Below are 136,083 nucleotides of genomic sequence, written 5' to 3'. Positions count from 1 at the left end.
TTTGTATTTTTAATAATTCGAAAAATATGGTGTCAGGTGCTAATGTGTTAGATGATTGTTGACTTGTATTAGTGCCACATGTCGTGTTGACATGGTGGTTTATTGTGAATTCAGACGTGCTTTTAAAAGAGCATGTACATTTAAAAGGTATAACAAGGTGTCGTGTCAAAATGACAAGTGGGTTCGAATGGACATTGTAGGTAATGATGAACTTGACTCTTCAACTTCCCACTTTTTTCCTATAAGGTCAGTGAGGTTATGGCGGAGGGCGCTCAGTCTATGAAAGGAACCAGGAAGAGGAAGCTGGTGGTAAAGAAAACTCAAGAGAATAGACTGTTGTTGGTAAAAAAAACCCTACTTGTCACGACTGGTGATTGGGGTCCGCCCTAATTTGGTGAAGATAGAGATATTGGTTCCTGAAGAGTTGCGAAACTTTGGGCATACTTTGGTCAGTTTATACAAGGAGATGCAGAAGAAGGTTTGACACCGACGCGTTAGGGGCCTAGGATTAAGGGAGTTAGATTCGATCTTGTAAAGAGGCAAAAGGCTTCAGATTCGAAGAGGTTGGAGGACGATTGGTAAATCATTATCCGCAATGATCTGGTGGCACTCTCTAACACTCTCTACAGCTTATCGGGTCGGAAGGCGAACAAGATGATGGTCTATGAAGAACATTTTGAGGTTGGGATGCGCCTTACCTTGTTGCCTTTCTTTGTTGAAGTATTGAGGAAGTCAACATCTTCCCTGGATAGATGCAATCAAATGGATGGAAGATGGTGGTAGGGTTTTATTCCTTTTGTCGTGAAGCAGGTCTAAGATCGACAAGTATGGTCTTCCGGAAGCTCTTCAAGCCAGCTAAAGGGGAGAAGTCACAACATATCACTCTTGCTCACCCCCAAGTTTAATATCCTTGGTGGCCTGTCGGACAAGTTTCCGGAGTGGGGACACCAATTTTTCAAGATTTCCCTAACAAATTTGGTGTTCCCACATCCAGTTATCTGGAATCAGCACACGATTGATCTTGGGACCTGACTGGTGAAGAGAAGAATGATGGCGAAGGAGCTGAAAGTGGTTGAGTTTGTTAGGCACATCGACATATCTCCGAAGTTTGATTGAAATCTTCATGATTGGTGGCTGGCGGATTTGGAACTAGTGAAGTTTTGGCCCATTTGGAGGGATGGAAGGAAGTGAGCTTGGAGAATTGGTTGAAGGCTTGTGATTTGACCGAGGGGGATTTGGCAGAGTTAGAGTCCATTCGGGTGATTATCGCTCGCCCAAGAGAGCTGCCCAAAATAATGCCTTCCTTATTTGCCTGTATGCACCGTTTGGATTTTACGTAAGTGTTGAAATTGACTTTGTCTATTGTATTTCTTGCAGTGGAGATGGATCCGAACGATTTTTCTTGCGACTTTGGTGATGTGGAGTTTGAGTTTAACCTAGTTCCTCATTCCCAAGCATTCGATAAGCTGTCAGAAGGGCTTTCTCACTTTGATCCTTTCTCCATGGAGAATCAAGCATGCCATCATGTCTACTTTTACCAAGGAGAAATGAGTCATTGAGGGATCATCGAATTGTTGGGGTTTAGTGTCCTATAGTCAATTGTTGTAGGATATAAACCAGTTGTAAATGAATTATTCTTTTATATCATTTGTTTTCATAAGATATAGTATGTTTAAACTATATAAAGGCATTAATCTTTTAAGAACTAAATAAGTCAAATAAAAGAAAATCCTTAAGTTTATTTAAAGTGATTATGAAGTGTTCATACAAGCATGAAGTGAGACAAAACATTATAATAAACTAATAAACTTAAAACCACCCCAAGTCAAGTAATATGTTTGAATAGGGATTGACATAATACTGTTGAGACTTGCATGTAATAATGTCTCCTGATGTAAAGAGAGAGCTGATCTCACAAGCTTCAGATATGTGGATATCTAGGCAGTTACATGGATCTGGTGAAGGAGTTCATTAGAATTGGGGACCCGACTTGAGATAACAGGATGGATGGATTTATCATATGTCACATGTTCATCACATTGGTATTAGTAGGTATAAGTAATCCCCAGATTCAAAGGAATATTAATTAGTGATTCTGGATTATGGAATGTGATACTTTGACGCTGTTCAAACACGATCCATAACAGGGAGGACCCTGGGGTGTGTGCGGGCAGGCATTGGGTATCACACGAAGTAATTACAGAATAGTTAATGTTGGATTGAGCATTTGTCACTCCTGATAAATAGGAGTTATGTCCAAGGATCGCTTGTGGAAGACTTGACTCTAAATCCTTGCAAGGTGATGGATTAAGAGTTGAAATGGAGATTTCACTTAATCTATCTATTCAGAGTTAACTCGGCCTGTACAAGTAAAATGAACGTCTCGCTATATGTGACTTGACATTATCCATAGTCATAAGATTCGTTCAAGGATGTAGTTGATGAATGATCAAATTATACTAGACCTAATGCGGAAAGGTCAACGACGGAATCAACCTGTCTTCTTATTGCTCTGGGGGAATGTTTACGGTTCTGCTATTCACAGTCCGCGCACTCATTCTGATATATAAAAGATTGAATATAATTTTTGGGAAAATTAATTCAATAGCTGTATACGGCTAGTGGCAATAAGAACCTAATGAGTCACACATAAGACTTGGAACCAAAAGAGGACATAATAGTAATTAATGAATGGAGGATTAAAATTGTTTAATTTTGGACATAGAGGGGCCGAATTTTAATGTACATAATATATGTATATTTTAGTTAATTTATTTAGACAATTATAATTAGATTATAGTTGTGGTTAAATTAATTATAGGATAAATAAGTTAGGAGATTTAATGTGATTATATATCTCTAATTATTATCCTATCAAATAAATAAATATTATCTTTTATATTTAGATATAATTATAAATAATATTAATAGAGTATTATGTAGAATAAAACTCTGCTTAAGTAACCTAATTCTATCTAACTAGGGTTTAGATACAAGAGACTATAAATACCCCCCATATAGTGAAATTCGGCCAACCATAATATTCCTACAGTAGGAATTTCGGCCAACATAAGAAAAGAGGAAGAAAAGTTCATCCCGCCTCCATTCGGTTAATTTCTATCTATGTTTCTCTTTCCTTGATCTTGTGTTGATTTATTAGAGGCAATCTTTACTGATTGCTATTCTTTGGTTGAGATTCTAATCGTTTGATTGTTTGTTTTGTTTGTGTTCGTTGAACCCGGGATTAAGAGTTGTGGGCACTTCGTTTGCAACTGTAGATAGATCGTTAATAAAGGTATTTCGTTATATCCCTCTTTATATGAAATAACGCTTAACGGATCTTGGGTTAAGGAAAATAGGTAAAAATTTTATATTTCTATTGCGCTTGTGTTTGTCTATTTTCCTTCAGTTGTATCAGAGCGAGCGTTAAATTCGTTATTTTATATATAAAAATATTAAACGATTAAGATGAGATTAAGATGTTTTATGATTCGGTTAATTAACAAAGGGTTTGTAGAATTAAACGGTTGATTAAAACGAGGTTTGTATATGTGATATACGTGTTTTGTGGATTAAGGGTTTTAATCGTTTGAATCGTTGAAAGAGTTAATTAGATTAATCTTTGAAATTTTTTGATTTTGTTAACGATTTGAATGAAACGGTTAGAACCGATTAATTAGGGATATATATTTTGTAATAACTACATATATAAATTATAAATCGGTTTATCGGTTTATAGGTTTATATATAAGAGTTTTATGTAAATCAGAATTAGTGTTCTAATATGATATAGACGAATTAAGTTAAAAGAGTTTTAATTTGTTTTAAACTTAAAATAGTTTTTAATTTAACTTAATTAAATAATTAAAAAAAAGGATATTGTTGTACACAGCAATATTGTTGTGTACAACAATAATATTGCGCAGTATTGCACTACGGCACCATTGCTGTCTCTTTTGGCAGCAATGCTGCCTTTTGGATCCGCGATGGGGACGAACCCGGTTTTTATCCTGTCCTATTTATTTTTGCGTTTCTGATTTTTTGAAAATATTTTGGTTTTTCAAAAACTAAATTATATATATATATAAAATTAATTAATCCACTTAATTTTGATCGTTATCTGTTTTAAATTGTATAGACTAAATTGAATTGTCTAATTAAAGTTATTTGATACGGTTAATTAGGCGAACTATTTCATTGATACAAAATTAAAATTTGAGAACAATGAATCAGCCCATATAAGTTTATTAATTTATAATTGTTATAATTAATAAAAGGATATGGTAATTATGTGTGTTTAATTCGATTTTACAAACTGTTTTTGTGCTTAATAATTATATTTGATATATTAGTTGAACACGTTAAACAGTTTTAGTAAAATGATTAAACACAATAATTTATAATCTCTCATCTTAAACGTTTTGTGTTTTGGAATTGATTTTACAAAGTTATTTGATGTTTAATTATTTGTATGTGATACGGTTGAATTAAACACGTTAAATAATTTTGGTAAAATAATTGAATACAAATAATTAATATTTTGTATAGTTATATTTTGAGTGTCTAATTAAGTTTATATTTGATATATTTTAATTAGAATAAAATATAAAGGATACAAAAGTAATTAAAGGTTAATTTGATAGTAAAATTAATTAAAGGACTAAATTGAAAGTATAATTAATTTAAGGATTAATTTGATTAACTAAAATATTACATAAACCGTTTATGTAATCAACCAATTAAATTTATTTAATTGAGTCATGTTTAGTGTTATGGATATATTTAGACCCCTCTATAATTGTTATTTAGCCTTTTGGTATTTTTGAAAAATAGGGCTTGTGAGTCCTGCCTTATCTACTCTCTATTGTATTTCTCTTCTCACCTAAATCCCTTCAAATTAGTTGAAGTATTCTAAAGTAGTATAGAAATTAAACATTGTTGTAAATCAAGGCGCCAAGGAAAAGACGGAGGACCTGAAAGATAAATATGTAATAATTAGTATTTACCCTATGGTGACCTCTATTCCGTTTCTGGCTCAACGGAATAATTTAGATAATATGTCTATAACCACCAATGTAAATTATATGTGTCTGATGTATGCTAAAGCAAATCAAGACTAAGCTAGATTATGAGACTTTAAAATAAATCCCTTACTAAACAAAAGTTAAGTAAATAAGCAAGTTATTAAAATCGGTTGCCCCTCCCTAATATTATAATTCAGCCGGCAGTATCTGGAGACTTTGGGTTGTTGAGTAAACTCAAACCCGGGTCTTATGGATAACACCTGAATTATTGAAAATTGTTTTCACGAATATGAGGTAATGACTTAAACTAGATTAGAATAATTGGATGGATAAACTCATGTTATTCTAAACTAATGGGCAATATAGTTGGGATTAATATCAATGTATATTAGTTACTCATGTGGTTAGTAACCCAATAACCTAGGAATCACATAGTTGATGTGATTGATTACATGAATCTACCTAACAAATGAAACTAACTTGTTGAGTAAACTCAAGGTGAAATTTCAGGAGTTAGGATCCTAGCTCACTAAAGGATTTGTGAAATTCTTTGAATTAATATCGAGGGTTATTAATTTGGCAAAATAGTGGGAGCAATTTAAACAATTAAAGTCTTGTATTTAAATTGAATATATTAAAGAAAATGAACAACATTCGCCACTCTATCTCACTCTCAAGTTAAAGTAAATACTCTGAATCATCATATCTAAAATGGATCTACGTAATATTTTAACCGATAACAAAATTGAATAGTTCAAAATTCACCAGCTATTTTGGCAAACTCAAAATTGTTTTGAAGTTCGAAAAGATTGGGTATGTATTAAGATACGCCGATACCCAATGTCCTTGTTGATGATGCTCCTGTCAAGAAGATTGATGTTTATCGGAAGCACTAATCATATGACAAACATACAGGATGAATCATACTTGCAGCTATGGCACTAGAGATACAAAAGCAACATGAGAACATGGATGTGTATTCCATGATTATGCACTTGAAAGAGGTGTTTTGAGAAACGGAATCAATGCGAAAGCTATGAGATGGCAAAGTTGTTGTTTCGCTCTAAGATGCAAGAAGGTTCTTCTGTTGTGGCACATTGTGTCAAGATGATTGGTTACATCACTAAGCTTTCTAGCATTGGATTTATGATGGATAATGAATTAAGTGTCGACTTAGTTCTACGATCCCTCCCAAAGATTTATTCATAAGTTCATCACGAACTGCCAAATGAATAAACTCAGAGACCTCTCTAGAAGAGCTCTTGAACATGCTCAAGTCAGTTGAGCCTAATCCAAAGAAAGAGAAAGTGATGTATGCACTTGTTATTGAGGGATCTCACAAGAGAAAAGGGAAGTTTCCCAATTCTAAAGATTCCAAGAAGAACAAATGCATTAAACCCAAATCAATGAAAGCAAGAAGCCGAAAAGGGAATGCCACCAATATAGTAAAGAAGGGAATTGGAAGAGGAACTTTAAAAGTACTTAGACTCTCTCTAGAAGAAGGGTCAGGATGGTGCTTTTACATTTGAAAGGATAGATAATTCAACTTACTTGTGGTAATGTCGCCTAGGCCATATAAGCAAGAAACTCATGTCTAAGCTATATTAAGATGGGCTTATAGACTCGGTTGATTTTGAATTAATGAGCACATGTAATTCTTGTTTAAAAGAAAGATGACAAAGACACCCTTTAGCAATAAAGGAGAACGTGTATCAGACACTCTCGGACTAGTACATTCATATGTATATAGTCATATGTCAATACAAGTAAAAGAAAAGGTTCAGTCACTTCATTAGCTTCATAGGATGATCATACCACATATTGATTCATCTGCTTGATGAAACACAAGTCGGAAGCTTTTGAAGAAGTTCAAATGCTCCAAAGATGAAGTAGAAAATCAAACAAAAAAGACTATTAAAGTACTTCGATTAGATCGAGGCAGAGAATATCTTTCAAATGATTTCCTAAATTATCTAAATGAATGTGGATTCACTCACAATGGACTCCTCCGTATACACCATGATGTATCTGAAAGGAGAAATTGTACTTTATTAGATATAGTACGATCCATGATGAGCATAACCTCTCTTCCAAATATATTTTAGGACTATGCCTTAGAAACCACCTTATTTACCTTGAACCGAGTATCCACAAAATCGGCCAGTTCTATTCCACATGAATTGTTTATTGAAAAGAAACCCAGTTTCTCTTTCATGAGAATTTAGGGGTGTTCAGTATGTGTTAAATGTATAAACATCAGATTATGTTAGACCTTAAATCTGATAAATACTTCTTCATTGGATATCCGAAAGAAAAGTAGGATATTACTTCTATCATCCGGATGATCAAAAGTAACAGTATCCAAAGGTGATATACTTCTAGAGAAAGAGTTTCTTCTAGAAACACAAGTAGAAAGCATGATTGAACTTGAAGAAGTTCAAGAAGAACGATTGGTTGAAATAGCGGAAGCAATGGTGGAACCCGAATCTGTTTCACAAGATGAGGCACTAGTGACGCTACTAACACATAGGTCTGGTCAAGTTCATCAAATCCCAAAGAGATTTGGATCTCTAGTGGGAGTCGATGAAGTCCTAAAGAGATTTGGATTTCTAGTGGGAGCTCATATGAGCCTTTACATGTAAACTAGTGGGAGCTTGGTCGTTTACTTAGTATTATATGTCGATGATATTCCACTAATGGCAATGATATAGCCATACTGCAATCGGTGAAAATTTTGGTTATCAGATAAAATTCTTCACAACAGACTTAGGAGAAGCAGCTTACATCTTAAGGATTAAGATCTATGGAGATAGATTGAGAAGCTGCTTGACCCCTCCCAGCCTAAATACATTGACAAAGTGCTCAAAGTGTTTTGCACTAGACTTAATATCACTTTTGCTTTAAGCATGACAAAGTCGATTATAGGTCAATCCGAGTGATGGTCTCTAGATTGTTGTCAAGAACATGCTTAAGTACTTAAAATGACTATAGACATGTTCCGAGTACATGGAGATTATAAATTGAAAGTTGGAGACTTTCATATATAAGTCATCAAACAGATAAAGATGATTTCACAGAATACAAGTTTATTCTGAAAGAGGTACGGTTAGCTGGAATAGTTCCATGCAGGAAACCGTAGCCGAGCCAAAGATCAAATCAGAGTATATAGTGTTGGTCCCTTATAACATGACAAGTTAGTTCCAAGGGGGGGGGGGATAGGAACTATTTAAAATTTTGTCCGTTAAGGCTGACTTCTTTTCTTATGAAAAGGTTTACACGGCGTCACTAAGTAGATTCAAGACACAAGCTTAGTCAACTTGTGACTAAGTCTGCTTCTTTACTTGAGTCAGGAAATAGCACTTAGAGTCTATTCCTGAACTCAGCTTCTTAGTAAACTTAACTCAGCGTGAGTTCTTTACTTAGTCAGTTTTATAGCAAGCAATATATATTAAAGGAGTTTAAGGGTTAGAAAGATATTACTCAGCAGACTTATCCTGGTTCGGCCTCTCCGCCTACGTCCAGTCCCCAGAACTCGTTCCGAGCTTTTTGAATTCTCTACTGAGCTCTTTAAAGGTAGAGCACGAAACCTTTTACAGATAGAAGCTTAGTATAACAAGAGTACCTTCCTCTATACCTCTACTCACTCCTATATCTACCGCTGAGTACTATAACCGAGTACTCAGCCTCTCCTTTCTATTCTTCTAAAAATGATAAAGTGTTTGTCCTAAACAACAATTGCTAAGACACTTTAGATGATTGAAAATCACTCTAGACTTTTACACAATAATATGGAAATTGGTGTAAGGTATTTGCTTTGCTTTTCTCACAGAAACTTCAAGTATGAATTTGGTCAGCGTTTCGACTAATTGAAGATCTGCATCGATTGAAGCAAATGGATGGCCTTTATATAGTGACACTTGAGGCACCTAATCATTTCGAATTTCGAAATAACCGTTGGAGGGAAAACGGCTTCCTTTCGTTGTCACTCTGGGCATGCTCAGCGTCGTTGGCCAATAGGATTCTTGCATCTTCTGTCTTCATCAGTCCATGGCAGAATGTTTCGACATTTAAGGAAAAGTCCACGAGACAGCTTCCTGCGCCTTCTGAACTTTTCCCAAAGTAGAAATACTTTGTCTAGAAGTTGAACGTTGTCTGCCGCTGTCCAGACTGCATTGTCGTCTAACTCAGCAGCTTTCACTTGAAGCTTTTGCTTCGAAGGCTTCTCGATCCTTATTTCGCTGAGTCGTCGTTTTGCTTGATACGGCTTCGTTTTGAACTCTTGGGCCGGATGGTCTTGATGTGTTGACTTGGGATTGACTTCCACTTTAAGGGCCTTTGGGCTTTTTAATCTTAATGTCTTGTAAACAATTAAACTCAACATTGAACAAACACATTAGTGTAATAAATCAAAGCATCTAAATTTAATGTGTTAGAATATTTTTATCATTACTTAAATACTTTTGTCAAATCAAAATCATGTGGAAAGGTGTTTCAACAAACTCCCCCATTTTGATGTTGGCAAAAATATTCACCTCAAGAACTCAGTGTTGAGCTCCCCCATGATTGTTGACCTTATCTTACTTAGTATACTCCCCCGTAAGGGTTGAGCAGCTGACTTAGATTTACTTTAAATATTTCAAGTAAGTCTAAGGTCAGTTTTCAGAATTAGGTCAGCTCATGGAACATATTCTATTTAACTAAGTTTATGCGGAAGATTTATATATCAGAGAGCACTGAGTATTTCTTTGTTCAATATGTTTAAGAAGACATGTAAAAGCGGTCAACATTTTGATCAACACAGCATGCAATCATAAAGCAATGTAGACAAGTAGCACAGTTGATTTAGTGAAGATGCGATTAACTATTCAATACAAAACATAAGTAAGCATCACATAAGATTGGTTAATTTAAAAAGATAGATGCATCAAAGTTTTGTATTCAGGGTCAGCACAACAAAAGTACACACGGGAAAGACTACAAGTTTTAACAAAAAAAAAATCTAGCCAGTCCTAGTAAAGCTAAAGCTATTTCTTCTTGTAGTTGAGTTGGGCTTCATGCTCTTTTAGCTTACCCTTTCCCTTGTGTCTTTGCTGACTTCCTGAAGCTTCTTCAGATTGCTGAGTTCTCTGAGCTCTTTCTCCCCCGTTTTGCCACCATCAGCAGAAGGAGCAATGAAAGTGTCTTCAATGGCAGCTTTAGTTAGGCGTTTAGAGAATGCCTTCAGCTTGTGTGTGCTTGTATTTATGCCATCAAATATGGGAACACCATCATCAAAAATAGCGCGAGGAATCTTGACATCAGCAGCACTCAGCATACTTAGAACATATGTTTGACCCTTTACAACCCAGTGTATGCTATCCGTGAGCATTGCAAAAGCTTGATGAAACATCCTCAGCAAGGACGAATCAAAATACTCACGCTGAGCGTTGGTGTGTCGCACGTGGTTGAAAGTTACGCGAGAGTGCTTCAGTATCTCGTTTGTTTTGAGCTGGTCAGTTGCCTTCTCATCCCTGCTTAAGTTTAGCAGACGCACAGCCTCGCTAATTTGCTCAATGGAGCATTGAGAGGAGGAAGAGAGGTGGTGATTTGTTTTCTCTTGCTCAGTATGAAGCTGGCTGAAGAGATGATGTACTTCGGCAGAAGTGGCATATGCTGAGTTCGCAGCTGACAATTGATGAATCTGCCCTTGCAGTGAGTTCATGTGGTTTACCATAGTCAGCTGGAGTTCGGCCAGCTTTGTTATAGAGTCCTGTTTGGGCTGTTGAGATTGCAATGAAGTCATGACACTCAGAAGATCCTTCAGACCTTTGATCTCAGTTAGAAGCTGAGTGACAGACGAAAGATGGGTTGTCTCAACATTAGTAGACCCAGCAGCATTGGTGTTTGATTGATGGATGTCATGGATGAGAGCTTGAGCCGAGTCAATGATTCTTCGACCAGACTCAGAGGCATTGAGGTAGCTAAAGGATCCATCATGTGTTGGCCCAGATGCCGGAGGAGGAGTAGAACCAAATAGAGGCGTCGTTTGGTTCTGCTCATCATTAGAAGGCCCAGCATTATCAACGGCTGGCCTGGAATTAGGATTGTCAGTAGAAACTGACTGGATTTGATTCTGCACATTGAGTTGTGGAAGTGGAGGATCGGCAGAAAGTGTTGCTTGCTCAGGGTCAGGCTGAAGCTGACTAGGTGTTGGAAGTTGAGGAAGTTCAGTGTTCACCTGAGCAGGTAATTCCTTAGTTTGCTCAACGTGTTGAGGAGCGGAATCTTCGAGCACTTGCTCGGCATTACTTTGGTTTGTGGAAGCGGTTAAGTCGGCATGTTCCTTCGGCTGAGAAACAGAGGCTTGATTTTCTTGTTGCTCTGGTTGAGACTCAGGAGGGTTGGAGAAGAATCTAAGATGTACATCTGTAAGGTCAGAGATCTCATCCCTCAGCGGTGAGTCACCCATTAGGTCAATGACGGGTGCTCGAAATGCCTTCTTCTTCCTCAGTCTCTTTAGCTTTGGAGGAGTAGGGTCACAAGGAATGGACTTAATGGAGTCAGTGGGTGAAGCTTCCCTTTGAACAGCGGGAGCATTTTCTGTGTGCTCAGTTTCTTCTTCGTCAACCAACTCAGTGTTGATTGGTTCAAGGTGCTTATCATCAGCTGTTTCCTCAGTGTCATTCTGACCACTTTCTTCTTCTTCAGACTCATCATCCAGTTCTTCTTCCTCAAACTGTTCATCCAGTTCTTCCTCTACAAACTGACCACCCAATTGGTCTTGTTCTTCCTGATCATTTAACTGTTGCTCAGCGTCAATGCCTTGACTCTGTGCATAATGTGAGTTAGGAGGAACGACGACATCAGTCGGAAGTGCATCTATAGGTCTTAACTCAAAATTGAGCTTTTTCTTCTTCCTTAATGGTTGCTCATCATCCTCTCTTTCTTCTGCCTCAGGCTCAGCTTGCTTAGGTCTTTTCTCAACTGACCTAGATCCACCCTGTCCTTGTTGAATCTGAGGCTTAGTTCCTCTGCATACAACCTTAAGCCTTTTTGGTGTAGAGGCAGCTCCTTTAGAGGTGCTTTGCACAGCTTTCCTCTTTCTTTGCGTTCTTCCCTTTCGAGTCACCGCCCCCTCAGCGTTCTGGACAACTTCCCCTTTTCCTTTCTTCGACACAATTGGTTGATCATATGCCAAACCGAATAGGGCAGCAGCTATAATCTCGGTTCCCCAAGTGTGGATTTCCGCAACCATGTCCACATTGTGATCCTTGAGGATTCGGGTGATGAAGGAGCCTAACCTAAGGGTTCCTGTACTTCGTAGAAAACCCCCGATTATGAAGACGGGCATGTTTATCGGCGTGTAGGTCAGCATGTGCCATATAAAACACTGCTCAAAATTGGTTGCTGAGTTGGTGCAGTTGATTTTAGGGAAAAGGAAATTGGTCAGTATGTAATGGGCCATCTTTTGATGCTGACCCATGGAGGTACTTGAGATTTCACCTACATGACCCTCAGGTTTACAGAAGGTCTGAACGTAGTTGCTTTTATCTTGGTCACCTGATTTTCGAAGTATAGCTCCTTCGTTTTTCAGTTTGAACAGTGAGGCAAGATATGCAGGGTTGATGAAGATGTCCTTTCCTCGAACATGAGAGGCCAAGTAGTTCCAGTTATCATCGGCGACCTTTAGGTTGGCATAGAACTCTCTTACCAGCTCAGGGTAAGTAGCATCACGAACTGAGAATAGCTCGGTCCAACCATTATTCTTGATCCACTCACAAAAGGGTTGCTCGACGTCCACGAATCCCCTTAAAAACCATCGCGAGTGATCAATCTTACACCCCTTCACACTCTCAAAAACCTAAGAGTAGGTGCGTTCCACAACTTTCTTGCCCTTGTCCTTTTGCTGTTGTTTTCCCTTCGAAGAGGTGGCTTGGATAGCTTGAGCTTTCTTGCTCGGTGTTGTGACCTTAGCGTGGTCACGCTGGGTAGAAGATTTAGGATTTTCATCGGAGCGGTTGTCGGATAAACCAGCACTAGAGATATTCAGAGAAACGTTCGTCATATTCTCAGAGAAGTTTTGGGAAGTTTGGGAATTTTTAGAAAGAGTAATTGGAATGCCAAAGTTTTCTAAGCGTAAAGAGATAAAAGTGGGAATTCGTCCACTATTTATAGAGGTATTGAGTTGATCTAAAGCGTTGGGTTGTCAATTTGACCTCGAGATTCTCAATCGACAAAGATTCTGGAATTTATGACACATACGGCGCGTGTGTTTTCTAATTATAGCGCATACGTCATCCTAGGTGGCTATTTAATTCGCGTGCTTTGCATTAAAGTTTGCAACAGATCTTTACTCAGTGTTAAGGATCTCAAACGTTTAAGATTCTGAGTAGTCAGTGTTATGCAAAGAAGCAGTTCTTATGCTTACTAGCTCAGCTTAAGATAAACACTCAGCATATATATATCTACTCATCAAGCAATAGCATAAATCATTCAGCATGGTAATTCACTCAGCATGCATACTATACTTGGAATTTATTGAAGAGGATTAAACATACCAATGGCTTCTCTAAGTATGTTGAATTGCTCACGAGCCAGTGGCTTTGTGAAGATATCAGCAAGCTGCTCATCCGTTGGGACATAGGTCAGCTTGATCTCTCCCTTGAGTACGTGATCTCTGATGAAGTGATGTCTTATGCTGACATGCTTCATCCTGCTATGCTGGATTGGGTTCTTTGATAAGTCAATGGCACTTTTGTTGTCACATTTGACTTCAATTGTTTTGGTCCGAACGCCATAATCTTCAAGTTGTTGCTTAATCCATAGGACTTGAGCAACATAGCTTCCAGCAGAAACGTACTCAGCTTCAGTGGTTGACAGGGCTACTGACGCCTGCTTCTTGCTGAACCAGGATACAAGACAGCTCCCAAGGAAGTGGCATCCTCCTGAGGTGCTTTTTCGTTCAAGCTTGTCTCGTCCGTAGTCAGCGTCAGTGTATCCAATGAGTGTGAAGTCATGAGTATTGGGATACCACAAACCTGCATTCACTGAGCCTTGCAAATATCTAAGGATTCTTTTTATAGCTATGTAATGAGATTCCTTAGGGTTAGATTGATATCTAGCACAATAACATACCGAGAACTGAATGTCCGGCCTACTAGCAGTTAAGTAAAGTAGAGAACCAATCATACCTCGGTACAATCTGCTATCTACCGACTTACCATTCTCATCAGCGTAGAGGACAGTGTCAGTGCCCATTGGGGTAGATATTGACTTACAATTCTCAAGTTCATACTTCTTCAATATCTCCTTAGCATACTTAGTTTGACTGATGAAGATGCCATTTTTCCCTTGTTTGATTTGAAGTCCAAGGAAGAAATTGAGTTCTCCCATCATTGACATTTCAAACTCAGTCTGTATCTGCTTACTAAATTCCTTGCACATTGACTCGTTAGTGGCACCAAAAATAATGTCATCAACATATATTTGAGCCAGCAGGGTATCTTTACCCTTCCTCTTAATGAATAAGGGTGTATCAGCTTTACCTCTGACATAATTTCTAGTCAGCAAGAAACTGGTCAGCCTCTCATACCAAGCACGTGGTGCTTGCTTGAGACCATACAGAGCCTTTTTGAGCTTATAAACGTGGTTTGGGAATTTAGGATCCTCAAACCCTGGAGGCTGATTAACATAAACTTTCTCGTTTATAACTCCATTAAGGAATGCACTTTTAACATCCATTTGAAATAATTTAAAGTTCATATAGCTTGCATATGCACATAAAATTCTAATAGCCTCTAGCCTTGCCACTGGGGCAAAGGTCTCACCGTAGTCAATACCTTCTTGCTGACTGTAGCCCTGAGCTACAAGTCTTGCTTTGTTTCTGACCACGTTCCCTTGTTCATCCAGCTTGTTGCGGAAGACCCATCTTGTTCCTATGGTCTTCTGCTTCTTAGTTTTGGCACTAGATCCCATACTTCATTTCGTCTGAACTGATCAAGTTCTTCTTGCATTGCATTCATCCAGAATTTATCATACTCAGCTTCAGTGAAATTCTTTGGTTCCTGGATTGAGACGAATGCTACGTTGCTGAGGTATCTCCTGAGTTGATTCCTCATCATCAGGGTGTTCTCAGCGGCATCAAGAATGGCACTCTCTGAGTGACCTCTTGGTATCCTAATCTCCTTTGGTAGATTGATGTCTTGCGCTGGTTGTGTTTCAACAATCTCTGCAGGTGTAGATTGGTCAGTGAAAGTAATTTGAGTTTCACTTTTACCTATGGTCAGCCCTTGAGGAAATGACTCAGCGGCAGTTTCTTGGTCAACGGGTGCTGAATATGGATCATCCTCGGTCAGCGGCTGGTATCTTCCTACAGGGTTAGTTTCATCGAACTCAACATGTACTGACTCTTCTAAGACTTGAGTTCGTTTATTGAAAACTCTGTATGCTTTGTTGTTTGTTGAGTAGCCTAAAAAGATAGCTTCATCAGCTTTTGAGTCAAACTTAGCTAGGCTGTCTTTGGTATTTAAGATAAAACATTTACAACCAAAGGCACGAAAGTATCCAATGTTGGGCTTTCGTCCTTTCCAAAGTTCGTAGGGGGTTTTCTTTAATATAGGTCTAACTAGAGCCCTATTAAGAATGTAGCACGCTGTGTTAACAGCTTCTCCCCAAAAGTACTTTGGAAGCCTATGCTCACTCAGCATTGTCCTGGCTATGTCAACCAATGTTCTTTTCTTCCTTTCAACAACCCCATTTTGTTGAGGCGTTCTAGGAGCAGAAAAATTGTGGTCAATGCCATTGGCTTCACAGAATTCAACAAACTGTTGGTTCTTAAATTCTCCACCATTATCACTACGAATGTGAGCTAACTTAAGGTCTTTATCATTTTCAAGTTTTCTTACTAAATTTGAAAACGTCTCAAAGGTTTCATCCTTGCTACTCAGCAAGATGATCCAAGTGTACCGAGAAAAGTCATCTACAATGACCAAGGAAAATCTTCTTCCACCCAAGCTCAGCGGCTGGACTGGACCGAAGAGATCCAAGTGTAGCAACTCTAATGGACGCTTAGTTGAGACAATGTTTTTACTATGAAAAGATTGTTTGGTTTGTTTTCCAGCTTGACAAGCGTGACATAATTGATCTTTTTCAAACTTTAGTTCTGGCAGTCCCTCAACCAATTGCTTTCTTGCTAGTTTGGCCAGGAGGTCCATGCTTACATGACCAAGTCTCATGTGCCATAGCAAGGAATTTTCTTCCTTTGATACTAAGCATACAGTTTTTGAAAACTTCTTTTCTAAGTTCAGCATGAAGACATTATCAATACGAGGGGCAGTTAAAATTAACTCATTTGTTTTACCCTCGAATATTTTACATCCAATGTCATCAAATATAACTTTTCTCCCATTGTCATATAGCTGAGCTACGCTGAGTAAGTTATATTTGAGTCCGCTGACTAGGGAGACTGACTCAATAGTAGGATTACCACCAATGGTTCCTGACCCTACTATCTTACCCTTCTTGTTGTCTCCAAAACTTACACTTCCTCCTCGTTTACGCACAAACGTGGTGAACTGAGTTTCATCACCAGTCATATGCCTTGAGCATGCGCTGTCAATGTACCACATCTTTGACTTCTCAGCACACCTCAGGCTTACCTGTAATATAGCTAGTTGCTTTTAGGTACCCAATTCTTTTTGGGTCCTTGCTTGTTAGGTTCAACAGGTAAAGCATCATATTTCATTTTATGACGACATACTTGGACAGTGTGTCCATTCTTTCCATAGAAGTCACAGCTGACCTTCCGTTTAGGATGTCTCACTGACTGATCAGCACCCCAGTGCTGAGCGTGCCAGCACACCTTTGTGGTGTGTCCTTTCTTCCCACAGAAGTCACACTGGACATTCCGCTGAGGATTCCATCTCTGCTGACTAGTACTTCGGTACTCAGTGTTCAGAGGAATATTTCTTTTATTCGGAACCTTAAGTTGTTTCTGAATTGATGTGACATCCTTTCTCAGTTTCTTAGAATCTGATTGGACTTTAGAGACAAACTTTTGCATAATTTCTACATTACTATGCAAAATTGAGGTGTCCTGGAGAATATATCGAAGGTCACTCAGTTTGACCTCCTCAACCTCGTCACATCGCCTGCTGAGTGCTCTAACCTTTTTATTACACTTTTTGACAAGTGTGTAGAGGTCACTCAGGGCATTAACCATTTCATTTCTGAGCAAGGTTAGTGATATTACCTCAGTTGAGTGTCCCTCATCGTCAGATGCAATGGAGGGGTCAGCATGCTCAGAAACACATGGCTCAGCAAGTTCGTCAGCCATGAAACAAATCTTTGCTGACTCAGTGGCATCAACTTCTGATGATGAAGACTCATCACTGTCGCTCCAAGTTGCCACCATTGCCTTCTTGCTGTTCTTTCTTTCTTTCCTCAGCGTGGGACAGCTTGACTTGATATGGCCAGTTTGATGACATTCAAAGCATGTAATGGGCTTTGAGCTGTCCTTCTTGTACTTGCTGTCGCTGGACTCAGCTTTGTACTTATCAAACTTCTTGTAAGGCTTCTTCGAATATTTGTCATTCTTTCTGAACAGCCTTTTCATCTTTCTAGTGAACATAGCCATTTCTTCATCGTCTGTTGAGCTCCCATCAGTGGAGTCAGCTTTCATGACAAGAGACTTTTGCTTCTTGTCTTCAGACTTTTCCTTCACCTCGAAGTTCTTCATTGATATCTCGTGGGTCAGCAGCGAGCCAATGAGTTCATCATACTTGTAGGTGGTTAAGTCTTGAGCTTCCTCAACATCAGTTTTCTTTGCTTGCCAGCTTTTAGGAAGACTCCTAAGAATCTTTTTGACTTGCTCTTCCTCAGTGAAGATCTTTCCATGTCTCTTGAGCTCATTGATTATGTTTGTGAACCTTGCGTTCATGTCAGAGATTCCTTCATCATCATTCATTTCAAACAGCTCGTACAACCTCATGTGCTGGTTGACTTGGATTCCTTCACCTTGTTGGTTCCTTCATAGGTGACCTCCAGCTTCTTCCAAATCTCCTGCGCTGACTCACAACCTGAAATCTTATTGTATTCTGCAGCATCTAACGCACAGTGAAGCATGTTTATAGCCGAAGCATGATTTTGTAGCTTCTTGAGATCATCCTCTGACCATTTTGTCTCAGCTTTGACAACCGTTTGGCCATCAATAGTTTCAACAGGAACAAATGGGCCTTGGACTATAGATAGCCATGCGCTCATATTTGTTGCCTGAATGAAATTTTTCATTCTATTCTTCTAAAAGGTATAGTTAGACCCGAAGAATAGAGGAGGCCGAGTTATGGACAGACCCTCAGGTAAAATCTGAGTTGTCAGATTTCCTGGGAGAAACCGAGTGCTGTTCTCAGCCATAGTGGGGATCAGCTCAAGGTAGTTAAACCTTGCACGGTGAGCTTTTAAGCTCTGATACCACTTGTTGGTCCCTTATAATGTGACAAGTTAGTTCCAAGGGGGGATAGGAACTATTTAAAATTTTGTCCGTTAAGGCTGACTTCTTTTCTTATGAAAAGGTTTACACAGCGTCACTAAGTAGATTCAAGACACAAGCTTAGTTAACTTGTGACTAAGTCTGCTTCTTTACTTGAGTCAGGAAATAGCACTTAGAGTCTATTCCTGAACTCAGCTTCTTAGTAAACTTAACTCAGCGTGAGTTCTTTACTTAGTCAGTTTTATAGCAAGCAATATATATTAAAGGAGTTTAAGGGTTAGAAAGATATTACTCAGCAAACTTATCCTGGTTCGGCCTCTCCGCCTACGTCCAGTCCCCAGAACTCGTTCCGAGCTTTTTGAATTCTCTACTGAGCTCTTTAAAGGTAGAGCACGAAACCTTTTACAGATAGAAGCTGAGTATAACAAGAGTACCTTCCTCTATACCTCTACTCACTCCTATATCTACCACTGAGTACTATAACCGAGTACTCAGCCTCTCCTTTCTATTCTTCTAGAAATGATAAAGTGTTTGTCCTAAACAACAATTGCTAAGACACTTTAGATGATTGAAAATCACTCTAGACTTTTACACAATAATATGGAAATTGGTGTAAGGTATTTGCTTTGCTTTTCTCACAGAAACTTCAAGTATGAATTTGGTCAGCGTTTCGACTAATTGAAGATCTGCATCGATTGAAGCAAATGGATGGCCTTTATATAGTGACACTTGAAGCACCTGGTCATTTTGAATTTCGAAATAACCGTTGGAGGGAAAACGGCTTCCTATCGTTGTCACTCTGGGCATGCTCAGCGTCGTTGGCCAATAGGATTCTTGCATCTTCTGTCTTCATCAGTCCATGGCAGAATGTTTCGACATTTAAGGAAAAGTCCACGAGACAGCTTCCTGCGCCTTCTGAACTTTTCCCAAAGTAGAAATACTTTGTCTAGAAGTTGAACGTTGTCTGCCGCTGTCCAGACTGCATTGTCGTCTAACTCAGCAGCTTTCACTTGAAGCTTTTGCTTCGAAGGCTTCTCGATCCTTATTTCGCTGAGTCGTCGTTTTGCTTGATACGGCTTCGTTTTGAACTCTTGGGCCGGATGGTCTTGATGTGTTGACTTGGGATTGACTTCCACTTTAAGGGCATTTGGGCTTTTTAATCTTAATGTCTTGTGAACAATTAAACTCAACATTGAACAAACACATTAGTGTAATAAATCAAAACATTTAAATTTAATGTGTTAGAATATTTTTATCATTACTTAAATACTTTTGTCAAATCAAAATCATGTGGAAAGGTGTTTCAACATATAGCAGCTTCGGAAGCAGCTGAAAGGAAGTTTGGAATGGAAGTTCATTAATGAACTAGGTGTGGTACCTGACATTGTTAATGAGATTAACAATAGAGCTGTTGCTCTTGCCAAGGACCAGTAGTCTCATAATACATCCAAACACTACCTCAGTCGTTACTATCTCTATCGAGAGATAACAACAAGAGTAGATGTGAGAATTAAAAGAGTGCTCATGAAGGGACAATCTTATAGATCCATTTAAAGAATGCCTTACCCCAAAAGGTTCATGATCGTCATGCGAACGCTTATGAGAATGTTTTTAGAAACAATTGGCTTTAGTCCAAGTGGGAGATGTTGGGGTTTAGTGTCCTATAGTCAATTGTTGTAGGATATAAAAAGAAAAATAATAATGATCAATGTCACCCTAAATAAAAGTCAAACTAGATTAAGGAACAAACTCTAAGGCTCTGTTCTTTATCGCTGAAAAAAACTGAACTGAACTGAATTGAACTGAACTGAATTGAACTGAATGCTACTGAACTGAACTGAATTGAATTGAACTGAACTGAACTGAATGTTACTGAATACTAAACTGAACTTAACTGAATGCTACTGAACTTAACTGAATGCTACCGAACTTAACAATAATGATGATATTAGACTTTAAAATAATTTTAATGATAATATTGGATATTAATAAACTTATAATAATAATAATAGTTCTAATAGATTTAATAATATCAATAATAAATAAATATATTATTAAAGATAAAACTAAATTGAATATCAAATAAAAGCCCGGGTTGATAAAATCTTGGCTCGATAAAAGCCTGTGAAATTAAATAAAAATGAGTCTAATTTAAATTAAAAATACAAATTACATACAAACACAAATTTACATATAATTTAAAACCTATGAAATTAAATACAAATCTTCATATGAATACAAACTCTTAACTTTTTATTCTAATTAAGGGTTAAAGTGCAAAAATAACGTTTTGGGTCAGGAGTAATTTTACCTCTAACGTCTAAAATGGTGCAATTTTATTCCTAACATTGATAAATTCGGTAAATTTGAGAAATAATTCATAATATGGTTGCAATTCCTAATTTTTAAATATGGATGCATACTTTAGTTTTAATTTTTTTATTAAACGATATATATTTTAATAAACTATCATTTCTTGACTTTTATCTAATTTATACATAATGATAAACTATAAATAATAATAATAAATAATGATAAATTATAGATAAATAATAATAATTATTATTATAAATTATGTATAAATAATTATAATATAATAAATAATTATAAATTACTGAATACTGAAACTGAATGCTGAAACTGGATGCTGAAACTGCATGTTGAAACTGAATGTTGAACTGAACTGAACTGAACTGAATTGAACTGAACTGAACTGAACTGAACTGATTACTACTGAACTGAACTGAATTGAACTGAATTGAATTGAATTGAACTGAACTGATTGTTACTGAAATTAAGTGATAAAAAACAGAGCCTAATTATATTTATGATATAAGAATAGAAATTCGTCTATACTAAGGTATGAAATTTATTCAATATTAGATTTCAACCCGCACAATGTGCGAAATATGACATAGCATATTTTTGTATTTTTTTAATTGTTAAGACTACAAAAATTATTTCACCCATCTGTCACTCAATTTGCTCAACGTGGTTTGGATTGACTATAATTCCATGTCGGACTCAGTGTGGCTTAACTATAATACCATGCCGCAGTGACCAACACAACGACTACAATTTTTACACTGCATTTTAGAGTTAGGAAGTGTTTTACACTTATTCAAAATACTAAAGGCTTAGAGCATCCTTAGTCCTTTTTTTTTTTGGTAAGAAGAGCATCCTTAGTCCTTAGTAACAAACTTTGTTACTTTGGACCTCCACCTCATAAAAAACAACACCCTAAAATTACATACCACTATAACACCTTATTACTTCAAATATTAGTAGACCCCACTTGTCATAAACCACTCTATATTTACTCAATTAATAACTTTTACCCAATAAATAATTAATTCAATACTAATTATTAATACAAAAAATATTAATCTAAGATAATAATTAATTCAATATGCATTATTATTTTCATAAAATTAATTAATTATTATGAAATAAATTAGAACTATTGTGTGACTAATTATTTATTAAATAAAAAAACACTCTTGGAATAAATCTTATTTTAATTAATTAATATACGGGGATCTTCTTTTTTTCAGATCTGTCTTCTTTCTCTCAGATCTGTTGTCATGGTGAAGAATTTTTATGAAGATTGAGAGTTTTGAGATCTATCTCTTCTCTTTTAGATCTTTCTCTCTCTTTTAGATCTATCTTCTCTTTTTCAGATCTGGCTTCTCTCTCTCAGATCTGTTGTCATGGTGAAGAATTTTTATGAAGATGGAGAATTTTGAGATCTATCTTCTCTCTCTCAGATCTATTTCTCTCTTTTAGATCTATCTCCTCTCTTTCAGATCTCTCTTCTCTCTCTAAAACACAGGATCAATTTTATAACTCAATTTTCTCTCTCTCTCTCTCTCAATTAGTTATAACTAAATTAACTATAACTAATAGTAGAATTTAAGAAAAGTAAATCTCTCTCTCTCTCTCTCGGCGATGACCAAGGCGATCGTGAAGGTTAAGGGGGATGGGTCGGTGAAGGCAGGCGGCTGGCCTGTGTCGGATCTGGTGGTGGCGGGGCGCGGGCGGGGCAATGGCTCCGGGATCGATGAGGCGTGGGCGGCGGCGGATGATGGGAGATCCGAGGGATCTCCTCGGGGGAGGAGGCGGAGCAGCGAGATTCGGAGGGATCGGTCGAGGGATAGGAGTAGATCGAAGTGGGTGGATGGTGGGGAGGCAGATTCGGCGGTTTCGACGGGGGGTGCTAGGGGTGCGTCGGTGCCGTTGGGGGCTTCTAGGGATGCGGCGGCCGATCGGGGGCTGGAAGGTGTTGGTGCCGCGGCCGCGGCCTTGGACTCGTTTTTCGCGGAGGGACGCGCGTATGATTCCGGAGTTAGAGGGCCGCTTCCGGTGCTTGGGCCACAGGGAGTACCGGCCGTCTCTCCCCAGCAGGATGAGCATGCCGTGCGACTTTCGTTGGCCGCGCAGGCCGTGCTGGCCGCGCAAGCCGCACAGACTACGCAAGCCGCTCAAGCGGAAGTTTCCGTGGATTTGGGAGGCCCCTCCTGGAGGGATAAGTTGCTAGGGGTGTCAAAGGAGGATCCCATGATGGAGGTGGATGCTTTTGAGAATGATTCTGGGGATTTTCTCTCTGATTCCGATTCTGAGGATGGAGAGCCTGATAACCCGCTGTGTCCTAGGATCCGGCTGTCCTCAGATGACAAGCGGGTCATGAGATCGAAGTGGAAATTGGCGTTAATCGTCACTGTGTTGGGGAAAAGGATCAGTTTCAATTATTTTGCCCAGAGGATCCAGGCTCAATGGGCAAAGAAAGGAAAGGTTACTATCACAGACCTTGAAAATGACTATTATGTCATTAAATTCACAAGGGCTGAGGATTTCAATGCTGTTGTGAATGGTGGTCCGTATATTATCTCCAATCATGTGTTGGCTCTGAGACCTTGGGTCCCAAATTTTGATCCCCATGATTGCTCTGTTAACAGGATCCTTACTTGGGTTAGGTTCCCGGGCCTACCTCTTGAATACTACAGTGATAGGTTCCTGAACAAGATTGGTAGCCTTATTGGGAAAGTCCACCATATTGATAAGACTACCATTGGGGCAGTGAGAGGCAAGTTTGCCAGGGTCTGTATCGATATTGATCTCGCTAAGCCTCTTCTTTCTCAGTTCTGTACTCAAAACAAGGTCTATCATATTGAATATGAAGGTATACACAACATCTGCTATGAATGTGGTATGTTTGGCCATACCCTTGAGGGTTGTCCTAAGAGGAGGAAGGACGTGGAGGAGTTGGTGCAACCTATCATAGGCGAAGCTGAGAAGAGTCAAGGGGAAGTAAGGAGCTTTGGCCCATGGATGCTTGCCAAGAGGCCAGTGAGAAGGAAGCCACGGGCTAATGTTAATGCTAATCATTCACCAGATATCAGTACGAAGATGACTACTCTCCAGATTGCTCCTGAGATCAAGGTCAGACCCCCGGATATTAAGAAGGGGATTGAGACTGGAGTGGACTCAGCTTCGGGTTCCGGGTCAAGGTTCGGTGTTTTGTCTATGGAGGAAGATCAAGACTCGGATCCTTCTGATAAGCAGATTGATTTAAGCATGCCTGGTCTAGAGTCGGTAGAGCATGCCTCTAGTCTGGGTAATTCTATTAATCCTCTCTTTGTCTCTAATGCTTCTGCTAAAGGCAAAGAGATTCCCCAGTCTATCCTGTCAGCTGGGAAGGGTTTGAGTAGGGAGGCGAGTACTCTACATCCTCCTGTTGATGCTCCTATTGGTAAGACTATAGGAGTGAGTAAGTTAAACATGAAGAATCCCAAAGGGAAACCTAAAAAGAACCTTCATGGTTTGAATTCTTTGGATAAAAGGGGTCCTTCTGGGACCGCCTCTAGGCTCTCCGGAGCCCCAAACAAATACCTGATCTAGGGTTTGGGCCTACGTCTGTAGTCTCCCCCTCTGATGGACTTCTTCGTTTGGAATGTTAGAGGTGCGGCGAGCAAGGCTACCCGCATTCATGTCAATGATCTCATTAAACAGTTTAACCCTTCCTGCTTTGTCCTTCTTGAGACCAAGGTTAGTGGAGCCAAAGCAGATGAGGTGGTTAGAAAGTTTAAGAATTGGAATTGCGTCAGGTCGGAGGCTACTGGCCGGGCAGGGGGGATTTGGCTCTTTTGGAAGCCAGGTCAAGTCAATATTGATATTGTTACTATGGACAGTCAATTCATCCATAGTAAGGTGTGTTACCCGGGTAATAAACCCTTCTTTATTACCTTCGTCTATGCTGATCCTGTTTCGACTAACCGAAGAAGGCTGTGGGAGATCCTTCATTCTTTTAGCTCTAACATGGTGGAGGCGTGGTTGGTTGCCGGGGATTTTAATGACATTGCCCTCTTGAGTGATCAGAGAGGAGGGGGTAATCATTATGTGAACCGGTGTCTTAATCATAAGCAAAGTATGGATATGTGCGGGCTTTCGGACCTGGGTGCTGCTGGCCACAAATTTACCTGGAAAAGGAATAGTGTGTTTGTTAGGTTGGATAAGGTGTACGCTAATGTTGCAGCGATTTATAGGTTTTCTGAGGTCAAGGTACTTAATCTCCCTTTCCGTCACTCAGACCATTGCCCTATCCTCATTAATTTGGTCAAAGGAAATCGGCTGAAAGGTAATAGACCTTTTAGGTATCTGGTGGCTTGGGAGTCTCACCCCGAGTTTAAGGATTTCGTTAAAAGCAATTGGCATCCCCACTCTGATGTTCTCCTCGCTACTGAGGAATTCAGGAGGAATGTGGCTGTTTGGAATAAAAATACTTTTGGTCATATTATCAGGAGGAAGAACAAACTCTTGAGGAGAATGGAAGGTGTTCAGCGTTGCTTGGAGGTTCGTTTTGATCATAGCCTGAATGGTCACCTAAGAGCTCTTCAGAACGAGTTGGAAGCTGTGCTTAGACATGAAGAGCTTCTGTGGTTCCAGAAATCTAGGAAGGCTTGGATTCAAGACGGGGACCGGAATACCAGGTTTTTCCACCTCTCAACGATCATTAGGAGACAGCGAAATAGGATCGAGGCTATTAAAGACGCCAGTGGTGAGTGGATTTTTGAGGAGGAGGACATTCGGCGCCTTGCCCTTGATTTCTACAAGGACCTGTTCAGAGAGGAAGCTGTGGACCTAGAGAGTGCCCACTCTGGCATTTCCTTTCCTCGTTTGGGGGAGGATGCTATTAATAATGCTTTCCATCCCATTGAGCTTAAAGAGATTGATCTGGCCTTCTCCAGCATCGGTTCCACTAAGGCTCCTGGTATTGATGGTATCCCCGCTAGTTTCTATCATAAACACTGGGACACTGTTAAAGAGGGTATATACAGCTTTGTGTTAGGTGTCTTTGGTGGTTCGAACGATATCAGTTTGGTTAATAAAACCCTCATTGTCTTGATTCCTAAGGTTGCCAAGCCGTCTTCCTTTCTCCAGATGAGACCCATCAGTCTTTGTAATGTCTTGTATAAAGCTATTACTAAGATTGTGGCTAATAGAATCCGGAAGATCCTTCCGGATATTATCAGCCAAAATCAAGGGAGCTTTGTTCCTGGAAGACAATTGATGGATAACGTTGTTATTGCCCAAGAGGTTGTCCATTCTATGAAGATTAAGAAAGGCAAGAAAGGGATCGTGGCTCTCAAGCTGGATCTGGAGAAAGCCTATGATAGGTTGAACTGGAGCTTTCTTCTGGATAGTTTAGCCAAAGCTGGTATCCCGGAGAACTGGAGGAATTTGATTGGAAAGTGTATCTCCTCTCCTGTTTTCCAGGTTATAATCAATGGGGATATGTCGGATGAGTTCTCTCCATCCAGGGGTATTCGTCAAGGGGATCCTATGAGCCCATTCCTTTTTGTTATTGCCATGGAAAGATTATCTCACCTGATCCAAGAGGCGGTGAGCAAAGGGACTCTCCACCCTGTTTCCATCAACAGACATTGCCCCCCTGTTACCCATTTACTCTTTGCTGATGATGTCATGCTTTTTGTGGAGGGTAATGAGGAACAAATTAAGGCTGTGATGGATATCCTCGACTGCTTTTGTGAGGCTTCTGGCCAGAAGATTAACATCCATAAATCCCGTATGCTTTGTTCCAAGAATATGGATAATAGCTTGTGTAGAAGACTGAGTGAGATGTCTGGCATTCCCCTGACTCAATCGTTTGGGAAATACCTTGGGGTCCCTCTTCATAGTGACAGGGTGTCCAAAGCCTCTTTTAAAGACATTTTGGACAAATCTAACGGTTTGTGTGCTAGCTGGAAAGCTAATTCTCTTTCACTTGCAGGTCGCCTTACTTTAATCCAGTCTATCAACTGCGCTGCTCCAAATCACATCATGCAAGCCTGTAAGCTCCCTGAGCCGGTCCTCAACGACCTTGATAAAATTAATCGGCGTTTTCTGTGGGGAGAGTCTGGGGATGGGAGGAAGATTCACCTGGTCCCTTGGAAGGAAGCCTGCCAGCCTAAGAGCAGGGGGGTCTTGGTATAAGGCAAGCTAAGGACAATAATAAAGTCCTGTTAATGAAGCTTCTTTGGAGAATGTGGCAATCCCCCTCCTCCCTTTGGGTTCGTCTTCTGTGCGGCAAGTATAGGAAAGATAGAATCTTTGGTGGCCCGAAGGAGAGGGTTGTCAGCTGTTCCTTCCTCTGGAAAGGGCTTAGTGCTGTTTTTGCTGAGTTCTATACGGGGATTGGCTTGGAGGTGGGTAATGGGAGATCCATTAGTTTCTGGTATGACACCTGGATTGGTGACAAACCGTTGATTGAGGTGTGCATCGCCCCTCCGCCGAATGATCTCCTCTCCTGGAGAATTGCTGATGTGGTGGACTCGGAGGGAGACTGGATCTGGTCTAAGTTCGACTCCTTTCTTAGCCTGGAGACCCTCCTTAATATTAGAGGTGTGAAGATTAGTAATCAGGAGGAGGATAAGGACAGACACTGCTGGGCCTTGACTAATAATGGTTCTTATTCTTGCAAATCGGCCTATGAAGCTTTTACCCCTAATAGGGCTGATCCTCCTTTGGAAATTTGGAAGTCCATTTGGGCCCTCAAAGTCCCCTACCGCATTAGGAGTTTCCTATGGCTGGGAGTCAAAGACAGGCTCCTCACGAATGCAGATAGACACAGAAGGCACTTGGCTGTATCTGGTGCCTGTAGCAGATGCAGCGGCCATGTGGAAACCTTGTGCCATGCTTTGAGGGATTGCCCGAATAGTAGAAAGGTTTGGGAAGGGGTCCTTCCTCACCACATCCTTCCTTCCTTTATGGGGTTCTCTGATATTGACTGGTTCTCTGAAGGCGTTAATGGGAATTTGTTGGCCAGTATGGAGCACGGGGCTATTCTCTTCGCTATTATTTGTCACCAAATGTGGAAATGGAGGAATGAAGAGTTATTTGCTGAGAAGACTGTCTTTATTCCTGACCTCCGGTTTTACTTCTCGAAAAAACTCTCTGTTATTACAAAGAGTTTTGAAGGAGAGCCCCTGGTTCACCCCTCCCCGGTTAAAGAGGTCCAGTTAGTTGGTTGGAGGAAGCCCAGGGAAGGGGTTGTCAAGTTGAATACGGATGGCTTCTGCCTTAGTAATGGCAGAATTGCTGCTGGTGGAGTTCTTCGGGATGCTGGTGGCGCCTGGCTGGCTGGGTTTACCCATAACTTAGGTACGGGCTCCTCCTTTACTGCAGAGCTCTGGGGGATCTTGTCTGGCATTAAACTCGCCATTCGCATGGGTGTTAAAAGACTTTCGGTGGAGTTTGACAATTTGGAGGCTATCAACAGGATTTCGGATAGACAGGCTGTTTGTCTTAAGAGTCAGAATCTCATTAAAGCCATCTTGAGGCTTCGTCCTACCTTCGATTCTCTTACCTTCTCCCATATTTATAGGGAGCAAAACCGCGTGGCGGATCGCTTGGCAGCTGCTGGGCATGGGGGGATGTTAGGTGTTTCTACCCTTTCCGTTCCTCCTTCTTTTCTGTTACCTTCTCTTCTTGAGGATAGGATTGGGGTCAGTCTTCCTAGACTGATCCCGGGTTAGGTTTTTGTTTGTTTGTTTTTTTTTCTTCCCTTCTTACCAAAAAAAAAAATTAATATACGGGTTACATACGATAAAATAACATAAGTTTTATGAGAATCATACATTAAGGTCGGTGACTCCGAAATATTGCCATATATGTTCAACTAGATCGAGTTTTAGATTCATATGAGTGACTCTACTGCGGATCTGTAAATCTCGTGCGAGGTAAGCCACAAAATCAGGAACGGGTCCTCATCGAAGGTCTTCAATACCGACTGGTTCATATACTTCTACAGGATAACTTCTAGAGTAAAGGTGCCGCTCATCTTCGACAATCATGTTATGCAATATAATACAAGCTTCCATAATATCATGCATTTTACTTTGGTCCCAAAGCCTAGCTGGTCCACGAACAATTGCAAAGCGGGCTTGTAGTACCCCAAATGCTCGTTCTACATCCTTCCTTGCACTCTCGTGCTTCTATTTGAAAGTGACTTTCTTAGGTTCAACCACATGTGGAAAGCTTTTCACAAATGCAGCCCAGTCGGGATATATATCATCTGTCAGGTAGTATCCCATCTTATACACTTTGTTGTTGACAGTGTATTGCTCTTCTGGAGCTACTCCTTGTAATTTATCTCGAAATAAATGTGACCTGTTCAACACATTGAGGTCGTTGTTCGATCCAGCAACACCAAAAAACGCATGCCAAATCCATAGATCCTGTGAAGTGACTGCTTTCAAGCATGATTGTAGGAACCCCATGATCGCCCCTAGTGTATTGTCCTTTCCACCCAACAGGACAATTTTTCCAAGCCCAATGCATGCAATCAAGACTTCCGAGCATCCCGGGGAACCCATGAGTTTCCTCGTGCATTTGAAATAAACGATGGACATCAGTAGCATTAGGCTTTCGCATATAGACTGCTCCGAACACCTCGATAATAGGACGACAAATTTTTTCAAGACATTCAAATGCTGTACACTCAGCAATTCTAATGTACTCATCTTCACGATCAGCCGCTTCTCCATATGCAAGCATGTGAAGTGCCGATGTGCATTTTTGAAGTGGCGTAAATCCTTTTTTCTTTATTGCATCAACCCTCTGTTGGAAATATACTGTGTGATTCGGTTGGCGTATTTGGATTTGGTGATTGAGAATTTTTGCGATTCGGGATTTTGGGTGTTTGGAACCTGAGAATAATACTGGCTAAAATAATCTTGATTGTTTTCCATTGGAAACTAAGATAAAAGAATGAAATATTAGGGAGAATAGAAATTTTTTGATAAGGAAAAATGAAGAATTAAGTGGCTTTTATAGAATAATTTCATCAATTTAAAAGTTGAGCTTCATTGTAAAATTTAAAAAATTACTGGAGTTTTTTTGAAATTATTTATGTGCCAAACGGTAATATTACCGTTTGATATATTGTCAAATATAAAACTCAACTACTTTTACTACACTGCACCTACAACGGATAAAAAAGAGTGAAAAAGGTAAAAACAATGTCTATTAAATATATTAAAATCTGACACTCACACTTATTGAGGCAAATTTGTTTGTTATTAACTTTGGTTACTTACCAAAATAGATCACAAGCTGAATAGTGGTTAGTTACAAACTTTTGCTCCAAAGTTACAACTAAAAAGCTCCCACTAGGGATGCTCTTATGTCATATACTTTCAATTAATATAATTTAATGCTTTAAACATTATCATTAGCAATCAAATAGCCAAACCAATTCAATTCATATCAAAGCATTATCAAATTGCTTTCTAGATTTGAGCCCGTGCACTGCATAGGAATTTTTTTCCATTTTTGTTAATATATTTATTTATCAAATAAAATTGGATAAGTAATGAAATGTTATTTAATATTTATATTGATGTAATTACATATAATAAATGACCCACTTTACACTATTAAAACTTTATCCAAAATCATATTTTTAAATTTTAATTATAATTATATGTTTTAACTTTTTTTTTCTTTTTAACTTTTGAAATTGCCGTAAAGAGTGAACAAATATAATGTGACATGTAAAATAATCATCATTAGCTATTAATATTATCATATCGAATAAACAATTAAGAAATATTAACTCCATTTAAATTTAAAAGATAATTTAAGTATGATTGAGTCAAAGCAAATCAATGATTCACCTAACTCATTTAATGGTACAATATAATACCACCGATTATAATTTCCAATCTAATTTGTACAATTAATTTTTTTTTTGAAAGATTGTATAATTAAATTGTTACCAACATAATACTAATTCAAAAGTTTAAACTATAATATTTGGACTGACGTTAAAAATTAACCAGACCATAAGTATTATTTTATCAAAAAACCGACTCATAGATTATTTAACTCTAAACTTCACAAAACAATACATGATAATTCTATACACCTTTACATCCGAATGAGAGGTGTCTCATAAAATACCATTAGAATTGAATAATGTTTTAATTCAAAGTTTTAGAGATTTAAGAGAATGTTATTTATATCACATGTGTTCTAAATTTATATTTTCACAGTTTAAAAGCATTTTTTTTATTAATGCATCTTCATGATACACGATTAATATTTTTCCTAATAACCAATTCTCTTATCTTTACACAATAAAAGACCCTTTGAATCAAAAGGGCTTTCTACATGAATATCATAAAATGTAAAATTACAACTAAATCAGATTATCAAACTTAATTCTGAATATGTCATTATTTTTCATGATTTAAATATGTTTTTACATTTTAATTTAAAATTCTAAGCTCCAATTCATAAATCTTAAACTCTAGATAATATATTTTAGATCCATAATTTATAAACTCAAATTCTTAAAATAGATTAAAAGTAATGATTTTATTGGTTTGATATAATGAAAAATTAAGACTTGACATAAGTGTAGATAGTTTTTCAGATATTCAGATATGAATTTATATGTAAACTTCTCTTGAATTAATTAAGCAAAAATACAAATCCTTTTAACTTCCAATTTCAGTATCTTCATGACTTTATTATTATTATTATTATTATTATTATTATTATTATTACTACTACATATTTAAAGGGATATAAAATTAAATTGTTAATCTATTATATGTGTTGCTATTTCTTGAACTTCTTTGCCCTGCAACTTCCTTACACTTACCAATACCACCCTTAAACGCTTACACAACATCCTTAAACTATTTACACAACATAATTTGTTCATTTCCTTTTTCTCTAATCACTTTATTGGAGTAGCATAACTACTATCTTTTAAGCACTTTCTCACAATTTTTTATAACTTGGTTATTCTTCTCTTCATTTTTCCCCTTTGCTGATCAACACACTTGATGTATTTTCTTTATCATACACTGCTTTCTAACACTTTAGTAAAACAAACAATGAAATAAGTAGAATCAAGAAAAATTAAGAGAGAGAAGGTGAAGGTTCACTATGTTTACTTCTTGGTATAATGCACTTGAATGATCTATCCCTTTCAAAACAACTTCCACATTACTGCAACAAAATTGAAGCATAAAACCCTAAAAAGAGAAACAGAAAACAATTAAATATGGAACCACTGGCAAATAACTCTTAAACTCAGAAGATATCTTGTCACAACCGTGTCCTTAATTTTAATTATTATACCCTAATATTATGTTATACTATATTTATTTATTGATTGGAGATTTAATTGGGTATTATGGATATAGTTTGGAGGCTAATTTCATGCTTTAAGTGTAAAATTAAAAGTTTAAGGTAATTTTAAAAGAAATTAAAATTTAGAGGGACCAAAAGGGATATTTCTCTTATTGGAAACATAAATTCCAACCTTTAAGACGTGCATTTCGTGGTTCCATATTGATAAGATCAAAAAATTGAATTAGTCTATAATTCATATGTTCATCTTCTAATTTCTTCTCCTACATGCACCAAAAACTGCCCAGCCATACGAAATTAATGTTTCCCGGAGATTCAACCGTCAGATCGTCGTGAAATTTAAACTGTAGCTTCTAGAGACATATTTCTAAGTTCGACCGGAGGGATTTTGATTTTGATATTTCTAGAAGGAGTTCGGCCTAAACAGATTCTAAAGCGAATTGGTGTTTTTTTTGAGTTTTCTTCAAATTCTTGCTAGGTAAGTAATTATCAACTACCCTTTTGAGTTTTTATGTATATATATATGTATATACAACTCTATATTTTCCAGAAAATTGAATTTTTATGGGGATTTTTGCCATGCATTTGATTAATTGAGGTTTTTATGATTTAGTTTTGAACATGAGTTTAAAGTTAAGTTCAAGTGATTATATATATATTTGCATTCCAATTTCAACCTATAATATATAATTATATGTACATATTTTGAGTTTTGTTTTGATAAACTTGGTATATTTGATTAATAGTTGTGATATATTTAATATTTTGAAGAATAGAATTAAAGAAAAGTGTATTTAGAAAAAGTTATTAAAATTGATTTATGAACAAAGGTATATGTATATATTAAGTGATTTCTATAAATTTATTTCTCAAAGTAAATTTCAGTTTTAATTAAAGATTGTTAAAGTAGCAATTTTGATGAATTTGCGATTTATTGAAATAAAGTCTATATGTGATGATTTATGTGTTTATTTTTAAGAAATCGAAGTTAATATTAATAAATATATTTTTAAATTATTTATTGGTGATTTTAGTACAATAATGATTTATGAATGAATATTTTGGAAATTGATTGAGAAAGGTACTTGAGAAATTTTATGATGTTGATTTATGAGTTATATATATATTTTTACATATATATATATATATGGTAAATTCTATGGTTACTTTGTTGGAAAACAAAGTAAACATACTTTGTTTTAGTATCCAATAGTAATTGGACATGTGTTAATAAAAATAATGCTAATTAAAATTATTTAAAAAAGTAACGTGTTATAGCATGTAATATTTAATTATGGAAATTTTAAAGATAATTAATTACAAGGTAAATAATATATAAGTTTCTATATTTTAATCTAATCACTATTTAGTCATTATATGTTAATAATATACTATTCAGTCCTTAATTTTAGCGTAATTCAACAGTTTAATCCTTTATAGAGGGGTTAATCTATTTAATAATTTAAAAATTTAAGTGACAAAACTGTTGATCAAAATAAAAAAATAAGAACTAAACAATATATTATTAAAATACGAGAACTAAACAATATGTTAGATATTTAATATAGGAATTGATAAAATAAAAGATTTACGTAAAATTCATAGGTTTTATGTAAAACTCTATTTTCACAAGGTTTGTGAATTTTTATCTCCTAAAATAAAAAGGTTACGTAAATTTAGTCAAACTATACGTAAATTATATCAAAAAATAAAAGATTTACGTAAAGTTCAAAGGTTTTACGTAAAACTCTAATTTTCACAAGGTTTGTGGATTTTTTCTCCTAAAATAACAAGGTTACGTAAATTTAGCCAAACCTTACGTAAATTATGTCAAAAAAATAAAAGATTTACGTAAAATTCATAGGTTTTACGTAAAAGTATATTTTTACAAGGTTTGTGAATTTTTTTCTCCTAAAATAAAAAGGTTACGTAAATTTAGTCAAACTATACATAAATTATATCTAAAAATAAAACATTTACGTAAAGTTCAAAGGTTTTACGTAAAACTCTAATTTTCACAAGGTTTGTGGATTTTTTTTCCTAAAATAACAAGGTTACGTAAATTTAGTCAAACCTTATGTAAATTACGTCTAAAAATAAAAGATTTACGTAAAATTCATAGGTTTTACGTAAAACTCTATTTTCACAAGGTTTGTGAATTTTGTCTCCTAAAATAAAAAGGTTACGCAAATTTAGTCAAACTATACGTAAATTATATCTAAAAATAAAATATTTATGTAAAGTTCAAAGGTTTTACATAAAACTCTAATTTTCACAAGGTTTGTGGATTTTTCTCCTAAAGTAAACGAGTTACGTAAATTTAGTCAAACCTTAAGTAAATTATGTCTAAAAATAAAAGATTTACGTAAAATTCATAGGTTTTACGTAAAACTCTATTTTCACAAGGTTTTTGAATTTTTTTTCTCCTAAAATAAAAAGGTTACGTAAATTTAGTCAAACTATACGTAAATTATATCTAAAAATAAAATATTTACGTAAAGTTCAAAGGTTTTACGTAAAACTCTAATTTTCACAAGGTTTGTGGATTTTTTTCTCCTAAAATAACAAGGTTACGTAAATTTAGTCAAACCTTACGTAAATTGTGTCAAAAAAATAAAACATTTACGTAAAATTCATAGGTTTTACGTAAAAGTCTATTTTCACAATGCTTGTGAATTTTTTTCTCCTAAAATAAAAAGGTTACGTAAATTTAGTCAAACTATACGTAAATTATATCTAAAAATAAGTAATATTCAAAGGTTTTACGTAAAACTCTAATTTTCACAAGGTTTGTGGATTTTTTCTCCTAAAATAACAAGGTTATGTAGATTATGTCCAACTTTATATAATTTATGTCTAAAAATAAAATATTTACATAAAATTCATAGGTTTTACGTCAAACTCTAATTTTCACAAGGTTTGTGATTTTTTCCTCCTAAAATAAAAAGGTTACGTAAATTTAGTCAAACTCTACGTAAATTATTTCTAAAAATCAAATATTTACGTAAAGTTCAAAGGTTTTACGTAAAACTCTAATTTTCACAATGTTTGCGGATTTTTCTCCTAAAGTAAAAGAGTTACGTAAATTTAGTCAAACCTTACGTAAATTATATCTAAAAATAAAAGATTTACGTAAAATTCATGGGTTTTACGTAAAAGTCTATTTTTCACAAGGTTTGTGATTTTTTTTCTCCTAAAATAAAAATGTTACGTAAATTTAGTCAAACTATACGTAAATTATATCTAAAAATAAAATATTTACGTAAAGTTCAAAGGTTTTACGTAAAACTATAATTTTCACATGGTTTGTGGATTTTTTCTCCTAAAATAACAAGGTTACGTAAATTATGTCCAACTTTACGTAATTTATGTCAAAAAATAAAAGATTTACGTAAAATTCATAGGTTTTACGTAAAACTCTAATTTTCACAAGGTTTGTGAATTTATTCCTCCTAAAATAAAAAAGGTTATGTAAATTTAGTCAAACTATACGTCAATTATATCGAAAAATAAAATATTTACGTAAAGTTCAAAGGTTTTAGGTAAAAATCTAATTTTCACAATGTTTGTGGATTTTTCTCCTAAAGTAAAAGAGTTACGTAAATTCAGTCAAACCTTACGTAAATTATGTCTAAAAATAAAAGATTTACGTAAAATTCATAGATTTTACGTAAAACTCTATTTTCACAAGGTTTGTGATTTTTTTTCTCCTAAAATAAAAAGGTTACGTAAATTTAGTCAAACTATACGTAAATTATATCTAAAAATAAAATATTTACGTAAAGTTTAAAGGTTTTACGTAAAACTCTAATTTTCATAAGGGTTGTGGATTTTTTCTCCTAAAATAACAAGGTTATGTAAATTATGTCAAACTTTACGTAATTTATGCAAAAAATAAAATATTTACGTAAAATTCATAGGTTTTATGTAAAATCTATTTTCACAAGGTTTGTGAATATTTTTCTCCTAAAATAAAAAGGCTACGTAAATTTAGTCAAACTATACGTAAATTATATCTAAAAATAAAATATTTACGTAAAGTTCAAAGGTTTTATGTAAAACTGTATTTTTCACAAGATTTGTAGATTTTTCTCCAAAAATAAACGAGTTACGTAAATTTAGTGAAACATTATGTAAATTATGTCTAAAAATAAAAGATTTACATAAAATTCAAAGGTTTTATAGAAAACTCTATATTTTACAAGGTTTCTGCATTTTAACTCCAAAATAACAAGGTTACGTAAGTTTAATCCAGCTTTACATAAATTATGTCTAAAAATAAAAGATTTACGTAAAGTTTTAAAGGTTTTACGTAAAACTCTATTTTTCACAAGGTTTCTGGATTTTTTTCTTATAAAATAACAAAGTTACTTAAATTTAGTCAAACTTTACGTAAATTATGTCTAAAAATAAAAGATTTATGTAAATTTTAAAGGTTTTGCGTAAAACTCATTTTTTTCACAAGTTTATCTATTTTTTCTCATAAAACAACAAGGTTATGTAAATTTACTCCAACTTTACGTAAATTTCGTTTAACAATAAAAAAAATTGCGTAAAGTTTAAAGGTTTTACGTAAAACTCTATTTTTAACAAGATTTGTGGATTTTTTTCTTCTAAATTAACAAGGTTACGTAAATTTAGTCAAACTTTATGTAATTTATGTCTAAAAATAAAAGACTTACGTCATACGTAAAACTCTATTTTTTTAAGGTTTGTGGATTTTAACTTCTAAAATAACAAGGTTATGTAAATTTAGTCCAACTTTACGTAAACTATATCTAAAAATAAAAGATTTATGTAAAGTTCAAAGGTTTTACGTAAAACTCTATTTTTCACAAGTTTTGTGGATTTTTTCTCTTAAAATAACAAAGATACGTAAATTTAGTCCAACTTTACATAAATTGTGTCAAAAAATAAAAGATTTACATAAAATTCAAAGGTTTGACGTAAAACTCTATTTTTCACAAGGTTTGTGGACTTTTTCTCTTAAAATAACAAGGTTACGTAAATTAAGTGTATCAGTAGAGGATTTACGTAAAGTTGAAAGATTTTACGTAAACCTCATATATTTTACGAAGTTAGAGATTTTTTTCACAAAATAACAATTTTACGTAATTTAAGTCTCGCTTTAAGTAAATTAGCACTACTTTACGTAAAATGTATAAAACATTTACAAATTTACGTAACATTTGTACACTTTTACGTAAAGTAATTATTTTTTTATTAGAACATTAATAAAAAATATTTTTTTAATTAATTTATGATTTATTTATCAATTCAGTTAATAACACTAAATGATTTAGTACAAGTCTTATATTTACGTGAAACTCGATTTTTGGGGAAGTTGGTACTTTTTTTTATAAAATAATAACTCTACATAAATTTAGTTAAGATTTACGTAAATTACGTCTATCAGTAGATGATTTATGTAAAGTTTAAAGATTTTACGTAATCCTTATATTTTTCGCAAAGTTAGAGATTTTTTTTTGCAAAATAACAATTTTAGGTAAATTAAGTCACACTTTACGAAAAGTGACACTACTTTACGTAAAATGTATAGAACGTTTACGAATTTTCATAGCATTTGTACACTTTCATGTAAAGTAGTTATTTTTCTTTAAAATATTAATAAGGCTTAATACATCGAAAGCCTCCTGAACTTATCCAAAAAGCTTCACTAGCCCCCTGAACTTATATATTGTGTCATTAACCCCCTTAACTTGCTTAAAATAACCTATTGGCCATCTAAATTTGTTAAAATGACCTATTAGCCCCCTAAATTTTTTCAAATATTTGCGCAGTTTCTAAAACCGTCAGAAGTATTGTGAATGCTAGCGCTGCTATTTTACCGACTGTTTTTCTTGAGCGTCGGGTAAGGTTTGTTAACAGGGACATTTTCTAGGTGCAGTTTAAACCGCCTATAATATCCATTTTCATCAAACATAAAACCGTAGTTAATCTGACTATAATCTGTCAGTAATCTTATATTCCGTCTGTAATTTTAATATACGGTCTTTTTATACATTCGCGGACAAAATTTTCTATCGCTAAATTCCTGATTAGTGTTTGCCCTATAATAAATTTTTGGTGATTGTAGCCTCAATATTCAGTAGTGCATCATGTCGTTTAAAAAAATATAAGTACAATCAGCCTCATCTTGGCACCAAATGTTGTCAAATTTTAAAGTAAAATTAATAAAATCCAAAATAAACATAACCAAATTCCACAATCTCTGATTTCCATCTGTTGCTATAGAAAAGTGTGCATAACAAACGCACACTACCATGTGTTATCAATTCTGGATCTGAGGAAAGGGAAATCTTGCCATAAAAAGAGCATTGTAGCAGTCAATATAGTCATCATAGCCCAAACCAGAGCCAATTATTCAGACCTGTTGAGATGGAAATTGATAAACTTAGGCTATCGATGATTGCCCATAACGATTTCGAAAGACATCCACAAAGCAAAACAGACCTCACCGGCAACCATAGCAAGATTTCAATAATTAAGTCTGATCTCCCTGGAATATTGATGAATCAAATTAATACGTCTATCATGTGGGTTATGAACTTTACCTGTTTGTCAAAAGACAATCGAACAATAACCAAGATAGATCTTAAAAGGCAACTAAACGAAAAGATAAAAAGAAGCAGAACTACTTTGGATTAAGAAAGAATATAACACAAAAAGGAAAAATTCTGGCATATAAACTCAAAAATACCAGTTATAAAGAATGAAAAGGTTGTCGAGAAAGGATCACATTCTGATCTATTAGCCTACTGCTCTCTTATTAAGCTACAAGGAGGCTATTCCCCCTAAAGTTTAGCTGGTAGCTATAATTTACGGCTCAAAACCTGAAATTGTACATTTCTATAAGTGTTTCTGTTTTCAAATAGCCAAGTGCTATGTAATTCAATACAAGAGCATCATCGAAATCAAGTATACCTAACTCCACATAAATCCACAACATGCTTTGCCCCTGAAAATCAAGTCACGATCAAACAACAAAGGTGAAAAAAAGCACTATATGAACATTTTCAATTCATCACCATGTTAGACAAGAACGAATTGAGTTTCAGACAGAGAATGCACCTTCAAATATGTTGAATTCTTCATCCATGAATCTAGAAAACCCCCAAATGCTATCGCAGCAACCAAAATCCCTAAGTTGTGAAGACCTACCCCAGTACCAGCAAATCAATCAAAAAAACAGACACAAACAAACACCTCTAGAACAATCAAACCAAAAAAAATCAAATTCGAAAGATGAGAACATCATCGATGATAGAAAAATCATAAAAATTGAGATAATAAAAAGAATGTAAAACATGATTTGGTTAGTTAAGTCTCTCAAATTGAGAGAAAGAAAAGAAAAAACAATGAATATGAGATTTGGAGCAGCCTACCGGCACGCCGTTGCAGGGATGGTGTTGTGTTGTTGTCATTCTCGCGGGTGCCTCCGTTGTTCACAACCTTGTAACGAAATTCAGTTGTTATTTTCATCTGTAGTTTTCATGCCTATGAAATGTTTGATAAATTGTATAAATTCACTTACAGGTCCAGTAAAATGCTAAATCCAATTAAGAAAGTCATTTGACAATAATATTCGAATTGAAAGTAGAAAATGGACATACACTCGAGCTTGGTGGGTTAGCTTCCAAAACACAGCAAACTTCCACTCTGTGTTAAAGCGGAGGCTCCTGAGTGTACTCTGCAAGTCAGCAGTACCCAAAAACCTTTGAAATTAAATATAATTATAGTGAGTAGGGGTGCAACCGAGCCGAACCGAGACCGAACAGGGGCAGGCTCGACTCGAAAAGTGTTGAGTTCGGGCTCGGTTCGAGCTCGAAGCTCACCGAGCATGAAATTTTGGAGCTCGGTTCGAACTCGATGTAGGTTCGGCTCGAGCTCGAAGCTCGTCGAGCGGCTCGTTTTAAATTTTTTGAGCTCGAGCTGGATGAAGGTTTGGCTCGAGCTCGAAGCTCGTCAAACAACTCATTTTAAACTATTTGAGAATGACTTCATCCAGCTCGAGCTCGTCAAACAACTCATTTTAAACTATTTGAGATCGAGCTCATCGAACAGCTCATTTTGAAATTTTTTGGTTGGTTACGTGATTTTTTTATTAAGCTTAGTGAGAATTTGCTTCGTATCTCCTTTGGACACTGTAAACAAAATAAACATACTCCTCAATTCTGATAAAAGCTTTTATAGTTTCAGTTTAGGATTCAAAATACAAACCTTCATTGGAACTGTACAAATATATGGCATTGCTTTTTGGGTTCATTTGAAGGACCCCATTGAGTTGAACTATCATACTAAAACAAAAACTTCCTCATTTAACAATAGAAAATAATATCCAAGATAATGCAAGCTACTTTCATCACAAACTTGAAGCAAGTATAACAGAGAAAATTTATGGCTACATGTAATGTATCAAGGACGAAGCAGAAGTTAGAGACTGGATCAGTTAAAGCCATACAAGATGAAAGAGCTTTTATGGAAGAAGCAGAACAAACTGGAGAGTATATGCATTAAAACACACATGGAGATCCCTTCAAAAGCAGAAACGTATAATATAATAAACCTCATAAATTCAGGTAAAATTGAGTGTCTTCATTCTAATACAAAATACAAAATGTGAGATTGATCACGCGGATCTCCTCATGAGCATGGATGAACAGAGATATGGTGCAGAACGTTCCTGAATAATAGTCAACAAAATCACAGGTAAGATGTTAATGGTCCATGTTAGAGAGATACTGCTTGGCTTTGCAAATAACAAATGTGTCCAGCCGCGATTCTAGGACTGCAGTTAATTCAAAGCGAAACTATAAATATAAAAGCTTTTACTGAAGAATGTGATTTGAACAGTGTCATCAAGATGATTTCCCAAATCATCAGTGTACCTGCAATAATTCAATTAACTTCACTATTGATTAGTTCAATGACACAAAAATTGCTAAAAGGCTATTAGGGATCACTGATAATGTCACCATCGTGCAAACACTTCCTGCTTGGAAAGCGGATTCAAAAGGTGGTCCGTTTTTAAAATGTGGAACAAGTACTCCTCAACCTGAAATAGATAGCATATATGGAGTAAATTACACCAATGATACCTGAACTTTACCTTAATTTACACTTTGGTACCTAGATTACATTTTGTCTCAAAAATATACCCGAAGTAATAATGACCGGACAATTAAGTATATTTTACCGGTTAATGGTCGGTCAATGCGATTTTGATGAGTAAATTACACTGATAGTACCTGAACTTTACCCCATTTCACATTTTGGTACCTAGATTTCATTTTGTCCAAAAAATACACTTCAAGTAAAGATGACTCAATATTTTAGTATATTTTACCGATCAGTGATTGATCAACCCGAGTTTGACCATTTTAAATTAAAAATTGAGACCAATCATACACTCAATTAACATAAAATTATAATAGTCATTTAGAAAATGACAGTATTATAATTTTATGTTAATTGAGTATATGGTGAGTTCTAATATTTAGTTCATGTTACCCGGTCACTAACCGATCAAATGAACTAAACCTTTCAGTCATCTTTACTTGTGTTATGTTTTTAGGATAAAATAAAATCCAGGTACCGAAGTGTGAATTATGGTAAAGTTCGGGTATCATTAATGTAATTAACTCATGAAACTCGCGTTGACCCGTCATAACCGGTAAAAATATACTAAATTGTCCGATCATCGTTACTTCAGGTATATTTTTGGAACAAAATGTAATCTAGGTACCAAAATGTAAACTATGTGAAGTTCAGGTACCATTAGTGTAGTTTACCCGCATATATGCAGTGTGATATACATGGATACATGGATTCTGAAGAGGAACATAACATTTTTCATTAAAAACTAGAATGTTCTTTCAAAATTCTTAAAAAAATGCCCTTACTTCCTAATAGCTTCAAATATGTAGTTTGTTAGTTGTTACAAGATCTTGTTTTTGCAAAAGCTTAAACAATAACACAAAATGCAATCGCACCTTGATAGAACATTAAAGCTAAATACCTTTTGAAGGCGAACATGAAAATATCACTAGTACAAAAACGGCCCTTTTAAGAACTAAAACTATGTATTTTGTCAACAGAGGAAATCTCCACCATAATAGACTTGGGAGAGAAATAACCAAAGCTTCCATTGGGTATAACTCATAGGATGGGACTGTAATGACATCATTCATAAACAAAAGAAGGATATCAATTATTTTCATCATATTTACTAACATATGTTGCTTTAATTTTCAAAATCTACAGATTGGATTCGGTTCAGTTATTGTATGACAAAAATCTAGTTTGCTATATTCTCATTATATCAAAGGAAAGAAAATGTAATTACAATAACTAGAATTCCCATCCATAATTAATATATATTCTCATTATATATGATTGTGTAACATTATTGACATGAACCACGACTTATAAAATGAATTAAGTTTTGAAATACAATAGAATTCAGAGCAATGGGAAATCGTATCATGACAGTAGTAAAATTACCAGCAATAGCAACATTCGTATCAAAGAATAACCACTATTCTGAGAAATCAGAATCCTAAACTTAAGCCAACTAGTTAGTCAAGAACCAAATAAAATTCATTCAAGAACTTCATCTACTAGCATAATCATCATTACACAACATATGCATACAAATAGCATAAAACATTCAATAACTTCCAAAGTACTAATCCATGTCCACTGGAGAGTGAAGTTTATTAGCTCCTTTTATTCATTTACTATTTTCTGAACTTTCAGAGGCATTTTTTTAAATGTGTGATTTTTTGGTGAAGGAAGCAGCTGATTTTGATGCATAGGTGTTCACATGAAGTTCAAATTTCACAAACAAAATCTATACGCTCTATTGACTATAAAAGAACTTAAAACAAAGTACAAGTTATTGTGTGCTTATATCAACTCTGACCAGTTCCGAAATCTCGACCCTCTACGACTGATTCCATTACTCTGTCAGGAATTCCACTCCTCCTGGTTCGTACTAAATCAAGATATAAGAAGGTAGTCACCAAGTTTATTTGAATCAAATTGAAAACCCTAGGTTTTTTCCAAAATTGGTCAGATTGCTTACCTCTGATTTTTCTGGAGAGGATGATTGGGAATGGCCTTTTCTGCCTGAAACTTGTCTTCCCAACTCGACCCAAGGTAGTGTGATTATCGAACCCTCTCCTCATTCAGACGGGATGCTTACTTATGGAATTCCGAAAGTAGAATCTTTGCAGTTGAATTCAGAAGATGGAGTCCACCACGATAATGAAGGAAGAAAAAACTAGAGGCATCGACAGATAATGAAGGAAAGAAGAGGAAAGGGAAAAATCCAGAAGATCAATCAATAATAATAATAAAAAAGAGCAGTTCCAATAGAACTAATTCCCGTATACAATTGGCCTTCCAGAAAATTGTCATGAATCTCACGATTCTGCTGCCGGTGTTAATTTAGTGCTGATGTCTGCACCAGCAAAGGGAGAAACACAGAAAATAATGAGGAACAGAAGGAACGATGGGAATAAAGAGCTATAATTTGACATGGTTTTGATAACCGGTAGAGCAGGTAACCCACTCAAATTAACTTTAGAATATGAAACGCTTTATCTAATTTAACATAATTCAACGGTGCAGATGACAAAGTGGACTTACTTTATTTTGTTTACAACGTAATGATAGCCGGCACCATATATATATATATGAGGGATCAAGTGAGAACCTCCTCTTAGGTGAGGACACTTCCTTATGGTGAGAACACTCAAAACTACGTCGTTTTAAGTATAAAAATCAATAAAAAAAATACTAAATGCCACTAATGGGATTCAAACTTGGGCACTCCTATCTACACTCAACTCTACTTACCACTAAGACAATTGCTTCTCTTGTGTGATATATATGCGCGCTGCTTAATATACCATTGTGCTAGTAGCTTCTATTGTTTAATATTTGACGCATGCACTTATTAATATCAATTAAATATGCATAATAATGAATTATTAATAGAAAAAAATACAAGAACATGCTCCAATTTCTTATTTATTTAATTCCTTTATATTTTTGTAATTTATGTTATATAAGAAAATATACGTTATGTTTTTTAGAACATACGTTATGTTTTTTTAGAACATGTGTTATGTTTTTTCCAACATGAGTTATAAATTATATTATAGAACAAAGGAAAAAACGATCCAGATATCTACTGATTTTTTTAGAACATTATACTTAATTTTTAGAACACAAACTATAAACTTTAGAACATACGTTATATTTTTTAGAACATGTGTTACGTTTTTTCGAACATGAGTTATAAATTATATTATAGAACAAACACGAACTATGAAGTTTAGAACGTACGACATATTTCTTAGAACATACGTTATGTTTTTTTAGAACATGTGTTATGTTTTTTCGAACATGAGTTATAAATTATATTATAGAACAAATGAAAAAACGATCCAGATATCTACTGATTTTTTTAAAACATTATACTTAATTTTTGGAACACAAACTATAAACTTTAGAACATACGTTATGTTTTTTAGAACATGCGTTACGTTTTTTCGAACATGAGTTATAAATTATATTATATAACAAATGCAAAAATGATCGAGATATTTACTGATTTTTTAAAACATTATACTTAATTTTTAGAACGAACATATGTAACATTATTTAGAACATCGTCCTTAACATTTTAAAACATAAATTACAAAAAATATAGAAGAATTAAATAAATAAGAAATTGGAGCATGTTTTTAGATTTTTTGTTCTATTAATAATTCATTATTATGCACATGTAATCAATATTAATAAGTGCATGTGTCAAATATTAAACAATAGAAGCTACATGGACAATGGTATATTAAGCAGCGCACTCCATAATTTACAAGGAAGCCATTTGTCTTAGTGGTAAGTAGCATGAAGTATAAGAGAAGTGGGATAGGGTTCGAATCCCACCAACAGTGTCACACCCGACCCAAATCGGCATCGGGTATGAATAGAAAATAGGATAACCAACGCCTATCGGTCTGAAACACGAATCTATTTTCTAATAGATAAAAATTTATTAGGACTACCTAAAGTTTTATTAATTATTTGGCTTGGACTTGATAATTCTATCAAGCTTCCTACGTATCCCGAATACCTTGGAATATTTAAATCGAGAATCAAAGCCACGTAGTTCTACCTATTTTAGGTAGTTCTCTTAATTAATTGATACGTTGATGAATTCAATAGACTTCACTTTATTGTTATATAATTTCGTTTAAACGCTACTACTATTCACCATATATTTAATACCCCGATCTACGATTTCAACTCGTCGATTAACCCGTTCAAAGCTTAATTTAATTTCCTAATAGCTTAACTTAATTTCGAAATAGACCAAAACGCTTATTCAGACCATCATAATTTATTTATTATATATACGTGAATACTTTATCGATTCGACAATATAAAACTTAAGCTTAAAAAAAACCTTAAAATCACATTACGCAAACCAAATCAAATCATAGATAATTATTGATAGATATCGTTATATCGGCATTTTATCAAAACAACTCAAAACCAATCAAATGTTTTATCAAACTGATTCGTCATTAATCAAACGTTTTATCAAACCAAATCTGTAATCAAATAAACACTTTATCAATCAAACTCGTAATTAATCAAACTTAAAACCTTTTATCATAATCAATTCATAACCGAAAACATAAAACCTTATATCCTTATATCCATCCTAGAGTTTCTCCCCTTATGTATCCATCCATAACCACACATATCAATTCAATAACCACATAGTCGAGACGTCTCTTTAACCTTGCCTAATCCCGTATTGGTCTTACCCAACACTTCGCTGCCAATACCCGACTAGGTCTTTAGACTGTGTACACAGGCCATGTCCCTCACTGAACATGGTCTTCAAATATCAAAATCACTCGTCCGGATTACTCTAGATGGATATATATAAAATCATAAATCACAATATACTCAAATCTATTTTCACAGTCAAACTTCCAATTTATTTCATAACCGTAAAATCATTTGACATAAAATAACTATTTTCGCAAAAATAATCACAATCATTAAAATCAAATAATCTTTTAATATAACTAAAATAGTTAAAATTTCGTATAAAATCATCGATTCATGATTTAATCAAACTTCAAAAATTAAATAGCTCAAAATATTATATCGATAAAAAATTAATATCGCTTAAAACTAAATATTGTTAACGGACTAGTTCTGATCACCGAAACAAAATTCTAAACGGAATAATTAATTTGAACTACTCTTAGACTCGTTAAATTACTAGATGTCTTATTCGTACTAATTTTATATTCAAATTATTCTACTAATTTTTATTATTCAACTTTACACCGACTTTAATTGGTAAATATCGGTATTAGTCCTTCTAATTTGACAAATATCAGTATCAATCCTTCTAATTTGATAATTTATTTTAATTCGATAAATCAAAGGACAACTAGTTTATATGGGTTATCCATAAACGATAAATTATTAATCGTAAATCTAAACCTGTTAAAATTTGACAAAACTACTGAAACTAAACTTACTCAAAATCATACTTATAACATTTTAAAAATAATTTAAAATCCAAAATATAGTTACCGAAATATCGTCGTTGGTCACCGAAAATTGCGTTGACAGCTGATCCGATCCAAAATATCATCACCGAAAATTAATCGGTGTGATCCGTAACAAAGCAAAAATAACAATTCCAAGAAAACAACTACCAAATCCCATAGTGCAAAAATATTTATATATATATATATCTTTTTTTTTAATCAAAGAATGGGACGCGGTGGAAGGCTGGACATCCCAACTAGGTTGGCACCCCCAACGCAGCCACCAACCCAAATATTATTGATAATAAAAGGAAAACTATACAGAGAGAGGGAGGAGGAAGAAAATAAAAGAAATATGAAAAAAGGGGGGAGGGGAATTAGAAGAAACGAATATGTGCTACATTGTAGAGGTCATCAAAAACCAAAGCTTGACAGAAGTGAGGTTCCGTGTTCCACCAGTTCAGAGAGGTTGCAGTTTTACCGAAACCAGCCAGACGATCCGCCGCTTGATTTCCCTCCCTGAAAATATGTGTAACTGTCCATTGCATAGAAGCGAGTCTGTGGATACATCGGGACCACTCCCTTCTGACGATCCAAGGAACGTCGAGAGAATTGTTTCTAAGCAGTCGAACCGCATAAGCTGAGTCCGATTCTATCCATAAATTTCTCCAATTTCTGTCCCAGGCTGCTTCAATTGCATAAATAATCGCTCGGAGCTCAGCTACATGAGCCTGTGCATCTGAAATAGGAAACGCGAAGGCGCCAACCACGAAGCCTCTGGCATTTCTGAATATTCCTCCTGCACCTGCGTTACCCGAAAGGTTGTCAGCAGCACCATCAGTGTTGACTTTCAGCCATTTTCTCGGCGGCGGAAGCCATCTAACAATTGCAAAGTCGGTGTCGTTGGACTGATTGTTATTACGCGAGGAAGGCATGCACTCACCAACGAAGAACATCAGCCTTCTGCGCAGGATTTGGATTGAAGGAAGCTCAGAGTCAAAAATTGCTTTGTTTCTAGTAGTCCAAATAAACCAAATGCAGGTGATCACAGCACATTTCCAGGCAATTCGCAAGTCCCGTCTAACTCGCACAGTTCTGATTTTAGCAAAGAAATCAGCAAAATCCACACTGGCGAAACAAGTTATACCAAAGAACCGAAAAATCATTCTCCAAATATCCCAGGTAACGCTGCAAAACAGAAAAAGATGATCTGTAGATTCATTGTACTGCTTACACAACTCGCATCTCTGCGCCATGCACATGCCGCGGGACTGCAGCAGCTCCTGAACTGGTAATTTACGATGGATAAGCATCCAGCAAGTCATCGCACGCCTAGGGGGGACGAAAGGGTTCCACAGCAGCCTGTGCCAGTCAATCGTAGTCCCTAGAGTGAGAGAGAGGTAGAGAACTTAGCTGTTAAATTGCCAGAGTCCACAGGATGCCAAATACAGGTATCGATGACATAATCAACGCAAAGAGTGTTGTTAATATTGTCCTGAACTTGTGCTGGTAGCAACTGTAGCCCAGTCCAATTTCCATTGATTCGGAATTCATGAATGGGGTTAAAAAGGTTTCTCTGATGCTTCCTAGGAATCCCAATTTGATCAGCAACAACAGGAAGGATCCACCTGTCTGTCCAGAAGTTTAGATTGGATCCCTCCTTGAACCACCAAGAGACGTTAAGTCGAATTTGGTCAAAAATAGACCTGGCAGAAGACCAGATAGAGGAATTGGAGATGTAAGTTCTGGCCAGACCCGATTTCTCTAGGAATCGATGTCGGAGAAGAGTGGGGATGTGACTCTGGCCCTGAATTAATTCCCAACTGAATTTTCCAATCAACGCAGAGTTGAATGTCCTGAGGTTTTTAATGCCCAACCCACCATGCTGAAGCTGCTGACAGCAAACCTTCCAAGGAACCGTAATTAGCTTTCTTCTGTCTATGTCTCCTGTCCAGATAAAGTTTCTAACTGCTTTGTTGACACAGGAGATGAGATTATACGGCCATTTGTAGATCAGAAAAGAGTGAATGAGAGCTCCCGTCAGGGAGGATTTTATCAGAGTGAGCCTACCCGCAATAGACAACGATTTACCCTTCCAAGTGCTGAATTTATTAAGAAACCTGTCAAGGAGAGGCTGAAGATAGCGAGCTTTTGGAGCTCCTTGAAAGAGAGGGACTCCGAGATAGTTAATCGGAAGGGAAGCCATCCTAATTCCAAGGGCATCAGCCAATCGAGCTCTGCGGACCGCGGTGACAGAGTTGCCAAAAATAGCTTGAGACTTGTCCCAATTGACCTCCTGGCCCGAGATGCTAGCATAAAAAATAAACAGATCTCTGACACAAGATATATTTTTTAAAGAGGCTTTCCCAAACAGCATCAAATCATCTGCGTACAGAAGATGAGTAGGGAAGGCAACACTACCAGTGTAAATCATTGGATCAAATCTGTTTTCCCTAACCAATTTGGACAGCCATCTTCCCAGGAAGTCCTCTGCTAAGCCAAACAATGTGGATGAAAGAGGGTCGCCCTGACGAACCCCACAAGAGCAGCCAAAGAATCCCTTTAGACCACCCCCAAAAGCAATTGAAATTCTGGCAGACCTGAGTATTTCCAAAATCCAGCTTCTGAATTGAAGAGAGAAACCAAACCCCTCCAAGACTCCTAAGAGAAAATTCCAATCTAGGGTGTCAAAGGCTTTTTTAATATCAATTTTGAGAGCCATATTACCACTATAACACTTCTTCTTCAAGAGATTGACTCCTTCTGAAGCCGCAGCAATGCAGTGGTGAATGCTTCTGCCAGGGATAAAACCAAATTGATTGTTGGAAATGATGCCAGCAGCAATGGATGTTAGCCTGTCAGACAAAATCTTAGAAATTATTTTGTAATTAAAGTTACCCATGGCAATTGGGCGGAATTGATGAATTTCATTCGCTCCATCCACCTTGGGAATAAGAGCAATAATGCTAGAGTTCATTCCCGGGAGCATACAACCAGTATCAAAAAAGCTGAGGACCATTCGACAAACATCCGATCCAACAATATCCCAAAAATGTTGATAGAACACCCCTCCGAATCCATCAGGCCCAGGTCAGCTGTCACTGCTCATGTTGAAGACAGTTTTTCTAATCTCTTCAGGCGTAGGCTTTTTAGTGAGCATCTCATTGTCAAGATCAGAGACAGTATTTGGGATGACAGAGTTGATAGCTGTGTAGTCAATCCTCCTCCTACTTCCCGTGAATAGAGAAGTGTAGTACTCCACAATATGCTGTGAGATTACATTTTCATTGCTCACCATAGGACCATTAATAGACATAGAGTTGAGCGAGGAGCGCACCTTTTTAATTTTTGCTGCCCGGTGGAAGAAGTTTGAGTTGCGGTCACCCGCAGCCAGCCACTTTTCTCTGCTCTTATCCCTATAGAGCAATTCCTGTCTATAGAGTTGCAAGTCAAGGTTCTGTTGTGCCTCCATTTCCTGGGCATGACGATCCTCATTTAATCCCATACTGGAGATGGAGGCTTGAACTTCTTCTAGATGAGCTATAGCCGCAGCAATGTTGTTATCAGTATGACCAAAAACTTCAGAATTCCAAGTCCTGAGTTTAGGCCTTAGAGTTCTAAGCTTGTGGCAGAGAAGCTGAGCTGGAGGAAGTGAGAGGTGACTGTCATTCCAGTGATCAGAGATTAGTTTATGGATATCACTATGGGTGGTCCACATAGTAAGAAACCTGAACCGTGCCTTTCTAGTGATACCTGAGGAGCAAGAGAGAATAAGTGGACTGTGATCTGAGTTGCTTCGAGGCAAAGCCAAACAGCTAAGCCTATCCCAACCATTGATAAAATCGTCACTAATAAGAGCCCTATCCAGCTTACATTCAACATGCCCAGAACCTATTCTGCCATTAGACCAAGTGTATTGGAGACCCAAATTCTCAACTTCAGTTAAATTGCCGTCACTGATAAAGTTCCTGAAGTTCCGACAACTGCTGGCGGACGGAGGTAAACCAGTTTTTTCATGAGCTCCTGTCACTGCATTGAAATCGCCTATGACCAGTTGCTTTGTGCATCCTCTGATAGCTAAAATCGAGTCCCAAAGAAGCTGTCGCCTATGCGAAGAGTTGCTTCCATAGACCAGGGAGATCTGATAGTCAGTCCCATTCATTCTGTATAGGATGGTGATGTGCTGATCGTGATTAGAAATAACGGAGCACCGATTAACAAGTTCAATTCTGGAGAAGAGCCAGATAGAGCTGCTGTCATTGTGAGAAACCAATTGCAAACCAAGAGAAATCCAAAAAGAAGGGTAGATTGAATTAAATTCAACCATCGGCTCTGAGATGCATACTAAATCCGGCCGATTATTGCTACAAAGAAGTCTTAAGGCCCGCTGAGTGCCTATATTATTGATGCCTCGACAATTCCAATATAGGATAATCATGTGGGAATGACGGAAGAACTAGCTAATTCTTTCAAATTAGAATTCTTAGCCCTAGGCTTTTTCCTCATTGTAATCCACTCAGTTCCTTCATTTCTATTCAATACGTTGATTTTCCTGTTATTAGTTCTTAGCACGTGCTGTGCCCATTCAGGAGAGTCAGACAGGAAGTTTACCTCTTTTGGCAGGGCAGAAGAAAGGTGCAGTGCGTAACCATCAGATTCTGATGTTGATTGACTCCCGTCCTCTTGGCAATCTCCCCAAAAATCGGGTCTGTTGCGTTCATTATTATGGGTCGCTTGGTGCACCACCAACTGAAGCAAGCTTTCACTTTGTGAGGCTTCTGGTATCGCTGCTTTGGCCTTTTCAGCAGCAGTGTGTTTGCGAAGAGGGACATTGACGTTCTTAGTCTGCTTTTTCATCGGAGCCTGAGGCTTGCTAGCTTCAATATTCCGTCTGCACTGTGCTGAGGAGTGCCCAATTGCAGAGCAAGTGCCACAAAGCATTGGAAGATGCTCATATTCTAAGTAGACCTAATGCTTCTGATTGTCAGTGTCAACACGAATCTTCGACTGGATTTCCCTTGTTAGATCAACATCAATGAGAACCCTGGCATAGTGCCCGAACTCTCCACTTACTGTGTTTTGATCAAATCTGATAGGAACGCCAGCGGCTCTTGCAATGCTAGCAATAATTTTCGTGTCCCAGAACTCCCATGGAAGATTGTAAAATCTCACCCAGACCTGGGCTGAAGTGGATTTATGCATATCAGGGTTAAAACCAGGGGACCAGGGTGAGAATCTAATGATGCCTGGTTTGAGTGAAATGTGTCCTATACCCCAAATTAATTGGATTGCAGCTGCATTAGGCATAATAATTTGGTAAAACCCCTTCCCAAGAGAAATCAATTTCCAATCCAGATTGCATTTCCATATCTGGCTTAGTTTCTGTTTTAGCTCAGCGTGTCTCCATGGACGGTCTCCTTTGCTCAGCGAGATACAGCCAATGACGGAGTTCTGAAGAGACCTAACTCGTTCATCATAGATATTCTGTTGTATTTTAACAGCCTTAAATCCACCTTCTTCAGTAACCGTCGGTTGCAGAGGTGTTGGTGAATCCACAGGTATCGCGCCCTTTAGCACATTAGCAAATGAGGATTTCGCATGGATGGCAGACTTAGGAGCATCATCAGTTTTCAAGGAGGTGAATCGAGAGAATGACGAACGCTCAAAGAGGTGGGCTATTGCAAACGGAGCAGCGCCGGCAACGGCGGCGAATGAGGGCGGCGTCATGGAGCTGTTAGGTCATCATTCGGCGGCGGAAATCTGGTTTACGCTTTTATCCAACAGAAGAAGAGCTAGTTTCCTTCTATCTTCATAACAAGCTTTAAAGTTTGTTTCTTGACATGTGTTGCAGAGCTTGCTGGTGAACTATGTCAAGGAGACAGTGAGCAATGGTTCTTCTTTACACCAAGACAAGAAAGAGAAGCAAGGGGAGGAAGACCGAGCCGCACAACAGCATCTGGGTACTGGAAAGCTACAGGTTCCCCTGGTTATGTTTACTCATCAGATAACAAAGTGATTGGAGTCAAGAAAACCATGGTTTTCTATAAAGGGAGAATACCTCGAGATAATGTATTTCCCCTTCTGTGTGCGAGAGTGGAACGTGAACGGGGCACAGACACAGAGGAAGATGAGAAGCTCCGCTCAGCAAAAGATACAACACCACTGCACAAAACAAGGAGGCAAACTGGAAAACTTTTCGCCCATATATCTTAACTCAACATTAAACGTTTTTTTTTTGTTTTGTGTAGTTCTTTAGAAAAACTCAAAACCCTCTCTCCTTTCAATTAATTGTTTTCTTCCTTTTAAATAGTATGTATACTTTTTGACAATCTATACAATATATTAAATCTGTAATTGGTATTGATGAGGTGTCATATCCTAAAATGATGTTTAGCTGAGGTGTCAATTTCTTAATTTCTTAATATTATAACTTTTGGGCTTTTTCCTTGCTTTTGCTTTGTATACGGATGGTCATAAAGCATGAACCGTTCTCAAAACCACGTTCTCAATCTATCCCACTTTTGTTTCTGTAATACCTAAAATCGTTTGCTCTTTCTCAAATGGGATCGCCTAAAATGGTTCGCTCTTTCTGAACTGGGATTGCTCTTTCTGAACTGGGATCGGATCGGTTTGCAATTTCGGAACTGGGATCGCTCATCTTCCACAATTGCTTTTCTATAACATAACCAACTGTTATGGTAACTGCTATTCTCTTTTCCTTCATTATTCATCTTATTCCTCATTTCTTATTCTCTCTGTAAATTTCTTTTCAATTATTGTTGATCTGTGTTTTCTAACTGTTCATTTTTCTTCTTCCTGAGCCAGGGGACGACTTTAGACCCATGCATCGATTTCTCACTTCCTATGTTCTCTATGGTAATTGCTCTTCGCTGTTTCTTCATTTTTTCATGTCAGAGTATTTAATTTATTTCTCATTTCTTTTGTTCTCTGGAAATTTCTTTTCAATTGTTTTCAATTGTTCTTGATAGATATGCATTTTCTAAGTGTTCAATTTTTCTTATTCGTAAGCTAGGGGAAAACGGGTTTTCCCGCATGCATCCATTTCTCACTTCCTCTGTTTCTATGGGAACTGCTCTTCTCTTTTTCTTCCGTTTATTTCTCATTTCTTCTGTTATCTGGAAAATTCTTTTCTTGATATGTGTTTAATTAGATGATTATTAATTTACCGTTATGGTTTCTTTCCCTTTTATCAAATTCTTCTTCTTCGTCTTTATTGTATAGATTAAATTTCAAGTTTGATTTGATTTGTTTCTTTTAATGAATTTTTGACCCTTACTGAAGTTGTTTGACGTTCTTACTGAAATTTAATTTCATAACTGTTGGTGATCATGAAATATATTACATTCCCAATTTAGAGTCAATTGAGTATTGTTGTTTGCGAATCTTGATTTTAAGTCTTGAAAGATTATTTATGTTCCTCTGAATTCTATTCCCTTGACTCTTCTTTGGCTCTTTCTACTTTGATTCATAAAGAGAGAGGAGAACTAAGGATCCATGAGAATTTGGATGATCTAGCTATTGGTTTGGCCGAGTATATTGCTGAACTATCTGAGGAATCTGTGAAGGAGAGGGGAGTTTTTGCCATTGCTTTGTCTGGTGGTTCGCTCATCCGCTTAATGGGGTATCAATCACTTCTTTTTTCTTTCTTTTTATCTTCTTTTGAAGTTTTTGTGATTTTTCTTTAACTAATTGGTGGGCATTGCAACAGGAAACTTTCTGAAGCTCCATATACCAAGACTGTTGAATGGTCTAAATGGTACATATTTGTTATGGTAACAAAGGCAATGAGGTAATTTGTTTTAATTCTGATTAATTGTTTTAATTACTTGAATACTTATTAGGCTACTTATAATATAGCAAACAAATGTGATTTCCAAGCATTGTTAGATGAATTGTTTGTAAACCTTTGAGCAGAAGGGATGTTTCAAACATGATCTATTTCCTGGTAGAATCCCGGGATGTCCTTATGGAATTAATCTACATCCTATGGTGTCAAGGAATAGGCTAGAACTTATTGGGCATGATGATGAAGATGAGCAGATTGAAATTGATGTTTACATTCACAGGGTGAATGATGCTTCTGATGTAAATACAGGTAATGATACAAATGCAGATGTTGAAAGAATTTCAATGCGTGTCAATGTTAACTATGGGGATAAGCATCAGAATTGTTTGCAGTTTGGAGTCCATGCTTTTGCTGATCACCCTGATAAGATTTTTATAACTTATCTTGCTATAAGGTATTCAATATATTCTTCATACAATTTACAAACAAACAAATTTTATAAATGCTTTGGTTTCTCATTCTCATTTTGGCAGTGATGGGACACATCATTCATATTACCCCGTTAAGTTCTGTTCCTAACGGCTTAATATGAATGGCGTGTCCAATCCTTTATCGAGGCCTAAATTGGTACCTTTTTTAAACGTCAAGCTTATGTTGGTGCTATTTTTTACGTTGAGCCTAAATCTATATATAATACTAAATCTGTAGTTAAGAATGTTGAGTTGTCATGTCTTATAATTATCTATAGCTGACGTATCAAATTCTTAATATTTTTTACAACTTTGATGGTTATAAACCGTTCCCAAAACCCACGTTCTCAATCTACACTTCACTTTTCTTTTTTTATCTATTCAGAATGCCTATCGTTTGCTCCGTTTTGAAATCCCTTCATCTTCCACAATTGCTTTCTCACTTCCTCTGTTCTCTATGGTAACTGCTCAACTCTTTTTCTTTATTTTTCATGTCGTATTCTTCATTTTATTTCTCATTTCTTTTGTTCTCTGCAAATTTCTTTTCAAGTGTTCTTGATCTGTGATTTCTAATTGTTCATTTTTTCTACTTCTTAAGCCAGGGGATGGTTTTCCCGTCATGCAACGATTTCTAGCTTCTTCTGTTTTGGTTTTCCCGGTATGCAATGATTTCTCACTTCCTCTATTCTCTATAGTAACTACTCTTATCTTTTTCTTCATTTTCCATGTGGTTTTCTTCATTTTTTTTCTCATTTATTCTGTTCTATGGAAACTTTTTTTCAACTATTCTTGATGTGGGTTTAATTAGAAAATTATGATATTTGGTTTCTGGGTTTCTGTAAACGTTGGATTTCTTCTAATTTTATTATTTTTTTCTGGGTTGATATTGAGAACGATTGAAATTTTTTGGCCTCAAGTTTGACGAGTTAATTGAAAGATTTGTTCATTCCCTTGATCTATGGATTGTTTCAAATTTTCTTATTTTGAAAAAAAAAAATTCAAGGTTGTTTATGGAGTTGTGGATTGTTTTGTGGGGCTTTAAACATGTAGGTTTTAAAGTGGATATTTCATGAATCGATTTTGTGCAAATGTAGAATTATGATACTATGAAATGTAGATTTGTTCATTCCATTGATCTGTGGACTGTTTCAAATTTTCTTATTTTGAAAAAATAAAAAATTTATGGGTTGTTTACGAAGTTGTGGATTTTTTTTGGGGCTTTAAACATGTAGGTTTTAAAGTGGAAATTTCATGATTCAATTTTGTGCAAATGAAGAATTATGATACTATGAAAAGTGATTGAATGTTAATGATGCCTGTGGAATTCAGCTGCATTCGAACAGAGTGATGGGCTAGGTGTAATAGATCAAAATAAAGTTGCATTTTGTAAGATCAGGATTCTGATATATAAAATAAAGTTGCATTTTGTAGGATACGGATTGTTGTATGTGTCTATGTTCTCTTACTTTCTTCATCTACTTTGCTATTATCCGGGAAATTTAGTTTGTCCAAATTTTTTGTTTGAATAGTTACAGTTCTTTTTTCCATGATAATTTTGATCATTTTTTTGTTGTTTGTCTTGAGATTCTAACCTGGCATTTGTGTTTGATTGTTGCACAATTATTGCCTTGAAGTTGCTTTGATTTGTGTGGATAAGTTTGAATAGATTTTTATTGGAATTAGACTGAGATGATCCAATGACAGCTAGCTATATATGTCAATAGTTGAATTTTGCTGATGAAAAATATTAATTTGAGAAAGCAATTAGAAATTTTTTGAAGTTTGGTTGCAAAGATCATTTCGGTTTCTTAATATTAATACTGACCTTTAATGCAGGTTTTTGTTTCATGCTCAAATGGTAAAAAGTACTCAAGTGTGCTGTGTCCCAGGAATCCAGAGATGATCAAGTGAGTGACTGAATTACAGTCCAGATAAATTTATATACTGAATTAAAAGGCTCCTCTGCTAAAGAAGCTGCTTCGCCATCTACGGGAGTTTTCTCTTTGCAAGTAATTTCAGCCATGTTTTGTGAAAATAATGTTTTTAAGACCATATAAATAATCCATTTTCCCTCTTCCTCTGAGGATCATGAAACAATTCATGCTTAATCTGTCCTTTTGTTTCAGAAAGCGCTTAGTGGAGTTGTTTGTGACAATGAGATCAGAATTGCTATAGAAAGATCTAACTGAGGATATTTCAAATCAAGAACTCAAGGTTATATGTTATATATTGTTACTTAAAGAATGTTGATTGATTCTTTAATGGTTCATATGGGAAGATCAATTCAAGACTAGGAAACCATCTTATTGAAATATTCGATGTCCAGTGACTGTACTAATTGTATAAAAAAAATTAAAAATTGGCCACTGAAACCATTGGATTTAGAGGTCTTCTCCATTTTGAGGTACAGAGGTATGTTAATTGCATTCATGTGGGTATGGTAACTATAGTCTAAGAGTCTATTGAATGTTGTGACTGTATTCACTTTTTATGGCAATTTTAGTATTCTTAGTTTCTAATTATGTATAAGTACTTAATAAGTTTTTGTTGTTGGGATTGGGATTGAGAATTGAGAATTGAATTCTCATTGGGATGGGGCTGGTCAATTCTTTTTATTTGTTTCTTTTTATTTATTTAACAGAAACCTAAATTTTACATTTGAATGTTGTTCTCTAATAAGTTTATTTTTTGTATTTTTTAACAGGATTTTATTGGAAATTTCCCAGATTTTGGGCATGCGAAGGATGGTCCTGATGGAGAAGAGACATAGTGGAATTCACGTGTAATGGGTACCAAAGTGAAGATAATAGTATTTGAAGATAACTAATGAATAATATTTTAAAGATGTAGAAAAATATGGATAACCAATGTATAACAAATTAATTTAAATTTTTTTTTGAATAAAATTCAAATTATTATTATCTTAGTTTTTTAGGCGAGTTAGAGTTAGAGTGCACTTTGTATTCTGTAATTAATGAGGTTATTATAATAAAGGGTTAAGATGCAAAAAATACTTTTAATGTTTTGGGTCAAAAGCAATTTTACCCCTAACGTTTAAAATGGTGCAATTTTACTACTAAAGTTGGAAGCCAAAAGCAATTTTATCTCCAACGTTGATAAATTGGGTCAATTTCAGATACTATTATAAAACACAGATATTTTTGTTCGTTATTCTGCATCAATTGCATAACAAATCGTTTTAAAAAAAAAGGATTTTATGTTTTTTTTATAATTTAATAATAGAATTAGAGATTAATATTTATAAATTCGGTGAGTTTTTTTAAATTTTTTTAATGCAATGTCAATGTAAATAAATAAGACGACCGTGCAAAGCACGGGTCTAAAACTAGTTAAGGTTACTAATTCCTTATCATAAGACACATGTCCTTTTTGTGTCATTAAGTAGATAAGACACATATTTTATTTTTATAACTTAATGACATGTGTTAGACACATGTTAATACTAATATTTTCACACATATAATTCGTTTTTTTTTTGCTTGAAAGAATCAATATTTAATTTGTAAATTGTTTATTTTGATCATTTTAATCTATAATCTTATATAAAACTTACCCAAAACTTTTAATTTACACCTCAAAACATTAATTTAAACTAAATAATATACTTAAAATTTATAATTAATTAACACTATCTCTAATTCCTTATCATAAGACACATGTCCTTTTTGTGTCATTAAGTAGATAAGACACGCATTTTATTTTTATAACTTAATGACATGTGTTAGACACGGACGTGACAAACAGCATTTTGTTTTTATACTTAAAACTACGTAGTTTTAAGTGTTCTCACATAACAAAGTGTGCGCATCTAAAGAAGGGTTCTTGGTACCTTTAATTAAAGATTAAATAAGAAAATAAGGGTGGAGGGATTCGAACCTAGGACTGGAGCATAAAAGGAGTGACACGTGCGCGCCATCTATCGTTAGGCCACTTATTTAGTTTGTTTATTATATAATTCCTTTGTTTATATATTATTAAGTGGCTCTGATATTAAAAAAAATCCAATACTATATTTTATAAATAAAAATACATTTACTTTAGTTTGTTCATTATATAATTCTTTTATTTATATATTATTAAGTGCTTCTGATGCTAAAAAAAATCTAATACTATAATTTTTAAATAAAATACGCTTGCTTTAGTTTGTTCATTATACAATTCTTATTTATATATTATTAAGTGAATCTGATGCTAAAAAAATCCAATACTATATTTTTTAAATAAAAATATACTATATATTTTAATAAAATTTCATATTAATATTTTATTTATATAAGAAAATATATTTTTTAAAACATACGTTAGAACATATATTTTAACTTTTAAAACACGAACTATGAAGTTTAGAACATACGACATATTTTTTAGAACATACGTTATGTTTTTTAGAACATGCGTTATGTTTTTTCTACATGAGTTATAAATTATATTATAGAACAAATGCAAAAAATGATCCAGATATCTACTGATTTTTTAGAACATTATACTTAATTTTTAGAACACAAACTATAAACTTTAGAACATACGTTATGTTATTTAGAATATGAGTTATAAATTATATTATAGAACAAATGCAAAAATGTCCATATAATATTTTTTAAGTAAAAATATATTGTATATTTTAATAAAATTTCATATTAATATTTTATTTATATAAGAAAATATATTTTTTAAAACATACATTAGAACATATATTTTAACTTTTAAAACACGAACTATGAAGTTTAGAACATACAATATATTTTTTAGAACATACGTTATGTTTTTTAGAACATGCGTTATGTTTTTTCGAACATGAGTTATAAATTATATTATAGAACAAATGCAAAAACGATCCAGATATCTACTGATTTTTTTATAACATTATACTTAATTTTTAGAACACAAACTATAAACTTTAGAACATATGTTATGTTTTTTATAACATACGTTATGTTATTTAGAATATGGTGCCTTATATATATATATATATATATATATATATATATATATATATATATATATATTTCTGATTTTAAGTTACATTATGAAATCATAATATTTTTAATATCCATCAAGAGTAATCCGGATAGGTGGCTTTAATTAAAGTCCGTATTTAGTGAGAAATACGACCCGTGTACACAGCTGAAAGACTTAATAGGGTATGACAAAAAAGTGTTGAGTAAGACCATGCAGGGTTAGACAATATTATGAGATATCTCAATTCTATTATATTGTGGGGGATTGATACATACGGGGATTATCTCTCGGATGGATACAGCTTGATAAAGTATTTATTGATATACAATTTATGAAGTATTTATCGAGATATGATTTATGAAGTATTTATTGATATACGATTTGTGATGAATTTATTGATATACAGTTTATCAAGTGTTTATTGATATACGGTTTGTGAAGTATTTATCGAGATACGATTTGTGAAGTATTATTGATATACGGTTTATGAAGTAACTATTGATTTACAGTTGATTTGAGTAAATGGTTAATTGCAAACCTATTTAGTTGAGATTTTAAACAAATAAATATGTATATAACTATTTTGAGCACATGTTTTGGTATTAAGTATTTTAATAAAGTGATTTACATTTTGACAATGTGTGATATTTGAGAAATAATGTTTATAACAAGGTTATTGCTGTCACGTCCGTGTGTGATTTTTATTTGGTGCTATGGGAAAAGTTTGGAGTTATTTTGATGGTTTTAGGTGTAAATTAAAAGTTTACAATAATTTTAAAAAGATTATATAAAGATGAAGGATCAAACGTGATATTTTACAAATTTGAGATATATATCTCAAATTCAATCCGTAGGCGGCGATCATCATCCTCACCTTTTTTTTTTCTTTTTTATTCTTTTCAAATTTATCAGTTTTCTTTGAACCGTTTCTTCACCGTTTTTTTGATTTACGAAGATTCGACCATCCAAATCACTTGATATTTAAACCTTAACATCCTTATGTATAGATTTTCAGATTTATCAGTTTTCTTTGAACCGTTTCTTCACCGTTTCTTTGATTTACGAAGATTCGACCATCCAAATCACTTGATATTTAAACCTTAGCATCCTTATGTATAGATCTAAGTCCTAACCGAAGAGATTTTGAGTTTTGGCAATGTTTGGAGGAAAACGTCTTAGACAGGATTTAGAGGAGGATTGTACGGGTGTGTTTTCTCCAATTAATAGCGAAGGTAAGTAACTATCAACTATATTTTGAGTTTTATGTATATAGATATAGGGGAGGGATCAAGTGAGAACCCTCCTTTAGGTGAGAACTACCTAAAACTACATAGTTTTGAGTGTAAAATTTAATAAAAAAAACGATGATGTTGTTGGGGTTCAAACCTTGACCTCCTCACTTACACTCCACACTACTTTGAGCCATTTGCTTTTCTTATGTATTCTGCCGCGCGCTGATTAATATACCAATGCCCTTGTAGCTTCTATTGTTTAATATTTGATGCATGCACTTATTAATATTGATTAAATTCGCATAATAATTATTAATAGAAAAAAACAAATGTGCATAATAATTAATTATTAATAGAAAAAAACCAAGAACATGCTCTAATTTCTTATTTATTTAATTCCTCTATATTTTTGTAATTTATGTTTTAAATTGTTAAGGACGATGTTCTAGATATTGTTACATATGTTCTAAACTTTATAATTTGTGTTCTAAAAATTAAGATAATGTTTTTAAAAAATAGTAAATATATGGACCATTTTTTTTGTTCAAAAAAAAAAACTCACATTCTAAATAACATAACGTATGTGCTAAAAAACATAACATATATTCTAAAGTTTATAGTTTGTGTTCCAAAAATTAAGTATAATTTTCTAAAAAAAACAGTAGATATATGGATCGTTTTTTCACTTGTTCTATAATATAATTTATAACTCATGTTCGAAAAAACATAACACGTGTTCTAAAAAATATAACGTATGTTCTAAAAAATATGGCGTACGTTCTAACTTCATAGTTCGTGTTTTAAAAGTTAAAATATATGTTATAACGTATGTTTTAAAAAATATATAGTTTGTGTTCTAAAAATTAAGTATAATGTTCTAAAAAATCAGTAGATATCTGGATCGTTTTTTCATTTGTTCTATAATATAATTTATAACTCATGTTCGAAAAAACATAACACATGTTCGAAAAAACATAACATATATTCTAAAAAATATGTCGTACGTTCTAAACTTCATAGTTCGTGTTTTAAAAGTTAAAATATATGTTCTAACGTATGTTTTAAAAAATATATTTTCTTATATAACATAAATTACAAAAATATAAAGGAATTAAATAAATAAGAAATTGGAGCATGTTTTTGGATTTTTTTCTATTAATAATTCATTATTATGCAAATTTCTTTTTTTTTCTATTAATAATTTATTATTATGCACATTTAATCAATATTAATAAGTGCACGCATCAAATATTAAACAATAGAAGCTACAAGGGCATTGGTATATTAAGCAGTGCGCAACATAATATATAAAAAAAGCAAATGGCTCAGTGGTAAGGAGTGTGGAGTGTGGTTGAAGGGTCCAAGATTCGAACCCCAGCAACATCAGCGTTTTTTATTAATTTTTACACTCAAAACTACGTAGTTTTGAGTGGTTCTCACCTAAGGAGTGTTCTCACCTAAAAAAGGGTTCTCACAAGAGCCATCTCCTATAGATATATATAATAAAAGAATGTTCAGAAATTGATATTTTAGGGTTTATACGGTTATTTTGTAAAATTGGAGGTTTTCACGATTTGCTTTTTACTGTGAACTTATGGTTCAAATGAAGCTATTGGCTATACTTCTATGTGAATTTCAGATTTTACTTGATTATGTTGATTTAAGGCTTCATTTGGTTGATTTACATATATACATATATGTTTTTGGTTTCAATGTATATATATATTGAATAAAATGAATTTGATGATTTCTTACGAAGTGTTTTTGGATTGAGAAATCTGTTGCGGTTACTGTTGTTATTATTTTGGATTGAAGTCCAAATATGATTTTTATGAGTTGTGATATTTCGAAAGATTAAATGGTTTTGTCCATCTAGGATTGTCCGGGGTAGGAATTGTATTTGTAAGACCATATCTAATGGCGATATGGCCAGAGTGCACGGCTGGTAGTCCTAACTGTTAGGCAAGGACCGAGATATAAATGAGATATCTCGATATTGTTATGATTGATGTTATGATCTACACGGGTGGAATTCGAGGATGGATATAATATTATATGTTTTTGGTTTACTACTTTGACTATATTATGAACTTAAGTTTTGAGTATATTTTATAAGGTTTTGATGATTATATTATAAACTTAAGTTTTGAGTATATTTTATAAGGTTTTGATTAAATCCCTTTTATAAGGTAACTTAGTGGGATCTTTTTTTTTTTTTTTTTTTTTTTTTTTTAGAAACCAGAATTACCAAACATGCTAAAGTGATCATAGTCGGAATCATTATCACTCAAGTTAATTGCTGGTTCATCCTGGTCCGAGTCTGACTGGGATTGGGGAAGGTATTTTCTGAACAAAGCAGTCATCTCTTCAGGGGTTTTTGCTGCAGCTAATTTTGAGGCTAAGTGAGATTTCTCGGCCAAAAATTGTGCTTGTCCCAAAGAAATGGTTTTTTCAGGTATTTGTTTGGAAAGTGGAAGGAATCGATTCTCAGTGAACTGTATTTCTCCAGATTTTCTAGTAGGATTTTTCAACCATATATCCATTTTCTCAACAGTGAGACTAGGAGGAATCTTGAATTTGTCCCACCATCTTACTAGAAATCTCCTTTGAATCAGTGAATTTCTATAATTTTCTGCATATTGTACCTTCGAAGCACCTACCCAAGCAAAGTAAAATTTCATGCAAAATAAAGCCAAGGGAGAGAACTTTTTTTCCTCCTCACTGGGTTTGTAACCCGCCTTAAATTTTTTATAACAAGTAAGAATTCTGTCTTGGAGGATTTGCTCAACGCAACCCCAATGTTCCCACCATTGTTGGAACCAAAGAGGAAATTTTTCTGGATTACAAGCGGTATCAAAAAAGATAAGCCAAGAATGTTTTCTCCCAACATTATTAATCAGGAGGGCATTCCACCAGGCCTGTTGGTATTCCCAGTAATTAAAAGGAGTCTCATAAAATTCTTCTTCTTTGTATTCCACAGGAAAATACACAGGTTCAGACAGTGGGTGTTTCCAGTCTATCGGAGAAATAACCTTGTGAATTTTTACTGTGGAATATGCTGGGTCTGAGTGTTCAGATTTCCAGTAAAAGTGTTTGAAAGAAGCAGAATTTGTGACAGTAAGAATCATTTCATAATATCGTGAAGTCTTTTTTAAGTCCCATGATTTGAAAAACCAATTTTTACCAAAAGCTTTTTCAATTGAAACTTGAGGATCTTCATGATAAAAGCCTTTTTCTACAGAAAGAACGTTTTGAAATGAATTCTTGACAATAAAATCACTTGGAAAAGTTGAAGGAATTGGAGAAGGGACAACATGTGTGAAAGCCACTTGAGAATTTTGAAAATTGGAATTGGAGATTGTTTTTTGGGTATCATGAAAATATTTTTGGGAAGTTGAGATTTGGGAACTTAAAACATTTTTAGAAATTTCATGAGAAAGGGCTTTTGTTGAAGAAGATTCTCCTTTCTCAGGTTTTTGAACAATTGGAATCTCTTCTTTTGGAGTCTGATACTTGACTAGAGCTTGTTGAAGCTCCGGGGATTTTGCAAATGTTTCTGCCAACCATTTTTGGATTTTAGGGTCCAAACCTGATTGGTTGGTATCTTCAAGAGTTGATTCTTTCTTTAGAGCGGCATCTCTCCATGTTTTTATTTTTGAATCTTCATCAGAATTTTTGTTGGAATCTCTCCCAGTAATTGTGGAATCTCTCCCAGTGATTTCTTTTCCTTTATTTTTCTTCGGCATGGCTGGAATTTTGAAGGAATTCACGGGTTAGGAAGTCAGGAATGGAATTTGTATCTCCTTTTATAAACTCAATATCAAAATCATAAATGCTTAAAATTGCTTGCCATCGTGCAAAAATCTGTTTTGATGCAAGGTTTTTAACATCCTTTTGTAAAACTTCTTTTTCACTTTTGCAATCAATTCTTAAAAGAAATTTTTGATTTAGTAAATCACTTTGAAATTTGTTTATACATAAAACAATACTCAAAATTTCTTTTTTAATTGTTGAGTAATTTCTTTGGCATTCATTCCAATGTCCAGAGGTGTATTGAACTATGTGTTCTTTACCCTCGGAAACTTGTTTAAGAATTCCACCATAACCTAGGTCTGAGGCATCTGTTTCTACAACCTTAGGTAGGGAAGGATCAGCTAGATGAAGACAAGGAATCTCTAAGACCTGTTGTTTGATTTTTCTAACAAGAGCAGTATGCTCTTCAGTCCATGGGACATGATTCTTCTTGAGTCTATCATGTAATGGCTTAGCCATTCTGTTGATATTGGGACAAAAATCAAGAACATAATTAAGGCTTCCTAAAAACCTCTGTAATTGATTTTTATCAAGAATCCTATCGGGAAATTTTTGTGCAAATTGAAGGGATCTTTCAATTGGTGTGATAGTTCCTTTGGATATGTAGTGTCCTAAGAACCTGATGCGAGTTTGGAACAAGGAAATTTTCGATTTCGACACAACCAAACCATTTTTCTTAACAACATAGAAAAAGGTTTTAAGGTGTTTGAAATGTTCTTGAATAGAATTTGAAAAGATAAGAACATCATCGATGTACACAATACAGAATTTTGAATAATCATTGAAAATGTCATTCATAATTCTTTGGAATTCAGAAGGGGCATTTTTCAAACCAAAAGGCATTACATTCCACTCATACTGACCAAAAGGAACAGTAAAAGCAGTTTTGTACCTATGAGATTTTGAAATTTGAATTTGCCAAAATCCTGATTTCATGTCAAATTTCGAAAAAACATAAGCAGAATGAAGTTTTTGCAAAAGATCTTTTTTATTTGGAATAGGGTACCTAATCCATCTCAACGCCTTATTCAAAGGTTTGTAATTTATTACTAACCTAGGCGTTCCTCTCTCTATTTCAGAATTTTTATTGACATAAAATGCAGCACAACTCCAAGGGGACCTTGATTTTGAAATTAGACCCTTTTGTTCTAATTCCTGAATTTCTTTTCTACAGTATTGCTCAAGTTCTTGGTTCATTTGAATTGGCCTAGCCTTGGTTGGAATTTGTTTCTCATCAAAATCAATTTCGTAAGGCAAGTCAACAATATGTTGTTTTCTGTCCCAAAAGGCAGTTGGAAGATCAGAACAAATTTCTTTTTCAATCAAGTTTTGAAATTCAGAAATTTTCTGTTGGATTGAAGGATTATTTATCTGTTCTTCAAACCGTTTGAAAACAACATCTTTTTGGAGAGATTGAAGATGGTAAGTTTTCCCTTTGATTAAAACATTTAAGGAATTTTCATGAATCGAACAAGCTTTGATTAAATCGAGATTCCGTGTTTGAGGTTTTTCGATAAATTCAAAATTTAATTTTCCATTTTCTGTTCTTGAGGAAATTGAATCTGCTTTCACCTTATAAGGAGTAATCAGATTCATGAAAGGAGTTCCCAAAATGACACTGTGTTGAATAGCACTGACAGAAACGAACCAAGTTTTTAGGAGAATATCATTATTTAAAATCGAGGCTTCCGTTTTTGAATCAACAATCAATTTGGAATTATTTGCAGCAGAAAGCCTTTCATTTGTTTTCTCTAAAAACTCTTTTGGAACAATTCCTGATTTTATACAATTTAAATCAGCACCAGTGTCAAAAAGTGCAATGGTATCGATTTGGAAATCTTTTGAAAAAACAAGAGTTATTTTGATAACATATTTTCGGGTAGTGATTTCCCGTAAAACAAAGAGAAAATCAGTTGGAATCTTTTCAACATTTTGAACATTTTGAATTTCATGGGAAGAGGTTTGACCAATCTCAGTTTCTTCAGGAAAATCAGAAGAATCAGAGGTATCTTGAAGAAGTTTCGAAATTAATTCAGAATCCTTTCTTTGCTTTTCTTTAAGTTCTCTAAGCTCAGATTTTATTTCCTTGATTTCCTTTTGTAGTTCTTGAATGCTTGTTTTTTCATTTAAGATGGGTTTTTTCCTTTTATTTAGAATTTTGGTGAGATCGTAGGCTCCTTTACTGGTATTGGGTAAAATGGAAGTTTTCTCTACCTTTTTATCTTCTTTTCTCTCTTCTTGGTTGTCTAAGGATCTTAAAAGTTTATTTAAAAATTCTCTTTTGAGTTCTGGGTCTCCTATGTTGTTAATGATATCTAAAGTCGTACTTTGTTCCCTAGTTAAAACATTAATTTCAAAAGAGCTCGTAGAGCTAGTTGCAACGATTTCATCTAATTGAAGGTCTTGGTTGTTTTCAGAGGATATTGAAGAAAGGTTTTCAGAATCAGAACTAGAGGTATCGGAAGAGGAATCAAGAAGTAGATTGGAGATTTTGTTGGTTATTTCATCATCTAGTTGTAGTTCATGTAATTTTTTATTGAATTTACAGAATTTCGATGTATGTCCCTTTCTATGGCATCTATAACATGTAATATCTCTAAATTTATTTTCTTTGTTCTTAATTTCAGTTTTCTTTTGTTTGTATTTTCTCGGTTTCCTATAGTGAGATTTTCTATAATAATCATCTTGGGACTTTTGATATTTTTTCATGGATTTCTTGGGTTTCCTATAAGCATTTCTCCTAGAATTTTTGCTACAATTTCCTGGGCAAGTTGATGTTGAGGGTTTATTTATGTTGATGTCAAACTGATTACAAAAAGTTCCTAATTCGGACCTAGTTTTCTTAAGTTCCCATTTTAGATGTTTTTGTAATTTCATTTCTTGGCAAATTTTTAATCCTTCCTGTTGGGTTAGACTAATCAGCTCACCGTAAGTGAATTTGTTATAAGGAATTTGGTGTCCATGTGTTTCTCTAATTTTGTTTCTAACTTTCTCACCTAATTGGGTTGGTAAGCCAGCCAAAAACTTTTCTTTCCAAAAGGGTTGATTTGAGTCTTCTCTAAGCATTACTCTAGTTAAAAACGTATTTTTGTACCATTGGAAAATCGCTAAGTTTTTTACACTTCAAATTTGATAAAAGTTCAGCATTTTTATCTTTTAAATGGGAGGGATCTCCTATGAAATGAAGAGAAATTGTAAGAATTAGAGTGGCTACGGCATCTTGAATCGGGTCACCATCATCATCAAAGATTGGTTCATCATTTTCATCTATCTTAATGGCATCTAAAATTTCTTCTTGCTGTTGTTGTGTGAGATAGTAATCCCACCAACCTTTCAGTTGCCCTGAAAATCCTGCTATGAGGAGTTCAGCAACTGTCCTATCCTGGGTACCAGGTTGAGTCTTATAAGCATTGGCGGCCATGGTCATCTGTTGTAGAAGACCAAGAATTTCATACTCAGAGAGTCCATCTATGTTCCAATCATAGACAGAGGTGGCATTGAAACGAGATTGAGATAAAGGTTTAGCTGTATTGATATCAGGGGCAGGGATGATTTGCAAACGGTCTTGTGGAATCCTAGACCAATGAAGTTTATTAATTTCAGGAGTGACTTCTTGGAATTGTTCAATGAGACTTTCAGTTTCAGAGTCTTGAGTTATGACATTAACTTTACTGGCCGAATGGGGAGGAGTATCAGGGATAATTTGAGCGGAATCTTGGTTGGAGTTGGTACTCGTAGGAGTCATCCTACTTAATTGATCACGAATGGCTTTAATGTATTCAGATTTGCTATCTTGGATATTTTTTGAACTTTGATTTGTCATTTGATATGGTTTAAAAATGGGATTTTGGATCTTAGGTTTGGTAATGGGTTTGGAGGAATCAAAAACTATAGGTTGTTTATCAAGGTGTTTTTCTATCCTATCTAGTTGTCTTCCTATTGTATTCAAATTTGTATTGGTATAGTTATTTTGGAGAATTATATTTTTAACATTGGTTTTGTCATCATTACTGGGTGTCTTATAAGGAATCGCTTCTACCTTTTGGTTATTGTGATCTAGCCTTATACCCCTAAGTGGTGGATGAGTCGATTGAACTTTTCTATTATCTAACATTTCCCACTCAGGTGCCTTATTTCTAAGGGTAATTGGGCTAACACAATTTCTAAAAGGATAATCAATGGAATTTTTTGAAGCATAAATTTCAAACCAATCAAAAAACAAAATATGAACTTGATTTTGATTTACAAATTCATAAAATTCATTTTGAATTGCTTTTCTGGAATCCATAAAATTTTTAAAAAACCATGACCTTTTTTCAATGTTATTTTCTGAATAAAAGTCATCATGAAGAAGTTGTTTGTTGATATTAAATTCTCTTGAAATCACATTCAATTCATTAAAAACATTTTCTGTGACGGCTGAAAACGTTGGGCTTGTAGGCAAGTCCGTTTCAGGAATGTGAGATTGATCATGTTGGTTTTGGGTATTATGGGTCTCCTCAATACGAGCTTGAGTTCCAGAACTCTCTGCTCTATTAGGATTGTCATAAACTACCCTGGGTATCACTGAGGTGAAATTTACACCTCTTAAAATAGAATCGGGAATCTCAGAAGTTGAATGTCTTGCCATATTTGAGTATGGCAAATTTATAACAGATGGCAAATTAGTAACTCTTCCTAGGTCTATGGTATCTGAGACCGAGGAATTATCTGAATATCTACTACTGGTAGAATGTCGATGGAATGAAAGTTTAACTTTCCCATCTTGGTACTGAGTTATATGTTTCAACTCGGAGTTTGGTTTGGGAGTCTCTAATGGTCTAACTGGTCGAGGTTCATTTACCCCTTCCAATATCCATTCTTCAGGAAGCGTAACTTCCTTCCAAAGTATAGATCTGGGTATCACAGTGTTTGACTTGGTTAAGTCTGTTTGTAGCAGGATGGTTTCACCCTTCTTACTATGGAATTTTACCTTAGTGGCAAAGGCGGACATCATGGCCTTATAGTGAATTCTATAGATTAAAGCAACTGGAATTGACCCTTCAAGCATTCTATAATTGTGAGTTTTGATTTGTAAAACCAAAGACTTCAAAATATTTTTATCATTTAAGGAGATAGTAAAATTGGGATAACATTCAAAAGATATTGGACCTGTACAGAGACTAGACTCTACGGAACTTAATAGGGAATCGCCAAAGTTCGTGAATCTAGCATCTCTTAGGATGGCAAGGATGGAGGTATCTAGTCCTTCTTTGGTCAAAGGTTTAATTCCGACTTGGATTAAACCTATATGGATATATTTAAAATTTTTATCCCGATGTTTTTTCAAAGACTGTTGAGAAAGTAGATTTATTGTTTCAAAAGGTTTTGTTAACTGAAGGTCTCTTTCTTCAGTCTTAATTGTAAAATTTGTTTTGAAAAAATGAAATTTAGAAGTTTCATAAATTTCATCCTTTTCTTTCTTTGGAATTTGCCAATTATCTATTGATTTTTGAAAATCTTCTATTACTATTTCTTCACTGTTTATTATTTTCTTGGAATCAGAAGAAGTGGTTGATACAGAATTTGTAGAGGTAGTTCTACAGAAAAATGCATCCATTTTAAAAAGATTGTTTGCAATAATAAATTATTTTGGAATATATATATATATATTGAATAAAATGAATTTGATGATTTCTTACGAAGTGTTTTTGGATTGAGAAATCTGTTGCGGTTACTGTTGTTATTATTTTGGATTGAAGTCCAAATATGGTTTTTATGAGTTGTGATATTTCGAAAGATTAAATGGTTTTGTCCATCTAGGATTGCCCGGGGTAGGAATTGTATTTGTAAGACCATATCTAATGGCGATATGGCCAGAGTGCACGGCTGGTAGTCCTAACTGTTAGGCAAGGACCAAGATATAAATGAGATATCTCGATATTGTTATGATTGATGTTATGATCTACACGGGTGGAATTCGAGGATGGATACAATATTATATATTTTATATGTTTTTGGTTTACTACTTTGACTATATTATGAACTTAAGTTTTGAGTATATTTTATAAGGTTTTGATGATTATATTATAAACTTAAGTTTTGAGTATATTTTATAAGGTTTTGATTAAATCCCTTTATAAATGTATATATATAGCTATGTTAATTAAAGTTGGTTTTTATAGTTGATAATTGCTTACTGAGATTTTTGTCTCACGTTTTTAAATATTTTAATGTTTTTAGGTGAGAAAGTACATGATAGAGAGAAGGTTACCGACCGATTAGGCGAGGTTTGAAAGTTGGCTGCTTATTGTTAGAATTATGGTTAGAACTTTGGTATTTCAATTGTAATATAATATGATATTATGATATTGGGATAAATTGGAGACTCCTAAGTGTTGATTATAATCTTTCTATTTCACGCCCGATGCCGATTGAGGTCGTCTAGGGTCGGGTGTGACAATTGCTATTTTGAATTGTATATTTGGTTAAAAGCATTGTTTTGCGTGTTTTATTATGGTTTAATCCATAAAGTGTTCAATTTTAAGAATATAAATTTTATATGATACATTTTGGAAATTTATATATATATATATATATATATATATATATATATATATATATACTTATTTTGAGTATAAGTATTTTATGTAATTGATAATTGCTTACTGAGATTTCTGTCTCACATTTTTAAATGTTTTAATGTTTTAGGCGAGGAAGAGCAAGATATAGTAGAAGTTACTGTTCTATAAACGAGGTTTGAAGTATCAAGTTGTTGGGTTCGTGTTTAGTTAGGATCGTTGTTTAATTGTGGAGCTTACTTTTTGTTAGGTAAAATGTTGACATTTAAATGTAATAGAAATATGTAATTAGTTATAAATGTATTTTATAAGAATATGCTTGGAAAGTATAATATTTATAATATTTGGATAATTTGGAGACTCTTAAGTGCCGATTGTGATCTTTCTATTTCACGTCCGATACCGATTGAGATCGTTTAGGGTCGGGTGTGACATATCTGCTTTCTTAGTAGTTCTTATTTTACCAATAGTTGCGTCTCAAACACTTTCATGAATTGCAGTTGTCACAGGATTTGACATGGCAATATTCATCCTCCCTTCCCATTCCTGCACCATTTATATTCAGACTTAAATTGGATATGAAGAATAAAGTTTTAATAGGTTTTTAATAGGATATGAACATTAAAGTTTTAATAAATATCAGAAACAAAACAATCAGAAATAAAATGAGAAAATTCAAGCACATAAAACAACAATATTTACAAATAGAATTAAGTAAAAGTTCCTTAGAAAGCATAAATAATCAGAAGAACTCTCTATCTTATGCTTAATCCTGCAACCGAAAAGGAGAAAACATCAATAAGAAGCTCTTAAAAAAAATTAAAGAAAAATGCAAAAACAATACATAGAATTTTAAAGATGATCATAAAAGAAAGAAAGAAGTCAATAATTTTGATTACAACGGTATAAATTTTTTTTTTTAAAACGAGGTTGGAAAAGTCAGAAAAATGCATTTTAAAGAAAAGAAATAAAACAATTTTCTCTTTCCTTTTATTTACAAATTTGCCACCTTCCCCTGGTTAATTACAAAACTGGTCCTTGTCACACAATAAGGCTTATCACACCATAAGAAATGTGTCACACCTGATCTCTCCTCTATGTGTGTGTGTATATATATATATATATATATATATTAAGAATTCAAACTAAATTATAAAATATTAAAAAAAAACTATTGAAATTATCTATGAGTTGGAAATGAAGGAAAAATAGACAAGCCTATGCGCAGCGGAATTATAAAATTTTATCTATTTTATCTATTTCCCTTTTCCAAGATCTGTTAATTGTTATTTCATATAAAGAGGGATAGAACGAAATACCTTTATGACGATCTATCTACCGTTGCAAACGAAGTGCCCACAACTTCAAAGAATAGAATCTGTCAACGAATCTTCCCCCTACCTGAACAGACCTTCCAGACCTCCGAATGAAAATCCCAACGGTGAAAACAAGTAAGAATATGTCTAGAAGCTCCTGTCCAAAAATCGTGACGATCCGACGGTTCAATCTCCGGAAATCCGCGAAAATGTGAACTGACCTGATGTAGGAGGAGCAAAACGAATTTCTCCTTTTGTTTGTCTTTTCTTCTTTCATGAGAACAACAAAACAAACAACACAGAAAAGAATAACTAACCAGTAATCAACCTTAATAATAGCAATCACAATGATTGCCTCTAACAGAAATCGATACGAGATCAAAGAGAGAGTAAGAAAGATTGTAATTAGCCGAGACGGTTTCGGAACGGTTCCTCTTGCCTCCTTATTGTGTTAGGCGAAATATGTAGGCTAGGGAGTCTATTTATAGACTTCTCAAAACCCTAATCCTAGTTGTGTTAGGTAATTAATTAATTAGAATCTTATTCGAAATAGGATTACTAATTAGATAATTAAATAAACACTTTATTATTATCTAAATAATAACTAATTATATCTAAATAATTATTATTAATCAAATTAATAATTAATTAATGTTAGGGATAATTAATTAGAGTTTCAATCACATAAAAACTTCTAATTAATATTATCAGATAATAATTTAATTTAATTTATAATCATAATCTAATTATAATTATTAAATCAAATTAATATCCCTATTTAATTAATGAATTTCGGCCCATATATTGTGTCTCACTAATTTACACTTTCGTCCTCCGATTCCAAGTCCCATATGCGACCCATTAGGTCCTTTATTGCCACTAGCCGTATATATCCTTTGAAATTAATTCATTATGATTAATTCCAACATATATATAACGGAATACCGTCGCGAGCTGTTACTAGCAGAACCTATGATATTCCCCCAGAGCAATTAAGAAGTCAGGTTGATAACTGACGTTAACCTTTCTGCATTAGGTACAGTATAATACGATCCTTCATCAACTATATCCTGTCGGTCAATTCCTTATAACCATGGAACGTGTCAAGGTTACATATAACGAAGAGTCCGGTTTTACTTGTACAGGTTGAATTCACTCTGAAAGATAAGTTAAGTGAAATGTTCATTTCTACTCTTAACTCTATCACCTTGCAAGGATTTCAGTTAATTCACCACAAGCGGCCATTTGGATATATCTCCCACTTATCGGGAGTGACGAATGCTCAATCTGACATTAACTATTCTGCAATCACTTTGTGTGATACCCAACCCTGCTCTCACACACCCTAGGCTCTCACCTGTTGGATCGTGCTCGCACAGAATCAAAGTATCAGACTCCATAATCCAGAATCACTAATTAACGAATGTTTGAGTCTGAGGATTAGTTATACCTACTAATACCAATGAGATGAACAGTTGACACTTTTAGATAAATTAATCCATGCTGTTATCTCAAGTCGGGTCCCAATCCTAATGAACTCATTCACTGGATCCATGTAACTGTCTAGATATCTAAATATCTAAAGCTTGTGAGATCAGCTTTCTGTCTCGACAGAAAACACTGTTACATGCAAGTCTCAACAGTAATATGCCAACCCCTATAACATATTACTTGACTTGGGTTGATTTTAAGTCTATTGGTCTATTATAAAGTATAGTCTCACTTCATGCTTGTATGAACACTTTATAACTACTTAAATAAACTTAGGATTACTTTCTTTATGAAAGATTTGTGCCTTTATATATAGTTACATTTTAATGCTATATATCTGATTAAACAAATGACTAAATAAACAATTTATTCATTAATATTTATATCCTAAAACAATTGTCTATAGGACATAAACCCCAACAGGAAACACAAACTACAACTTGAAATTATAAATATTTAGTATTATTATTGATGTTTACATTTTTCCCATAAAACCCTTCCAATTATCTATATATTGAAAACCTAAACTCAAAATTGAAATTCTAAATATTTAATTTGTTCCATTAATGTGTATTGTTATACATTATATATAAATCATGCATGCTTATGATAAAAATTTAAAATTTTATGTGTTGAGAAATTTTATTATACCAAACTCTATTTAGTAATAACCTCCCAATTGTTATACAAATAGTTCGGTCCCAAGTGTATTCCTATATAGAGGTTTTACTGTATATGACATTTTGACAGGCTGGTTGATAGTAATGATGTGTATATGGTGTACCATTGTAAGGAGCGAGAGTTAGAGAAGAGTAGAGTAATTATAACTAAGAAACAAACGGAGATCTAGAGAATTAGCGAGTTGCATGATCAATTGGCATCCGAGGAGATGCTATGGACGGATCTAGTTAGGCAGACCGAGCAAATCGGTGCATTGGAAGCGAGGGAGAGAACGTCTTGCGGGCCTCTTTATCTGAGATGGAAGATATGATGAAAATTTCGATTCTCTAAGCGATTGAGGAAAAGAAGAGGAGGCAAAAATTGGAGGGATCAGTTGCCCAACTTTAGAGTGAATATGACTTAGAGAAAGCAACTATGGAGAAAGTTATCTCGGACATGCGGGGGCGGGCCAATACTACAGAGAGCGAGTGGGATGCTCTTAGATCGGAGAGAGAATTCTTATGGTTGGCTTTCATGATGGTGAAGAATGAAGTCGAGTATGTAAAGGCGCTTATTGAGAAGCATGATAAAAGGTTGGTGTTAGTTGATCGGGCTATAGTACTGAAAGTGGATCATGATGCTGGACTCCCAATACCGAAGAGGTTAGTGACTAAATTGAATCCCTACGTATGTATGTATGTATCTGTGTATATATATATATATATATATATATATATAATCGCGGTGTCCTTTGAGGACCGAAAAAATGTACTTTGAAATTTTGTCACACTCTTAATGAAAGTGTTTTTTAGTGTTAGTTTATCTTGGTATTTGTGTATTGGAAATTGTCTTTGCTTTTGATATCCTTTAATGTTAAATTTAGTATGACATCACAAGACCTATTTTATCATCCTTTACTGTGACATAGTCTTTGCTAAATCTAAAAAAAATGATTCATATGTTGCCAACTTGCCTTTTTTTGGGATCTGGTGTACCTTTGGAAGGGATTGATGGGATCTATCCAGGTGGGTGGTTGAGGAGGTAGGTGAGTTCAAAATGAGTTGGTGGGTCTCATAACTTCATTATTTTTGCTATAAATTTTTTTTGACCCCATATAAGAGGCATTCAGTTGTTAGCACAAGGTTTACTTCTTGTTTGGAGGTGAAAGCGATTCATTAGAAATTCCTTCTGATCGAGTGGAGTTAGAGTTCACTGATCCAAATTCTAACTATAAGCCTTCTTGGAGTAGGGGGATTGTTTCCAGGCAAGTTGTGACCACTTTTCGAGACTGGCTATTCGGGTTTGGGAAAAGAGTTGATATGTTGGAGATGCATTGTCAATATGTGTACTAGTACTACCAGATTCCTAATACTCTAAAGAAGGAAAAAGTTCATGCTTTAGAGGATGCATCGAATTATGGTAATGTATTGCATTGTGGTCCTAGCAACTAGGTGTATGGTTTCCTCAGATTCATGTAGTATCTCGGACGAGATCGATGGCGAATTCTCATGAAAGAGTTTATAACATTTGTTTACCAATATGAGGACATTCGAATCTTTTAACATGATACAGGGAAATCCTAAGTTTTTTTGTTAGAGGGGGGGTGATCTAATATGCTTGTATCCTATATGGGTAAGGAAGTTGTTAAGTGACAGTGATATTTGCGTGTCGAGGATTCCTACCGACTTTATGTTCTCGAAGCATAGGAAAGGTCAGTATATGTCTCCTACCGATCCTGATGGGCCAACTTTTGTAAACCATGTGAAGCCTCGGGGTGTCATACTCCATGAGTTTTACCAGCAGGGGATTATCAAGAACACTCTGCCTAATCCTGAGCACCACGTAACTCATAAGGGAAAAACATGTCTTTACCACGGGCAAAATGGACATAACATCGATGAGTGCAAAGATTGGAGATATATGTACCAATTACTAATGGATGATGATGTTATTCCATATCGGTATGGCTGAGGGGTGCAGACTTTGTTGGACTAGCTCTATGATGTGGCCTACTATATGCGGCTAATGTGTAGCCTTTATTTTGTTATATTGAGAATATAATATCAAAATTGTATGATGTAGGTTCACCGACACGACCGACGTTAGAGAATAAGAGTCACCACCCAGACTAGGTCAGGGAAAATGTTACTGAGATTCCTTGTGGGAAGCACGTGAGTCTGAAAATTTTGGTACAGTTTGGAGAAGGCTAATATCCTCTCGACAGAGAATATTAGGCACCCCCAAAACGCTTAGTGAATCCACATGCCTCCTACTTGACATTCTGAGCAATACTAGGTTAATCATACTATTCTTTTATGTTTGAAATTGCTTTTAGAAAGCTTGTTTGTTTGTATAAAAATATTGTCACAAAATAATGAAAATTTCCAATCAAGTCAATGAATTGCACAAAGTGTATTAAAATTGATAAATTGAATTATAGATACATCTAGGCCTCATCAAGTCTTCGATCCGCATCAAAACAACACTCTTCCATATTTACATTAATTCAAAACAAAGAGTCAGAGATAAATAGAATAATTATACACTCAATTATAGTATAAAAATTACCGATGAATAAATTGAATAAACTAAAAGGTTTATCCATTGACCAAATTGAAAGAAAGAAGAAAACTTCAAATTAAGGACGAAAGTGAATAACAGAAAATTATTAAATTAGGGATTGAGACGAATAAAATAAAAAGTTATTTATTTTAGGGATTAAAGCGATCAGAAATAAAGCTATTTATATTAGGGATTAAAATGAATAAAACACAAAGTTATTAAATTATGGGTTAGAATAGATAAAACATAAAAAGTTATTAAATCAGAGGTTGGAATGGATAAAACATAAAGTTATTAAATTGAATGGATAAAATATAAAGCTATTAAATTACGAGTTAGAATGAATAAAAATAAAATTATTACATTACGAGTTAGAATGAATAAAAATAAGCTTAGTATGTTGGGGTTAGAGTGAATAAAGATGAAATGAAAAAACACACACTCTTAATTGGTAACTATCAGTACCCAAAACGACCGTGAGATATAATTTATCTTGAATTGGTTCGTTTATTCTGAATCATCGTTGTAAATAAAATGAACTGATTAAATCAATAATATTAATTGATAATATTATTAACACTAGGTTCGAAAAAAGTACGATTTAAATAAATTAAAAACTAAAAAACAAGTGATTTAATTGGTAAAACATTGCTTTAGGGCCAATTTAAACCAATTTAGGTATCAAAAATATATATATTACATCATATTTGATAATAAAAGTCAAAGATGAAATTAAAGTAAAATAGAAAAGGATTAAAAAACAATTCTTTTGTGGTACAAAGAATTAAATAGAACGAGAGCTTTATATGTAGATATAATTTGTTCCCTCAAAAACCTTTACGTGGGTTGTAGGATCTTTGGAAACTTCGAATGATGGATTACAAGCTTTGTGTTTCAGAAAAATTGGAATTAACTCGAGTAAATTTGATAGAGCTACAACTATTTTTAATGTATTTTTTGTCCCTCTAAAATAGTGTAAAAGTTGTGTATTTATAAAAAAATATTAGAATTTAGGGTTAGATTTGGAAAAAAAAATGAAAAATTGGGCTAAAAGGGTAAATTTTACCTTTAATTTTTTCGAAACCCTATTTACAGGTAAAAAGGAGCAGCCGCTAGCCAGCGATGATGCATACATCACGCATTAGGCGCCCTGCCACATGCTAGGCGTGTGGCGCCCCCAAAGTTGGCATGTGCACAGTTCACATCATTGAAAAAAGGACATGTGTTAGCGCATGCATCGCACACGCTGCCACGTGTCCTTTAGCCATCCGAAAATCCTTCCGTAGTTTTAAACCTCAAAAACTCTCTTAATGACTTTCGATTTTGGCGATTCTTTTTCCGTTGGACTCATTTCGACGAAACAGACATTTTTGTGTTACTTATGGCTAAAAATGAACCTATCTAAGGTTATTGTCCAAATTCAATTTGTATTTCACCTTAAACTTCACCTAGTCATAACTTCTCTGTTAGACATCCAAATTGAGCCTGAAGAAGTGCGTTATGATACTCTCAGGGGACACGACTCACTAAGATATCCTAAAATTCAATTTGGTGCTCTGAAATATTTTTGTTTTGAATGGAGAATGGTTGATTTTGACTTCCTAACGAGTAATTTTTTGTGATACATTTTCAATCTCGTTTTCTAAACATCTCCCAAAGGCTTTCATGATAGGGTTTTGACTCTAGTGTCTACATATAGTTTGTTGATTAATTGTTGTTAAATGCACACTTTTCCATGTGTGTGTGTGTGGGGGGGGGGGGGGGGGGGATAGGCATCGCTCCTCTAAAGGGAAAGATAATAGTGCCTTGTATAAATTTTCCAAAAACAATTAAGGTTTTAATTATGTAAAGTAAGAGATTGACTCAAACAAAGAAGAGTAATAGTGCGTCATAATGCTTTTTTTTATTTATAGTAATGTCGAAGCATCCATGGATTGTTTAGTGATTCACCGGACATGTATGCCAATTTGTAGGCTCAATTTTAGAGGTTTGTTATGACTATATACGGACCTTCCCAGGTTTGCCCGATTTTCCTTTTCCAAAGGAGGGACTATGATGTTGCAGCGTCCCGCAACACTGAATCGCCCACTTTGAAATTGTGTGACGGAGCTTATAGTTATGATATCGAGCTACGTGTTGTTTATAGGTAGTAATAGTTACGAGTGAGTTGAGCCGATCTTCTTCCAGTCGATCATTTGCATCGATAAGGGCTTTGTGGTTCGAATTTTACTCATAGGTTTGGACCTTAGGGGGATCAAAGGGTGACTTCTATCGATGCCATTGACTCCACTCCATATGTCAAAAAGAAGGGAGTTTTACGGGTGGCTATGTAGGAGTGATTCAGTATGACTAGAGCACTGAGGGTAGATGATCCACCTAGGAGAGGCCTCTATCACATAACCTCGCTTTGAGACCGCGGAGGATGGTATGGTTGGTAACTTTTGTTAAACCATTGCTCCGTGGATAGGCAACTGATGTGAATCGACGGTTGATCCCTCATTTATTGCAAAACTCTTCAAACATGGAGCAGTCAAACTGCTTGTGGTTGCTTGTTAAAAAAGAGTGTGGGACTCCGAAGCAATTGAGGATGTTCTTTTGGAGGAATGAGATAGTGTTTTCCACGGTTAATTTTGCCAATGGTTCTGCTTCAGTCCAAACCACAAGGTTTATTTTTGTATTTTTTTCCTATATTTAATACATGAATTTTCACATGCACCTTAACGAGCAAGTGAATTTGCTCATTCACCGTTAGATATAGGCTTATTAAATCTAAGCCTCAGAATGCTTTGAATCTTCACCTTAGGATTCTAATAGGCCTAGATCTAACGGTGAATGAGCAAATTCTACATGCTCATTAAGGTGCATGTGACCAAGACTCATATTTAATAATAATAATTTTCTTAAAACTCAGTTTGGTACACTGTAATGTAATGTAATTAAAGTTGTAATGTAATAATGATCCCATTATTATGCTTGATTGACAAATTTTAAAAAAATTAATAAAATGTAATTACTATTACAATACTTATGTTTGCATCGACAAATATAGATAGAAATTTCAATTATTTTCATATGCATAAGAACATCATATATAATGGTTAAGAACTTTTTAGTTTTTGTTCGTATTTCCATTTTTTGTGTTTTTTGTGTTTTTACGTTTTTCCTTTTTTTTCATTTATCGTTTTTTTCATGTTTTTAGTTTTTTACATTATCTCCATTTTTTTTATTTTTTCCACATCTTTCGAGGTTTTTCTCATTTTTTTCGCGTTTTTCATTTTTTCCATTCTTTGTATTTTTCATGTTTATGTTTTACTATTTAATAAGAATTGTGGATAATAAATTAATAATAAAAATATTAAGGCAAATCGTGATGAGAATTCATACCTATTTTTTATATAAATAACCATTACATAAATTTACAAAACAAAATTAAGTGATATATTTATAATTCTATTACGATAAAAATAAGATGACCAATTCAAATATGATAATGAGCCTCCATTGTAATGAATGTTCTATCACAACGTTAGTTAATTACATCGTATCAAACAGGGCATAAGCCTTTACATACGTAATTAGTATTACAACAATAAAATATGTAAATTTAATTAATTTTATTTTTTTTGACAAATTAGTTTCAAATTTTGAATCCACAAATATCTTATAAAATATTTTTAAAATCTGAAACGTATAACCAACAAAACAAACTAAAGTATGATTTCTTTCAAAAAAAAAAAAAACTAAAGTATGATTAAAATAATATAATTAAAAAAAAATGATTTAGGAACCTCGAAGTCCACCACCACCACCACCTCGTCATCTTAGAAACGCAGAGAAGACAGAAACTCCATAACCGTCGAATCAGCGACGAAGAAGAAGACGAAAGGCGTTATCTCTGTGATGTCCACACACCTCACTCCCTCACCTCCTCTTGCCACGTGTATGTACTACCAAGCTTCCATTTCTACCGGATAGCCTCCATCGCATTCTCTCCCTTATCATTTTCAGTTTTCACGTAGGCTATATATTTATATATCCACTGCCCCACTTAACTTTTCCTCGAATCCAGTATTTATCCTTATTCCCAAATTCCATAAAGATTGCTTTTTTTATGGTTTCCTCGTAAGAGTTTCTCATAGCCTTAGAAGAGAAAACAGAGCAGAGAAATATGGATCACGCAGCCGATGCTCACCGTACCGATTTAATGACCATAACTAGGTTCGTCTTGAACGAGCAATCAAGACATCCTGATTCTCGTGGGGATTTTACTATTTTGCTTAGTCATATCGTTCTTGGCTGCAAATTCGTTTGCACTGCTGTCAATAAGGTACTCTGCTCTCTCTTTTCTTTTAATCTTTGCTTGATTTCTTTTTCTCGTTTTTTTTTCAACTTTCGTACTCGATTGCTTGGTCCGTTTACACTCCGTAGGCTCCCGGACTCGGGAGAAAATAACAAAAAATTAGGTTCACCGAAGAATAATTCCGTCGGATTTCCAGAATTTGTGACAAATTTGGCGTTAACGGAAGTATAATCCCCAAAATTTGTGTTTTCTTACTTAATTTTTGTCCTCTGACCTCCCGAGTTTCCGCCACTGCTCCCTTAGCTTTCAGACGTGTGACTCTAATTATCTGTCGATTGTGGAATTTCTGATTTATTTCTAATTCACTGGTTTAACCAAATGAAGAAGAAAAAGAGTGGAAATGAAGGAAAGGAAATTGAAATTTGGGTTCTCATCTTTTGAGTGCAGGCGGGTCTTGCCAAACTTATTGGACTTGCTGGGGAGACAAATGTTCAGGCAAGTTGTTACATGTGTTTCCCTCCATTCCTTAATTTTGTTATTTTAGTTCATTTTTGTTAATCTAGTTGTTTTGTTTGATATTGAGTAAAGGGTGAAGAGCAAAAGAAAATGGATGTGCTTTCAAATGAAGTATTTGTCAAGGCTTTAGTAAGCAGTGGTCGTACTGTAAGTAGCAGAACCAAATTTGGGTTGTATCAGCTTAAACTTTAGGAAATCAATCCCTAACATTTTAGATCGCTGTGGCAGTGCATCCTTGTCTCAGAAGAAGATGAGGAACCAACATATGTGGAGGCTTCAAAGCGTGGAAAGTAATTGTCATCAATACTCACACTTGTTTACTACTCATTGTAGTTTTTACTATATTTGAATTGTGGTGTACATGTGGACAGGTACTGTGTTGTTTTTGATCCACTCGATGGATCCTCCAACATTGACTGTGGTGTTTCTATTGGAACTGTACGAGCTTGATTCCAATCTCTGATGGTTTTATTATATTCTCCATATTGAAATTGTTTAATTACTGACAAGATGAGAAGTTATTTTTGTTCCAGAATAATAGATTGAATGTCTTCTCTTTCATCTAGATCTTTGGGGTCTACATGGTGAAACATACCAATACACCTACATTAGAAGATGTTTTGCAACCTGGGACAAATATGGTAGCAGCTGGCTATTGTATGTATGGAAGTTCGTGCACGGTATGCACATCTACTTCTCACCGTTTTTTTCTTTCTTTCTGCCATTTGGGGTATTTACCTAAGAATGTATTAAAAATTTTGCAGCTTGTGTTGAGCACTGGGAATGGTGTCAATGGTTTTACCCTTGATCCATCCCTTGGGGAGTTCATACTTACTCATCCTGATATTAAGGTATATCATGAAATCATCTTAGATGAGAGAATCTGTTTTTCTATAATAGGGGATATAGCCATTCATGTGCATATTTCCTTGAGCATTTTGTTTTTCACTCCTTCTCTCCCTTTACTTGAATAGATTCCAAAGAAAGGAAAGATTTATTCAGTAAATGAAGGAAATGCCAAGAATTGGGATGCTCCAACAGCCAAGTATGTTGATATTCGTGTGATTTGTTCGGATTATTTACTCTAGCTCACTGACTGATTCATATGTACGGTGTTAGGTATGTGGAAAAGTGCAAGTTCCCTACAGATGGTTCTTCAGCAAAGTCTTTGAGATACATTGGAAGGTATAATACATTATGGATCTGAGCATTGGTTATTTGATATTGCTGATTATTGTATGTATGCTTCTGATGAGAAATGTCTGGATGAACAGCATGGTTGCTGATGTTCATCGCACGCTACTTTACGGGGGCATATTTTTGTACCCTGCAGATAAGAAGAGCCCCAATGGAAAACTGCGGTATGTTGTTTGATATGCAGAGCAGCCTCCTCCTGCCTTAGTTTTAAAATTGGTTAATTCTTTGACATAGATTGATTTGTGGTTTGGCGTAGTGTTCTGTACGAAGTGTTTCCAATGTCATTCTTGATGGAGCAAGCAGGTGGACAGGCTTTTACGGGGAAGCAAAGGGTATTATATTTGTGATGCAACATTTGATTGGTGTTTCTTTATAGTTGAGAATGTGTTGATGGATAATATGTATTGGCAGGCACTTGAGTTGGAACCAGTGAAGATACATGAAAGGTCTCCAATATTTCTTGGAAGCTATGATGATGTTGAGGAAATCAAAGCATTGTATGCTGCTGAAGAGAAGAGCGCATAAAGAAAGAACCATTCCTTCTCTTACAATTACTACTTTCTTCTTCTGTATTCTGCCTATTTCACCATCTCTTTCTCTCTCTCTCAAAGTTGCTTTTCAATAAGAATCATGTGATTGTTTGTTACTGCCCACATTGTTCATATATATCTTTCAATAATCTCAAAAGTATAATGCCATGCCATCTTCACCTGCCAATTTACACACTATATATTCTTTTTGGGTGCAATGAACTTGTGTCCACTTGTGAATGCTACATATATGATTTCAAATGTTGTTAAAAAGATGCCAAGCATATGCGCATAACGGTTCAACTGGCAGGAATTAAAAAAATAAAATTCATAGCTCCAAAATGAAATTCGCATTAGTTCTTCATCTTAGCAGTAAGATCAAATTATTCAAAATAAAAATAAAATAAGTGACAGTTCAGTATTTCATGTATTATTTTGAAAATGTGCCAATTATGGTGGGAGTAATTCATTGATGTATGAGTGTAAATTTTATTCTGAATTTGATACTCTCCTTATCAAGTTCAACAGCAATAGGTTCTCTCTTTTTTGGGTTATAAATTAAAGAACTAATTGATTCTTTGTCCTATTATACGTCATCATGTTGTCAATTTCTATTTTCCAGGCATATACTTGTCCACAAGATGAAATATATTTAGGGCCCGTTTAACCTTTCCGAACGTTTCATCAATCCGCAGGAAATTTGGTTAGATTTGTACAATATTTTATAACTTTTTTTTTTTTATAAAAATTGTAGCGTTTTGATGGTTTTCACAAAAAGCTCGTGGAGTTTTTTATTAAATCTATTGATATTTATTTGATATTAATAAATTATATTTTTTATTTTTAAAACACATTTAAAAAAAAGAAAATGATATTATTGACCAACTCTTAAAATAGAAACAAGAAAATAGAAAATGAAAAATAATATCTTAAATTCCATAATCTGACTCAGAATCAATCGCTCTAACTAGAGTATAAGCTGCATGATTCATAGATCGACTAGAAAAATTGAACACAATAATTATGGATAGCCCTTACAAGAGTTTTACAATTATTAACAATTAAACCAAACATAGAGATCGAATCCTCATGATCATTGATAACTTGAACTAAAAGTTGAGAATCTGATTGAAACGTGACATCTTGAAACCCATTTGCCTTCAGTCAACTTAAAGCTTCCTTCACACTAAGACCTTTGACAATCAACATATTTGAAGTGCAAGGAAGCCCACCATATCTAACATGTCGGGACAACGGAAACACAACAATATCGACATTACAATTACGCGAACCAGGGACAGGGGGCAACCAACGAGCTATCGAGTTGGGGGCAGTCAGGGGCGGAGACAGCCCGGAGCCCGGGGGGGCTGGAGCCCCTCCGGTCTCCGGCACCACCCCCGAGGAATAGTACTTCTCTCCCGAGTAGCCCCCCAAGAAAACTAAATTACTACTTGTAATATATAATGTAAACATCAAACATTGAATTAAGATAGTACAGACGGTCTTACTCGCATGTAAGGCTTTTACACATTTTAAGGTGTCTTGAGTTCGAACCTCCTCATCCTCATATTTTTCCTTTAAATCCCTTTTTCTTTTTTCATTTTGTATTAATCACTAATTTTGATTTTCCTTAAATCTCAAGATGTGTCCTCAGTTCGAACCTCCTCATCCTCATAGTTTTCCCTTTAATCCCTTTTTCTTTTTTCATTTTGCCCTTAATCACTAATTTTTTTTTTTTTTTTTGATTTTCCCTTAAATCATTTTTTCTTTTTTCATTTTACCTTAATCACTTTTTTTTTCCTTAAATCTCAAGATGTGTTTTTATCCAATTATAATTTTTTCCTTTAAATCTTAAATTTGAATATTAAATTTTATTATTTTTTTATCATTAATTTTATCTAATTATAATTTTTTTTCTTAAATTAAAATATCAATATTATTATATAATTTAATTATTTTTTTATCATCATTATTAATTAATTTTAATTTTTACCTTTAATCAAAATATCAATGTAAATGGGCTCGGAACTTTAATTCTCCATTAGTTTTCATTGAGGATTCTTCGTCTTCTGTGTGGGAATGTATTTATAATGATGCTTCTAGAATTTGATTTATGGTAATTAAGTTTTCATCAAAAAAAAAAAAAATCAATGTAAATATTCAATTGATAAATAATAATATATTTGTTTAGAGGTTTTAATTTCGGAAATTAGAGTTAAACTTATAAAAAAATTAAATATGCCTAAACGTTTCACGTTAAGACACTTTTAATTTTTTAATCAACACATTAAAATGAAACAGTTTTATCATGCTGGAGGCTAAAAAAAATTTGTCAGCCCTAACGGGCTGGATTCTAGAAAATTAATCAATCTGTAGACTGAAATTAGCCCTCCCAGATTTGAAATCCTAGCTCCGCCACTGGGGGCAGTAAAAGCAATAGGTTGATGGGTATGACACTAGTTCCACCGAGATAGTGGATGCGTTAAAAAATACTCCCGTTGACGAAGAAGAATTACTCCAAACAAGCTGATTTTGATTACGCCATAGACCCCATCAGATAACTGCTGCAACATCAGAGTTTGAGATAAATTTATTAACAAAAATATACGTCCAAAAATCAGCTAATTGGTAAAAATTGAGCTGATATCCCCAATATTAGAGGAATTCCAAACTTGTTTTGCAATTGTACACTTAATAAGAACATGATAAGTATTTTCATCAAAGAAACCATATGGAGGGCATACCTCCGAGACTGGAATATGTCAGGCTTTAAGGGCTTTTCTAGTTGGAAGGTAAAAAGAGATAGAACGTCAAATTAAATCTTTAACTCTAAGAGAAACAACTAATTTTCCACACTTTTCTTTAGAAACCTGAATTATTAGCTCGTTGATTATGAGCTTGGGTAGAGAGAATTTTGTACCATTCCTTCACCGTATATCGTCTTCTCCTGTCACCAAATCAATACCAACTATCAGTAGAAGCACCTCTACCCAAAGGAATTTAACGTTATTTTTATCTCTATAATAAAATTGCTCAAAGAACAAGGTTTTACTTCGATGAACAAATTAATATTTATTTAAATTATTTTTTATTAATTTGTGTATTATAATTTTTATTTTTATAATTTATTTGTTGATTAATTTAAAAATATCTATTAGGATGGAAACTCCATCTTATCTTTCAAATTAATGTTATGTTGTTTAAATAAAGTTAAAATAGTAAAATGTATTATTTTATCCCTATCTCTATCCCACATACCAAACATTGAATAATAATTCTCGACTATCATATTTTTTATCCGTATCTCAACGATTTATCCTTATCCTTACTCCAACCTTTATCTTTATCCTTATCCCAATAGAATGTCAAACGCACCGTTATCATTATTTCTATCCCAACTTTTATCCTTATCTCTATTCCAATAGAATACCAAACGTCCCGTAGGGGTAAATGGTAAATCAGGGGTAGTGATAAAATATTAGATATCGTGCTAAATAAGATTTAATCCAAAAGAAATCGATTAAGGCAACTTATCTTTTTTTAAGGAAAATTACAAAATTGGGTCAAATAGGAGAATCATTTATATATTTAGACCACTTACCTAATGGGTAAATTTCATCAATGGTGTACAACCTTTGCCTCATTTCACACTTTGGTGTACAACCTTCAATTTGTCTCACTAATATGTACGACCTTATAGATGACCTCCCACTTTGGTGTACAGCCGGTAAAAATGACCGGTCAACACATGGTCAATGCGCCAACTCATCATTTTTAATCAATTCATTAGTAAAGTGGGACCCATAAATTATAAAAAAAAAAAATTTTTATTTTTTCTCTTTTTTACCCTTATCTCTCCATCTCTTTATCTTCTTCTCTCTATTTCTTTCTCACTCTTCAAATTTCTTTCTCTCTCTAACCCCTCTCTCTCTAAATTTCTTTCTCTCTCTAACTCTCATCTCTCTCTAACCTCTTAAGAAAGCATAGCTAATGAGTTATTTACAGTATAGCTAGGATATTTACAAAAGAATAGAACTAATGAAAGTGGTTGAATTGATTAGCAACCGAAGCAGTTAGAAGAAGAGATGAAAATAAAATAAAATTTAAGATTAAACAAACAGAATCGTAGAAGGTAAATAAAAAAATAAAAAAAAAAAGTGCAGTGATCTAAATGTTCAAATCTGAGTAAATGTACTGTCGTTCTACGAAACTCTGATTTAATTAAGTAAATGAAAAGGTTAACTAAATTAAATTAAAACTTCATTGATCAATAAATATTGAGAAAGGGCTGTAGAGTATTTTATTAGCTTCAATGCTTTCCTGTTTCATGACTTGTCTCTTTGCTCACGTTTTTTTTTCTTTCTTCATTGAACCATTCCTCAAAATAATAATAATAAGGCAAAAAGCATCCTGAGCCCCTGATCTTTCATTGTTTGGTGCATTAAGCTCTCGATCTTTTATTTAGACACATTAAGTCTCTGATCTTTCATCATTTGGTGCATTAAGCCCTCAATCTTTCATTTATACACATTGAGCCCTTGATCTTTCATATATGGGTGTATTAGGCCCTTCCGTAAATCAATTAATATATAGGTTTATTAAGGGCATGTTTGGTTAGGTTTATATAACTGTAGCATTTCGCATTTTCTCTAGACATTGCAATATTTTGGAGCTTTTCACGAAAAGCTCTTTTTATGAACAGTTGTTTATAGTTACTTGTTATTGATAAAATTACCCTTCTTATTTTCACAAAATGTGGTTCAATTTTAATATTATTTTTATTTTTAGAACATAATTATCGAAAAACAAGGTTTTATTGTGTTCAATAATTTTTTTATTTTTTATTTAAATTATTTTTATTAATTTGTATAATATATTTTTTATTTTAGAATTTGTTATTTTTAGAACATCATTTGTTGTCACACCAAACATGCCCTTAATAAACCTATATATTAATTGATTTATGGAAGGACCTAATACACCCATATATGAAAGATCAAGGGCTCAATGTGTCTAAATGAAAGATCGAGGGCTTAATGCACCAAATGGTGAAAGATCATGGGCTCAATGTGTCTAAATAAAAGATCGATGGCTTAATGCACCAAACAATGAAAGATCAGGGACCTCAGGATGCTTTTTGCCTAATAATAATAACTCATGTTTTTTTTTCTTCATTGAATCATTCCTCAAAATAATAATAATATTGTTATAAATTCGAAGAATGAAGCAAATTAATAATATAATTAATTTAGTTAAGTTATGTTTACTTTTCTTTAATTAGATAATAATTACTTATTCTTTCTTTAATTAGAGAGAGGGGGTAAGTTAGAGAGAGAAAGAAATTTAAAGAGAAAGGGGTTAGAAAGAGAAAGAAATTTGAAGAGTGAGAAAGAAATGGAGAGAAGAAGATGAGGAGATGGAGAGATAAGGGTAAAGGAGAGAAAAGATAAAAATTGATTTTTTTTTAATAATTTGTGGGTCCCACTTTACTAATAACTTGAATTAAAATGATGAGGTGGCGCGTTGACTAGGCGTTGACCGGTCATTTTTACCGGTTGTACACCAAAGTGAGAGGTCACCTATAAGGTCATACATATTAGTGAGACAAATTGAAGATTGTACACCAAAGTGTGAAATGAGGCAAAAGTTGTACACCACTGATGAAATTTACCCCTTACCTAATCTACTATATATTTAGACTATATTTTTGTGACTTTCTCAAAATACCCCAACCTTTCATCTTCCCCTTCCTCTTCCATTTGCACGAGTTCCCCTTTCTCTTCTCAGACCTTTCATCTTCCTCTCTTCCTTTATATTGGAAAATCTGCACCAAATTCTTCATTATCATGTCTTTCTCTTATTCCTCTCTTTTTCTCTTGATTCTTCATCTTCCTATTTCTAGAAAATTAAGCCATGGTTCTTCATCTTCCTATTTCGTCTCGTCTCTTGGTTTCTTTCTTCTTGTGCGGATCGGAGACATCGTTATTCGACATTATTTTGATTGTTTTTCTGCGTTTATCATATGGTTATTAACGATTTCAATGGTAAAAGGTGGAAAAAAAATGTAAGTATATATTGTTTAATCTTCATCTTTTTCCAGAAAATCATTTCGCGAAATGAGATTTGCAAAGGTGTACGAGAAAAAATAGGCTGAAAATGACGATTTTACTTCGCGAAAATAGATTATGCAAAGAGAAATGTTCATGCTTTTTATCTTCACAGACTTCATGTAATCTTATTTCGCGAAATAAAATCGTCATTTTATTGTTACTTTTCTCTTCGCAGGCTTCACATAATCGTTTTTCGCGAAGTAAAATCGTCATTTTATTGTTACTTTTCTCTTTGTAGACTTCGCGTAATCTTCTTTCGCGAAGCCAAATCATCTTTTTTCTTGCTAACACGACTTAATTTTTGTGAATGTGGTTGAATATAGAACATCAAATTCAAGTACCCATTTCGCTTGAATATAAAGACATCAATCACAGTAGGCGGTGTACTGGGATGTAGGGGAGGTGGGAAACTGCCGATTTTTCCTGGATTCTTTCTTGAAAAGAAAAGAAAAGTCACCACACACTTCATTTCTCATCCCAAAAGGACGTTTATTCTGCCGATTTTTCTTGCTTCTAGTTCCTTCTGCTTATTGGATTTAGAGTTTAGGTTTTGAATTATTGTTGCAATCTTGTTGTAAATTTTGATAAAGTTATGATTTTAATGTTGTTATTGTTGCAATCTTATTGTAAATTTTGATAATGTTATGATTTTAATGTTAGAATTATTGTTGCACCTTTGTTGTTATGTTTTTTTTTGTTATATACCATTTCGCATATTTCGCAATATGCAAAATATGCGAAAATAATACTGTTTAAAAACACGTCTTTTACTTCGCATATTGCAAAATCTGCGAAAAATGAAAGTTATTTTATGAATTAGTATTGTCTTAGTATGCTTCTCATATTGCGAAATATGCGAATTAAATTCATGTTCTGAAGTAAATATTATCTTCGTATACTTCGCATATTGCGAAATATACGAAGTTAGACGGAAGGGAGAAAGAAGAAAGACTAAAATTTTTTTAAGTGTTATATATATATGAAGGGTATTTTGGAAAAGTTACAAAAAATAGTCTAGATAGATAATGAGTTGCTTAATTGGGAGTTTGAAGGTTAATGGAGGTGAGAGTTAATTAACCTTGTTTGGGAGTTTATAGGATGTAAATGAGGTTAAATGTTTAACTTTGTTTGAGAGTTTAAATTTGGAGGGGAATGTAGGTTAAATTTACTCTGCAGAGAAGAAATTTTAAAAAAGTTTACGTTACTCCCATTAACCCCCAATTTGGAGGTTAGAGTTTGGAAGTTAGAGGTAGTAAAGATTTAACCCCATTAATCTCCATTTACTCTCAAAAAATAACTCCCAAACAAGGTTAACTTAATACTTAACCTTCCATTACTTTCATTTACTTCCATTAACCCCCTCTCAAACAAGGCTAAATGGTCCAAATATGTAAAAGTGTCTCATCTCACCAAATTTTGTAATTTTCCTTTTTTTTTCCTCTTTTAAAATTGCAACCAACATTTACATGACCCGTTTCCTTGTTCCCATTTTGACGTGTCTTTCCGTCATGTAACTCACACCAAATGCATTGGTACATCATATTACACTGAAACCTGACTCCTCTTCCACCTGCGTCCCCTGTGTATATCTCCGTTCACGAGCAAATGCTCATTAAAACCGAATTATCAAACATAACTGCTCAGGTCAGATCTAACCCAAAGTTTTGATTTAATTACGAAAATGTCAAGCGACAGCGATGACGAAGAGGAGCTCCTCCAGATGGCATTGCAGGAGCAAGCACATCGAAATCTTAACTACGAGAGACCGTCGGCATCGTCGGCTTCCAATCAACGGAAGCCAGTAGTCAATTTTGTACAGGCACCGAAGCCCACTGCAGGTAAACCTCAATCAGGCATGGGGCGTCAGCAAAATCCGTCGAAGAACAGGAAAGTGGTCGAGGATGATGATGATTCGGAGGTGGAAATGCTGAGTATATCAAGTGGAGATGAGGAGGTGAGTAAGGATCCAGGAGGACCGAAAGGAAGAGGAGGAGGCGGGGGAAGTGGGAGAAGAGGGAAGGAAGAGGATGGAGCGTGGGATGGAGTAGAGCCTGATTGTTGGAAAAGAGTTGATGAGGCTGAGGTATGGATATTTTTGTAGAATTACGTGCTAATTGTTTGCATCACTAAATTATTTCCGAAATTCAATAAGCTAGTGTCTTGATTATAAATGTCAGTGTAGCTATTTATGCTTGGTGTTTGTGTATCTCTAAATTTGGGTTGGGGAGTTTTTGGAATACTGGAATTCGGTTTCATCTTTGGTTTATACGGGCTTAGCTTTTTTAGCAACTCGAATTTATCAGTGTATGTCCAGGCAGTTGCCGATATTGTGCTCTCTCTTATCTTTGCTTTAGACTGAACTTTTTGCTATAAGGATTTGTCTTTTTCACATGTATGGATAGTTGGTGGGACAACTCTTATATGTTTGAGGGAAGGTGATATTTGTTGTAGGATAACTGGAGCTATCCAGATAGGTAATTATGCTTGACTGTTTTCTGTTATTGCTGTGCGAGCACTTCTGTTCCACTCTAACGCCATAGGTGCGTTGTGTAAGTTGATCTGTCTTTTGGTTGATTTTCTACTGTCAAGGGCATGCATGCATATTTAAGATTAATGAAGAACTAAATGAATTAATAATTAAAGGGTATGCATTTTATTATTTATTTATTGTTTGAAGTGATTGAGTCTATAATTGTTGTATTTTTTGTTTCTCTGGTAATTGTTTTCTGAAGGTAAATGCTTACCCAATGCATCAGGAAGGTAAGTGTGAGAGCCAGGAGGCAAATCGCATTATAGCTATTCTTTTATTTATTATTTTCAAGCTTATGCTTATTGTACTGGTATTTTCCTAGCTTATTTATTCAAAGGTTGTTTAACTTGGAGCATTTCAATTGGACTAAAATACAGATTTATCTGTGAGAAAGTTAATTAGGTTCTAATGATGCATTGAATGAGAACATTATGTCTCTGCAAGCTTAATGCAATGTAATTTCTTACAGAAGATTGGATTGATAATTTTATGGCAAAAAAATTGTGACATGAATCAGGTCCTGGAATTCTCGATTAAGTCTCATTTTCCCCCTTGGATGCTTATTACCATGGCTCATTTGATTAGACATGGTGGTTCATGTTCACACTGGTTTTTAGACTATATATGGTTCAATCAATCAATCAATCAATTACATTGTAGGCTTGGTGCCTTTAGCATAAAAATCTTTCATTATCTCGGAATTCAGAGGAATTGTATCTGAAGAGCTAAAATTGCTTATTCTATGGGAAGTTTGACTTGTTTATAATCCTCTTAATTTAGAGTAAGGACATAATGCTATTGATGAAGTCAATTACCAATAATACAGTTCTCCTGAGTTTTTCAATTAGAAGTCTATAGTTTGATGTATTTGTTGCTAAAACTCTGAGAAATTTTTGACAATAATAATTATATTGAAAATATCATGGACCTATAGATGGTTGAAATTCCTGGTCATTTGTCCCGTGCTATGTTTCTATGCACCATTCTATCTGATTGTACTGTTTGAACATTTGGTAGACCAGACCTACATGGAAACTTTGAAGTATGTGGTTTTATGGCGTTTGGAAAGACCGAAAGAGCTTGTTGTTCCCTTGGAATTGGAAATATCCAGTGATCCAAGTTTATCTTCCATAATAAGGCATAGCAGTTAAAAGAAGCGTTTTCATCTTCTCTTCTTGAATGCTATACATGGACTCTTTGGTCAGCATTGGTTCAAATCTCCTTTGTCTTATTTATTTATTTGCTCATCTGTTCTGCGTTTTTGGGGGCTAGTGTGGGCTCATGGAGATGATTCATAAAATCTATGTGTAAATATAACCATTGGTTAGATATGTTAATCTTAAAGGTAATTATGCATGATTTTTTTTTTAAATATTCTATGCTCCTATAACAGCTTGCTCGTAGGGTACGTGATATGAGAGAATCAAGAACAGCACCAGTGGCTCAAAAGTATGAAAGAAAGCCTACAGCAACACTCGGTAGACACGTGCTTAACACTCTACAATCATTCCCTCGTGGTATGGAATGTATAGATCCACTAGGATTGGGGTGAGTTTCACTTATAATTCCTTTCTTAGACCACTTATTTATGTTTTCATGGGCCTTTTTTAAAGCAACTTTCTTAATCAATAGCCGGCTCATTTTCTGATGTTGTCAGGTTCTTGACTATACTTGTTCTACTAGTTGAATATTTTAAGAATGTTTAGTTTTCCGAATGAAGTTTATGTTATTTGTTTTTTTTTCTTTTTCTGAAACTTGGAATTATATTCCTCCGACACAAGATCTTTTGTGATGATCTATCAGCAAGTGTAGACTGTAGGCGTAAGATAGCAGTTATATACTTTCCTCGCACAGTGCGGACATGTGTTACCATGAATTATTCATTTCTGTCCATTGTTTTATTTATTTATTTTATTCTTTATATTGGCAGGATCATAGACAACAGAACATTAAGGTTGATCACTGATACATCTGAAAGCTCTCCAAAATCCGATAAAGATTTTCTCGATAATAACCTTCGCGGTATCTCTATCTCTCTAATTTTATTTCATTTATCTAGTGCATCTTTTTGGATTTCTGCATCTGCCTTTACTGACATACAAATTTTGTCGTTTTATATTTCAATACTTATTTGTCCTTGTATCACATAATCATACTTTGTACTGTAGCCATAGTTTTCGGGCCTCAGAAAGTATAAAAACTGGGACTTAAAATAGATAATCATAATACAGTAGGAATTAGAAATATAATTGTTCATTTATCTTTTGGTTGGGGTTGGTTCTGTGGCTGTGGGTGAACTGATGGATTTTCAATCATCCCCGAGATTTTCTACCAGCTTTCTGCAACCTGTAATGTTGAAAACAGACAAGATAGAACTGAGAAGCTATGTTTGATCAAAATAAGTAGATATTAGATACTTTTCGGTTCAGACTCAAAAACTGTTATCAGGGGATATATTATGTACTGTTAACATTTCCAGTCATCATAGTCTTTGAAGGTTGGATAGTAAGCAATTCTCTCTTAGAAATAAAGCTCCAGGAGAGTTGGAATCACTGGTATCAAACTTGTACGAGTACGAATCGAGTCGTCTAGGTTTCGAGCCGTCTCTATAGGGAGAATTGAACTTGACCAAGATTCGTTGCCGAATTCATCTATTCGGTGAGTCAGACATGCCATCCATTTCTTCATATCTGGAGAAAATCTGAAAGAAACTGAGGAAAAAATTTCAACTTTTTGGGAGAGAAGCAAAGTGTAGAGAGACAGACATTGAGGGAAAAAGAGAAGTGGGTGTTTAGGGAATAAAGGAAAGAAAAAACTAGATCTGTAAGATTTTTTCCATTGCTAGGGTAGATAAAACTAATTACCTATGCATATTTCAATATTTAATTCATAGGAATCTTGGGAGAGAAAGTATAATCTCACGGAGGAGAGCACCAATCTAAGGATTGGAAGAGAAAGCGACGGGGACAAAGGGAAATTACAGAAAAAGAGAAAAAGAGGGAAGAGCTTAACAGCTGGCACTTGGGGAAAAATGACGAAAAAAAGGGAACTTTATCTTAGCGGATTCAAGAGAGAGTTAAGAGAAAGTATTCTCATGTTTTTAATTGCTTATTAACTTTTATTAACTTCTTTTTTTGATAAATTTTTATCAACTTTTTTGATAAATTATAGCAAGTTATTGTAAGTCGGGTTTTGAACAGCAAAAAGGAGAGTTTCCGAAAAAAATTTTACTATACGAAATAGTAAAAAAGTTGCCCTCCAAACGACCAGGAACAGAATGATTCATCTAAAATTACCGAGGTTATTTTAAGAGCATCTCCAATGGTTCATACCAACAACCACTCAATATGCCACATCATCATTTTTTAACTCACTCAATAAACTCTATTTTATTATACTATCTATCTCCAGTGGTTAAACTCTACAACACTCAATCACATGGGACCTACTATCAAATTCTACTTTTTACTAATTATTTAAGAATTTTTTTCTTTAATTAATTAATTTATAGGTTCAGAAAGCTTTTCTGTTCGGTTAATTAAAAAGAGAAATTAATAACATTTCTAATATTTTAATCTTTTAGTTTCTAATTTTTTTAGATTTGATTTCTATTTTGATATCTTTTAATTTTTTGCTGCTAATATATAATATATACAACCTAGTGTAATTTATTTATTGTTTGTTTGAGAATGAATCCATATTCATCATGCTACAATTGGTTAAATTTTTTACTATTTTTTAATGGGTAGAGTTTGCTATTTAAAAAAAAAAAAAAAACTACTTTTACTTCCATAACCACTACGCATGGCAACAAAAGCAAGTTATCAACTGGTTGATAACTACCAACTGGTTGATAATTTTGAAATTTTATCATACCCTCTCCAATGGAGATGCTCTAAGTTGAGTAAAAAAAACAATTAATATATAATAGTTATAAAAATCATAAATAATTATATATATATAATATGAAAGGTGATATATAATTTATTTTTTTATAATATTACGAATTTGAACCTACTCTTATGATTCGATTCGATTGAAGAGTCACCATTAATAAAATGGGGATTTCGATTCACGGGTCGAATCTCAATTTGACGACTATGGTTGGAACTAACTTTAGCCAGTCAATGCCCTTGGGTATTCATGTCTGTCTCTTTTATTTTCTTGCTAGGCATTGCTAGAGTACAATAGGGAATGAATTATATCTTTGTTATGCAAAAGTACAAATTAATTTTAGTTTATTGTTTTAAGCTTCCAGCATCTCTCTTTTGTGGTTCTACTTGTTGGTACTCTGTATGAATGACAGTTAAGGATTTTTTTTTTTAATCTTGTTGCATTTTTCTTGATGTAAATTGTTTGTAGATTTGTAAGGCCCATAAGAATTCTAAATCTTGGAATGAACATGTAATATTAATTCATAGATCTTTATCCGTTGTACCTTTTGGGCCTAGTACTTTATCTTAAAGAGTATGATTGTGTTTCTCATGAACATTTTTAGAGAATGTTTTTTTTCTTCATTTGTTTCCTGAATGGAAATCATTCGAGTATTTGTTTAGATTCCTGGCGATCACCTTATAGATTGCTTGGCGTTGTATTTAAGGAGATGGTGTTTATTTAATTATGGAGACCACTTATGTTTTATGGTCATCTTTAGCTGAATCAGTTATCTACATGCATTTGCAGAAAAGTTGTTATATTTCTCTGAGAAGTTTGATGCAAAGATGTTTCTAGCTCGAATACATCAAGATACCAGTTCAGCAGACCTGGAGGCTGGTGCTCTTGCTTTAAAAACTGATCTTAAGGGTCGTACACAGCAAAGGAAACAATTGGTTAAAGACAATTTTGACTGCTTTGTCTCCTGCAAAACTACAATTGATGGTACACTAGTTTCACTTATCTCATGGTTCAATGGCATTATTCTCAACTATTTGCAACTGATCTGGAGGCCACCAGCTTCCTGGGCTATAGTTTTGGTCATACGATGCTTATAAGCTTTTTTGTTAATGTTGAATGCTTATCTTTCTCTTGTTTGTAACATGGCTTTGTTACCTTGTTTACAGATATTGAATCCAAATTGAAACGTATAGAAGACGACCCTGAAGGTTCTGGGACTGCCCAACTGTTTAATTGCATGCAAGGAGTAAGCTCATTGGCCAATCGTGCTTTTGAGCCTCTGTTTGAGAGACAGGTTAATGAGATTTGACATTTTGTTTATGCTTTCAGGTCCATGCCTTCTTGGATGAATAGTGATCACTTGGATGTTTTTGTTTATGTAACTAGGCTCAAACAGAGAAGATCAGATCTGTCCAAGGAATGCTTCAGAGATTCCGAACGCTGTTCAATTTGCCAAGCACAATTCGTGGGAGCATTAGTAAGGGTGAATATGATTTTGCAGTGAGGGAATACAAAAAGGCAAAGTCAGTTGCTTTGCCCTCTCATGTAAGCAAGACCAAAAACTACTTTGCTCTCATATTGTTTCACCGTGGTTAATTTTTTTGGCATTTGAGTCCTATACTTTTGAAAATTTGTCCCTATGCATTTGTATTATCCAGGGTCATTTTTGCTGATAAGCACTCATTTTTTCTCATAAATTTTCATTAAGAACATATTTTTATCATTGTTTGAAAGTTGCATAATTTGATATTCATAGCATAAGCAATTCTATATGCAGTTGGTTGTCTCATGAGTTCAATGCATACTTCTTGTACTTGATTGTTTTTAAATGAAAGGATTGCTTATCATCCTTTATTTTCTTCAAATATTGTTTTATTTTTTATTTTTGGTGTGTGTGTGCTACTTAAATATTATTCAACTTAATGTTATTCATGCAAATGATATAATAACCTGATTCAATTACACTTTTTGGTGTCATGCTTGAGAGATTAGGTATTTAATAGTGTGTAGTATATGGAGTTTGACTCAGATCTTGGCAGAAATTAAAATGAAGTGAGTTATGGCATTATTTCTGCAAATTTCACCTTTAAGCATGAGTTAATCCACCAAATCAATAAATATGTATTATAGAAAAAAAGAAAGTAGATTCCAATTAAAAGTCTTTTACTCAAAGTAAATATGTAATCAAGCTACCATGCATATCCTTTATCCTGTTGTTTTATTCATCTAAATTATAGAAAAAAAGAAAGTAGATTCCAATTAAAAGTCTTTTACTCAAAGTAAATATGTAATCAAGCTACCATGTATATCCTTTATCCTGTTGTTTTATTCATCTAAAGATATACCTGTGAACCTGTACTTCATTCTTCTTTCTCACAGGATATTAGACATCATGAATGGTTGTCATTTGTATTATTGACTAAATTTTTTTTTTGTATTTTCTAGAACTAGATGAAGATAACTGTCCCAGCATATATTTACTGCATACCTCTAGAGCTACTCATTTTCCTTCCTAAATGTTTTGTTCTTTTAGACTATTATTGATTATGTCAATTTCAGGTAAATATTCTAAAACGTGTTCTTGAAGAGGTTGAAAAAGTGATGCATGAGTTTAAAGGTACTCTTTACAAGTCAATGGAAGATCCACTGATAGACCTAACAAATGTAAGTTCTTTATATTCCATTTTTATATTTTGGTCGTGCAACACTATTTTCTTTTAGAACATTATAGAATTAGCATTAGCTTATATTGCTTGAATCTAGGTCATGATATATTGTAGTCGGCTAAAACAATGACCTGCCACTTATTTGCATAATATACCACTTTGGTGGTGTATACTGTATAAACTCTGCAGCAACTAGAAGAACAGATTGATATGTTGGAGAAAAATGTTTTGGTTATGTTACTGATCCTCTTTTTCTGCTTTGCTCTGTGTTCCATTGTTACTCATGGTTCAAGATACTCTGCTTAGACTTGCATTGTTTGCTTGGTTATGGTTACATAAGAAGACAAACATATAAGGTATTCACGTTTTGTACTCCCTCTGCTCTTGAAAGGATGTCTTTTAAGGTTTTGGAACATGGATTAAGAAAGTCATCAATATGTCTTGATTATAGTGTTAGTTTACGAACCTATCCCTATAATTTTTGTTTTTGGAATATGAATCACTTTGTTAATTTTATTGTGAGTAACATTAAATGCAAGGATAGGCTTGGAAAAATTTATTAAATGTTGTCTTGATTTTTTATAATGACAAACATTTTGAAACACGGAGTATTTTTCTAAAAAGACATCCTTTAAAAAATGGAGGGAGTACGTATGAGTGATGACTTCTTCAAGTTCTCTACTTGTGCATTTGGTTGGGGTAATGAAACCGTAAATTGACTTGAAAGTATCAAATATAATGGTCTATTTTACATTCTTAAGCAAAGAAGAAAGCCAGTAATTAGGGGTTTGCAATTTTGGAATGACTCCTAAGTCCTAAAGCTGAATCTTTGTAGTTAAGTCTTTTTGTTGATTCTAGAAACATTTTTCTGTGAAAGTAGTTATGTACCATCTTCGTCTTTCATTATTGCCTATATGTTATTCTTTTTCTTCTTTTGCTGATACTAATAGAATTTCATGGGTCGTTTAGCTTGAGAACATTGTGAGGCTGCTGTTGGAGTTGGATTCTGAGTCAGACCCTGTATGGCATTATTTAAATGTACAGGTAAGTTAATCATATCCATAACTTGTCAGGAATTCCTATGTAAAAACATAAAACATATTATATGGAAATTTCTTGTAGTTTATAATATCATGTTATTGGGCATACTTGTGATTTCAAGGCAGCCTGTGGAGCAAGTCTTATAGTTGTTCCTCATTGAAGTTTGATCCTCCTAATATACCTTCACCAGTACATATACAATCCCATCTCTTACTGATGGTTGGTTGGTTGCTAATCAGCCCTCGGCTGCCATGATTATCATGTTTACTTCCGTGAAGACTTTGATATCACCTTTGAAAAGTCAATTTGGTTGTTCTTAAACTTTTGTGTTATTTGCAGAATCATAGAATTCGAGGTTTGCTTGAGAAATGTACCTTAGATCATGAAGCAAGAATGGAAACTTTGCATAATCAGATGCGCGAAAGAGCTCTTTCTGATGCAAGGTGGATGCAGATTCAACAGAATATAAACCAATCTGTAAGTAGAAACATTATGATTGTTCAATTTATTTCTGTATAATAATGCATCAATAGTTCTGGAAATTGATTATGTTATTTTATTGCTCACAGTCAAATGGCGATTACTCCCTTGCTCTTGGGAACATCGATGCACAACCAATTGAGTTAACTGGTGAAGAAGTTGATGCTCTGAGAGGAAAGTACATCCGAAGATTGACTGCAGTGCTGATCCACCACATACCCGCCTTCTGGAAAGTTGCACTTTCTGTTTTTAGTGGGAAATTTGCGAAGGTAACCTCGATGTTGTATTCTTTTCCTTGATATTGATTTAGATATGAAGACCTCATTATATTATCCTAGCAACATTGCCTAGTGAAATTGATATATACATCTTGCTGTGTCATGCTTTATATACTATACCAACTCATCCTTTGTACTCTATCTTGGGTGAATAGTATAACAACTCAGACTAAGTTGCAATTGCATTGAAGAATCTCTGGGATTAGATTGTTATATAACCCAAATGCCAGAGCCTAAAATGTTGAATGTTGGATATCCAACTAATTTCAGGGACTGCTTTTGATAATTTTGAAACATAAGGATTGAAATGTCGTTAGTGTCAAGTCTTAATGGCTTCTAAAATAAACCATATAAAAGAAAGAACAAAAAAACCATCAAAAGAAGAGAGACTGGAGCAAAGAGAATTTGTAAAGCAACCAAATAGACCGAGCCAAGAGAATTTTATATGCGAACAGAGCTCAAGCTTTTCTTATTTGCACTTCAATTTATTGGGAAGCCTTTCTGCGCATGTGAGAGATGTGAGGTAGAGGTTGTCATTGCAAGTTATTCATGTCAATTTTTTAAGAAGTTCCTGAATTATCAACACTAGAAATTTTTTTCTGCTGGTTATCCCATAGGATTTCACATCCTTATCTTTTGTGGCAAGATCGTTGAGCCAATACACTTCAGGAGGTCATGGACTCATGGAAGTCCTATAACACTTGCACATATTTTTCTTTTAATTTCTAGTCTTGGTAAACTATTGATATGTTTCCTAACCTCTTCAATATGTCCTTCAAATATAATTTAATGCTCTTGATTTTCATTTAATATTTTTTAGATTGTGGGGGCAATCAAGAAAAATGACTTACATTTACTCCACAGAAGATTGTCTCTTAATTTAAGACCTTTCTATTGGAATCATGGTTGCTTCAGGAAACTCTCTTTTCTTAATTGTAATTTGCTTAGGATGACTCCTTACAGCAGTTTTTCTGTGGATGCTTTTGGTGTTATTGGTTTCTTCTATACCCTCTCTTTTTAAACAATTTCTTTATCTTGGATGGTAGGAACACAAGGATGAGCTTTTTACTTTTGAATCAGTTCTTGAATCCAAATAGAAGGCAATTTGAAATAGAGGTTTTTCTTTAATTGTCAAAATGCAGGCAGTATTGTGGTTATATCATGATGCTTTCTTGGTGCAGCATGAGCTATGAAAAGTAAAATTTCTAATGTTGAGAGTGGGGAGGCTTCTAAAGTGTACTTTAGCACGGGTGATTTATACATAGGGGAATGATTGTCCATACGTTGGCTTCTGAAAGTCTATAATGTTAATTACATTGGTCTCTTTTCCTAACTGGAAAGTGTGCTTGTCTAACTTGTTTGACTGAAAACTTGTCGTACACTTGTAAACGAATGTATGCCGTATTATACTTCTCACACTTGATCAATATAAAAATAATTACTCTTGCAAGATATGGAGCATTAATTTTCAATTTTTGCTGAAAATCAATTTCCTCTTCAATTGTCTATTTCACTATTAGTCTCTTTTTCACTAGATACTTTTTGTATCATCAATTTGATTATGGGTCATATTGTTTCAGTCTTCCCAAGTTTCTGTTGAATCAAATGTTAACTCTTCAGCAAATAAAACCGAGGAAAAAGCTGGGGATGGGAGGTATTCTGCACATTCACTTGATGAAGTTGCTGGAATGATTCGAAGTACTATATCTGTATATGAAGTCAAGGTAATATGCATTAAGCATGTCTAATATGTTGAGCATTCTTCTTGTCAGATTTAAAGTGTATACGAGTTATATCATATGCTGAATCTTTTGGGCTAGTATATCTTCTACTCCTTGTGGCATACTTTTTCCAAATGTGGTATTAATGCTGCAGGTTCAAAACTCATTTCGTGATCTTGAGGAATCAAACATACTGAAGTCTTATATGAGTGATGCGATAAAGGATATATCCAAAGCCTGCCAAGCTTTTGAAGCAAAAGAATCTGCTCCACCTATCGCAGGTGAGTGTGCTCTTACTGAAACTTATGCTCTTCAATTTGTTAACTCTGGGAATGATACCAATTCTTTGTTACAGTCATGGCACTCAGAACAATACAGGCAGAGATTACAAAGATTTACATACTTAGGCTCTGCTCTTGGATGCGAGCAACAACAGAAGAGATATCAAAAGAGGAAACGTGGGTTACTGTATCGATTCTTGAAAGGAATAAATCTCCGTACACAATCTCTTTCTTGCCTCTAGCATTCCGCGCAATTATAGCTTCAGCAATGGATCAGATTAGTTTGTAAGCCATCTGAACTTGCTGTTTCAAATGTTATGAATAATCATTATAAATTAATATGTAGAGAGGTGCAAGCTGTGTGTGTTGCCTATTACTTCAGTCCAGAAGACTTCCCTGATGGTCCCAATGCAAGAAAGGGAATTGATACTTTCTCTGTTCTAACGTGATGTTCCTAGGTTGGGTATTCTTTTGCATGTTCAAATGAGTAAGGAAAAGAAATTCCTTGAAGCATGATTAATGGTGTCATGACATGGAATGAGAGATTTCTTCTAGTATACTATATATCTACAACTGAAATCTTGAAAATGGGTGCACAGTTATTATCTTTATCATGCAATAATATGGAAGCATATATTTGGGTTTCTTCTGTTGCAAGTTGCAACTATATACCCACTTCAGTTTCAGCCCTTCTGTCATTTTCTTCTTTCCACCACTCTTAACAGTCAACACCTTTTTTTTTTCCAGAATGATTCATTCCTTAAAGAGTGAGGCGAGAAAGTCAGAAGACATGTTTATGCAACTTCAAGAAATTCAAGAATCAATTAGACTAGCCTTCTTAAACTGTTTCCTAGATTTTGCTGGTATGACATTTGACATAGCAATTTTATGGCTGGACCTGAAAACATCACTTATGATGCTCTCATTCTTTGCCCACTTCAGGTCATCTGGAACTAATTGGGGCTGAGCTTGCATTAAACAAATCTGGCAAAGAGTTAGAGAATGGGTATTCTCTTGAGTTAGAAAATCAACTATTGTCTGATCTCTCTGGAAGTGTTGTTGATTCACATCAAAAGTTGCTGATTGTGCTAAGTAATATTGGATACTGCAAGGCTGAGCTTTCCTACGAGTTGTATAACAAGTGCAAAAATATTTGGCAGCATTCTAGGTATGTACTTATCTCTTTCCCTTTGCATTCTTTTGTGAATAAATTAGACCAGATTTGAGAAAATACTTTTGTAAGACTCTAACTACATAGTCTATTGGCCAAGCTTAAGAATTGGAATGATTCATGACTAGTGATCAACTGTAGATCTAACATGACTTGGCCCCAACTTGCATCTTCAATATGGTGATATGTACATTTTAGATCTAAGTACATTACAGGAGAAAAGAATTATACCTTGTACTTTGGTTGCACTATAAAGGAATATGGTTTTGCATGGTTACTTCATGCAGATGATGGCTGTTTATTTATGTTGTTCCTTCAACTTGTTTTGATATCTTCCAAACTACTTCAGTTTGCATTAATATTTTTCCATGCATATTTTGGCATCCATGTATACTTCATAATCTAACCTGATGATGAGTATTATGAATATGCTATTTCAACATCTCTGTTACTGCTATTTCAACATCTCTGTTACTGCTATTTCATCATCTTCATTAATGCAGGGAAAGAGATGAAGATGACAGCGACGTACAAGACCTAGTAATGTCCTTCTCAGGTCTTGAAGAAAAGGTTCTCGCACAGTATACTTTTGCAAAGGTATAGCATAACATGTTTCTATAGTTTCCATATGCATAAATACATGTAGCCAACACAGGGTAAGATGATAAGTTTAGAAGTCATCTCTTCCTGTTGTAGTCGTTGGTCAAAGTATAGGAGCACCTAAATAGCTGGAGTTGTCATGGGTGCAATGGTGATTGTTCATAAAATAAACTTTTCCTGTCAAAAACGATATACTAAATCAAACACAACCGCTTTATTGGCTTTACTTGTCCAAGTACTTTCAATAAAAAGGTAGGGATGATGTATACTAGAATCAACTTTCTCGTTTTCTATCTATGAGTAGTAGTGCGCATCATTCACGAGGTAGGTCTTTCTTTGGCAAGTCTTCAATATATGTATTTGTAGTGTCTTGTGAGCTGTTTCAACTGTTCATGTGAATCAACTAGTATTACATGAACCATTTTACGCAATGTTATTTGTTGGTTTGACTTATGAAATACAAATATGAACTATAAATTTTATGCGACACTCATTCACTACACTATAGGGTCATGATTAAGTAATTTGGTATGTCCCTGCCAGGCAAATATGATCAGAACAGCAGCTACCAACTATTTGCTGAATGCTGGTGTTCAATGGGGATCTGCGCCTTCAGTCAAAGTGATATTATAGTGATTTCATTTTTATTTTCTCAATTATTCTTAAATATATGAATGATTATAAAATTAACACTTTCTTATAGGGTGTGCGTGATGCAGCAGTGGAGTTATTGCACACTCTTGTTTCTGTTCATGCGGAGGTACATAAAGCATATGCTTCCATGAACACCAATGAATTTTGTTTAAGATTGAGTTTAACAATACAATCTTTAAGGTCCATTTGTGATGAGTTGTATATCCCTTCCATCATAATTCTTCATCTTTACTGAACTCCAATTTTTTCCTAAAATCTTCCTTATTATAGGTCTTTGCTGGTGCTAAGCCCCTGCTGGATAAGACACTTGGCATTCTTGTGGAAGGTCTAATTGATACTTTTCTAAGCCTTTTCCATGAAAATAAAAGCAAAGATCTCAGATCACTTGATACAAATGGTTTCTGTCAGCTCATGCTTGAGGTGGGGCACATTCTTTGATCATACCTCAGTTATGAATAAATATTGAATTGAACTTCCTGTTTCTACGACTAGTGATGCATGATATTTTATAAATGTTTCTAAGCTTCTCTACAAATGAATTGTTGTATTATTTTAGAAACTTTTATTTTCTGCAACGTTCTAAAATATTTTGCGGTTCACAAAAAGAATATACATACAGGCTCATGTTATATGCCCCATATAAATGGATTTTTTTTGTTGATTAACACATTAGTATAGTTTAGATCTATTTGCTTTTTCTGGAGGCTACAGCAGTTTCATGGAAAGATATTTCTGCACATATTACTTCCAAATGACTGAAGTCATATAAAGAGTTATTTAATTATTATTTTTAATGTCTTTTCTGCAGCTTGAATATTTCGAGACCATATTAAATCCATATTTTACACCTGATGCAAGGGAGTCACTCAAGTCCTTGCAAGGTGTGCTGTTAGAAAAAGCAACGGAGAATGTAGCTGAAGCTGTTGAAAATCCAGGGCACCAGCGAAGACCAACGCGTGGCAGTGAAGATGCAGCGGATGACAGGCAGCAAGGGATGACTGTCTCTCCAGATGACCTGATTGTAAGAATCATATTCCTTTATGTTCAGATAGCATGTCTAAGACTATAAGCTGAGAATGCATTGAGCAGGTTGGGTATTTATATCGGCATTAGTGCAAGTAAATATATAAATTTCTTAAAGCTCCAAAGAGCAGTCAATGCTTACATTAAAAATGACATGGTATTTGGTCTGATGCAGGAAAAATAAGAGTTGGATTTCTTTATCTGTCTTGTTAGTTTATGGTATTAAGTGAATGCTGTTGTAGATGTTCTAATGTTCTATCAAACGTTTTGAGTGCATTTCAGGCTTTTGCTCAGCAGTGTAGTTTGGAGTTGCTCCAAGCAGAACTTGAGAGAACTCGATTAAACACTGCATGTTTTTCTGAGTCTATTGCCCTGGACTCTGCGCCAGATTCAGCAAAAGCTGCTCATGGCTTTCGAGGGCCAATGGATTCGCCCAGAAGAAACTACAGAGGCACACAAGCAGTAGGATCCCCAGGCTTCGCTCGGCAAAGACGTCGATAATTCAGTTGGTAGTTGGCAATCACAAGTTTTGTTCGTCATCTGTATGTGCATTTGTTGTATTTTAGCCGTAGTTGGTATATCTAATTGGTTGGAATCAATATTTTTTTTTTCTCATGAGTTGTGCAAGGTCGTCATTCTTATTCATTTTTCAGTCTCCATTTTAGTGCTGGATTTCTGGAATGTTATTAAGGAGTGTAAATAAAATGTAACTTTTTTTTTTTTTTTTTTTTATCTCCTGAATGCTTAGATCATGATTTTTGGAGTTTGTTACAAGCATTAGTGAAAAAAAAAGCCTTATTGTGGAATTGCAGTTTTGTTGTGTTTCGGTACTTTGCATTTCATGGTTTTGAAGGATAATTAAAGGGAGGGTAGGGAAAGGGAAGGAGGGGGAGAGAGGGTATTACTCTTACCCTTGTTTGGAAGAAAGGTAAATGTTCATCAAAACCCTTCCAAACCCACCGATTTGGTGGGTCGAAAATCTATTAAAAACTTGTTGATTTTGAACCGAGTAAATTACACCAATGGTATCTGAACTTTATCCTAATTCACACTTTGGTACCTAGATTACATTTTGTCTCAAAAATATACCCGAAGTAACGATGACCGGACAATTAAATATATTTTACCAGTTAATGGCTGGTCAATGCGATTTTGACGAGTAAATTACACTGATGGTACCTGAACTTTACCTGAATTCACATTTTGGTACCTAGATTTCATTTTGTCCAAAAAATATACTTCAAGTAAAAATGACTCAATATTTTAGTATATTTGACCGATCAGTGATTGATCAACCCGAGTTTGACCATTTTAAATTAAAAATTGAGACCAATCATATACTCAATTAACATAAAATTATAATACTGTCATTTAGCTCATAAATGACAATATTATAATTTTATGTTAATTGAGTGTATGGTGAGTCCTAATGTTTAGTTCATGTTACCCGGTCACTAACCGATCAAATGAACTAAACCTTTCAATCACCTTTACTTGTGTTATGTTTTTAGGATAAAATAAAATCCAGGTACCGAAGTGTGAATTATGGTAAAGTTCGGGTGCCATTAATGTAATTAACTCATGAAACTCACGTTGACCGGTCATAACCAGTAAAAATATACTAAATTGTCCGGTCATCGTTACTTCGGATATATTTTTGGGACAAAATGTAACCTAGGTACCAAAGTGTAAACTATGTAAAGTTCAGGTACCATTGGTGTAGTTTACCCATTTTGAACCCTTCAAAACCTTTCATCCACCCTTCAAAACCCTTACCCTCATATTTTTTTAATCCAAACAAGGGTTTCCACTAACCCTTCCCTACTATCCTTTTAATTAGCCTTCAAAACCTCTCATCCAATCAAACCTCTCATCCAATCAAAGCCCTAGTGGCAATGTTGTGGAACTTCAGACAAAGGGGAATGGTCAATCTGCTCTCCAACTCATTTTGCAGAATTAACCACTTTCTAAACAAATTTTAAGCATCAGTTTGGTCAAATCAGTTTAAAAAAAATAGTTGCACTAATTGGATAAGAAAATGTCGTGTAAATTAAATTAATATTCAAAAATAATATTGAAATTAATTGATCCAAGTTTTGAAGGCCAACTAACTATATCCTAAGTAGAAGAATGGCTTCAAGTATGATAGGAGTCCCTTGCTTTTGATGGTATTTGTTGGCAACAGGCAGTCAGCAAAGTCTCCAAAGAGTATATTGCTTTGTTGTCTATTAACTCCCAAGTGCCATAAAATATTTTGGGAATGTTTTTCCTAATAAACATCAATATAATGTAGTAATCTGTTGCCATGGCTTAGGGCAATCATTGAATTGGAAAATATTACCGTGAGATGAAAAAAGCACCAAAAATGTCATATACTAAATGAAGTAACTCTTGTTGCCTCTACAGCATACAATAATACAAGCAAACCACGCCTGAAAGGAAGAGCAAATGTATCCACTTTAATCTTCCAAATGCTGTGTCAGTTTCTTTTTTAATTTCATTTCTATTCATTAATTGGATAATTTCTGAAACAATTAGTCACCATAAACCGTACAAATTCATCTAGATTCATCTGCTACCACAATTACACAATGGTCCAAAAAATGTGGATTTCCAAATTCTTCAGCCATAGTTTGATACACAATTTCACTTGAGCAGATACAGCACATAAAACAAAATGAAGGACACAGGTGGACTTCTTACTCAATACTTTGCATCTTGGAACTTCATCTCCATATCAAGCTGTTCTCAGTGGTGGAGAGACTAATATCACACCATCTCCTCTAACAAACAGAAAAGGAACTGTGCGCCTAGTTGTCTGAAATCAAAAAAATGAAAAGAATCCATTATTACTGTAAACATCTCACGTAAGTTAATTGGACACTTAAATATCGCACGTATAAAGCAATGTTCCATGGTTAATGTTCAGACAAGCATAGAGATCTACCTCCAACAATTTAGCAAGTCCCAAAAATCCCCAATCCAAACAAGCAAACTTTAAATCAACATTTCAAGACAAATCCTTTCATAAATCATATATGCCCCCAACAAAGAGTACAATTATGTTCAATTTGAACTTCCAATGCTTCAACATTACTCTGATCAATACCAATTGATTTGAATGTGATTCATGAAAACAGAAAACATTTTCAGAATAAACAACATACCCTGACAATCTCTTCATAAGTTTCATCATCAATTTCTACAGTGGTCACAATTTCTTCAACATCCCCCAGAATCATATTTAGATGCTGATCATAAGCCTGCAAAACCACATTTCGCATCATGTTTTTTCTTGCATAAAATGCTCAACAATATCTGCTTAAGGATATGATGTTTGCATAGTGGTGAAATACTGAGCCTTTTACTGCTCTAATAAATTATGTAATCTAAACACATATAAAATTGGAAACTATAAGTCTATGACATGCATTTGCATTTTGCAGCAGACAATACCGTCACAAATGGATTAGTCACTTTTATTCATCATATCTTCCAAAGGACAAGATCTATTAAAGCCATCTGTTGGAACAGCAATCAATTAAGAGCATCTCCAACAACCTCTTAGTTTTGGCTCTTTTAAAATTTGAGGTGAGAGAGTTAAAAATCAACTCCTTCTCTTAGTGGCTCCTCAAATCACTAAGAGCCTAACTATCCTCTCCACCACTTAGTGCCTCTTTAGTTCATTTTTTATTAATAATTAATTATTATGGAGTCACTCTCTCCTCTCACTATTGATAAATATAACAAATAACTCTTAAATATTTTTATAGAGTGCAGTGAGAGTCGCTTGAAGATGCTGAGTTAGATCTATGAAATCATACCAATTTAGAATTTAAGCTGATTATATACACCAGCTTTAAACGAAAATAACTAATTAATCATCATCAACCAGTCCCACTGGGATATCAGAACCATTATTAAAACAGTACCCATAACAATTACTTGTATTCTAGAGAAAAAATGTAACTATATGTAACCCCTCTTTCCAAAAAAAAAAAAAAAAGTCTTTAAACAACAAAATTCCATCTAATTTACAAGATAAAGATGAAAAAAAAAACCCTTCCTTGACAAACTGAAGGTCGATAATTGTCAGTAAGTAGCAACTGATTCACAATACTAATCAGTAACCCAAGATTAAGCTAAAACCAGCTAAACCCTAAAGCAAGTCCCATATCAATGAAAAAGAAAACATATAAAATACAAGCGTCTTTTTCTGATAAAAGAGAAATCCTCAATTCTACATTTCAATTTCCAGAAATATGGACATTGAAACAATTTCAAAAGAAAAATAAAACAAAAATAGCGTATTAGAGGGTTAACAGAAAAGAAGAACATACATGGAGTTTGCCGCGAAGTTCACGGTCGGAACGGAGCTTGACGTAGATGCGTTCATCGAGGCTGAGCCTGATAAGATCCAAAGGCTCTTTCACTGCGCTTTCTTCTTCACTTGCCATCTCTCTCTCTCTCTCTCCACTATCAAAGGGTTTAGGCTTCAAACCTTAAATCGCAGGTCGCAGTTGAAGAATAGGTAAGGATCGCAGATCGCAGAACGCAGCACCAATTTTGAAGGAGATGACTACGCCGGAAAAAAAGAACTGAGATATGAGAGGGAGAGGGTGAGGGTGAGGGCGGCGCCGGCGATAGGCTAGGGAGAGTGCGAGAGAGCGTTGTCTGCTTTGCTGAGTCTGTGAGAGGACGAAGCGAAGCGATAGGAGAGAGTGCGCGAGAATGCGAAATTAGGTTTATGGGTTTTGTTTTTGTTTTTGTTTTTGTTCTTTTTGAAAAATATGGGGGTCTTTTTTAGGCTTTTAATTATTTTTTTAACGATAAAAACCAAATTTAACTCAAACAATTTAAGAGAAATGTAGAATTAGTTTTTTTTATTATTATTTTAAGTGCAAAGTTGGATAATTTATTAAGAAATATTGGAACGGTTACACAGAAACGGAGGTGGATTAGAGAACCACACATCCAAGCAACTGTTATCTATCGCATGCCTAGCTAATAAATGAGCCGACACATTGGCTGATTGTTTGATAAAGGACACTGAACATTCTTCCAATTCCTGTAGTAACGCTTTACAGTCATTGACTATGACATAGAAAGACGACGAGACCTCCGATGTGCGAGCCAAGACTTGGATAGTAATAAGAGCGTCTGATTCAACTAAAACCCGACTCCATCCACAAGCTTTTATCCAACTGAAAGCCTCGCGGATTGACATAGCCTAAACCATGGCAGTGTCTGCTGTAAATGGTAAGACATCATTTCGTGCTGCAATAAAAGCACCAGAAGCATCACACAAAATACAGCCAAAACCTGCGATCGAGGTTGCATCCCGCCAAGCCGCATCGACATTTAATTTGACGAATCCCGTGCAAGGTGGAGACCAAGTCGACGAGGCAGCAGTACTAGTAGCGTTGCGTGGAGCTGCTAGTGATCTGATCTGGGTCGCTTTCCACTCGGTAAGGAAGATTGCAACCCTCTCATACACAGACGATGCAGTTGTGGTACGTTGATTCCATATGAGTTCGTTCCGTGCGCCCCAAATCTGCCAACACATCGTTGCTGCAATTTCCACTTGTTGGATCGGTTTTGAGGCCAAGTAGATCCAGAAGTCCGAGAGGTTCCCCGTAATTGCACTAATATCACCAATCGAAGACATGCGCCATACATTACGAACCCCCGAGCAACCCACTAAGGCATGAAAGGCGTCCTCAGGTGCCGCATTGCAGATTGAGGAAGTTGGAACCCGCTTGTTCTATAGCTCCACAAGTGCAGGTAAGCAGCCATTGAGTGATCTCCACGCCATGTAATTAACCTTTGGCGGAACCTGCAATCTCCACAACAATTTCTGGATTAATATCTGAGTAGGCGGGACGACAGGCTCGTCTTCGTTCAAAAGATAGCGATAGCCACTTTTTACCGTATAGATCCCTCGCCTTTCCCCTAACCAATATCAGGTATCCTGTAGACGGCGCTAGCTAATTGGAATTTGTAAAATCCGCATCTGATCATGGTCTGTGAATAAGCCGCGTATCAGTTCAATGTCCCATGATTTCGACTCCTCTAGAATGAGATCCGCAACAAACTCAACATCGAGAATGTAGAATTAGCCTTAATTTATGAAATTGTGTCAATTTAACTACAGTATTTTTAAGTAATATCAATTTTAATTTTACATTATGAAAACTTAGAAAAAATTGGCTTGACTAACATTTAATTATCATTTCAGAACTTCCAAATATCAAACATAACTAAGATATTGAATTTATTACTAATGAAATCATAAAAATTCTATTAAAATGCTAAAAACTAAATCTGCTACATCTAAGTTAATCATATTTTTTTTTTGTTAAATTGTCTGAAATATTTATTGTATTAAAAAATCAACAAAAAATGTATGGAACTGCTTCAATTTATCGACAAACTTGTTTGGAAGATTCAATATAATAGTTAAATAACATTCAACTCAGTCTTTTCAAATTTTCGATAGTGCATGACTAAAATTGATCTTATTTGGAAACACTAAGATTAAATTTGCACCATTACATATGTTATGGCTAAATCTGCAATTCGTAATGTTAGGGTTAAATTTGGTCTTCATCCTTTTTTTAATTGAATTTCTAATTCATTCGTTCCTTTTTTAATTTGGTTGGGTAATGATAGGGGTCAAAAAACCCCTATCTTTGGGTACGGTTTTAGGACGGTTTTTAGTTTAGTTTTGCTAATAAGCGAGTAATTCTCGCATTTATATGCTTTTGTATGAGTTAGTTAGAATTTGTATATGTTCTATTTACTTTTGTGGTTTAGGCTCATTTTCTGATCATTTTAGGCAAATACGGCCAAATTAGCATGTACGTTAAGTTTCGATTATCTTTTATGGCTAATTGATCCGCCAAAAGTCGCACCAAATGAAGTATTTACTCAAAACAAGCGATTGGTGGGTTAATTTAGCCCTGAAACTAATGTTGTTTGAAATTTACGTGCGTGTGCAGGTCAAAACATGAACGAGTTCGGGCGAAAAATCGTGTCGCGGGAACGCCCGGCAGTCACGCAGGGCGTCTGGGCATTGCGCTCGTCGAAACTAGCCTTTTTGGGCCAGATCATTGAGATGTTTTGCTCTGAAAAACTCCCTGGATCCTTCATCTTTTTAGGAAGCTGCTGCTTGTTCTGGAGTGTGGACGAACAGTCTCTGTTTAGTTGGATCATTGAGATGTTTTCCAATTTTTTCTTATTGGATAGGATATCTTTCAGAAATTTTGCATATGTGGGCATCTGAGCAAGTGCTTCCACAAAGGGGATGTTGATATGCAACTTCCTCAATGTGTCCAGCACTTTTGAGTTTTGCTCTTCAAGCTTTTTGTTCACGAGCCTTACCGGATAAGGTACAAGTGGTACATAGGGAGGAGGTGGATAGTACTTCTTCCCTTGTTCCTACTGATTGAGGTCAGATGTGAGATCAGTCTCGGCGGGCCTTTCCTGGTCAGGAACAGTCTGTTCCTTTTCCTTTTCATCAATTTTGGATGTATGATGCGCCTCCGTAGAAGGCTCACTAAGGGATAAGTGTACCCCATCGTTATCAAGTAATAAAATTTGGACAAGTCCAGGTATCGAATCCACAGGATTTATTCCTGCAAGTATCGAGCTACTTGGTCTCAGGTGTTATCTAGGCTATGGGGGGTTTGAATTGGTTTTGATTAAGTTAACCTACTCCTAATTAAGTTACTTCTACTCCTATCTAAGTTATTCTACTCCTAAGTGATTTTTTACCAATGTAATTACCCGAAGGAACATGAGGTGATACGATAATAAAGAAAATAGATTATTCAAACAACGGAATTAAAACCTAATCTAAGTCACTTGTGTCCGTGGCGATTAACCCTACCTATCCTCCTGAGGTCCCTAGTTCGTGATTCCCTTGTAAGGCCGAAACTAGCTCTAAGCCTCATCAATTTGGGCTTAATCTTCTATAGGTTCATCAATCCTATAGGCACTGACTAGGTCAGATTCAGCTCGCAATATGTGTCAACTTAATTTTGGGATTATCGAATGAGTTAACCAATCAGACAAAGCGTAAGACAAAGATTTAAGCAATAAAACAATTAAACAAACAAAACTATAATATATATTAAAGATGAAAGTATTATCACGAAGATACAATGAGCCTAGGATTTATAACATGGATCAAAAGCTAGACAGAATATAAAAGAAGAAAAATCCCTTTCAGGGAACCTGTCTACCAATGCATGTGTCTTCTTAGGACTTAAGGATGGAACTTGAGCAATCCTCGATGAACGGAGCTTCGGAGGTGTCTTCAATGGAGGTTGAAGGTGATGGAGGAGGTGAAGAGGATTTCTTAAGGTGGAAGCTTAGGTTTTTACAAAGATAAAAGATGTTCATTTTACATTTAGAAAATCCTATTTATAGACGCGGTTCGGGCCCTCTTTCTGACCTAATTTGTATCCTTTTGCAGGTGGGAAGTCGTGGGGTCGATCGTGGTGTCGTGAGATCAGGAATCAGTCTTTTGACTGATTCCCGCAGGGCAGCTCGCGGCGAGCTGGCCTCCATGGGGCCAGCTCGCCGATCTGGCCCCAAAAAGGCCATTTCGACGAGCGGGAATGCTCAGAACGCCTTACGCGACTGCTGGATGTCCCGAAATGCAACTTTCACCCAAACTTGTTCCTGTTTTAGCCTGCACATGCACGAAAACTCTAAACAACATTAGTTCCGAGGCTAAATTGACCCACCAATCGCTTATTTTAAGTAAACACTCTGTTTGGTGCGACTTTTGGCAGATCAATTAGCTATAAAAGATAATGGAAATTTAACGTACATGCCAATTTGTCCATATTTACCTAAAATAACCAGAAAACGAGCCTAAACAACGAAAAGTAAATAGAACATATATAATTTCTAACTAACTCACACAAAAACATATAAATGCGAGAATTGCTGGCTTATTCATAAAATAACGCTAAAAACCGTCCTAAAACCATACCCAAAGATAGGGGTTTTTGACCCCTATCAAACCTCTTCGCACTTAAAACTTTACTTGTCCCCAAGTAAACTAAAAAAAACTAAACCCGTAATCACAAGCAAGCTAGGAGACCTCCTGGTTTTACTAGGTGCTTGACATAATTTCGAGCATCTGTAGTCACATGCATTCGGAATTACAAAGTAGAGACACGATATCCAAAAGCCGCATTTCAATTATCACAGGTCATATGTTTAAGAAAAAGGACACATGTTCAATTAAAGGAGCTTAAGGGGATAGCTAAGTAAAACACCTCACCATAGGTAGTTCACTCAATTCACACAGTTTTAGTGGCTAAAGTGTTTACTCTCGACTTATGGTCTTGCTTAGGATTATGTTGATTTTGTACGTTCATCCGAGTTCCTCTACTATGCCATATGACTCCGATGATATCAAAAACAGCCTCGAATTGGGGTTGTAATGTGGTTAGATGGTTAAAGGTACAACAATGGTTAGGAGTTCTAGCGCTAGAAAAATAAGGTTTAAAAATGGCTTTAGCAAATTGTGAAGTGATTGAGTTTTTTATTCATATATTTTTTTTCCGAGACGTTCTAATTTTAAGAACTGGGAGATAGAGTTCTCCTTCTTTTGTTCGTCTCTTTTCTTTTCCTTTTCTGTTTTTCTTTGGATAGTAATGCTCATTCACTTCTTAGCCTTTTGGCTTGCTACTATGATGCCATAAACAAAGATAAAGCGCTAGAAGAAAACAAAGGCTCAATGTGAGCTTTGCAAAAACTCGGGTTAAGTAACAAACCAAGTGATGGTTTGCAAAAATTGGGTTAGGACGAAAGAAAAACTACAAGCTACAAAATACAGGCTCAAAGGGGCTTCCTAAAGTAGATGAAAAAGATAAAATAAGGTAAAGAAAATGTTAATTCTAATGAGGCTGATTCATCGTTTAACATCTCAAATCAGTGCATGCAGGTTCAACTCAGTATTAGGTGCAAAATCTATAATCTTCCACAAGTCAAAGTATTCACACAAAAATGTCAAGAAAAAGAGCTTTTTGATGTTCGCTCTTGGGTTCAAATTCAACTCACAGTTCTTGGGTTTCAAATTTGTGCTTACTAGTTCTCCCCAAACTCAAGTTTAATATCACATGCCTTCAATTCTTAAGTTATCTACCTAAGTAATGATTTTAGCATTTCTTCAAAAGTAGGGTCTAAATGTAAACTTTAGCTCATGCTTTTACAGATACAAGGATTGAATCTTACACCTAAACTAGTTGTCATGCAATTTTAGATTCGGTTTTCAGTCCTGAGAAACAAATAACGAAGTTTAGATTGGAAGAAAGTTTACGGTTTTAGGTCCTAAACATGCAAAAACATAAACAAAACATAAATAAAATCCAAAAACGCTAAACTAAACTAGACACGGCGCAACAAAAATTAAAAAATGTGTACAATTTTTGTAAGTTTGTCTACCCCTCCTCCTCACACTTAAATCATGCAATAAGTTCCAACATTGCATATAAAACAATAAAACACATGTGAAATAAGTTAGGGTGGAGAAGACAACTTACTAACCAAAGTTAAAAACAGAAATCTATAATTGAAAAAAGAAAAACAAACCTAGAAAAAGTTTAATCCAAACTTAGGTTGCCTCCCAAGAAGTGCTACTTTTATAGTCGGTTAGCTCGACATAGAGTTCCTTCCGAAGTATAAGCTTCTATCCGCGTTAGGAACTCAAATTCCTTAACAAATAATCCGTACCTACAAAACGGATTAGGAGCCTCAAATAAGTTTAATGAAAGTAGGAGGCCGAATTTAAACATATTATGAAAAAGTTTGATTTGCTCCCTTTTGGATTCTCTTGGTAGGTCGAAGAGAATGAAAACTTCTGAGCATGAAGCGAACCTAAACTTTTCTAACTTTTGAGGAAAAGGTATTTGAGATACACAAGTTTTGATTTGCTCTTTTATCTCTATCACATGATTTAGAATTTCAGATTTTGAACCGGGGTTGCTTACCGGTTCCGGTTCCTCACTTACCTTGAGATGTGACAGTGGACTTGGTTCTACCTTTTTGTCATTCCTCAAGGAGATGACTTGAGCTGATTCCCTTTGTGGGATTTCTATGTTTTCCTTCATGCCTGGGAGAACATCTCGGGATTGCTCTTACATCTCATGGTTTATTTGAGCCAATTGGTTGCTCAAGTCCTTGCAAACCTCCTCATTAATTGTAAGTCGGGCTGATATTCCTTTCAAAAGGGACAACACCTCATCTTGTGAACAAGAGGGTTGTGGAGGAACTTGGCTTGCTTGTTCGTAAGGAAACATTCCCAATTCATTTTCCCTGTGCTCATTAACAAACCTATTTGGATGCCTCAACATGTTAGGGTTCCCATAGGACAGATTTGAGTGTTGAGGTCTCCTCCAATCACTATCATAAAAGCTGTAAGAATTAGGGTTAGAATTGTACCTTTGGTGATTATCCACAAAACTTACACTTTCATTGGTGTTGAGGCTCAGTTTCGCCATCAAGATATCCATTTTCTTATTTAACTCGGCCATGGAGGGATTAGGAGCCTCATTCTCCAGGGCATGAATGTATTGTCTTGATGGGATAGTAAACTTTTGAGCTTGCCACTCGACTCTTTTTTGCCAATTCATTGATCAGAGAATGCTGAGAAAAAGTGAAGTTCTAGCACAAAAGTTGGTAAGTAAAAGTATACAGTTATGAACAAATACAAAAGATATGGACAAGTATAGAAGGTATAAAGAATTATATATAAACAGGTATAAACGATATAAACAAAGGATATTCATAAAGGAATGCCTAAACTAACAAATCGACATTTGGTTCGATATTGCAGAAGAAATAAATCCCCGACAACGGCGCCAAAAACTTGATTATTGGCGGTTGTCGGGTATTTATAGATTTAATCTACTTTCCCTGGCAACGGCGCCAAAAACTTGATTATTGGCGGTTGTCGGGTATTTATAGATTTAATCTACTTTCCCCGACAACGGCGCCAAAAACTTGATGCGCCTCCGTAGAAGGCTCACTAAGGGATAAGTATACCCCGTCATTATCAAGTAATAAAATCTGGACAAGTCCAGGTATCGAATCCACAGGATTTATTCCTGCAAGTATCGAGCTACTTGGTCTCAGGTGTTATCTAGGCTATGGGGGGTTTGAATTGGTTTTGATTAAGTTAACCTGCTCCTAATTAAATTACTTCTACTCCTATATAAGTTATTCTACTCCTAAGTGATCTTTTACCAATGTAATTACCCGAAGGAACATGAGGTGATACGATAATAAAGAAAATAGATTATTCAAACAACGGAATTAAAACCTAATCTAAGTCACTTGTGTCCGAGGCGATTAACCCTACCTATCCTCCTGAGGTCCCTAGTTCGTGATTCCCTTGTAAGGCCGAAACTATCTCTAAGCCTCAGCAATTTGGGCTTAATCTTCTATAGGGTCATCAATCCTATAGGCACTGACTAGGTCAGATTCAGCTCGCAATATGTGCCAACTTAATTTTGGGATTATCGAATGAGTTAAACCAATCAGACAAAGCGTAAGACAAAGATTTAAGCAATAAAACAATTGAACAAACAAAACTATAATATATATTAAAGATGAAAGTATTGTCACGAAGATATAATGAGCCTAGGATTCATAACATGTATCAGAGGCTAGACAAAATATAAAAGAAGAAAAATCCCTTTCAGGGAACCTGTCTACCAATGCAGGCGTCTTCCTAGGACTTAAGGATGGAACTTGAGCAATCCTCGATGAACGGAGCTTCGGAGGTGTCTTCAATGGAGGTTGAAGGTGATGGAGAGGATTTCTCAAGGTGGAAGCTTAGGTTTTTACAAAGATAAAAGATGTTTATTTTACATTTACAAAATCCTATTTATAGATGCGGTTCGGGCCCCCTTTTTGACCTAATTCATATCCTTTTGTAGGTGGGAAGTCGTGGGGTCGATCATGGTGTCGTGGGACCGGGAATCAGTCTTTTGACTGAATCCGCAGGGCAGCTCGCTCGAGCTGGCCTATGAAGGCCAGCTCGACGTGAGCTGGTCTCCAGGGGCCAGCTCGCCGATCTGGCCCTAAAAAGGACATTTCGACGAGCGGGAATGCCCAGAACGCCTTGTGCAACTGCTGGATGTCCCAAAACACAACTTTCACCCGAACTCGTTCCTGTTTTAGCCTGCATATGCACGAAAACTCCAAACAACATTAGTTTCGAGGCTAAATTGACCCGCCAATCGCTTATTTTAAGTAAAAACTCTGTTTGGTGCGACTTTTGGCAGATCAATTAGCTATAAAAGATAATGGAAATTTAACGTACATGCCAATTTGGCCATATTTACCTAAAATAACTAGAAAACGAGCCTAAACAACGAAAAGTAAATAGAACATATACAATTTCTAACTAACTCACACAAAGCATATAAATGCGAGAATTGCTCGCTTATTCATAAAATAACGCTAAAAACCGTCCTAAAATCGTACCCAAAGATAAGGGTTTTTGATCCCTATCAATGTACCTGCACACTCAACACTTTTATTAGCTATGAAAGGAGAAGTGGTTTCCTTACTAGACCGTAGTGTGATAGCCATGGCATCTCCCTTAGGGTTTGGTTCGGTGTTGCTAGGCATAACCCCTTTTCCTTTTGATGATGAAGCCTCCAGTTGATGAACCTGTGTCTCTAAATTTTTTATGGAAGCTTGTGTTTGCTTCATAAACTGCATCATCATGGTCTTCATGTCCTGTTCTATGTCCTATTTAGGTGGAACAGGCTGTTTGTAAGGTTGTTGAGGCTGCCTTTGATAATGTCCTCCTTACTGTTGCTGGTATCTTGGTTGTTCCTGCTAGTTCTGCTGTCCAGTCCATCCGAAATTCGAATGATTTCTTGTGGCTGGATTGTATGTATTGGAGTAAGGATTTGGTGGGTTCCTCTGATTATATCCAACATAATCACATTGTTCCTGCTCACCTTTTCCTTGTTTCACTTCAAGGCAGTTGATGTTGAAGTGAGGCCCTCCACAAAAATCACATACATCATTAAATGGTGGTTCACTATGGATGGATGATACATTAATTTTACTGAGCTGCCTGACAAGCTATTCCACCTGGGTGGTTAGCTTGGAGACTACATCACCATCTGTCGTCCTCTTCCATTCACTCCGAGCTGAGTGCCAATTATAACTTGTGCTTACAACCTTTTCAATAAGGTCATACAAGGCTTGCGGTTCAAGATCCTCGAGGTTACCGTTTGCAATGGATTCAATCTGGATTTTGTACGTGTTAGTAATTCCATTGTAAAAATTCTGCACTTGCATCCACATGGGGATGCTATGATTTGGTACCCTTCTTAACAGCTCCTTGTACCTTTCCCATGCTTCGGCTAGAGATTCATCCTCTTCCTGCATGAAACGGGACACCTTATTTCTGAGTTTGATAGCCTGTCTTGGTGGGAAATATTTCATAAAAAAAGCACTGGCCATGTCTTGCCAGGTTGCAATGGACCCTGGCTGTAAGTTCTTTAGCCAGTTCTTTGCTTTATCCTTAAGAGAAAAAGGAAACATCTTCAGCCTTATCACATCATTAGACACTCCTCTGTTCGATCTGAATGTGTTACACAGTGTAACGAATTCCTGGATATGTGCATTGGGATCTTCAGCGGGATACCCATTGAATTGCACGGCTGCTTGTAACATTTGTATCATTGATGCTTTTACTTCGAACATATTATTTCCTTTGTTAGGCATCACAATGCACGACGAGTGTCCTTTTCGTGGTAGGTCTGGAGTAATCTCTGATTCTCATGACTGGTGGATTGTTGTTTTCACCTTCTCCTTCTTGATTAGGTTGTTCTGGTCCTCTTCCAGCAATCCTTCTTTCTCTCTATCTTTCTCTTTGTCTTGCTCGTCGAGCTCCTACTTGGTTACATCTACACGTTCTTTCTAATTCAAGATCGATAGGAAAAACTGGTGGTCCAGCTCTATGCATAGACAGTGAGAAAAATTGCTTCTGGCCGCGCTATTTAACAAAAAGATTAAAAACACATTGTTTCACAGAAATTTTTAGGTAAACTTTGTTGCTTTCAATCCCCGGCAACGACGCCAAAAACTTGTTGTCCACAAAACAAACTTTAGCAAGTGCACTAGATACAAGTAATAAAATGACAAGTAGAGTATCGTCTCCTCAAGGATTGATGACCAAATTTTTACTAGAAAAACCTTGCAGAATAGGGTGTTCGTGGTGTGTGATTTTCTTTGTTGAGAAATGATTTGATATGGTGAAATAGTGTTACTGATGATAAAGATTCAGTTGAAGAAAATGTGTTTGTTATAAATAAAAGAGAGAACAGGTTAAGACAAAGCGGAATAGGTTACTTTCAGCCTCTAAACATCCTATTTATTCATGAATGATATAAAGTGAAGTCAAGGTCTCTGCTTTAAAGCTCACTTAAGTCAACTTCCGTGTGTTATTAAGATTCTAAAATGTACTACAACCTTAAGCGTCCTTAATGTTGGTTTTTTCTTGCATTACGATCAAAACAACATTTCAGTTTAGAAAACCCTTGATACAATCCCCTAACATTCCTGTTTCGGGTATTGGACATTTGATAAAAAGTTCCATGAAGATGAAAGCAGTTCCCTATCATTCATCTAACACTAAGATACATGCATACAACAATGGAATAAACACTTTATCAAACACAACATCATATATCATCATTCATTCATAAAAAGGAAAATAGAAGACTTACATAACCAGCCCTTGCTGGCCTAACTGATTCAAAACGACTACCCACTCATGTTAAAGAGTGAACAGCCTGAGTCGTATCTACAGAACTCCATTGAAGGAGTCATAATGTTTCTTAGAGAGCTTCTCTCTCTAAAATTGTTTCCAAAATTATCTATCTTCTTCCCCAAAAAAGTATATCTTTCTTTCCCTCCACTACCGATATAAATAGGAGGGCCAAAGATAACAAGTACACAAAATAAACTAAAATATTACAAAAACAGAAAGATTGTTCAAAAGATCAGGGATTGCTAAAAGTGGTTATAAAATGTTTTGACCCTTGAACACTCAAGGGTCGATTGGTCATGTCATCATGTTGCATTTTGCCGCCCATTTCTGCCCGCTCCTGCCCGCTTGTAAAGTCACTGTCCGTCATCAGTTACGCAGTGTTATCCGATGGATCAAAGGGTGCACTTCTCCTCTTGGTTGTTGCAAAACAGGCTGCATAACAACCTTTTTGACTTTATCTTTTCAAATCTGCATAAAACACTAATTAGTCATTCTTTTAAGTAATCTTACGCCTATAACACCCTTAATTTATCACAAATAGTATGTTTAATTGTAGTCATTTTCATGCCTAACACGCCCCACCACAAGGTGGGGCGTGTGAATATTACGCCCCACCTTGTGGTGGGGCGTGATAGCCACACGCCCCACCATATGGTGGGGCGTGATGTTCACACGCCTAGTCGTCTGAAAAATGAATTTTAGGAGTTTAGGCACCGAAAAATTGACGAAATTGATCGAAATTGAGTCTAATGTTCGTTACTTATCATTTGCAGGTTCTGTTAGAAGACTTTGGAGGTAGCAGTGTCGATTACAGTGGGGAATTTTATCCTATATAGACGTTTGAAACATATCAGGAAGCTGTTAACTGGGCAAAACGGACGGCGATTCGGCTTGGATTCGAGTTAACTATAACTTCTCACAAGACATGGGATAAGTTAAAATGGATATTGGTTAAATGTGCTCGTGGTATAAAGAATACTCAAAGGACTAGGGATATGGATATGGAGGAAGTAATACGGAGGAATACGAAAACTAAATACTGTGGTTGCAAATTCCAGGTGAAGGTTCTGGAAATCGCTGAATTAGGGGGTTGGGTGGTGAATGGGGTTGCTGGAGAGAGAGGACATCACAATCATGGATTGATTGTATATCGTCAGGGCTATTGACAGATGAGCGGACTAAGTCCCGGTTCAAAAAAAATTGTTCGTCAAATGAGTGCAGCTTAAGCAAAACCTTGTGCTATTTTTGCAGCAATTAAAGAAAAACATACTGAGGATTGCCCGACCCAAAGACATGTGCATAATTACAATATTAACTCGATTAATATTTTATCAGAATCTTTTTAATTATATATATATATATATATATGATTATGTTAGATTTAGTTAGATATTAAATTGGATTTATTATCTAACTAAATCAATTCAAATTAAGAAGAAATTAATTAATTAATTATATTTTGAATTAACGTCGCTTAGGCCCCCTCCTTACCCTTATCCTGATTTTTTGTGTGAAACACGCACGCGCGCGCGCGCGCACACACATATATATATATATATATTGTGTTGAGTGAAAAATTAGGTTAAGCCTTTTGAACAATATCGGTTCCGAGAGCTCTCTATAGAAAATTAAAAATTAAGAACACCCTAATGAATCGAAGAATGGTACTAGCATACTAAGGATTTGATCGTCACTTTCGCGTGTGTGACGGTAGAGTGAGTTCGCCTTCTAGCTCATTGTCTCGCTTCAATGGGATCGACTCTCATTCCAAGGAACATTAAAACAATATTGATTCCTTAAGATACATGTTGTTCCTAGGTGAATTAAATTGTTAGAAAATGTTTTTTTGTCTCATTTTTCTACACACGAAACCCAACAGACATATCTTATAAAACCATTCAATGTTTAGCCTAATATCACAAGGATTGTGAAATTTGAGGTCCAACTAACAAAAAATAAAATCATGTTTCTTGTTAACTCTTTTCCACCCATGCACCATGTTAGCTCCTTTTGTTAGATCTGACAATTAATTGATTTCTATGTGTTGATGTTCATGAACAGTAAGTCTTACACTGATGTTGATTTCAACATGTGCGCGAAACATATTTTTTTTTATCTTTAGCTTAGTGTTATGCCATCGGTACGTGGATGGAAGTTAATGGCCGAGTCTAATGAAAGAAGCAAACTTGGTGCATAATAAGGGTGGCAACGGGATAAAGATTCCCTAAAAATCGCGGGGATTCGAATCGACGATGGCGGAGAATCATTGAATTCTTTAGGGGCGAGGGGAATTTTACCCTTGAAGGCTAAATTTGGGTGGGGATTACTATCCCTGAACCATGGAGATCCCTACCCTCCCCCTGAAAAACAAACCTCTGTAGGGATCCCCGAAACTATATAACTAAAATTATATATATATATATATATATATATATATATATATATATATATATTTCAATATTTTTCAAAAAAAATTGGTGATAACAAAACCATAATTTGAATAATCTATGTAATTATTGTATACTTTGAATTTTGATAGTAAAAAAAAGAATGTGATTCTTAGACAATTTTGTTTCTCATTCATTATATAATGTATTTTTTTTTTATCTCTTATACAAGTTTGGTAACTACAATACCTTTCTAATTAATATGTTATATTTAGATTCACTTTCAAAAAACCTTATTTGGAAAATCATACACATAGTGATGCAATTAAGTTTCGACATCTAATGGAAGCATCTCAAATTCATATCAATGAAAAGTTAATTAATCATGTTAGGAATTCCTTCACTTAATACTCTAGATATTAGAACTGACTAACCCCATAAATTTGTACTTGACGTGACTTCATTTTGTAGAGGGTTAAACGTCACTTTTTAAATATGTAATGAATTGTTTCAGTATTCCTTTTACATCATCTGTCAATCTTAAAAAAAATCATGCAATGTTTTGGTGGGTAATGACTAAGATTGAACTATTAATCACAAAAAGTGAGATCTATTACATCTTACTAATGCGGGAGGTTTATACGTTTGCTTTCTGAATCTTTTGATAATGTTATGTTAGCGAAACAAGCTTGGATAAGAACTTATATGTCCTTTTTTCTGTAAGATATTCAAGGCATTTAAAAGCATTATAGGTAACTTTAGAATGGGTAGATGCGTGAACCTTCTATTCATTTAGCTTTTTTATAATCTTTTAATTGCAGCTTTAACAACTTAAGCACAAATAGATTCATATGCATAAAATTATTCGTTATAATGAAATTTATTAATAGGTTGATGTTGTCAATCATATGAAAGATAAAATAACATAACCAGAAAGTTCTATATGAAAACCACCAAAGTTAAGAAAAAGACTAATTATGGTATACTAGAGATAATATGAAAAGCTCAATATAAAGTATGAATTAAAAACTCAAAAAGCGCTAAAACACCGATATTTACAGTAGTGTAACTGGATAAAGACGAAAAAGGTAAAAGTATAGATACTAAGAAATGCCAAGGATTCTCTACTCTTTCTTATTGTCGGTAGACATGATATTCTATCAATATTTTATTTATATGCAAGTTTCCAAGCTAACCTTAAAAGGAGCTTCTTTTAAGTGATATTACAAGTTCTTTTAGTTATTTTAATAGAACTTTGAATGTAGGGTTTATTTGTCCAAAATGGATACAATGATGATTATACGAGATAAAAAAAATAGAATGTTATAGTACATATGGTACTTATCAATTTCAAAATTAAGTCGTGATTCATGGTCTAGAAGTAAATGGACTGAAAAAAATTAATCAAAGTTAAATAGAGTGTAGTAGCTATTACAAAATCTTATTAGAGTTTGAATCATATAAAATTCTATTTTCTTTAATATGTTTTCATAATTTTCTTTTTCATGTAAATATATATTTTTTTCATAAACTTCTCATGACATGCATAAATGTTTTAAATAAGTACTTAAGCTACATTCTTTTTTCATGCATATTTTTTTCTTGAAAAGCTACTCCACATGAGCCCTACTTGTCACTATTTATTGCTTTAAAAGATCTTCTATTTTGCTTAAGATATCATTAAATAGGTTCTTTTAAATTTGTCATAAAAATGAGTTTTATTTAAAGTTTTGTATCGTCTTACATATGTTGCATTTATTATAGATTTAATACCATGTTTCTCATTTTCTTCATGCATGAAAAATTATTTCAATTTAATTACATAAAGATTTTCCCTCAAAATAAATACAATTTTTTTTTATTTGTGAACCTGCTCCGTTGCTTATTCAATTTTGAGTTAATCCTTTGTCACGACCCAAACCGGGCCATGACCGGCGCATAAATTAAGTAATCTTTAATCTATGCTAGCCTTAATTCTGAACTAATAGAAATTCCAAAATTTACTAACAGAATATCAAAGTCATCTCAATTACATCAATAAACCTTAAAAGAATCAAACTATTCAAGTCAAATCTTAATAATCAAAAGTCTCCAAAAATAAGATAAAGCTAAATCATTAAGCAGTCTCCTTCAACATCAATCCAAGGGTTACCTCACGAACAGGGACCTTAATCTGAAAAAGAAATATTCAACGTGGTATGAGATTTTCGTCTATACGAGCGAAAACCTCAGTGAGCAGTAGCTATAGCACACAGCAGAAAGGAACAGACAGACAGGCTGATACTTTTAAATTATGACGAATATAGTTTCAAATATAGTATTCAAAATCAGTTAAACAAAATGGTCAATATTAGATAATCAAATCAAAGTACTGGTAATCAATTGTCAAAAATAATACTGAAGCCTTTCAAAATATCAGATATTAGAATAATCAGAAAATAAGACAAAAGCTTTAAAACACATGGTACAGTGTAACAGAGTGGTGATACTGCACACCACCAGGGCCAGATAAATGGTAAGCGCTACCAATAACAGATACAGATAATAGATAATCGCCCTCACCGATCTTATGCATGATTCTAATGCTGACACAACTGACGACAAACTGACAACTGATAACCTGACTCAAAGACAAATGCAAGGACCTAATGTTATGAAGATCAGTGAGAGGCCAGATAACAGATACAGATATACTGAGCACTTGTACCAGTTTGAAAACATATAGTATACATATATAAATCAGAAAATCATAACTGATTGAACGAATTATCAGATTTCCAAAACAAATGTAATAACTGCGATAAATCGCGTATCAGAAACTACAAATCATATCAAACCAGATTTTAATAAATTCATTGCACCTGATAATAAAACAATTCAATATAAAGGCCTGTTCCCAGAATATACGCTTTAATACTAAGGATATTTAGTAAACATAAGGTTTAAGCTATACGTTTTTAGGAACGAAAATATACAGTCAAACGCTAATTTTTGATAAACAGTTCTTCAGTCTAATATTTCAATCAAACAGTGTCGTGTACTATAATTACCACTCACCTGGAATTTAGACAGAAGCTAGAACCGAAAAGCTCGCCTCTCAATCAACTAAAGGAATATCAGAATTTCCTATCGGGTTCAATAAAAAGGATGAATGAATTAACTAATATTAATCATATCTAAACTAACGGAGACAATTAGTACTTTAGGGGAGCAAGCAATAACCTTCATACTTAATTAAACTAAGCATCTTTGAACCTACAGAAATACTTTTACCTACTGCTAACGAATTGAGGGAAAAAAAACGGTTCAATAAAACTTGAAAATCATTGTTGCACAAAACCCATTTAAATAGAATGTATAATACCCAAAAGAAACAAATTATCAACATGTTGAAAACAATTTCGTTTATATCAACATAAAATAAAGCCACAATTTCAACTTTATTCAAATTTTTTAAAATATCATTAAAGTTATAGAGGTATAAAAACAAAGTTGAATCCACCAAAAAAACAAAAGACATCAATACTTTCAAATCCTTAATTAAGCACTTTCTTGTAGAAATATAATATAATATAAAAGAAAAGCAAGTTTATGAATGTTCAACACACAATATTGGTACAAAGAGAGAAAAAGAAAAAGAAATTCAAATTCTTTGAAAGAGGTTGGCGAGGGAAGCAAGACAAACAAAATAATAAGAGATTAAAACTTACTTTTTCAATTGATAAGTTTCAACAGTAGCTGCCGATCAAAACTGGAGGGAGAAGAGGAAGTATTGAAGTTTTTTGTGATTTTTGCGGTTGCGATTTTTTTGGTTTGGGTACAGAAGGGTTAAAAATTGTTTTTAAGTGGCCAATGGTACTTTTGGTAAGAATAATAGTTAGGTTATAAAAGAAATCATAAAGATAAAATTATTTATTTAAAACAGAAATCTAATCCATAATTATATCTATATACTTATAAATTGATCAAAATTAAGGTTATTACATTCTTCCCCCCTAAAGAAAATTCGGTCCCCGAATTTAAGTTATAAGATACTAACCTGAAATGTCAAATAAGTGTGGATATCTGATTTGCATTTCAGATTCGGGCTCCCAAGTGGCCTCACTACTAGAGTGGTTTTTCCAAACAACTTTAACTAAAGGAATTTCTTTTGAACGTAGCTTCCGAACTTGACTGTCTACTATCCTTATAGGTTGCTCCTCATAAGACAGATCATCTCTAACTTGTATAGCTTGTGGTTGCAAAACATGAGAAGCATCGAGAATGTATTTCCTAAGCATCGATATATGGAATATCGGATGAACCTTAGAGAAATCAGGTGGAAGAGCTAAACGATATGCAACTGCACCAATCCTTTCAAGAATCTCAAAAGGGCCTACATAACGCGGACTCAATTTTCCTTTCTTTCCAAAACGCATGATTCCTTTCATCGGAGAGACCTTCAGAAACACATGATCACCGATCTGAAATTCTACATTCTTGCGCCTCGGGTCAACATAACTCTTTTGCCTACTCTGAGCTGTTAAGAGTCTATCACGAATAACACGAACTTTATCTGAAGTCAACTGTATCAACTCAGGTCTAGTGAGTCTCCTTTCTCCAACCTCATCCCAACAAATCAGCGACCGACACTTACGACCATACAAAGCTTCATAAGGTGCCATCTCAATACTAGCTTGATAGCTGCTGTTATAGGCAAACTCTACCAAGGGTAAATGATGATCCCAATTTTGGCCAAAATCAAAGATACAAGCTCGAAGCATATCCTCTAAAGTCTGAATAGTCCTCTCTGACTGACCGTCGGTCTGAGGATGGAACGCTGTGCTAAACTGGAGTCTCGTACCTAGCACTTCTTCAAATTTCTTCCAGAATCGAGAAGTAAATTGAGCACCACGATCTGACACGATAGAGACTGGAACTCCATGAAGTCTAACAATCTCATCAATGTATAACTGAGCAAGCTTAGAGAAATCATAGGTTATCTTCACATGAAGAAAATGAGCTGACTTAGTTAAACGATCGACTATCACCCAAATGGAATCGTACCCTCCTCTAGTGCGAGGCAATCCTACCACGAAGTCCATAGCAATATTCTCCCACTTCCACTTAGGAATGGGTAATGGTTGGAGCAACCCAGACGGTCTCTGATGTTCTGCCTTGACTTGCTGACAAGTAAGGCATTTAGCAACAAAGTCTGCAACATCTCCCTTTAATCCACTCCACCAGTATAATTCCCTTAAATCTCTATACATCTTAGTGGAACCAGGATGAACTGTATAAGCTGAACAGTGTGCTTCCTCCAAAATTTCCCTTTTTAAATCATCAACACTAGGAACACATAGTCTAGTCCCATAACGAAGAACTCCATCATCACCAATCACGAAGTCTTGAACCTTACCCTGACAAACATCATCCCTAACTCTACACAATTGAGGATCTTCTTGTTGGGCTGCCTTGATTCTATCTAACAGAATAGGTCTAACACGAAAATGAGCTACTAACGCTTCAGATGTTGCATCAAATTTTACTCCTTGATCAATCAATTCATGAATATCACCAATCAAAGGTCTCCTCATTACAGAAAGATGAGCTAGGCTACCCAGAGATTTCCTACTTAAAGCATCTGCTACAACATTTGCTTTTCCTGGATGGTACTGAATTGTGCAATCATAATCCTTGAGAAACTCTACCCATCTTCTCTGCCTCAAATTTAAATCACGCTGATCAAAGATGTATTTGAGACTTTTATGGTCAGTGAAAATCTCACATGTCTCCCCATACAAGTAATGTCTCCATATCTTCAGGGCAAAGATCACTGCTGCCATTTCCAAATCATGAGTTGGATAATTCTGTTCATGTTGCTTTAATTGGCGAGAAGCATACGCAATCACATGACCATGTTGCATCAATACGCAACCCAGACCAACCCTTGAAGCATCACAAAATACTATGTAGCCCCCCGATCCAGATGGAAGGGCTAACACTGGTGCTGAAGTCAAACGAACTTTCAATTCTTCAAAACTCTTCTCACATGCTTCTGACCACTGAAACTTCACATTCTTCTGGGTTAACTTGGTTAAAGGAGAAGCTATTCGAGAAAAGTCTTGCACAAAACGTCGATAGTAACCTGCTAACCCAAGAAAACTTCGAATCTCTGAAACTGAACTAGGCCTTGGCCAATGAAGAACGACATCAACCTTCTTCTGATCAACACTCACCCCATCTTTGGATACTACGTGCCCTAAGAATGCGACACTATCCAACTAGAATTCACATTTTGAGAACTTGGCATACAACTGGTTCTCTCTTAGGGTCTGAAGAACAAGCCTCAGATGCTGCTCATGTTCTTCTTTACTTTTAGAATACACCAGAATGTCATCTATGAAAACTATCACAAAATGATCAAGGAAGGGCTTAAACACCCTATTCATTAGATCCATAAAAGCTGCAGGAGCATTAGTGAGACCAAAAGGCATCACTAGAAATTCATAGTGACCATACCTAGTCCTGAAAGCTGTCTTAGGTATGTCAACATTTTTAACCCTCAACTGATGATAACCGGACCTCAGATCAATCTTAGAAAAGTACTTTGCACCCTAGAGCTGATCAAATAGATCATCAATTCGAGGAAGAGGGTATTTGTTACGTATTGTGACCTTGTTCAACTGTCGATAATCAATGCACAATCTCATTGATCCATCCTTCTTCTTCACAAACAACACAGGAGCACCCCAAGGAGAGAAACTAGGGCGGATGAACCCTTTGTCAAGCAAGTCTTGCAGTTGTTCCTTCAACTCCTTTAGTTCAGCAGGAGCCATTCGGTAAGGAGGCATAGATATGGGTCTTGTTTCGGGTGCTAAGTCAACACAGAAATCGATTACTCTTTCAGGTGGCAAACCTGCCAAATCTTCAGGAAAAACATCAGCAAACTCATTCACCACATCAACATTCTCCAACTCGACACCCTTTGCTTGAGTATCCTTAACATAAGCTAGAAACCCTTCACAGTTCTTATACAACAATCTTCTTGCAGCAATAGAAGAAATAAGACTATGAGGAGCCATGCTACGATCTCCTTGAAATTGAAATTCTATCTCCCTAGGAATTTTGAAAGTTACTAACTTGTTATAACAGTTTAAAGAGGCATGATATGAGGCTAACCAATCCATTCCCAAAAGCACATCAAAATCTAACATTTCAAGTAATACAAGATCAGCTAAGAGTTCCCTTTCCCCTACTTTTACTAAGCAATTCTTAAAAGTTAAATTTATGTCAAGGACATCTCCTATAGGTGTTGCCACAGATAAAGGACAATCTAACATAGTGGGTGGTACACCAAATTTCATAGAAAAACAAGGAGAAACAAAGGAATGTGTAGCACCAGGATCAATCAAAAGTCTAGCATCAAATGAACATACAAAAATGGTACCTGTCACCACTGCATTAGATGCCTGAGCATCCTGCTGTGTCAGAGCAAAGGCTCTAGACTGACCTCGACCTGCTGTTGCATGATTAGGAGCTGAATTGGGACCTCGACCACCCTGACCTTGACCTCCTGAACTCTGGCCTCTACCACCATACTGAGAAGATGGCTGAGTACCGATAAAAGGAGCAGAATATGTATCCTGACTCATAGCTAGTGTTGTGTTACTGCTTGGGCAATCCTTTCTTCTATGTCCCACCTGACCACAACCAAAACAAGCCCCAGTTGCTCGATGGTATGGAGAGTTACCATGGAATTTACCGCAAAGCTGACAAGTAGGGAATGACGATCTAGAGGAACTTTGACTATTCTGAGTACCAGTGGACTGAGCTCTCTGACCATGTCTCTGATTATTCTTGGAGTATTGCCCTCCTTGACCAGGTAAGGAATGAGACCCATGAGATACTGAATAGTTACTTCCCCTACTATGTTGACCACTCTGGTTGTCATATCGAGCACGTTTGTTCTGATCACGAGCCCTACGCTGATCATCAAACATCTCCATCTGTCTGGATCGATCCACCACCTCCTCAAAGCTAGCCAATCGTAAAGGAGCAATTCGGTCTAACAGTCTATCCCGAAGTCCCCTTTCAAACCTCCTTGCCTTCCTCTCTTCAGTTGGAATAAGATGCTCTCCAAAACGAGCAAGTCGAGTGAATTTCATTTCATATTCACTCACAGTCATACCACCCTGCTTCAGCACTTCAAACTCTAAAGCTTTAGCTTCCTTAACACTAGGAGGAATGAACCTCTCTAAGAAAGAATCATGGAACTGTGGCCAAAGGAAAGCGTTATCAAGTCCATTCCCTCTCTTGGAAAGATACCAACTACGTGCCACTCCTTGTAACTGATTCCCTGCTAACAATACCATCCTAGCGCTGGTGCACCCCAAGACCTCATAACATCTGTCCATAGCATCCAGAAAATCCATAGGATCTGTTACAGAATCCTCACCCGAAAACTTTGGAGGTTGTAACCTCAAGAAGTCACTGAGATCCTGTAATTGAGCTCTATCATTAGGTATAGCAGATCCTGTAGTTCTTGGTTGTCTGTTTTCCCCTACCACATTTGTTAGTCTTTCAACTGCTTGAAAGACCCCTTGCAATCCAGCAGCCAAATCAGTGTTAGATATTTGAGCAGGCTGAGAGGCTGAAGCTGTACGAGTGGGCTGAGATGACCCTCCAGCTGGTTGCAATATTGGTTCAGATGCTGGAGCTGCTCCTCCAATAGGGTGTGAAGCTCCCCTATCAAGCTGAGATAAATTCTCAACGGTCACCCTACTCCTAGTACTAACATTAACCGTATTCTTGCCTCTTTTTCTTCCTTTAGGAGGCATGATTACCTATCCATGCAGCAGAATTAGACACTTTAGCAATGAGGTACTGAAAATGAGTAAATAGGAAGACCCAGATAGATATGCAAGATAAGGGATACGAACAGAACATGTGAATCCTATACAGTAAGTCTATAAGAACCTAAACCTAGGCTCTGATACCACCTTTGTCACGACCCAAACCAGGCCATGACCGGCGCATAAATTAAGTAATCTTTAATCTATGCTAGCCTTAATTCTGAACTAATAGAAATTCCAAAATTTACTAACAGAATATCAAAGTCGTCTCAATTACATCAATAAACCTTAAAAGAATCAAACTATTCAAGTCAAATCTTAATAATCAAAAGTCTCCAAAAATAAGATAAAGCTAAATCATTAAGCAGTCTCCTTCAACATCAATCCAAGGGTTACCTCACGAACAGGGACCTTAATCTGAAAAAGAAATATTCAACGTGGTATGAGATTTTCGTCTATACGAGCGAAAACCTCAGTGAGCAGTAGCTATAGCACACAGCAGAAAGGAACAGACAGACAGGCTGATACTTTTAAATTATGACGAATATAGTTTCAAATATAGTATTCAAAATCAGTTAAACAAAATGGTCAATATTAGATAATCAAATCAAAGTACTGGTAATCAATTGTCAAAAATAATACTGAAGCCTTTCAAAATATCAGATATTAGAATAATCAGAAAATAAGACAAAAGCTTTAAAACACATGGTACAGTGTAACAGAGTGGTGATACTGCACACCACCAGGGCCAGATAAATGGTAAGCGCTACCAATAACAGATACAGATAATAGATAATCGCCCTCACCGATCTTATGCATGATTCTAATGCTGACACAACTGACGACAAACTGACAACTGATAACCTGACTCAAAGACAAATGCAAGGACCTAATGTTATGAAGATCAGTGAGAGGCCAGATAACAGATACAGATATACTGAGCACTTGTACCAGTTTGAAAACATATAGTATACATATATAAATCAGAAAATCATAACTGATTGAACGAATTATCAGATTTCCAAAACAAATGTAATAACTGCGATAAATCGCGTATCAGAAACTACAAATCATATCAAACCAGATTTTAATAAATTCATTGCACCTGATAATAAAACAATTCAATATAAAGGCCTGTTCCCAGAATATACGCTTTAATACTAAGGATATTTAGTAAACATAAGGTTTAAGCTATACGTTTTTAGGAACGAAAATATACAGTCAAACGCTAATTTTTGATAAACAGTTCTTCAGTCTAATATTTCAATCAAACAGTGTCGTATACTATAATTACCACTCACCTGGAATTTAGACAGAAGCTAGAACCGAAAAGCTCGCCTCTCAATCAACTAAAGGAATATCAGAATTTCCTATCGGGTTCAATAAAAAGGATGAATGAATTAACTAATATTAATCATATCTAAACTAACGGAGACAATTAGTACTTTAGGGGAGCAAGCAATAACCTTCATACTTAATTAAACTAAGCATCTTTGAACCTACAGAAATACTTTTACCTACTGCTAACGAATTGAGGGAAAAAAAACGGTTCAATAAAACTTGAAAATCATTGCTGCACAAAACCCATTTAAATAGAATGTATAATACCCAAAAGAAACAAATTATCAACATGTTGAAAACAATTTCGTTTATATCAACATAAAATAAAGCCACAATTTCAACTTTATTCAAATTTTTTAAAATATCATTAAAGTTATAGAAGTATAAAAACAAAGTTGAATCCACCAAAAAAACAAAAGACATCAATACTTTCAAATCCTTAATTAAGCACTTTCTTGTAGAAATATAATATAATATAAAAGAAAAGCAAGTTTATGAATGTTCAACACACAATATTGGTACAAAGAGAGAAAAAGAAAAAGAAATTCAAATTCTTTGAAAGAGGTTGGCGAGGGAAGCAAGACAAACAAAATAATAAGAGATTAAAACTTACTTTTTCAATTGATAAGTTTCAACAGTAGCTGCCGATCAAAACTGGAGGGAGAAGAGGAAGTATTGAAGTTTTTTGTGATTTTTGCGGTTGCGATTTTTTTGGTTTGGGTACAGAAAGGTTAAAAATTGTTTTTAAGTGGCCAATGGTACTTTTGGTAAGAATAATAGTTAGGTTATAAAAGAAATCATAAAGATAAAATTATTTATTTAAAACACTAATCCATGATTATATCTGTATACTTATAAATTGATCAAAATTAAGGTTATTACATCTCAATAAAAGTCTTTCCTATCTGTTTTTGGAATAAAGCTCGCACATGATCATTGATGCATCTAAAAAGATTTTTTTACCATCTCATCCCTCATTCTTACCATATTGTCATGTCACTCACCCTTTCCTTTAAGAATCGTTGCATTCATTGTATAACACTACAAATAAAACACTTTCA

General features: G+C 34.9%; 4 protein-coding genes and 1 non-coding gene across 17 annotated transcripts; 4 read left to right on the top strand and 1 right to left on the bottom strand.

Annotated features, from left to right (window-relative positions):
• The first annotated feature begins 53,215 nt into the window (after positions 1–53,215).
• Positions 53,216–58,036, top strand: LOC136200878 (uncharacterized). 13 transcript variants are annotated; one of them, XR_010673585.1, is made up of 11 exons: positions 53,217–53,458; positions 53,582–53,636; positions 54,255–54,402; positions 54,490–54,570; positions 54,696–54,876; positions 54,960–55,021; positions 55,423–55,497; positions 55,636–55,695; positions 56,874–57,046; positions 57,164–57,251; positions 57,742–58,036. XR_010673585.1 is itself a non-coding variant. In XM_065991368.1 (8 exons), exons 4-7 carry the CDS (start codon positions 54,535–54,537, stop codon positions 55,670–55,672), a joined length of 474 nt encoding a protein of 157 aa, XP_065847440.1. In that variant the 5' UTR covers positions 53,218–53,458; positions 53,586–53,636; positions 54,255–54,402; positions 54,490–54,534; the 3' UTR covers positions 55,673–55,695; positions 56,874–57,735. The 13 variants fall into 13 exon arrangements, 2 of the variants coding, with proteins under 2 accessions (XP_065847441.1, XP_065847440.1); XR_010673586.1 differs by lacking the exon at positions 54,960–55,021; XR_010673580.1 differs by having other exon boundaries at positions 54,696–55,021.
• Positions 58,037–81,457: 23,421 nt separating this feature from the next.
• Positions 81,458–84,311, top strand: LOC136200645 (fructose-1,6-bisphosphatase, cytosolic). Its single transcript, XM_065991069.1, has 12 exons — positions 81,458–81,978; positions 82,399–82,446; positions 82,540–82,614; positions 82,696–82,757; positions 82,839–82,905; positions 83,034–83,147; positions 83,232–83,318; positions 83,442–83,512; positions 83,587–83,652; positions 83,742–83,828; positions 83,921–83,996; positions 84,076–84,311. Exons 1-12 carry the CDS (start codon positions 81,820–81,822, stop codon positions 84,187–84,189), a joined length of 1,026 nt encoding a protein of 341 aa, XP_065847141.1. The 5' UTR covers positions 81,458–81,819; the 3' UTR covers positions 84,190–84,311.
• Positions 84,312–91,874: 7,563 nt separating this feature from the next.
• Positions 91,875–107,458, top strand: LOC136235244 (exocyst complex component SEC5A-like). The gene is made up of 21 exons (XM_066024832.1): positions 91,875–92,387; positions 94,228–94,382; positions 94,765–94,856; positions 97,518–97,712; positions 97,895–98,022; positions 98,115–98,273; positions 99,288–99,392; positions 100,364–100,438; positions 100,775–100,912; positions 101,005–101,184; positions 102,774–102,917; positions 103,069–103,195; positions 103,270–103,480; positions 103,943–104,058; positions 104,138–104,363; positions 104,870–104,963; positions 105,510–105,587; positions 105,670–105,726; positions 105,891–106,040; positions 106,429–106,641; positions 106,926–107,458. The coding sequence occupies exons 1-21, from the start codon at positions 91,986–91,988 to the stop codon at positions 107,142–107,144; spliced, it is 3,264 nt and encodes a 1,087-aa protein (XP_065880904.1). The 5' UTR covers positions 91,875–91,985; the 3' UTR covers positions 107,145–107,458.
• A 1,723-nt stretch (positions 107,459–109,181) lies between these two features.
• Positions 109,182–111,410, bottom strand: LOC136234682 (sm-like protein LSM3B). The gene is made up of 3 exons (XM_066024154.1): positions 110,984–111,410; positions 109,811–109,906; positions 109,182–109,461 (listed from the first exon to the last, which is right to left on the bottom strand). Exons 1-3 carry the CDS (start codon positions 111,098–111,100, stop codon positions 109,381–109,383), a joined length of 294 nt encoding a protein of 97 aa, XP_065880226.1. The 5' UTR covers positions 111,101–111,410; the 3' UTR covers positions 109,182–109,380.
• Positions 111,411–120,993: 9,583 nt separating this feature from the next.
• Positions 120,994–121,100, top strand: LOC136201716 (small nucleolar RNA R71). The gene has a single exon (XR_010674058.1). It is a non-coding gene; the product is annotated as a small nucleolar RNA R71 (small nucleolar RNA).
• Positions 121,101–136,083: the final 14,983 nt, after the last annotated feature.

Source organism: Euphorbia lathyris, chromosome 7 (genome assembly GCF_963576675.1).
Source record: "Euphorbia lathyris chromosome 7, ddEupLath1.1, whole genome shotgun sequence".
NCBI classification, from domain to species: Eukaryota; Viridiplantae; Streptophyta; class Magnoliopsida; order Malpighiales; family Euphorbiaceae; genus Euphorbia; species Euphorbia lathyris.
This window is presented reverse-complemented; position numbering and strand designations above follow the sequence as displayed.

Excerpts from the sequence above, each read along its gene's own strand:
- LOC136235244 (XM_066024832.1), top strand. The coding sequence starts at position 91,986 with ATGTCAAGCGACAGCGATGACGAAGAGGAGCTCCTCCAGATGGCATTG. Across the intron at positions 97,713-97,894 it reads CTGCAAAACTACAATTGATG|ATATTGAATCCAAATTGAAA; the intron begins GTACACTAGTTT and ends CCTTGTTTACAG. Across the intron at positions 104,059-104,137 it reads CTGTTTCCTAGATTTTGCTG|GTCATCTGGAACTAATTGGG; the intron begins GTATGACATTTG and ends TGCCCACTTCAG.
- LOC136200878 (XM_065991368.1), top strand. The coding sequence starts at position 54,535 with ATGGTACATATTTGTTATGGTAACAAAGGCAATGAG. Across the intron at positions 54,571-54,695 it reads ATGGTAACAAAGGCAATGAG|AAGGGATGTTTCAAACATGA; the intron begins GTAATTTGTTTT and ends ACCTTTGAGCAG. Across the intron at positions 55,022-55,422 it reads ATAACTTATCTTGCTATAAG|AATGCCTATCGTTTGCTCCG; the intron begins GTATTCAATATA and ends TTATCTATTCAG.
- LOC136234682 (XM_066024154.1), bottom strand. The coding sequence starts at position 111,100 with ATGGCAAGTGAAGAAGAAAGCGCAGTGAAAGAGCCTTTGGATCTTATC. Across the intron at positions 109,907-110,983 it reads AACTTCGCGGCAAACTCCAT|GCTTATGATCAGCATCTAAA; the intron begins GTATGTTCTTCT and ends GTGGTTTTGCAG. Across the intron at positions 109,462-109,810 it reads CTTATGAAGAGATTGTCAGG|ACAACTAGGCGCACAGTTCC; the intron begins GTATGTTGTTTA and ends TTTTGATTTCAG.
- LOC136200645 (XM_065991069.1), top strand. The coding sequence starts at position 81,820 with ATGGATCACGCAGCCGATGCTCACCGTACCGATTTAATGACCATAACT. Across the intron at positions 83,513-83,586 it reads TGGGATGCTCCAACAGCCAA|GTATGTGGAAAAGTGCAAGT; the intron begins GTATGTTGATAT and ends GTACGGTGTTAG. Across the intron at positions 83,997-84,075 it reads CTTTTACGGGGAAGCAAAGG|GCACTTGAGTTGGAACCAGT; the intron begins GTATTATATTTG and ends ATGTATTGGCAG.